This window comes from Pagrus major, chromosome 9 (genome assembly GCF_040436345.1).
Source record: "Pagrus major chromosome 9, Pma_NU_1.0".
NCBI classification, from domain to species: domain Eukaryota; kingdom Metazoa; phylum Chordata; class Actinopteri; order Spariformes; family Sparidae; genus Pagrus; species Pagrus major.
Genome location: NC_133223.1, coordinates 1001366 through 1145544, shown reverse-complemented (window position 1 = coordinate 1145544; position 144179 = coordinate 1001366). Strand labels below are relative to the sequence as shown.

The 144179-nt window shown below is 42.0% G+C and overlaps 1 protein-coding gene across 1 annotated transcript; it reads right to left on the bottom strand.

Annotated features, from left to right (window-relative positions):
* Window positions 1-67417: 67417 nt before the first annotated feature.
* On the bottom strand, window positions 67418-131532 carry LOC141002536 (N-myc-interactor-like). The gene is made up of 9 exons (XM_073473888.1): window positions 131370-131532; window positions 131239-131280; window positions 131064-131129; window positions 122020-122178; window positions 121805-121921; window positions 120771-120933; window positions 90306-90412; window positions 69311-69497; window positions 67418-67443 (listed from the first exon to the last, which is right to left on the bottom strand). The coding sequence occupies exons 2-9, from the start codon at window positions 131275-131277 to the stop codon at window positions 67418-67420; spliced, it is 864 nt and encodes a 287-aa protein (XP_073329989.1). The 5' UTR covers window positions 131278-131280; window positions 131370-131532.
* Between the last annotated feature and the right edge of the window lie 12647 nt (window positions 131533-144179).

Here is a 144179-nt window from a genome sequence, read left to right as displayed (position 1 = left end):
GGACTAGCACATTTCTTTTAATAACTTTTTGTCAGGAGGGTCCAGAGATGCTGCGTGCAAAGTTTGGTGCAAATTGGAAAAATTGCCTGGGAGGAGTTCGAAAAAGTAGGTTTGCAACATTTGGCGAATTTGCAAATGGAAATTCAGTGCGAACGTGGGCGTGGCCTACATCACACTGTTCGGCTGTATTCAGGGAAACACGTAGATATAATGTTTAACAATGTGCACCCTATTATGTGGGAGTAATTAGCAAAAAACGTTTTTTCTTGATAATAGCGCCACCTGCTGGTCATTTTTGGTGTGTGAGTTACAGGGGCCAGTCTATACCACCCCTATGAATTTCTTATCCATAAGTGTTATGGTGTGGGCACAGTGCCAATTATAAAATGAAACTGCCACCAGAGCGCCACCTAGTGTCAGATCGGTAATACCTTCGTCAGTTGTCCTCAGGAGGACATTGGCAATCAGTGTACCAAGTTTCGTGTTAATCCGACCAACCAATGTCGAGATATAAAATACTTCAATTTAAATAGCGCCACCTAGTGGTCATGGGCCAAGATTTTGCACAGAGCTTTAGGGGCTCATGGGGAAGTAGTATCCTGAGTTTCACGTCATTTGGACAAACCAATGTGGAGATATGCAAGACTTCCTGTTGTGACCCGAGTCCACAGGAAGTTGTTATTTAATAACTTGAGTACTCCTTGGCATATCAAAATTCTTTTAATAACTTTTTGTCAGAAGCATCCACAGATGCTGTGTGCAAAGTTTCGTGCAAATCGGTGAAATTGCCTGGGAGGAGTTCGAAAAAGTAGGTTTGCGACATTTCGCGAGCTAGCGAAAAAAAACGGTAGGCGGAAATGGGCGTGGCCTATATCAGGAGATTCAGCAAGATTCACTGAACGCGTGGATAAAGGTTTTTGAATGTACGACAAAGTACGTGGGAGTTATTAGCCAAAACACACTTTCCTTGATTATAGCGCCACCTAGTGCTGAAAATTCACAATGACAACAGATTATAAAATTTTTCGCCAGGTCTGATCTATATTCCAAGTTTGATGAGTTTTGGGGTATGTTCAGGCAGTGAAAAATGCGATCATTTGGGAAGAAGAAAAATAACAAAATATAAAGAATAATAATCATTACAATTACAATAGGGTCCTCGCAGTTTCACTGCTCGGGCCCTAATAATTAAAGCTGCAAGCAGCGATGAACGGGCCCTCGCAGGCCACGCGGGTCGGGGCGTGCTGCCGTCGGGGCGTGCTCCTTACCCGGACCCATTGCCCCGTTATTGTGCGCGCATGTCTTAACTGATAGCCAAAAACGGTATTGTGTTGATAATAGCGCCACCTGCTGGTGATTTTTGGTGTGTGAGTTACAGATGCCAGTCTATACCACCCCAATCAGTTTCATATCCATAAGTGTTATGGTGTGGGCACAGTGCCAATTATAAAATGAAATTGCCACCAGAGCGCCACCTATTGTCAGATCGGTAACACCTTCGTCAGCTGTCCTCAGGAGGCCATTGGCAATCAGTGTACCAAGTTTTGTGTTAATCCGACCAACCAATGTCGAGATATAAAATACTTCAATTTAAATAGCGCCACCTAGTGGTCATGGGCCAAGATTTTGCACAGAGTCTTAGGGGCTCATGGGGAAGTACTGTCCTGAGTTTCACGTCATTTGGACACACCAATGTGGATATATGCAACACTTCCTCTTTTGACTGTAATCTACAGGAAGTTGTTATTTAATAACTTGAGTATTCTTTGGAATATCAAAATTCTTTTGATAACTTTTTGTCAGGAACGTCCACAGATGCTGTGTGCAAAGTTTGGTGCAAATTGGTGAAATTGCCTGTGAGGAGTTCGAAAATGTAGGTTTGTGACATTTTGCGCATTTGCGAATGGAAATGTTGCGCAAAAGTGGACGTGGCCTACATCATACAATTCAGGTGAATTCAGGGAACACGTAGATATAAGGTTTAACAATGTCCGACAAATTATGTGGGAGTTATTAGTCAAAAACTGTTTTGTGTTGATAATAGCGACACCTGTTGGTCATTTTTGGTATGTGAGATACAGGGGCCAGTCTATACCACCCCTATGAATTTCATATCCATAAGTCTTATGGTGTGGGCACAGTGCCAAATATAAAATGAAACAGCCACCAGAGCGCCACCTAGTGTCACATCACTAACCCCTTTGTCAGCTGTCATCAGGAGGGCAGAGGCAATGAGTGTACCAAGTTTTCTGTTCATCCGACCAACCGATGTCGAGATATAAAATTCTTCAATTTAAATAGCGCCACCTACTTGTCATCACCCAAAATTTCGCACAGAGCCTTTGGGCCTCATGAGCAAGTAGTATCCTGAGTTTCACGTCATTTGGACACACCAATGTGGAGATATGCAACACTTCCTGGTTGGAACGAAATCTGCAGGAACTTGTTATTTAATAACTTGAGTATTTCTTGGAATATCACAATTCTTTTAATAACTTTTTGTCAGGAGGGTCCACAGATGCTGTGTGTAAAGTTTGGTGCAAATTGGTGACATTGCCTGGGAGGAGTTCGAAAAAGTAGGTTTGCGACATTTCGCGAGCTACTGAAAAAAACGCAAAGCAGCAATGGGCGTGGCCTATATCAGGAGATTCAGCACAATTCACTGAACGCGTGGATATAAGGTTTTTGAAGGTGCGACAAAGTATGTGGGAGTTATTAGCCAAAACGTACTTACATTGATAATAGCGCCACCTAGTGGTGCACGTTCACAACAACAACAGATTATAAAATTTTTCGCCAAGCCCACTGACTTTGCCAAATAAAATCGACTTTTCATTCACATTCAGGCAGTGAAAAATGCCATCATTTTGGACGAAGGAATAAAATAATAATAATAATAATCATTGCAATTACAATAGGGACCTCGCAGGTTCCCTGCTCGGGCCCTAATCATTGCAATTACAATAGGGACCTCGCAGGTTCCCTGCTCGGGCCCTAATAATCATTCGAAAAACAATAGGGACCTCGCAGGTTCCCTGCTCGGGCCCTAATTAAAGCTGCAAGCAGCGATGAACGGGCCCTCGCAGGCCACGCGGGTCGGGGCGTGCTGCCGTCGGGGCGTGCTCCTTACCCGGACCCATTGCCCCGTTATTGTGCGCGCATGTCTTAACTGATAGCCAAAAACGGTATTGTGTTGATAATAGCGCCACCTGCTGGTGATTTTTGGTGTGTGAGTTACAGATGCCAGTCTATACCACCCCAATCAGTTTCATATCCATAAGTGTTATGGTGTGGGCACAGTGCCAATTATAAAATGAAATTGCCACCAGAGCGCCACCTATTGTCAGATCGGTAACACCTTCGTCAGCTGTCCTCAGGAGGCCATTGGCAATCAGTGTACCAAGTTTTGTGTTAATCCGACCAACCAATGTCGAGATATAAAATACTTCAATTTAAATAGCGCCACCTAGTGGTCATGGGCCAAGATTTTGCACAGAGTCTTAGGGGCTCATGGGGAAGTACTGTCCTGAGTTTCACGTCATTTGGACACACCAATGTGGATATATGCAACACTTCCTCTTTTGACTGTAATCTACAGGAAGTTGTTATTTAATAACTTGAGTATTCTTTGGAATATCAAAATTCTTTTGATAACTTTTTGTCAGGAACGTCCACAGATGCTGTGTGCAAAGTTTGGTGCAAATTGGTGAAATTGCCTGTGAGGAGTTCGAAAATGTAGGTTTGTGACATTTTGCGCATTTGCGAATGGAAATGTTGCGCAAAAGTGGACGTGGCCTACATCATACAATTCAGGTGAATTCAGGGAACACGTAGATATAAGGTTTAACAATGTCCGACAAATTATGTGGGAGTTATTAGTCAAAAACTGTTTTGTGTTGATAATAGCGACACCTGTTGGTCATTTTTGGTATGTGAGATACAGGGGCCAGTCTATACCACCCCTATGAATTTCATATCCATAAGTCTTATGGTGTGGGCACAGTGCCAAATATAAAATGAAACAGCCACCAGAGCGCCACCTAGTGTCACATCACTAACCCCTTTGTCAGCTGTCATCAGGAGGGCAGAGGCAATGAGTGTACCAAGTTTTCTGTTCATCCGACCAACCGATGTCGAGATATAAAATTCTTCAATTTAAATAGCGCCACCTACTTGTCATCACCCAAAATTTCGCACAGAGCCTTTGGGCCTCATGAGCAAGTAGTATCCTGAGTTTCACGTCATTTGGACACACCAATGTGGAGATATGCAACACTTCCTGGTTGGAACGAAATCTGCAGGAACTTGTTATTTAATAACTTGAGTATTTCTTGGAATATCACAATTCTTTTAATAACTTTTTGTCAGGAGGGTCCACAGATGCTGTGTGTAAAGTTTGGTGCAAATTGGTGACATTGCCTGGGAGGAGTTCGAAAAAGTAGGTTTGCGACATTTCGCGAGCTACTGAAAAAAACGCAAAGCAGCAATGGGCGTGGCCTATATCAGGAGATTCAGCACAATTCACTGAACGCGTGGATATAAGGTTTTTGAAGGTGCGACAAAGTATGTGGGAGTTATTAGCCAAAACGTACTTACATTGATAATAGCGCCACCTAGTGGTGCACGTTCACAACAACAACAGATTATAAAATTTTTCGCCAAGCCCACTGACTTTGCCAAATAAAATCGACTTTTCATTCACATTCAGGCAGTGAAAAATGCCATCATTTTGGACGAAGGAATAAAATAATAATAATAATTAAAGCTGCAAGCAGCGATGAACGGGCCCTCGCAGTCCACGCGGGTCAGGGCGTGCTGCCGTCGCGGCATGCTGCCGTCGTTACATGCTGCCGTTGGGGCATGCTGCTGTCGTGACATGCTGCTGTCGGGGCATGCTGCTGTCGAGGCTTGTTCATGCAACAACTTCCATAGAGGAATCAAAACTGAAGGCAGTGAAGCTGTCATTTCGTCATTTAGCAATAAAAGCGCCACCTATTGGTCGATTTGCAAGAAATTTTGTAGAAATGCTCATTGTGCCATGGAACACAATTGCCAAAAGTTTTGTGTTCATCGGACTGTATTTCATCAAGATACACAAGAATGTCTGTTTGACCACAATGCGCAGGAAATTGTTGTTTTATATTTTGGGCGTTCTGTGGACTAGCACATTTCTTTTAATAACTTTTTGTCAAAAGGGTCCAGAGATGCTGCGTGCAAAGTTTGGTGCAAATATGAAAAATTGCCTGGGAGGAGTTCGAAAAAGTAGGTTTGCGACATTTGGCGAATTTGCAAATGGAAATTCAGTGCGAACGTGGGCGTGGCCTACATCACACGGTTCGGCTGTATTCAGGGAACATATAGATATAATGTTTAACAATGTCTGACAAATTATGTGGGAGTTATTAGTCAAAAACTGCTTTGTGTTGATAATAGCGCCACCTGTTGGTCATTTTTGGTGTGTGAGTTACAGGGGCAAGTCTATACCACCCCTATGAATTTCATATCCATAAGTGTTATGGTGTGGGCACAGTGCCAAATCTAAAAAGAAACTGCCACCAGAGCGCCACCTAGTGTCAGATCGGTAACCCCTTTGTCAGCTATCCTCAGGAGGGCATTGGCAATGAGTGTACCAAGTTTTGTGTTAATCCGACCAACCGATGTTGAGATATAAATTACTTCAATTTAAAGAGCGCCACCTAGTGGTCATCGGCTAATATTTTGCACAGAGCCTTAGGGGCTCATGTGGAAGTAGTGTCCTGAGTTTCACGTCATTCGGACAAACCAATGTGGAGATATGCAACACTTCCTGTTTGGAACGAAATCTGCAGGAAGTAGTTATTTAATAACTTGAGTATTGTTTGGCGTATCAAAATTCTTTTAATAACTTTTTGTCAGAAGGGTCCACAGATGCTGTGTGCAAAGTTTGGTGCAAATCGGTGAAATTGCCCGGGAGGAGTTCGAAAAAGTAGGTTTTCGACATTTCACGAGCTAGCGAAAAAAAAGGGTGGGCGGAAATGGGCGTGGCCTAAGTCAGGAGATTCAGCACCATTCACTGAACGCGTGGATATAAGGTTTTTGAAGGTGCGACAAAGTATGTGGGAGTTATTAGCCAAAACACACTTTCCTTGATTATAGCGCCACCTAGTGGTGAAAGTTCACAACGACAGCAGATTATAAAATTTTTCGCCAGGCCTAATGTGTTTGCCAAATAAAATCGCGTTTTCATACACGTTCAGGCAGTGAAAAATGCGATCATTTTGGCAGAAAAAAAAAAAAAATAATAATAATAATAATAATCATTACAATTACAATAGGTCCTTGCAGTTTCACTGCTCGGGCCCTAATTAAAGCTGCAAGCAGCGATGAACGGGCCCTCGCAGTCCACGCGGGTCGGGGCGTGCTGCCGTCGGGGCATGCTGCTGTCTTTACATGCTGCTGTCGGGGCATGCTGCTGTCGAGGCTTGTTCATGCAACAACTTCCATGGAGGAATCAAAACTGAAGGCAGTGAAGCTGTCATTTCGTCATTTAGCAATAAAAGCGCCACCTATTGGTCGATTTGCACGAAATTTTGTAGAAATGCTCATCGTGCCATGGAACACAATTGCCAAAAGTTTTGTGTTCATCGGACTGTATTTCATCAAGATACACAAGAATGTCTGTTTGACCACAATGCGCAGGAAATTGTTGTTTTATATTTTGGCCGTTCTGTGGACTAGCACATTTCTTTTAATAACTTTTTGTCAGGAGGGTCCAGAGATGCTGCGTGCAAAGTTTGGTACAAATTGGAAAAATTGCCTGGGAGGAGTTCGAAAAAGTAGGTTTGCGACATTTGGCGAATTTGCAAATGGAAATTCAGTGCGAACATGGGTGTGGCCTACATCACACTGTTCGGCTGTATTCAGGGAACATGTAGATATAATGTTTAACAATGTGCACCATATTATGTGGGAGTAATTAGCAAAAAACGTTTTTTCTTGATAATAGCGCCACCTGCTGGTCATTTTTGGTGTGTGAGTTACAGGGGCCGGTCTATACCACCCCTGTCAATTTGATATCCATAAGTGTTATGGTGTGGGCACAGTGCCAAATATAAAAAGAAACTGCCACCAAAGCGCCACCTAGTGTCAGATCGGTCACCCCTTTGTCAGCTATCCTCAGGAGGGCAGTGGCAATGAGTGTACCAAGTTTTGTGTTAATCTGACCAACCGATGTCGAGATATAAAATAGTTCAATTTAAAGAGCGCCACCTAGTGGTCATCAACCAAAATTTAGCACAGAGCCTTAGGACCTCATGAGGAAGTAGGATCCTGAGTTTGACGTCATTTGGACAAACCAATGTGGAGATATGCAACACTTCCTGTTTTGACTGTAATCTACAGGAAGTTGTTATTTAATAACTTGAGTATTCTTTGGAATATCAAAATTCTTTTAATAACTTTTTGTCAGGAGGGTCCACAGATGCTGTGTGCAAAGTTTGGTGCAAATTGGTGAAATTGCCTGGGAGGAGTTCGAAAATGTAGGTTTGCGACATTTCGCGAGCTAGCGAAAAAACACGATAGGCAAAAATGGGCCTGCCCTATATCAGGAGATTCAGCACAATTCACTGAACGCGTGGATATAAGGTTTTTGAAGGTGCGACAAAGTATGTGGGAGTTATTAGCCAAAACGTACTTTTCTTGATAATAGCGCCACCTAGTGGTGCACGTTCACAACAACAACAGATTATAAAATTTTTCGCCAAGCCTAATGACTTTGCCAAATAAAATCGACTTTTCATTCACATTCAGGCAGTGAAAAATGCGATCATTTTGGACGAAGGAATAAAATAATAATTAAAGCTGCAAGCAGCGATGAACGGGCCCTCGCAGTCCACACGGGTCGGGGCGTGCTGCCGTTGCGGCATGCTGCCGTCGTTACATGCTGCCGTCGTTACATGCTGCTGTCGTGACATGCTGCTGTCGGGGCTTGTACTTTCAACAACTTCCATGAGGAAATGAAAGTGAAGGCAGTGAAGCTGTCATTTCGTCATTTAGCAATAAAAGCGCCACCTATTGGTCGATTTGCACGAAATTTTGTAGAAATGCTCATCGTGCCATGGAACACAATTGCCAAAACTTTTGTGTTGATCGGACTGTATTTCATCAAGATACACAAGAATGTCTGTTTGACCACAATGCGCAGGAAATTGTTGTTTTATATTTTGGGCGTTCTGTGGACTAGCACATTTCTTTTAATAACTTTTTGTCAGGAGGGTCCAGAGATGCTGCGTGCAAAGTTTGGTGCAAATTGGAAAAATTGCCTGGGAGGAGTTCGAAAAAGTAGGTTTGCAACATTTGGCGAATTTGCAAATGGAAATTCAGTGCGAACGTGGGCGTGGCCTACATCACACTGTTCGGCTGTATTCAGGGAAACACGTAGATATAATGTTTAACAATGTGCACCCTATTATGTGGGAGTAATTAGCAAAAAACGTTTTTTCTTGATAATAGCGCCACCTGCTGGTCATTTTTGGTGTGTGAGTTACAGGGGCCAGTCTATACCACCCCTATGAATTTCTTATCCATAAGTGTTATGGTGTGGGCACAGTGCCAATTATAAAATGAAACTGCCACCAGAGCGCCACCTAGTGTCAGATCGGTAATACCTTCGTCAGTTGTCCTCAGGAGGACATTGGCAATCAGTGTACCAAGTTTCGTGTTAATCCGACCAACCAATGTCGAGATATAAAATACTTCAATTTAAATAGCGCCACCTAGTGGTCATGGGCCAAGATTTTGCACAGAGCTTTAGGGGCTCATGGGGAAGTAGTATCCTGAGTTTCACGTCATTTGGACAAACCAATGTGGAGATATGCAAGACTTCCTGTTGTGACCCGAGTCCACAGGAAGTTGTTATTTAATAACTTGAGTACTCCTTGGCATATCAAAATTCTTTTAATAACTTTTTGTCAGAAGCATCCACAGATGCTGTGTGCAAAGTTTCGTGCAAATCGGTGAAATTGCCTGGGAGGAGTTCGAAAAAGTAGGTTTGCGACATTTCGCGAGCTAGCGAAAAAAAACGGTAGGCGGAAATGGGCGTGGCCTATATCAGGAGATTCAGCAAGATTCACTGAACGCGTGGATAAAGGTTTTTGAATGTACGACAAAGTACGTGGGAGTTATTAGCCAAAACACACTTTCCTTGATTATAGCGCCACCTAGTGCTGAAAATTCACAATGACAACAGATTATAAAATTTTTCGCCAGGTCTGATCTATATTCCAAGTTTGATGAGTTTTGGGGTATGTTCAGGCAGTGAAAAATGCGATCATTTGGGAAGAAGAAAAATAACAAAATATAAAGAATAATAATCATTACAATTACAATAGGGTCCTCGCAGTTTCACTGCTCGGGCCCTAATAATAATAATAATAATCATTCGAAAAACAATAGGGACCTCGCAGGTTCCCTGCTCGGGCCCTAATTAAAGCTGCAAGCAGCGATGAACGGGCCCTCGCAGTCCACGCGGGTCGGGGCGTGCTGCTGTCGGGGCGTGCTCCTTACCCGGACCCATAGCCCCGTTATTGTGCGCGCATGTCTTAACTGATAGGCAAAAATGGTTTTGTGTTGATAATAGCGCCACCTGCTGGTGATTTTTGGTGTGTGAGTTACAGATGCCAGTCTATACCACCCCAATCAGTTTCATGTCCATAAGTGTTATGGTGTGGGCACAGTGCCAATTATAAAATGAAACTGCCACCAGAGCGCCACCTAGTGTCAGATTGGTAACACCTTCGTCAGTTGTCTTCAGGAGGCCATTGGCAATCAGTGTACCAAGTTTTGTGTTAATCCGACCAACCAATGTCGAGATATAAAATACTTCAATTTAAATAGCGCCACCTAGTGGTGATGGGCCAAGATTTAGCACAGAGCCTTAGGGGCTCATGGGGAAGTAGTATCCTGAGTTTCACGTCATTTGGACAAACCAATGTGGAGATATGCAACACTTCCTGTTTGGAACGAAATCTGCAGGAAGTTGTTATTTAATAACTTGAGTATTCTTTGGCATATCAAAATTCTTTTAATAACTTTTTGTCAGAAGGGTCCACAGATGCTGTGTGCAAAGTTTCGTGCAAATTGGTGAAATTGCCTGGGAGGAGTTCGAAAAAGTAGGTTTACGACATTTGGCGAGCTAGCGAAAAAAAATGGTAGGCAGAAATGGGCGTGGCCTACATCAGGAGATTCAGCACAATTCACTGAACGCGTGGATGTAAGGTTTTTGAATGTGCGACAAAGTATGTGGGAGTTATTAGCCAAAACACACTTTTCTTGATTGTAGCGCCACCTAGTGGTGAAAATTCTCAACGACAACAGATTATAAAATTTTTCGCCAGGTCTGATCTATATTCCAAGTTTGGTGACTTTTGGGGTATGTTCAGGCAGTGAAAAATGCGATCATTACGGACAAAGAAAAATAATAATAATAATAATAATAATCATTAAAGCTGCAAGCAGCGATGAACGGGCCCTCGCAGGCCACGCGGGTCGGGGCGTGCTGCCGTCGGGGCGTGCTCCTTACCCGGACCCATTGCCCCGTTATTGTGCGCGCATGTCTTAACTGATAGCCAAAAACGGTATTGTGTTGATAATAGCGCCACCTGCTGGTGATTTTTGGTGTGTGAGTTACAGATGCCAGTCTATACCACCCCAATCAGTTTCATATCCATAAGTGTTATGGTGTGGGCACAGTGCCAATTATAAAATGAAATTGCCACCAGAGCGCCACCTATTGTCAGATCGGTAACACCTTCGTCAGCTGTCCTCAGGAGGCCATTGGCAATCAGTGTACCAAGTTTTGTGTTAATCCGACCAACCAATGTCGAGATATAAAATACTTCAATTTAAATAGCGCCACCTAGTGGTCATGGGCCAAGATTTTGCACAGAGTCTTAGGGGCTCATGGGGAAGTACTGTCCTGAGTTTCACGTCATTTGGACACACCAATGTGGATATATGCAACACTTCCTCTTTTGACTGTAATCTACAGGAAGTTGTTATTTAATAACTTGAGTATTCTTTGGAATATCAAAATTCTTTTGATAACTTTTTGTCAGGAACGTCCACAGATGCTGTGTGCAAAGTTTGGTGCAAATTGGTGAAATTGCCTGTGAGGAGTTCGAAAATGTAGGTTTGTGACATTTTGCGCATTTGCGAATGGAAATGTTGCGCAAAAGTGGACGTGGCCTACATCATACAATTCAGGTGAATTCAGGGAACACGTAGATATAAGGTTTAACAATGTCCGACAAATTATGTGGGAGTTATTAGTCAAAAACTGTTTTGTGTTGATAATAGCGACACCTGTTGGTCATTTTTGGTATGTGAGATACAGGGGCCAGTCTATACCACCCCTATGAATTTCATATCCATAAGTCTTATGGTGTGGGCACAGTGCCAAATATAAAATGAAACAGCCACCAGAGCGCCACCTAGTGTCACATCACTAACCCCTTTGTCAGCTGTCATCAGGAGGGCAGAGGCAATGAGTGTACCAAGTTTTCTGTTCATCCGACCAACCGATGTCGAGATATAAAATTCTTCAATTTAAATAGCGCCACCTACTTGTCATCACCCAAAATTTCGCACAGAGCCTTTGGGCCTCATGAGCAAGTAGTATCCTGAGTTTCACGTCATTTGGACACACCAATGTGGAGATATGCAACACTTCCTGGTTGGAACGAAATCTGCAGGAACTTGTTATTTAATAACTTGAGTATTTCTTGGAATATCACAATTCTTTTAATAACTTTTTGTCAGGAGGGTCCACAGATGCTGTGTGTAAAGTTTGGTGCAAATTGGTGACATTGCCTGGGAGGAGTTCGAAAAAGTAGGTTTGCGACATTTCGCGAGCTACTGAAAAAAACGCAAAGCAGCAATGGGCGTGGCCTATATCAGGAGATTCAGCACAATTCACTGAACGCGTGGATATAAGGTTTTTGAAGGTGCGACAAAGTATGTGGGAGTTATTAGCCAAAACGTACTTACATTGATAATAGCGCCACCTAGTGGTGCACGTTCACAACAACAACAGATTATAAAATTTTTCGCCAAGCCCACTGACTTTGCCAAATAAAATCGACTTTTCATTCACATTCAGGCAGTGAAAAATGCCATCATTTTGGACGAAGGAATAAAATAATAATAATAATAATCATTGCAATTACAATAGGGACCTCGCAGGTTCCCTGCTCGGGCCCTAATTAAAGCTGCAAGCAGCGATGAACGGGCCCTCGCAGTCCACGCGCGTCGGGGCGTGCTGGTGTCGTTACATGCTGCCGTCGTTACATGCTGCCGTCGTTACATGCTGCCGTCGGGGCTTGTTCATGCAACAACTTCCGTTGAGGAATCAAAAGTGAAGGCAGTCAAGTTGTTATTTTGTCATTTAGCAATAAAAGCGCCCCCTATTGGCCGATTTGCACCAAATTAGTCAGAAATCGTCATGTGGCCATGGAACACAACAGGGAAAAGTTTTGTGTTAATTGGACTGTATTTCATCAAGATACACAAGAATGTCTGTTTGACCACAATGTGCAGGAAATTGTTGTTTTATATTTTGGGCGTTGTGTGGACTAGCACATTTCTTTAATAACTTTTTGTCAGGAGAGTCCACAGATGCTGCATGCAAAGTTTGGTGCAAATCGGAAAAATTGCCTGGGAGGAGTTCGAAAAAGTAGGTTTGCGACATTTGGCGAATTTGCAAATGGAAATTCAGTGCGAACATGGGCGTGGCCTACATCACACGGTTCGGCTGTATTCAGGGAAAATATAGATATAATGTTTAACAATGTGCACCATATTATGTGGGAGTCATTAGCAAAAAACGTTTTTTCTTGATAATAGCGCCACCTATTGGTCGATTTGCACGAAATTTTGTAGAAATGCTCATCGTGCCATGGAACACAATTGGCAAAAGTTTTGTGTTAATCGGACTGTATTTCATCAAGATACACAAGAATGTCTGTTTGACCACAATGCGCAGGAAATTGTTGTTTTATATTTTGGCCGTTCTGTGGACTAGCACATTTCTTTTAATAACTTTTTGTCAGGAGGGTCCACAGATGCTGCGTGCAAAGTTTGGTGCAAATCGGAGAAATTACCTGGGAGGAGTTCGAAAATGTATGTTTGCGACATTTTGCGCATTTGCGAATGGAAATTTAGCGCAAAAGTGGGCGTGGCCTACATCACACAGTTCAACTGTATTCAGGGAACATATAGATATAATGTTTAACAATTTGCACCATATTACGTGGGAGTAATTAGCAAAAACCGTTTTTTCTTGATAATAGCGCCACCTGCTGGTGATTTTTGGTGTGTGAGTTACAGGGGCCAGTCTATACCACCCCTATGAATTTCAGATCCATAAGTGTTATGGTGTGGGCACAGTGCCAAATATAAAATGAAACTGCCACCAGAGCGCCACCTAGTGTCAGATCGGTAACCCCTTTGTCAGCTGTCCTCAGGAGGCCATTGGCAATGAGTGTACCAAGTTTTGTGTTAATCCAACCAACCAATGTCGAGATATAAAATACTTCAATTTAAATAGCGCCACCTAGTGGTCATGGGCGAAGATTTCGCACAGAGCCTTAGGGGCTCATGTGGAAGTAGTATCCTGAGTTTCACGTCATTCGGACACACCAATGTGGAGATATGCAACACTTCCTGTTGTGACCCGAATCCACAGGAAGTTGTTATTTAATAACTTGAGTGTTCTTTGGCGTATCAAAATTCTTTTAATAACTTTTTGTCAGAAGGGTCCACAGATGTTGTGTGCAAAGTTTGGAGCAAATCGGTGAAATTGCCCGGGAGGAGTTCGAAAAAGTAGGTTTGCGACATTTCGCGAGCTAGCGAAAAAAAACGGTAGGCGGAAATGGGCGTGGCCTATATCAGGAGATTCAGCAAGATTCACTGAACGCGTGGATATAAGGTTTTTGAATGTGCGACAAAGTATGTGGGAGTTATTAGCCAAAACACACTTTCCTTGATTATAGCGCCACCTAGTGCTGAAAATTCACAACGACAACAGATTATAAAATTTTTCGCCAGGTCTGATCTATATTCCAAGTTTGATGAGTTTTGGGGTATGTTCAGGCAGTGAAAAATGCGATCATTTGGGAAGAAGAAAAATAACAAAAAATAAATAATCATTCGAAAAACAATAGGGACCTCGCAGGTTCCCTGCTCGGGCCCTAATAATTAAAGCTGCAAGCAGCGATGAACGGGCCCTCGCAGTCCACGCGGGTCGGGGCGTGCTGCCGTCGGGGCATGCTGCTGTCTTTACATGCTGCTGTCGGGGCATGCTGCTGTCGAGGCTTGTTCATGCAACAACTTCCATGGAGGAATCAAAACTGAAGGCAGTGAAGCTGTCATTTCGTCATTTAGCAATAAAAGCGCCACCTATTGGTCGATTTGCACGAAATTTTGTAGAAATGCTCATCGTGCCATGGAACACAATTGCCAAAAGTTTTGTGTTCATCGGACTGTATTTCATCAAGATACACAAGAATGTCTGTTTGACCACAATGCGCAGGAAATTGTTGTTTTATATTTTGGCCGTTCTGTGGACTAGCACATTTCTTTTAATAACTTTTTGTCAGGAGGGTCCAGAGATGCTGCGTGCAAAGTTTGGTACAAATTGGAAAAATTGCCTGGGAGGAGTTCGAAAAAGTAGGTTTGCGACATTTGGCGAATTTGCAAATGGAAATTCAGTGCGAACATGGGTGTGGCCTACATCACACTGTTCGGCTGTATTCAGGGAACATGTAGATATAATGTTTAACAATGTGCACCATATTATGTGGGAGTAATTAGCAAAAAACGTTTTTTCTTGATAATAGCGCCACCTGCTGGTCATTTTTGGTGTGTGAGTTACAGGGGCCGGTCTATACCACCCCTGTCAATTTGATATCCATAAGTGTTATGGTGTGGGCACAGTGCCAAATATAAAAAGAAACTGCCACCAAAGCGCCACCTAGTGTCAGATCGGTCACCCCTTTGTCAGCTATCCTCAGGAGGGCAGTGGCAATGAGTGTACCAAGTTTTGTGTTAATCTGACCAACCGATGTCGAGATATAAAATAGTTCAATTTAAAGAGCGCCACCTAGTGGTCATCAACCAAAATTTAGCACAGAGCCTTAGGACCTCATGAGGAAGTAGGATCCTGAGTTTGACGTCATTTGGACAAACCAATGTGGAGATATGCAACACTTCCTGTTTTGACTGTAATCTACAGGAAGTTGTTATTTAATAACTTGAGTATTCTTTGGAATATCAAAATTCTTTTAATAACTTTTTGTCAGGAGGGTCCACAGATGCTGTGTGCAAAGTTTGGTGCAAATTGGTGAAATTGCCTGGGAGGAGTTCGAAAATGTAGGTTTGCGACATTTCGCGAGCTAGCGAAAAAACACGATAGGCAAAAATGGGCCTGCCCTATATCAGGAGATTCAGCACAATTCACTGAACGCGTGGATATAAGGTTTTTGAAGGTGCGACAAAGTATGTGGGAGTTATTAGCCAAAACGTACTTTTCTTGATAATAGCGCCACCTAGTGGTGCACGTTCACAACAACAACAGATTATAAAATTTTTCGCCAAGCCTAATGACTTTGCCAAATAAAATCGACTTTTCATTCACATTCAGGCAGTGAAAAATGCGATCATTTTGGACGAAGGAATAAAATAATAATAATAATAATAATTAAAGCTGCAAGCAGCGATGAACGGGCCCTCGCAGGCCACGCGGGTCGGGGCGTGCTGCCGTCGGGGCGTGCTCCTTACCCGGACCCATTGCCCCGTTATTGTGCGCGCATGTCTTAACTGATAGCCAAAAACGGTATTGTGTTGATAATAGCGCCACCTGCTGGTGATTTTTGGTGTGTGAGTTACAGATGCCAGTCTATACCACCCCAATCAGTTTCATATCCATAAGTGTTATGGTGTGGGCACAGTGCCAATTATAAAATGAAATTGCCACCAGAGCGCCACCTATTGTCAGATCGGTAACACCTTCGTCAGCTGTCCTCAGGAGGCCATTGGCAATCAGTGTACCAAGTTTTGTGTTAATCCGACCAACCAATGTCGAGATATAAAATACTTCAATTTAAATAGCGCCACCTAGTGGTCATGGGCCAAGATTTTGCACAGAGTCTTAGGGGCTCATGGGGAAGTACTGTCCTGAGTTTCACGTCATTTGGACACACCAATGTGGATATATGCAACACTTCCTCTTTTGACTGTAATCTACAGGAAGTTGTTATTTAATAACTTGAGTATTCTTTGGAATATCAAAATTCTTTTGATAACTTTTTGTCAGGAACGTCCACAGATGCTGTGTGCAAAGTTTGGTGCAAATTGGTGAAATTGCCTGTGAGGAGTTCGAAAATGTAGGTTTGTGACATTTTGCGCATTTGCGAAAGGAAATGTTGCGCAAAAGTGGACGTGGCCTACATCATACAATTCAGGTGAATTCAGGGAACACGTAGATATAAGGTTTAACAATGTCCGACAAATTATGTGGGAGTTATTAGTCAAAAACTGTTTTGTGTTGATAATAGCGACACCTGTTGGTCATTTTTGGTATGTGAGATACAGGGGCCAGTCTATACCACCCCTATGAATTTCATATCCATAAGTCTTATGGTGTGGGCACAGTGCCAAATATAAAATGAAACAGCCACCAGAGCGCCACCTAGTGTCACATCACTAACCCCTTTGTCAGCTGTCATCAGGAGGGCAGAGGCAATGAGTGTACCAAGTTTTCTGTTCATCCGACCAACCGATGTCGAGATATAAAATTCTTCAATTTAAATAGCGCCACCTACTTGTCATCACCCAAAATTTCGCACAGAGCCTTTGGGCCTCATGAGCAAGTAGTATCCTGAGTTTCACGTCATTTGGACACACCAATGTGGAGATATGCAACACTTCCTGGTTGGAACGAAATCTGCAGGAACTTGTTATTTAATAACTTGAGTATTTCTTGGAATATCACAATTCTTTTAATAACTTTTTGTCAGGAGGGTCCACAGATGCTGTGTGTAAAGTTTGGTGCAAATTGGTGACATTGCCTGGGAGGAGTTCGAAAAAGTAGGTTTGCGACATTTCGCGAGCTACTGAAAAAAACGCAAAGCAGCAATGGGCGTGGCCTATATCAGGAGATTCAGCACAATTCACTGAACGCGTGGATATAAGGTTTTTGAAGGTGCGACAAAGTATGTGGGAGTTATTAGCCAAAACGTACTTACATTGATAATAGCGCCACCTAGTGGTGCACGTTCACAACAACAACAGATTATAAAATTTTTCGCCAAGCCCACTGACTTTGCCAAATAAAATCGACTTTTCATTCACATTCAGGCAGTGAAAAATGCCATCATTTTGGACGAAGGAATAAAATAATAATAATAATAATCATTGCAATTACAATAGGGACCTCGCAGGTTCCCTGCTCGGGCCCTAATTAAAGCTGCAAGCAGCGATGAACGGGCCCTCGCAGTCCACACGGGTCGGGGCGTGCTGCCGTTGCGGCATGCTGCCGTCGTTACATGCTGCCGTCGTTACATGCTGCTGTCGTGACATGCTGCTGTCGGGGCTTGTACTTTCAACAACTTCCATGAGGAAATGAAAGTGAAGGCAGTGAAGCTGTCATTTCGTCATTTAGCAATAAAAGCGCCACCTATTGGTCGATTTGCACGAAATTTTGTAGAAATGCTCATCGTGCCATGGAACACAATTGCCAAAACTTTTGTGTTGATCGGACTGTATTTCATCAAGATACACAAGAATGTCTGTTTGACCACAATGCGCAGGAAATTGTTGTTTTATATTTTGGGCGTTCTGTGGACTAGCACATTTCTTTTAATAACTTTTTGTCAGGAGGGTCCAGAGATGCTGCGTGCAAAGTTTGGTGCAAATTGGAAAAATTGCCTGGGAGGAGTTCGAAAAAGTAGGTTTGCAACATTTGGCGAATTTGCAAATGGAAATTCAGTGCGAACGTGGGCGTGGCCTACATCACACTGTTCGGCTGTATTCAGGGAAACACGTAGATATAATGTTTAACAATGTGCACCCTATTATGTGGGAGTAATTAGCAAAAAACGTTTTTTCTTGATAATAGCGCCACCTGCTGGTCATTTTTGGTGTGTGAGTTACAGGGGCCAGTCTATACCACCCCTATGAATTTCTTATCCATAAGTGTTATGGTGTGGGCACAGTGCCAATTATAAAATGAAACTGCCACCAGAGCGCCACCTAGTGTCAGATCGGTAATACCTTCGTCAGTTGTCCTCAGGAGGACATTGGCAATCAGTGTACCAAGTTTCGTGTTAATCCGACCAACCAATGTCGAGATATAAAATACTTCAATTTAAATAGCGCCACCTAGTGGTCATGGGCCAAGATTTTGCACAGAGCTTTAGGGGCTCATGGGGAAGTAGTATCCTGAGTTTCACGTCATTTGGACAAACCAATGTGGAGATATGCAAGACTTCCTGTTGTGACCCGAGTCCACAGGAAGTTGTTATTTAATAACTTGAGTACTCCTTGGCATATCAAAATTCTTTTAATAACTTTTTGTCAGAAGCATCCACAGATGCTGTGTGCAAAGTTTCGTGCAAATCGGTGAAATTGCCTGGGAGGAGTTCGAAAAAGTAGGTTTGCGACATTTCGCGAGCTAGCGAAAAAAAACGGTAGGCGGAAATGGGCGTGGCCTATATCAGGAGATTCAGCAAGATTCACTGAACGCGTGGATAAAGGTTTTTGAATGTACGACAAAGTACGTGGGAGTTATTAGCCAAAACACACTTTCCTTGATTATAGCGCCACCTAGTGCTGAAAATTCACAATGACAACAGATTATAAAATTTTTCGCCAGGTCTGATCTATATTCCAAGTTTGATGAGTTTTGGGGTATGTTCAGGCAGTGAAAAATGCGATCATTTGGGAAGAAGAAAAATAACAAAATATAAAGAATAATAATCATTACAATTACAATAGGGTCCTCGCAGTTTCACTGCTCGGGCCCTAATTAAAGCTGCAAGCAGCGATGAACGGGCCCTCGCAGTCCACGCGGGTCGCGGCATGCTGCCGTCGTTACATGCTGCCGTCGTTACATGCTGCTGTTGTGACATGCTGCTGTCGGGGCTTGTACTTGCAACAACTTCCATTGAGGAAATGAAAGTGAAGGCAGTGAAGCTGTCATTTCGTCATTTAGCAATCAAAGCGCCACCTATTGGTCGATTTGCACGAAATTTTGTAGAGATGCTCATCATGCCATGGAACACAATTGCCAAAAGTTTTGTGTTCATCGGACTGTATTTCATCAAGATACACAAGAATGTCTGTTTGACCACAATGCGCAGGAAATTGTTGTTTTATATTTTGGCCGTTCTGTGGACTAGCACATTTCTTTTAATAACTTTTTGTCAGGAGGGTCCAAAGATGCTGCGTGCAAAGTTTGGTGCAAATTGGAAAAACTGCCTGGGAGGAGTTCGAAAAAGTAGGTTTGCGACATTTGGCGAATTTGCAAATGGAAATTCAGTGCGAACGTGGGCGTGGCCTACATCACACTGTTTGGCTGTATTCAGGGAACACGTAGATATAAGGTTTAACAATGTGCACCATATTATGTGGGAGTAATTAGCAAAAAACGTTTTTTCTTGATAATAGCGCCACCTGCTGGTCATTTTTGGTGTGTGAGTTACAGGGGCCGGTCTATACCATCCCTATGAATTTCATATCCATAAGTGTTATGGTGTGGGCACAGTGGCAAATCTAAAATGAAACTGCCACCAGAGCGCCACCTAGTGTCATATCGGTAACCCCTTTGTCACCTGTCCTCAGGAGGCCATTGGCAATGAGTGTACCAAGTTTTGTGTTAATCCGACCAACCGATGTCGAGATATTAAATACTTCAATTTAAAGAGCGCCACCTAGTGGTCATCGGCCAAAATTTAGCACAGAGCCTTAGAGCATCATGAGGAAGTAGGATCCTGAGTTTGACGTCATTTGGACAAACCAATGTGGAGATATGCAACACTTCCTGTTTGGAACGAAATCTGCAGGAAGTTGTTATTTAATAACTTGAGTATTTTTTGGAATATCAAAATTCTTTTAATAACTTTTTGTCAGGAGGGTCCACAGATGATGTGTGCAAAGGTTGGTGCAAATAGGTGAAATTGCCTGGGAGGAGTTCGAAAAAGTAGGTTTTTCGACATTTCGCGAGCTAGCATAAAAACGGTAGGCGGAAATGGGCGTGGCCTATATCAGGAGATTCAGCACAATTCACTGAACGCGTGGATACAACGTTTTTGAATGTGCGACAAAGTATGTGGGAGTTATTAGCCAAAACGCACTTTCCTTATTACAGCGCCACCTAGCGGTGAAAATCCACAACGACAACAGATTATAAAATTTTTCGCCAGGTTTGATCTATATTCCAAGTTTGGTGACTTTTGGGGTATGTTCAGGCAGTGAAAAATGCGATCATTTTGGCCGAAAAATAATAATAATTAAAGCTGCAAGCAGCGATGAACGGGCCCTCGCAGGCCACGCGGGTCGGGCCGTGCTGCTGTCGGGGCGTGCTCCTTACCCGGACCCATTGCCCCGTTATTGTGCGGGCATGTGTTAATTGATAGCCAAAAAGTGGTTTTGTGTTGATAATAGCGCCACCTGCTGGTGATATTTGGTGTGTGAGTTACAGGGGCCGGTCTATACCACCCCAATCAGTTTCATATCCATGAGTGTTATGGTGTGGGCACAGTGCCAATTATAAAATGAAACTGCCACCAGAGCGCCACCTAGTGTCAGATCGGTAACACCTTCGTCAGCTTTCCAGGAGGCCATTGGCAATCAGTGTACCAAGTTTCGTGTTAATCTGACCAACCGATGTTGAGATATAAAATACTTCAATTTAAATAGCGCCACCTAGTGGTCATGTGCCAAGATTTTGCACAGAGCCTTAGGGGCTCATGGGGAAGTAGTGTCCTGAGTTTCATGTCATTTGTCATGTGAATAATATCTTTATTGACGTTGGCTTTTGGAAGGTGGCAATTGTTGACAAATATTTAATATTTCTAAATGAAGAATTAAGTGGCATTTAAGGGAATGTGTCTTTTTCGCGGTAATATGTCCAGCTGGCAGCAATAGTCTCCTAACAATGTGTTATATCAGTTGTTTATGGAAAACGACGGGAAAAGCAGTTGAGGTGTTTTTGTTGAACTTTTGAAATGGATTTGGCCGCATTAACCAATTACGTAGTGGGAAAAACGTGACGTCAGAGATGCAACGTTTGAACGTCTTTGTCAGTTATTTGAACATGAATGCATCAGTTAAGACACAAATGCGCAAAAGTTTGCACTAAGTAAACGTGAGCACTTTATTATATTTTGTTTATTATCTTTTAAGGTCTCTGTTACTGTTGCGTTTCTTTTTCTGTCCCACTATGTTTCTCTGTGTCTCTCTGTTGCCTTTGTTCACTTACGTCCTCATTCCTCCAGAGTGTTCCTCCTCCCACTTGTTGTCGCTCAATAAGCTCCACCCACAACAATGTATAAAAAAGGGCAGACGTCCTGAGCTGCCCCACCAGGTTCATGACCTCTTGACTCGACTCGTCTGTTATCTTCATCTCGTCCTGTGCAGATTCATCTACTCCGGCTCTAAAGATTTTTCAACACCTACACTAACATTTACAGGACCTTTTGGATTAAGACAGCAGCATTGTTCAAGGGATCTCAACTTGGTTAACACGGTGAGTTGATTTTGATTACGGCCGGTGTTTGCCATCGCGGCACAGAGAGGACTTGTTTGTGCCGCGATACGAGCTAACGTGTATGTAGTTGCCTTATCGACCTGTAATTTCGAATGTCTATTTCTGAAGTATCTACAGTACTAGTAACTTCAGTAAGGTAAATTGCGTGTATGTGGTTTGGACATGAGTATAATTAGTGCTGTTATTCACAGTTTTGGCTGGTTTGTTGTAACGAGACAGCTAGTTAGCAACGTTGATTAGCATTGCTCGGCAGCGAAAACCTTTGGATGTTTTGTTCTAAATGACCTAAACGTTACCGAGCTTTGTCTTGTGTAGTTACTGGAAACAGCTGTCCTGTAGTTATAGGAGAGGTGGATGGTTGTTAGCACAGATTATAACCACATGTTTTGTAGCATATGAGTGCTTTGGTTTGTTTGGTTATTCAGCTACGTTCTATTAGCAATGTCGGTCTTTAGACAATGTTTAATTATTTTAATATCAAAGGTTTTTTAAGTGTTACATCTACGCACTGGTGAACAACTCCTTTATTGCGTAGCGATTTGTGCGAGAATATTTCAAATTTCGCTGGCGTTGTCGCGCGGTGGTTGTCGGGAGTAAATTTCAACTTCGAGGCGTTTTGCGCCATGATTGGCTGGAGTACAGTTTTGAACTTCGCGGCAGCAACTTACAAATCGGCACTCTACTCTTCTCCTAATTTAGCAATATAATCAAAGTGTAGAACGACAGTACAGTAGGTGTAAAAAGCTTCTTAGTAATTATTGTTTACATGAATCTACCTATGTATTTGGGAGAATGTAGTAAAATGGGTAAATGGACATACATTCTGTGTTTTGCTGGTCAAAAATGACTATTACAGGAAATGAATGAGTCTTAGATTATTTTATTTTCCTCAGTCAGTGATTCAGTCAATTCACTCAGTCACTCACTTAGTCAACTCATTTAACTGACTCACACGCACAAAGATTACTTTTCATGTTCATTTTCTGATGTTCTGTGAATGTAATCTGTTTAGATGTTTTTTTCGATTTTTAGTGTTTATTGTTTGGATGTTCCTTGCAGCTATTAATCTTCATTGCTAATTGGATACATTATTTACACCATTAAAAGGTGTTAAATAGAAGTTGGTGCTGATTATGTTTGAATGATGTTTTTTGTAATGTTAATGTAAGAGCAGTTAAACCAGAATGTCAAATTTTACCAGGAACACCAAACAAAGAGGTTGGGGGAGCAATCAAACATAATACAAGAGTTAAAGTAAACTATCAATATTTTAGTGTGGTTTTTTTTCTGTGTGTATGAATATTTAAAGTAACAATTATAGTTCTTCTTATTCCATCATTGCTTGCTTGTTAAATGTGTGTTGAGATGTATATGTGTAGTTATTGTAGGCTAAAGATGAGTTGTAATGCCAATATTAATCAATTGTTTACATGTTATTAGATGCCACGGGGCAAGTCGTTTCGTCGTTCGGAGGCAGCCAAAAGACGCATGGCAGAATGGCGAATGGTCGACGTGGAACCGCAGCAGTCTGCCAATGTTTCTGACGCTGGTATGTACAATTTGTTGTTGTATGTGAATGGTGTATATATTTGCCTAGTGGCAAGGTCTGTTGCATTTACATGATTTGTGATGATGATTTGTAAGCTTTCATTAACTGTATCTTGGTGTCTTTTTTTTCTCTGTGTATTATTAGAGCATGGCACTGGTTACCGCAATCCTGTGCGAGCATGGCCAACGTCGTCACTGACTGGACGACAGCACAAGTTGGTCATTCCATGCCAACTGCCTGACGAGAAGGTATAATAATAATAATAATAATAATAACAAGAATTATTATAATAATAAGAAGAAAAGAGGACTTGTAATGATTAGTGAATTTCAATCAATAACAATCAATCTTTTTTCCAGTTCGTTCTTCTTGTAGGAGATTCCCATCTGCGTGCTATCGCAGATGGCTTTGTCCCGATGCCAGAGGGCTCCCTCTCCTTTGGCATCATGTCCACGCCTGGGGGCTGTGCGAGGGAGCTGAGGACTGAGTTGCTGCATGCTGCTGTTCCTCGGTCTCCTGACGCAGTCCTAGTCTTGGCACCCAGCAACAACCTGACATCCAGCAGGACCATCGATGAGGCAGGGGCAGACTTCGCTAAGCTCCTGCACGCTGCCTGCGAGCGATGGTGTAACGTACGTTTTTGTCTATTGTATTTATTGATATATTACCATAGTTAATGTAGTTGTATGAAGGTGCAGAATAATGTATGTTTATATTATTAGTTATGGCATTTTCAGTAAAAATGTAATTGTTATTAACAACCAGTTTGGTCTACAGGTGTGTGTCGTGGATTTTCCACCTCGTTTGGCCGCTGAAGTCCTTCACCAAGACTTCATGCGTCAAGAGTTCCACCGTGTGTCAGCACGTATGGGTAAGCTTTAAAACAGTAGTTTGACAACAGTTCCATGTACGGTGCATCATTTGTTGTTAGGCAGACTGTTTGAATGAATATTATAATTTCCATACTTGTTCTTTTAAATTTAATAGACATTACAATAATGTATTTTGTTTTTCTTTTTTAGGTGTCAGGTACTTCCCTACTGCTGAGCATTTCCCCATGAACCGCCGTGAGCTGTGGAGCAGAGATGGTGTAAGTAGAACATCTAGTGTCATCTAAAGTTTCTCTGTAGTTGAATGACAAGTTTATTGTAGATCCATATCATTTAATCTTTTCATTTTTGTTATTTTCACAGGTTCATCTCAGCGATAGTGACGGCATGCCCATTCTAGCCGGGCTGCTGTGGACGGCTGCGTTTGAACAACTGCAGCCTCCAACACCGAAGGTACAGGTTGCTCCCACAACGTCGCTGCCTCGTAGGCAAGTCGTCCCCAAGGTGGTTGTCACGGGACAGGTCACCGTACCTCGTCCATCAAACCCCTCCGGGTGGACAACTGTTGGCAAGGGCGGGAAGGTAATTGTTTACACATGATAGTGGTGTGTTTGATGTAATATTTATCAGCTGACCTGTGTAATGGTTGACAGGGTGTTTAATACAAAATATCTTATTTTGTCATTACAGATGAGAGCACCTGAGGAACTTGAGCAATCCTTTGGTGCAGAGAGGATGGTTCAGCAGCAGGTATGTTATGATAAATGTGACATAGGCTGTTTTAGACACGATTGTTGATTAGATGATGGCGTTTTGACAAAGCATTCATTCTGTATATGTATTTTACAGGTTGATGCAAGTGCACTACGCCAGTGCTTCATTGAGCCAAACCCTGTTTGGTTCAGCAGTTCTGTGTTGGTTGCGATGGATGCTGCTGTTCCGTCACATTTTCCTACCCCTGATTCAACTGTTGTTCCACGAAGCTCAAAGGTATATTGCTACAAGTTGTATATCTTGGTTTGTTGAAGTCTTTTTAGTGTCTCCTTTTTCCTGATACACTCACAACAACATGAAAATTTGCACAATATTGTCCATAATGGGTTTTGCTCAAATATGGCTTAATAAAGTGTATTTTGTTTTTCTTACATTAGCGTCCAAAAGTGGAACATCGTCGGACTTCTGCGAGCCAGAAGGTTTGTCTTGATTTTGGTCAATATTTGAGTTATTAAGATTGCTTTTTTGTGCATGTCTGCAGTATTATGGCAATAATTGGATAATCATTGGAAAAAATGTTCTGTAGGTCTCGGCGAGAGCTTTGCTTGTGGTGAAACCCGTGCCACCGCCTGCAACTGCTCATGTGAAAGTGGACGCCAGGGGGGAGGTTAGTACAGTTTGTGCAAAATGTGTGTCTACTACCTTTTTATAATAGTAGTATAGTTTATTTATCCAGATCATTTAATGGTGTTTTTGTTTTCTTTTAGGTTGCCACCGCTGCTGCCGCCAATGTTGTCGCTGCGCAGGGAGGGGACCTACAGCCTGTCGTCGATCTTGGTGTCTCGCCCACACCAAGATCCAACAAAGGTAATGGTGACGTTAATCCCATTTCTTGCAGGTGTGCAGAGACCTTGCAGTCTGTTATTCCTGGTAGTAATGTCAGAAGTGCACCTGTCACTTATGACATAAATACGTCCATGGCATGTGGTGTTGCAGCAGTTATGCAACATGTCATTTCTCCAGTGTGTACGTGGAAAGGGACAGATATTGATGGCATAAGTGTAGAAGGTGGCAAACTGGGCAGTTACATTGAAGCTAGGCAAAAGAGCGGCACTGAACAGGAGTTGTGCAAGTTGATTGAACAGCACAATGTGTTTGGCAGGCAATGGCAGGTAGCGATTCCTCCTCCAGCATGTAGTGATTTTAATTGGTTGGAGGACGACACTTTGATGTACGAGAAGCTGCAAGAGCATTTGTTTAACCACGGCACGTGTCTGTTGAACCTCGAAGGTGCAATTAGTGCCATTGTTCTCCATAACGAGTACTTTGTGGTTGTTGATTGTGGCACACGTGATGCATCTGGGATGGCATCAAGTATTGGCACGTCTGTGGCTGTCTTCAACACGTGCCTTAATGACTTGATGCTTCACATCAGTTGTTTGAAGGACTCTTTAGGTGCAAAGTGGTATGCCGTCTATGGCATTTCTGTCATGTTGTGTCCAGTACATGGCGACAAGGAGAGTGTTCCATTTTTTGCAGGCGAGACTGTTGACGTCAGCGTTGCAGCAGAGCTTGAGGACATCATTTCACTTAGGCCAGAGACTGACGTAAGATCAATCAGGGGAAGTTTTCACCAAGGGGACGCTCGGTTCCAACACGGAGGGCTCCAGTGTATGGCTGTCAGTTTGGTAGCTTTAGCCAAACACAGCATCGATACTGTGTTTTTGTGGCAGTCTGGCGATCTGGATAAGGTTGTAGAGTTAGGGGACGAGCTCTACACGTCGTTGCGTGAAAGTAATTCCATCAGTGGAAGTTCTGAACTGCTGTGTGTTCCAGATTTGCCCAAAGAATCCATTATTGATGGAGAGAAATTTCAGTTTGAGTATGGTGAGTACGTTTCTGGTGACGTTGATGTTGTTGAGGGACAGCTTGTTGATGCAGGTGTGTACACCACTCTCAGGAACGGTTTGGGAAAGATGTTTAGCAAATATGACACATGCTTTCTGACTGTGAGTGGCACCACGTGTGGTATCATTGGTCGAGATGGGCAGTATGCCGTTGTTGATTCTCATGCACGCGATGCAGATGGCATGGTAGATGTTAACGGGTTTAGCGTTGTTGTTTATTTTAGTTGCCTTGATCGTGTGTTTGATCACATATGCAAATTTACCAGTGCAATGAACGCTCCAAAGCTGTTTGAGATTGCTGGTGTTTGTGTCACTCACAAAAGTCAAAGTGCAAATGAGGAAAGAAGAGAGGTTGAGTTTGGTTGTAGCTTACCTCTTCAGCCAGCACTTAAAGTGTCAGCTGAACAGGTAACACTTGACAACAACGATCAGAGAGGTGTGAAGCGCAAGATTTCAGTGGGTAATTGTGGATCGAAAAAGGTGAAAAGCAGGGATGTTAAAGCAGTTAATTCAGATGTTGTATTTGTCAGTGATGTGACAAGTAAAAGTCTTGAGTTTAATCCGCTGCGTAGTGACGTTGCAAAAGCTTTGTGCAAACAGTTGAACGTAGAGTCAGAGAAAGTTGATCTGGTATCGACAGAGGTCGGTGCATTAGGGGCTCCTTGTAAGAATGAGCAAATAGATGGTGATGGTAATTGTTTCTTTAGAGCGGTTAGTCAAGCTGTGTGTGGCACACAGAAGAATCATAGAAAAATTAGATTAGCTGTGTTTAAGCAATTAAAGGCCAATCCTCTAGCATATATGTTGCGTCACGAGTATTCCTCAATGACAGATTATCTGAGTAGGTCAAGAATGCACTATCTTGGTAGTTGGGCAACTGAAGTGGAGATTCAAGCAGCAGCAGATTGTTTAGGAGTAAATATTTTCACGTTTTGTGATGATCGTTGGCTTGAATACAGTTGCAAGAACAGGCAGTTGTCCAATCAGGCAGTGTATTTAGAGAATTGTAACGGTAACCATTATGAGACTGTTGTTTGTGTCATGCAGCCTCAGATGCAGACTTGTTATAGGTACTGCAAAGTGAACGCGTCTTGTTTTAGACGGTACAATTTAAGACAGCAAAGTAGAGAGAGTAGCGTTTGTGCTGTGACTTCAAGTCCAGTTGTAGGTATAGGTTGTGTAGCTGAAGAAGTTATTAATATTGAAGACAATGTTATACAACAGCAGCATAGTACTGAGTCTACACAACAGCCAACCACATTTACATTTAAACGAAGTCATATTAGTCCTTCTAAGTATTTGCAATGTAAAAAGAACTTAAACAGAAAAATGGAATACAAGGAAAATGATTTGCATAGGGAGAAAATCAAGGAAATTGGTAAAGGGAAATATAAGACAAATGTTTTGCACAGGATGAATGTCATTGAAATCAAGAAAAGGAAATATAGGAAAAATGTAGTACATAAGCATAAAGTTAAGGAGATGAGTAAAATGAAATATAGGCTAAATGTATTACATAAGCATAAAGTTAAGGAGATGAGTAAAATGAAATATAGGCTAAATGTATTACATAAGCATAAAGTTAAGGAGATGAGTAAGATGAAATATAGGCTAAATGTATTACATAAGCATAATGTTAAGGAGATGAGTAAGATGAAATATAGGCTAAATGTATTACATAAGCATAATGTTAAGGAGATGAGTAAATTGAAATATAGGCAAAATGCAATACATAAGCATAATGTTAAGGAGATGAGTAAAAAGAAATACAGGGAAAGTGAAGTTCATAGGCAGCATGTAAAAGCCATGAGTACAAGTAAGTATCATGGAAGTGTTGAGCATAAGAAACGTGTTATATCAGGAAACAAATTGAAAAGGGAACAAAATAAAGAAAAGGCTGAGCAGTTTGATTATGTTACAGAAAAGTTTTGGGATAAAGTTAAAGATGGCCCAGATTTTGTATGCTGTGTGTGCCACAGAGGGTTGTTTAAGAATCAGGTTTTGAAGTGTAAAAGAGATTACTATTGTAAAAGGAAAGAAATAGGTTTATTTGCAGATGAATGTATTAGTGAAGAATATTTACATAAATGTCATCAGGAATGCATATTGCCGTGTAAATGGTTGGATACAGCTAAAGGAGAACTGTGGATTTGTAGCACGTGTCATTCTAAGATTAGCAAAGGTGTGGTGCCACCTGAATGTGCACTGAACAATTTGGCGGTTTCTCCCATTCCACCACAATTGGCGTGTTTGAATAGCTTAGAGCAACATTTGATTGCGTTGCATATTCCATTTATGAAGATGTTGGCATTGCCTAAAGGTGGGCAAAATGGAGTACATGGACCTGTAACTTGTGTTCCTGCAAATATTGTGCAGACGAGCAATTTGCTGCCACGCACAGACATGGAAGGATCTTTGTTGCCAGTAAAGTTGAAGCGGAAGCTTACCTATAAGGGACATTATGAGTATCAATTTGTTGATAGTATGCGTATAAGGCAGGCTTTGCAATATTTAAAACAGACAAATGTACATTATAAAGATGTAGAGTTTAATGAAGCGTGGATAAACCAGTTCTGTAGGGAAAAGGATACTGATTGTAATGATGATGGTGAAACATGTGCAGATGTTGGGGAAGATGAGCTTTTGCATGATAGACAACAACATTGCATGTTCCAGGACACTTGTCTTATGCCTGTAGATATTGGTCAGGAAACACTGGATCAATATTTTGATGATATATTGAATGTGGCTCCAGCAGAAGGTAATTCTCCTGTCAGGTTGTTGTCTGATCATACAAATGAAGCAAAATGCTTCCCGGTGTTGTTTCCTAGTGGACTTGGTACATATCGTGATAGTAGACAACATCGTTTGACTTTGTCACGTTACTTTAATAACAGGATTTTACATGCTGATGGGAGATTTGCACAAAATGTTGAATATATCTTTTTTGCTCAGTACTTATCTGAGGTAGAACAGGTTGTGTCAAATGTATCAATAGCATTGCGGAAGGGTAAAGGAGGTGCTACATTTCAAAAAGTTAGCAAAAATTTATTGACTGATGCAGAATCTTTGAAAAAGTTGTTGCATTATGATGATGGGTTTCGTTTTCTTAAACCCATTAGAGGTACGCCATCTTTTTGGCAGGCAGCCCAGCGCGATTTGATGGCTTGTGTTCGTCAGTTGGGTGTGCCCACCTGGTTTTGTTCGTTTTCTTCAGCTGACATGCGGTGGAAAAATCTCCTCAATAGTATTTTGAAGCAGGCAGGTAGAACAGAGACAGCTGAACAGTTAGAATGGGCAGATAGGTGTCAACTTTTGCGTGGCAATCCGGTCACTGCGGCCACAATGTTTGATTTTCGCTGGCATTGTTTTTTGAGAGAGGTGCTCATGTCTCCATGTAATCCTATTGGCAAAATAAAGGATTATTTTTATAGGGTGGAATTTCAGCAGCGTGGATCACCACATGTTCACTGCCTCTTTTGGATAGAGAATGCCCCTATAATTGATAAAAACACAGATGAAGAGGTAGTTGAATTTATTGATCAGTATGTGACATGTGAATTACCAGCACAGAATGAAACATTATTGGACATTGTTACATCTGTGCAACAACATTCAAAACGACATTCAAAGTCTTGTAAAAAGAATAAAACTGTTTGTCGATTCAATTTTCCTAAGCCTCCGTCTGCAAAAACTTTTATTTCACGTCAAGTCACTGAAGAGGACGGCACAAAATCTTGTAAATGTAAGGTAGATGAAGCACAGAAATTGGACAGCTGTGCATGCGAAAATGAGGGGCAGAAAAAACCAGAGATTATGAAAAAAGAGATTGCAGTCGCCATTATGACAAAAATTAAAACAGCTCTTTCAGATGAGAATGCTAGTTTTGATAGTGTGCAACAGTTGTTTAGACATTTAGGACTAAATCAAACCGTTTTTGAGGCTGCATACAATCGTGTTGGCAGAAAAACGCATGTTGTTTTGAAGAGGCAGGCGAACGAGGTTTGGATAAATCAGTATAGCAAACCGCTTTTAAAATGCTGGAATGCTAATATAGACGTCCAGTATGTCGTTGATGCATATGCTTGTGTTGTGTACATTATTTCTTACATCTCCAAGGCAGAAAAGGAGATGGGGCTGTTGTTAGGAAATGCTCAGAGGGAAGCAGCTAAAGAGGGTAATAGTAGTGCTAAAGATGCATTGAAAAATTTAGGAAGTGTGTATTTACACAACAGGGATGTTTGTGCTCAAGAGGCAGTGTATAGATTGACAAACATGCATCTTAAGGAGTGCTCTAGAAAAGTTGTGTTTGTGCCAGTTGGGGAGAACACAGTTAGAATGAGTTTGCCTTTAAGTGTGTTAAAACAAAAGGCATCATCACATGATCTTAACAATGATGATATGTGGATGAGGAATACTGTTGACAGGTACAAGAACAGGCCAAAGGAGAGTACATTTAATGACATGTGTTTGGCAACATTTGCATCAGAGTATCGTGTTTTGAGTAAAAATGAAAGATGTGTCAATAGGGTTAAACTAAACAATAATTGTGGTTTTGTTGTGAAAAGAACACGTACGCAACCTGCTGTTGTTCGTTACGTGCGCTTTTCAGAGACTAAGAATCCAGAATTGTTTTATCAGAGCATTTTGCAGTTGTTCCTGCCATATTGTAAAGACAGGCAGCTCAAACCACCAGGGTTTGAGACGTTTGAGCAATTCTATGGTCATGGTCGTGTGCTATTAGGTGATAAATTGCAACATTTGGTTAAAACAGTTGTTGATCAGAACCGACGCAAATTTGAAAGAGATGCAGATGAGTTGGATGATATCCAAACTGGAATCAGTAGTGACGGTGTTGTAGAAGATGCGTGGTGCGAGCTGTGCCCAGAGCAGGAGTTGGAGCGTTTAGAGTGCATAGAAGAACGTAGAGAAATTGAGCAGATAGTGGACGAACATGTAGATAACATTCCAGATTTAGCGATAAACACTAAAGATGTTACACATTTAGAAAAGAGGAACATTGTCCTCTGCAGACGTGACGGTTTGACTTTAGTTAGGTCTCTGAATGAGACACAGATGTGTATTTTTTATCAGATTAGGCAGTGGTGCTTAGATAGGGTAAATGGAGCAAAGCCAGATCCCATACATGTATTTATTACAGGCGGTGCGGGTACAGGTAAGAGCCATTTGATCAAGGCCGTACAGTACGAGGCAATGAGGTTGTTGTCAAGAGTGTGTCGCAATCCGGACGACATTTGCGTTCTACTGACAGCTCCTACGGGGATAGCGGCGCACAATATAAGTGCACCTACTATTCATAATGCACTTAGTATTGGTAAAGATGTACGTTTACCTTACACTCCATTGGGTGAGGAGAAGCTGAATTCTTTACGTGCTAAATATAGTAGCTTGCAGCTTTTGATAATTGATGAAATCTCCATGGTTGATCACAAACTATTGGCTTATATCCATGGAAGATTAAGACAAATTAAGCAATGTGGTGACTATTCCCCGTTTGGAAATGTTAGTGTAATTGCAGTTGGAGATTTTTATCAGTTGCCTCCGGTGAAAGGGAAAGCTTTGTATTTAGATGACGTAGGTGTAGATTTGTGGTCTCGGCTGTTTAAGATAGCAGAATTGAAAACCATTGTTCGTCAGAAAGATCAGGTATTTGCAGAGTTGTTGAACAGAGTTAGAACTCGTTCAAAAAATACCCCTATGTTGGATGGCGACATTGAAATATTGCAACGTTGTGAAACTGGAAAAGACAGCTCAGCTTTACACATATTTGCCACAAATCGACAAGTGAATGAGCATAATATACAGCAGTTGTTGAAGAGTTGTCCAGATTATGTCGAGATACAGGCTCAGGATTATGTGAACAGTAAGAGAACAGGCAAGCTTGAGTTGATAAGAGGACATCATTCCAGAGCATATGACACATGTCTAAATGAAACGCTGCTTTTAGGGAAAGATGCCCGTGTAATGCTGTTTAAGAATTTAGATGTAGCGGACGGTCTAGTTAATGGGGTGTGTGGCACTGTCACACACATAGTTTATCCAGAGAATGACAGAACGAGGTTTCCTCAGACAGTGTATGTTAAATTTGATGACGCTAGGGTAGGCGTACAGAAGAGGAAACGCTGTGCATTTGCCTCTGCAGTAGATATGGGTTCCACGGCCATTGGACCTGAAGAGGATAGGGTAACTACAAAGGGTGGAATGCGTAGGCAATTTCCACTGAAGCTTGCCTGGGCTTGTACAGTACATAAAGTACAAGGCTTAACAGTAGATGAAGCAGTAGTGTCGCTTGAAAGAATTTTTGCAGCTGGACAGGCGTATGTAGCATTAAGTCGGGTTAGAAATTTGTCAGGGTTAGTGATTAGGGATTTTAAGGAGAAAGCTATCTATTGTAAGGAGACAATTAAAGATGCAATTGAAAACATGCCCCCCTTCATGGTCAACAATATTACAAGACACAAATTCAGTACGCAGACCTTTACTGTGTTTTTGATGAACGTGCAGAATTTGACGCAACATGTATCTGATTTGGCATTGTGTACACAGCATTTGCAGCTTAACTGTATTGCTATTACAGAAACATGGCTGCCTGCAGTTTCGTCACTTGAAACTGTAAAGATGGATGGTTATGTTTTTCATAGTCGGCCAAGGACATTATCCTACAGTAGCAGCAACCCAATATTGACAGAAATTCAAGGCCAACAACATGGTGGAGTTGGCATTTATAGTGCAGACAATTTGGCATGTAATGTTGTCCAGGTACCAAATGTAAATGTAGAATGTTTGGTTTACCACTGCGCTAAATACAACATATTGATGGCAGTAATTTACAGACCACCATCTTATCCCATGACTCTGTTTAAACAAAATTTAAGCAAATTACTGGATTGGCTGAATCCAAAAAGTGACACAATTGCTGTCATGGGAGATTTCAATGACGACATTTTGAAAACATCATCAATCTCCAAATTCATGGCAAACAAAGGGTTTGTTCAATTTGTGAAACAAGCGACAACAGAAAACGGCACACTAATTGATCATGTGTATGTGAAAACAACACATCATGTTGTTGAAGCATTAGTGGTGCCAACTTATTTCAGTGACCATGAGGGGATCATGTGTTCTTTGACATCTAAGACATAGAAGAACAGTTAAGGACAACACCAAGAAATTTTTGTTTACTTTTGAAGAGATTTGTTTAATTCTATATTGTGTGAAATATATTAAAAAAACAACCAAAAAAAATACATGAAAAATAAAAAAAGATCTTCGTAATGATTAGTTATTTATATGTGCATGTTTCCTTATGAGTTTTGTGTAAATATATAGTGTGTTCAATATAAAAAAAAGAAAATAACAAACATATTAAAAAACTAAACAAAAGTTCTTCATAATGTGTAGTAGTTATTTATATATGCATTTTTCCTTAGGAGTTTTGTGTAATTCTATATTGTGTGTTCAATATACAAACATTAAAATAACACATAAAGAAATGTTAGATATAAAAAAGGGTTTTCTTTCCTGCATTACAACAGCATTTTTAACTAAAACATGTTATTACAAATAGTAATAATTATTCTAATCACTGATCTCAATGCTACAAATTTGAATTCTCATAAGTAAAACATTTTATTGAAAAAGATTGAGCTCATATATAGCACTTACTATACTGCAGTAATTGCATAATATCATTTGCTGCAAGTCATATGCTGTTGCTAATGGAGGTTTTGCTTTACCTTTCATGTAGCCTCAAAAAGCAAAAGGCACTGGTAATGGTACTCCTGGTTTACTGGGATGGGGTTCGATTCCCTGCAATGTCCTGCTGATTTTTCGGCATTTACATGAAAGCTGATATTTTACTCAATTACATTTATAATAACTGTCACTAAAAGTCCATAACACAAAATCTACATGAAATTGAATACATAAGACATATTCCTAACAATGACAGTAGTTTCCTTTCCTGCAGCACTTTAACTAAAACATTTGTCATACAAAGCAGTTATTGAACACAGCAGTAATTACATGGTTATCCACAAGTGGTGTCCAAAATGAAGAACATGATTATTGAGATGCAAACTGTGTTTTATCCGTCTTGGGGCTTGTTCATGCAACACCTTCCATTGAGGAATCAAAAGTGAAGGCACTCAATTCGTTCTTTTGCCATTTAGCAATAAAAGCGCCACCTATTGGCCAATTTGCACCAAATGTGGTAGAATCTGTCATTGGGCCATGGAACACAATGTGTTGACAATAGTGTGGAGGAAGTAGTTGTTTTATATTTTGACCGTTGTTTGTACTATCACAATTCTTTTAATAAATTTTTGTCAAGAGGGTCCACAGATGCTGTGTGCAAAGTTTGGTGAAAATCACAGAAATTGCCAGGGAGGAGTTGGAAAAAGTAGGTTTGCAACATTTGGCGAATTTGCAAATTGTGTTCTGGCGAGAAAGTGGGCGTGGCATACATCACACAGTCCAGCTCAATTCAGGGAACACGTAGATATAAGGTTTAATAATGTGCGCCATATTATGTGGGAGTTATTAGGCAAAAAACGGTTTGTGTTGATGATAGCGCCCCCTGCTGGTCATTTTTGGTGTGTGAGTTACAGGGGTTGGTCTATACCACCCCTGTCAATTTCATATCCATAAGTGTTATGGTGTGGGCACAGTGCCAAATAGAAAATGAAACTGCCACCAGAGCGCCACCTAGTGTCAGATCAATAACACCTTTGTCAGTTGTCCTCAGGAGGTCATTGGCAATGAGTGTACCAAAATTTGTGTTAATCTAACCAACCAATGTCGAGATATAAAATACTTGCATTTAAAGAGCGCCACCTAGTGGTCATCGGCAATAAATTTGCATAGAGCCTTAGGGGCTCATGTGGAAGTAGTGTCCTGAGTTTCACGTCATTCGGACAAACCAATGTGGAGACATGCAACACTTCCTGTTTGGAACGAAATCTGCAGGAAGTAGTTATTTAATAACTTGAGTATTTTTTAAAATATCAAAATTCTTTTGATAACTTTTTGTCAGGAAAATCCACAGATGCTGTGTGCAAAGTTTTGTGCAAATTGGTGAAATTGCCCGGGAGGAGTTGGAAAAAGTAGGTTTGCAACATTTGGCGAATTTGCAAATTGTGTTCTGGCGAGAAAGTGGGCGTGGCATACATCACACAGTCCAGCTCAATTCAGGGAACACGTAGATATAAGGTTTAATAATGTGCGCCATATTATGTGGGAGTTATTAGGCAAAAAATGGTTTGTGTTGATGATAGCGCCCCCTGCTGGTCATTTTTGGTGTGTGAGTTACAGGGGTTGGTCTATACCACCCCTGTCAATTTCATATCCATAAGTGTTATGGTGTGGGCACAGTGCCAAATAGAAAATGAAACTGCCACCAGAGCGCCACCTAGTGTCAGATCAATAACACCTTTGTCAGTTGTCCTCAGGAGGTCATTGGCAATGAGTGTACCAAAATTTGTGTTAATCTAACCAACCAATGTGGAGATATAAAATACTTGCATTTAAAGAGCGCCACCTAGTGGTCATCGGCAATAAATTTGCACAGAGCCTTAGGGGCTCATGTGGAAGTAGTGTCCTGAGTTTCACGTCATTCGGACAAACCAATGTGGAGACATGCAACACTTCCTGTTTGGAACGAAATCTGCAGGAAGTAGTTATTTAATAACTTGAGTATTTTTTAAAATATCAAAATTCTTTTGATAACTTTTTGTCAGGAAAAGCCACAGATGCTGTGTGCAAAGTTTTGTGCAAATTGGTGAAATTGCCCGGGAGGAGTTCGAAAAAGTAGGTTTGCGACATTTCGCGAGCTAGCAAAAAAAACGCCAGGCAAAAATGGGCGTGGCCTATATCATAAGATTCAGCAACATTCACTGAATGCGTGGACATAAAGTTTTTGAATGTACGACAAAGTATGTGGGAGTTATTAGACAAAACACACTTTCCTTGATTGTAGCGCCACCTAGTGGTGGACATTCACAACGACAACAGATTCTAAAATTTTTCGCCAGCTCTGATCTATATTCCAAGTTTGGTGACTTTTGGGGTATGTTCAGGCAGTGAAAAATGCGATCATGACGGACAAAGGAAAATAATAATAATAATAATAATAATCATTACAATTACAATAGGGTCCTCGCAGTTTCACTGCTCGGGCCCTAATTAAAGCTGCAAGCAGCGATGAACGGGCCCTCGCAGGCCACGCGGGTCGGGCCGTGCTGCTGTCGAGGCATGCTCCTTACCCGGACCCATTGCCCCGTTATTGTGCGCGCATGTCTTAACTGATAGCCAAAAACGGTATTGTGTTGATAATAGCGCCACCTGGTGGTGATTTTTGGTGTGTGAGTTACAGATGCCAGTCTATACCGGCCCAATCAGTTTCATATCCATAAGTGTTATGGTGTGGGCACAGTGCCAATTATAAAATGAAACTGCCACCAGAGCGCCACCTAGTGTCAGATCGGTAACACCTTCGTCAGCTGTCCTCAGGAGGCCATTGGCAATCAGTGTACCAAGTTTCGTGTTAAGTCGACCAACTGACGTCGAGATATAAAATACTTCAATTTAAATAGCGCCACCTAGTGGTCATGGGCCAAGATTTTGCACAGAGCCTTAGGGGCTCATGGGGAAGTAGTGTCCTCAGTTTCATGTCATTTGGACACACCAATGTGGAGATATGCAACACTTCCTGTTTTGACCCGAATCCACAGGAAGTTGTTATTTAATAACTTGAGTATTCTTTGGCGTATCAAAATTCTTTTAATAACTTTTTGTCAGAAGGGTCCACTGATGCTGTGTGCAAAGTTTGGTGAAAATCGGTGAAATTGCCTGGGAGGAGTTCGAAAAAGTAGGTTTGTGACATTTCGCGAGCTAGCGAAAAAAAACGCTAGGCGCAAATGGGCGTGGCCTATATCAGGAGATTCAGCAAGATTCACTGAACGTGTGGATATAAGGTTTTTGAATGTGCGACAAAGTATGTGGGAGTTATTAGGCAAAAATGGTTTGTGTTGATGATAGCGCCACCTGCTGGTCATTTTTGGTGTGTGAGTTACAGGGGCCAGTCTTTACCACCCCTATGAATTTCATATCCATAAGTGTTATGGTGTGGGCACAGTGCCAAATCTAAAAAGAAACTGCCACCAGAGCGCCACCTAGTGTCAGATCAATAACACCTTCGTCAGCTGTCCTCAGAAGGGCAGTGGCAAGAATTGTACCAAGTTTTGTGTTAATCCGACCCACCAATGTCGAGATATAAAATACTTCAATTTAAAGAGCGCCACCTAGTGGTCGTCCACCACAATTTTGCACAGAGCCTTATGGGCTCATGGGAAAGTGGTATCCTCAGTTTCATGTCATTTCGACAAAGCAATGTGAAGATATGCAACACTTCCTGTTTTGACCCGATTTTATAGGAAGTTGTTATTTAATAACTTGAGTATTGTTTGGAATTCCAAAATTCTTTTAATAACTTTTTGTCATGAGGGTCCCCTGATGCTGTGTGCAAAGTTTCGTGCAAATCGGTGAAATTGCCTGGGAGGAGTTCGAAAAAGTAGGTTTGCGACATTTTGCGAGCTAGCATAAAAAACCGTAGGCGGAAATGGGCGTGGCCTATATCAAGAGATTCAGCCCGATTCACTGAACGCGTGGATATAAGGTTTTTGAATGTGCGACAAAGTATGTGGGAGTTATTAGCCAAAACGCACTTTCCTTGATTGTAGCGCCACCAAGTGGTGAAAAATCACAACGACAACAGATTATAAAATTTTTCGCCAAGCCTAATGTGTTTGCCAAATAAAATTGACTTTTCATTCACATTCAGGCAGTGAAAAATGCCATCATTTTGGACAAAGAAAAAAAACTAAAAATAAAAATAATAATAATAATAATAATAATCATTGCAATTACAATAGGGACCTCGCAGGTTCCCTGCTCGGGCCCTAATTAAAGCTGCAAGCAGCGATGAACGGGCCCTCGCAGTCCACGCGGGTCGGGGCGTGCTGCTGTCGCGGCATGCTGCCGTCGTTACATGCTGCTGTCGGGGCAAGCTGCTGTCGTTACATGCTGCTGTTTGGGCATGCTGCTGTCGAGGCTTTTTCATGCAACAACTTCCGTAGAGGAAACAAAATTGAAGGCAGTGAACCTGCTGTTTCGTCATTTAGCAATAAAAGCGCCACCTATTGGTCGATTTGCACGAAATTTAGTAGAAATGGTCATCGTGCCATGGAACACAATTGCCAAAAGTTTTGTGTTAATCGGACTGTATTTCATCAAGATACACAAGAATGTCTGTTTGACCACAATGTGCAGGAAATTGTTGTTTTATATTTTGGGCGTTCTGTGGACTAGCACATTTCTTTTAATAACTTTTTGTCAGGAGGGTCCACAGATGCTGCGTGCAAAGTTTGGTGCAAATCGGAGAAATTGTCTGGGAGGAGTTCGAAAATGTAGGTTTGTGACATTTTGCGCATTTGCGAATGGAAATGTTGCGCAAAAGTGGGCGTGGCCTACATCATACAATTCAGGTGAATTCAGGGAACACGTAGATATAAGGTTTAACAATGTCCGACAAATTATATGGGAGTTATTAGTCAAAAACTGCTTTGTGTTGATAATAGCGCCACCTGTTGGTCATTTTTGGTGTGTGAGTTACAGGGGCCAGTCTATACCACCCCTATGAATTTCATATCCATAAGTGTTATGGTGTGGGCACACTGCCAAATCTAAAAAGAAACTGCCACCAGAGCGCCACCTAGTGTCAGATCGGTAACCCCTTTGTCAGCTATCCTCAGGAGGGCATTGGCAATGAGTGTACCAAGTTTTGTGTTAATCCAACCAACCAATGTCGAGATATAAAATACTTCAATTTAAATAGCGCCACCTAGTGGTCATGGGCCAAGATTTTGCACAGAGCCTTAGGGGCTCATGGGGAAGTACTATCCTGAGTTTCACGTCATTTGGACGCACCAATGTGGAGATATGCAACACTTCCTGTTGTTACCCGATTCCACAGGGAGTTGTTATTTAATAACTTGAGTATTGTTTGGAATAGCAAAATTCTTTTAATAACTTTTTGTCAGAAGGGTCCACAGATGCTGTGTACAAAGTTTCGTGCAAATCGGTGAAATTGCCTGGGAGGAGTTCGAAAAAGTAGGTTTGCGACATTTTGCGAGCTAGCGAAAAAAAACGGTAGGCGGAAATGGGCGTGGCCTATATCAAAAGATTCAGCACAATTCACTGAACGTGTGGATGTAAGGTTTTTGAATGTGGGACAAAGTATGTGGGAGTTATTAGCCAAAACGCACTTTCCTTAATAATAGCGCCGCCTAGTGGTGGAAATTCACAACGACAACAGATTATAAAATTTTTCGCCAGGTGTGACATATATTCCAAGTTTGGTGAGTTTTGGGGTATGTTCAGGCAGTGAAAAATGCGATCATTTTGGACGAATTAAAACAAAGAATAATAATCACTAGAAAAACAATAGGGACCTCGCAGGTTTCCCTGCTCGGGCCCTAATTAAAGCTGCAAGCAGCGATGAACGGGCCCTCGCAGGCCACGCGGGTCGGGCCGTGCTGCTGTCGGGGCGTGCTCCTTACCCGGACCCATTGCCCCGTTATTGTGCGGGCATGTCTTAATTGATAGCCAAAAAGTGGTTTTGTGTTGATAATAGCGCCACCTGCTGGTGATATTTGGTGTGTGAGTTACAGGGGCCGGTCTATACCACCCCAATCAGTTTCATATCCATAAGTGTTATGGTGTGGGCACAGTGCCAATTATAAAATGAAACTGCCACCAGAGCGCCACCTAGTGTCAGATCGGTAACACCTTCGTCAGCTTTCCAGGAGGCCATTGGCAATCAGTGTACCAAGTTTCGTGTTAATCCGACCAACCGATGTCGAGATATAAAATACTTCAATTTAAATAGCGCCACCTAGTGGTCATGGGCCAAGATTTTGCACAGAGCCTTAGGGGCTCATGGGGAAGTAGTGTCCTGAGTTTCATGTCATTTGGACACACCAATGTGGAGATATGCAACACTTCCTGTTTTGACCCGAATCCACAGGAAGTTGTTATTTAATAACTTGAGTATTCTTTGGGGTATCAAAATTCTTTTAATAACTTTTTGCCAGAAGGGTCCACTGATGCTGTGTGCAAAGTTTGGTGAAAATCGGTGAAATTGCCTGGGAGGAGTTCAAAAAAGTAGGTTTGCGACATTTCGCGAGCTAGCGAAAAAAAACGCTAGGCGCAAATGGGCGTGGCCTATATCAGGAGATTCAGCAAGATTCACTGAACGCGTGGATATAAGGTTTTTGAATGTGTGACAAAGTATGTGGGAGTTATTAGGCAAAAACGGTTTGTGTTGATGATAGCGCCACCTGCTGGTCATTTTTGGTGTGTGAGTTACAGGGGTCGGTCTATACCACCCCTGTCAATTTCATATCCATAAGTGTTATGGTGTGGGCACAGTGCCAAATATAAAAAGAAACTGCCACCAATGCGCCACCTAGTGTCAGATCGGTAACCCCTTTGTCAGCTGTCCTCAGGAGGGCAGTGGCAATGAGTGTACCAAGTTTTGTGTTAATCCGACCAACCGATGTCGAGATATAAAATAGTTCAATTTAAAGAGCGCCACCTAGTGGTCATCAACCAAAATTTAGCACAGAGCCTTAGGGCCTCATGAGGAAGTAGGATCCTGAGTTTGACGTCATTTGGACAAACCAATGTGGAGATATGCAACACTTCCTGTTTGGAACGAAATCTGCAGGAAGTTGTTATTTAATAACTTGAGTATTCTTTGGAATATCAAAATTCTTTTAATAACTTTTTGTCAGGAGGGTCCACAGATGCTGCGTGCAAAGTTTGGAGCAAATTGGTGAAATTGCCTGGGAGGAGTTCGAAAAAGTAGGTTTGCGACATTTCGCGAGCTAGTGAAAAAAAACGATAGGCAAAAATGGGCGTGGCCTATATCAGGAGATTCAGCAAGATTCACTGAACGCGTGGATATAAGGTTTTTGAATGTGCGACAAAGTATGTGGGAGTTATTAGGCAAAACGCACTTTTCTTGATTGTAGCGCCACGTAGTGGTGGAAATTCACAACGACAACAGATTATAAAATTTTTCACGAAGCCTAATGACTTTGCCAAATAAAATCGAGTTTTCATTCACATTCAGGCAGTGAAAAATGCGATCATTTTGGACGAAGGAATAAAATAATAATAATAATAATAATAATAATAATAATAATAATAATCATTCGAAAAACAATAGGGACCTCGCAGGTTCCCTGCTCGGGCCCTAATTAAAGCTGCAAGCAGCGATGAACGGGCCCTCGCAGTCCACGCGCGTCGGGGCGTGCTGCCGTCGTTACATGCTGCCGTCGTTACATGCTGCCGTCGGGGCTTGTTCATGCAACAACTTCCGTTGAGGAATCAAAAGTGAAGGCAGTCAAGTTGTTATTTTGTCATTTAGCAATAAAAGCGCCCCCTATTGGCCGATTTGCACCAAATTTGTCAGAAATCGTCATGTGGCCATGGAACACAACAGGGAAAAGTTTTGTGTTAATTGGACTGTATTTCATCAAGATACACAAGAATGTCTGTTTGACCACAATGTGCAGGAAATTGTTGTTTTATATTTTGGGCGTTGTGTGTACTAGCACATTTCTTTTAATAACTTTTTGTCAGGAGAGTCCACAGATGCTGCATGCAAAGTTTGGTGCAAATCGGAAAAATTGCCTGGGAGGAGTTCGAAAAAGTAGGTTTGCGACATTTGGCGAATTTGCAAATGGAAATTCAGTGCGAACATGGGCGTGGCCTACATCACACGGTTCGGCTGTATTCAGGGAAAATATAGATATAATGTTTAACAATGTGCACCATATTATGTGGGAGTCATTAGCAAAAAACGTTTTTTCTTGATAATAGCGCCACCTATTGGTCGATTTGCACGAAATTTTGTAGAAATGCTCATCGTGCCATGGAACACAATTGGCAAAAGTTTTGTGTTAATCGGACTGTATTTCATCAAGATACACAAGAATGTCTGTTTGACCACAATGCGCAGGAAATTGTTGTTTTATATTTTGGCCGTTCTGTGGACTAGCACATTTCTTTTAATAACTTTTTGTCAGGAGGGTCCACAGATGCTGCGTGCAAAGTTTGGTGCAAATCGGAGAAATTACCTGGGAGGAGTTCGAAAATGTATGTTTGCGACATTTTGCGCATTTGCGAATGGAAATTTAGCGCAAAAGTGGGCGTGGCCTACATCACACAGTTCAACTGTATTCAGGGAACATATAGATATAATGTTTAACAATTTGCACCATATTACGTGGGAGTAATTAGCAAAAAACGTTTTTTCTTGATAATAGCGCCACCTGCTGGTGATTTTTGGTGTGTGAGTTACAGGGGCCAGTCTATACCACCCCTATGAATTTCAGATCCATAAGTGTTATGGTGTGGGCACAGTGCCAAATATAAAATGAAACTGCCACCAGAGCGCCACCTAGTGTCAGATCGGTAACCCCTTTGTCAGCTGTCCTCAGGAGGCCATTGGCAATGAGTGTACCAAGTTTTGTGTTAATCCAACCAACCAATGTCGAGATATAAAATACTTCAATTTAAATAGCGCCACCTAGTGGTCATGGGCGAAGATTTCGCACAGAGCCTTAGGGGCTCATGTGGAAGTAGTATCCTGAGTTTCACGTCATTCGGACACACCAATGTGGAGATATGCAACACTTCCTGTTGTGACCCGAATCCACAGGAAGTTGTTATTTAATAACTTGAGTGTTCTTTGGCGTATCAAAATTCTTTTAATAACTTTTTGTCAGAAGGGTCCACAGATGTTGTGTGCAAAGTTTGGAGCAAATCGGTGAAATTGCCCGGGAGGAGTTCGAAAAAGTAGGTTTGCGACATTTCGCGAGCTAGCGAAAAAAAACGGTAGGCGGAAATGGGCGTGGCCTATATCAGGAGATTCAGCAAGAATCACTGAACGCGTGGATATAAGGTTTTTGAATGTGCGACAAAGTATGTGGGAGTTATTAGCCAAAACACACTTTCCTTGATTATAGCGCCACCTAGTGCTGAAAATTCACAACGACAACAGATTATAAAATTTTTCGCCAGGTCTGATCTATATTCCAAGTTTGATGAGTTTTGGGGTATGTTCAGGCAGTGAAAAATGCGATCATTTGGGAAGAAGAAAAATAACAAAAAATAAATAATCATTCGAAAAACAATAGGGACCTCGCAGGTTCCCTGCTCGGGCCCTAATTACAGCTGCAAGCAGCGATGAACGGGCCCTCGCAGGCCACGCGGGTCGGGCCGTGCTGCTGTCGGGGCGTGCTCCTTACCCGGACCCATTGCCCCGTTATTGTGCGGGCATGTCTTAATTGATAGCCAAAAAGTGGTTTTGTGTTGATAATAGCGCCACCTGCTGGTGATATTTGGTGTGTGAGTTACAGGGGCCGGTCTATACCACCCCAATCAGTTTCATATCCATAAGTGTTATGGTGTGGGCACAGTGCCAATTATAAAATGAAACTGCCACCAGAGCGCCACCTAGTGTCAGATCGGTAACACCTTCGTCAGCTTTCCAGGAGGCCATTGGCAATCAGTGTACCAAGTTTCGTGTTAATCCGACCAACCGATGTCGAGATATAAAATACTTCAATTTAAATAGCGCCACCTAGTGGTCATGGGCCAAGATTTTGCACAGAGCCTTAGGGGCTCATGGGGAAGTAGTGTCCTGAGTTTCATGTCATTTGGACACACCAATGTGGAGATATGCAACACTTCCTGTTTTGACCCGAATCCACAGGAAGTTGTTATTTAATAACTTGAGTATTCTTTGGGGTATCAAAATTCTTTTAATAACTTTTTGCCAGAAGGGTCCACTGATGCTGTGTGCAAAGTTTGGTGAAAATCGGTGAAATTGCCTGGGAGGAGTTCGAAAAAGTAGGTTTGCGACATTTCGCGAGCTAGCGAAAAAAAACGCTAGGCGCAAATGGGCGTGGCCTATATCAGGAGATTCAGCAAGATTCACTGAACGCGTGGATATAAGGTTTTTGAATGTGTGACAAAGTATGTGGGAGTTATTAGGCAAAAACGGTTTGTGTTGATGATAGCGCCACCTGCTGGTCATTTTTGGTGTGTGAGTTACAGGGGTCGGTCTATACCACCCCTGTCAATTTCATATCCATAAGTGTTATGGTGTGGGCACAGTGCCAAATATAAAAAGAAACTGCCACCAATGCGCCACCTAGTGTCAGATCGGTAACCCCTTTGTCAGCTGTCCTCAGGAGGGCAGTGGCAATGAGTGTACCAAGTTTTGTGTTAATCCGACCAACCGATGTCGAGATATAAAATAGTTCAATTTAAAGAGCGCCACCTAGTGGTCATCAACCAAAATTTAGCACAGAGCCTTAGGGCCTCATGAGGAAGTAGGATCCTGAGTTTGACGTCATTTGGACAAACCAATGTGGAGATATGCAACACTTCCTGTTTGGAACGAAATCTGCAGGAAGTTGTTATTTAATAACTTGAGTATTCTTTGGAATATCAAAATTCTTTTAATAACTTTTTGTCAGGAGGGTCCACAGATGCTGCGTGCAAAGTTTGGAGCAAATTGGTGAAATTGCCTGGGAGGAGTTCGAAAAAGTAGGTTTCGACATTTCGCGAGCTAGTGAAAAAAAACGATAGGCAAAAATGGGCGTGGCCTATATCAGGAGATTCAGCAAGATTCACTGAACGCGTGGATATAAGGTTTTTGAATGTGCGACAAAGTATGTGGGAGTTATTAGGCAAAACGCACTTTTCTTGATTGTAGCGCCACGTAGTGGTGGAAATTCACAACGACAACAGATTATAAAATTTTTCACGAAGCCTAATGACTTTGCCAAATAAAATCGAGTTTTCATTCACATTCAGGCAGTGAAAAATGCGATCATTTTGGACGAAGGAATAAAATAATAATTAAAGCTGCAAGCAGCGATGAACGGGCCCTCGCAGTCCACGCGGGTCGGGGCGTGCTGCTGTCGGGGCGTGCTCCTTACCCGGACCCATTGCCCCGTTATTGTGCGCGCATGTCTTAACTGATAGCCAAAAATGGTTTTGTGTTGATAATAGCGCCACCTGCTGGTGATTTTTGGTGTGTGAGTTACAGATGCCAGTCTATACCACCCCAATCAGTTTCATGTCCATAAGTGTTATGGTGTGGGCACAGTGCCAATTATAAAATGAAACTGCCACCAGAGCGCCACCTAGTGTCAGATCGGTAACACCTTCGTCAGCTGTCCTCAGGAGGCCATTGGCAATCAGTGTACCAAGTTTTGTGTTAATCCGACCAACCAATGTCGAGATATAAAATACTTCTATTTAAATAGCGCCACCTAGTGGTGATGGGCCAAGATTTAGCACAGAGCCTTAGGGGCTCATGGGAAAGTAGTATCTTGAGTTTCACGTCATTTGGACAAACCAATGTGGAGATATGCAACACTTCCTGTTTGGAACGAAATCTGCAGGAAGTTGTTATTTAATAACTTGAGTATTCTTTGGCATTTCTAAATTCTTTTAATAACTTTTTGTCAGAAGGGTCCACAAATGCTGTGTGCAAAGTTTGGTGCTAATTGGTGAAATTGCCTGGGAGGAGTTCGAAAAAGTAGGTTTACCACATTTGGCGAGCTAGCGAAAAAAAATGGTGGGCAGAAATGGGCGTGGCCTATATCAGGAGATTCAGCACAATTCACTGAACGCGTGGATGTAAGGTTTTTGAATGTGCGACAAAGTATGTGGGAGTTATTAGCCAAAACACACTTTTCTTGATTATAGCGCCACCTAGTGGTGAAAGTCCACAACGACAACAGATTATAAAATTTTTCGCCAGGTCTGATCTATATTCCAAGTTTGGTGACTTTTGGGGTATGTTCAGGCAGTGAAAAATGCGATCATTACGGACAAAGAAAAATAATAATAATAATAATAATTAAAGCTGCAAGCAGCGATGAACGGGCCCTCGCAGTCCACGCGGGTCGGGGCGTGCTGCCGTCGGGGCATGCTGCTGTCTTTACATGCTGCTGTCGGGGCATGCTGCTGTCGAGGCTTGTTCATGCAACAACTTCCATGGAGGAATCAAAACTGAAGGCAGTGAAGCTGTCATTTCGTCATTTAGCAATAAAAGCGCCACCTATTGGTCGATTTGCACGAAATTTTGTAGAAATGCTCATCGTGCCATGGAACACAATTGCCAAAAGTTTTGTGTTCATCGGACTGTATTTCATCAAGATACACAAGAATGTCTGTTTGACCACAATGCGCAGGAAATTGTTGTTTTATATTTTGGCCGTTCTGTGGACTAGCACATTTCTTTTAATAACTTTTTGTCAGGAGGGTCCAGAGATGCTGCGTGCAAAGTTTGGTACAAATTGGAAAAATTGCCTGGGAGGAGTTCGAAAAAGTAGGTTTGCGACATTTGGCGAATTTGCAAATGGAAATTCAGTGCGAACATGGGTGTGGCCTACATCACACTGTTCGGCTGTATTCAGGGAACATGTAGATATAATGTTTAACAATGTGCACCATATTATGTGGGAGTAATTAGCAAAAAACGTTTTTTCTTGATAATAGCGCCACCTGCTGGTCATTTTTGGTGTGTGAGTTACAGGGGCCGGTCTATACCACCCCTGTCAATTTGATATCCATAAGTGTTATGGTGTGGGCACAGTGCCAAATATAAAAAGAAACTGCCACCAAAGCGCCACCTAGTGTCAGATCGGTCACCCCTTTGTCAGCTATCCTCAGGAGGGCAGTGGCAATGAGTGTACCAAGTTTTGTGTTAATCTGACCAACCGATGTCGAGATATAAAATAGTTCAATTTAAAGAGCGCCACCTAGTGGTCATCAACCAAAATTTAGCACAGAGCCTTAGGACCTCATGAGGAAGTAGGATCCTGAGTTTGACGTCATTTGGACAAACCAATGTGGAGATATGCAACACTTCCTGTTTTGACTGTAATCTACAGGAAGTTGTTATTTAATAACTTGAGTATTCTTTGGAATATCAAAATTCTTTTAATAACTTTTTGTCAGGAGGGTCCACAGATGCTGTGTGCAAAGTTTGGTGCAAATTGGTGAAATTGCCTGGGAGGAGTTCGAAAATGTAGGTTTGCGACATTTCGCGAGCTAGCGAAAAAACACGATAGGCAAAAATGGGCCTGCCCTATATCAGGAGATTCAGCACAATTCACTGAACGCGTGGATATAAGGTTTTTGAAGGTGCGACAAAGTATGTGGGAGTTATTAGCCAAAACGTACTTTTCTTGATAATAGCGCCACCTAGTGGTGCACGTTCACAACAACAACAGATTATAAAATTTTTCGCCAAGCCTAATGACTTTGCCAAATAAAATCGACTTTTCATTCACATTCAGGCAGTGAAAAATGCGATCATTTTGGACGAAGGAATAAAATAATAATAATAATAATAATAATCATTCGAAAAACAATAGGGACCTCGCAGGTTCCCTGCTCGGGCCCTAATAATTAAAGCTGCAAGCAGCGATGAACGGGCCCTCGCAGTCCACGCGCGTCTGGGCGTGCTGCTGTTGGGACATGCTGCTGTCGGGTCTGCTGCTGTCGTTACATGCTGCTGTCGGGGCTTGTTATTGCATCAACTTCCGTTGAGGAATCAAAAGTGAAGGCAGTCAAGCTGTTTTTTGGTCATTTAGCAATAAAAGCGCCCCCTATTGGCCGATTTGCACCAAATTTGTCAGAAATCGTCATGTCGCCATGGAACACAACTGGGAAAAGTTTTGTGTTAATCGAACTGTATTTCATCAAGATACACAAGAATGTCTGTTTGACCACAATGTGCAGGAAATTGTTGTTCTATATTTTGGGCGTTCTGTGGACTAGCACATTTCTTTTAATAACTTTTTGTCAGGAGGGTCCACAGATGCTGCGTGCAAAGTTTGGTGCAAATCGGAGAAATTACCTGGGAGGAGTTCGAAAATGTAGGTTTGTGACATTTTGTGCATTTGCGAATGGAAATGTTGCGCAAAAGTGGGCGTGGCCTACATCATACAATTCAGGTGAATTCAGGGAACACGTAGATATAAGGTTTAACAATGTCTGACAAATGATGTGGGAGTTATTAGTCAAAAACTGCTTTGTGTTGATAATAGCGCCACCTGTTGGTCATTTTTGGTGTGTGAGTTATAGATGCCAGTCTATACCACCCCTATGAATTTCATATCCACAAGTGTTATGGTGTGGGCACAGTGCCAAATCTAAAAAGAAACTGCCACCAGAGCGCCACCTAGTGTCAGATCGGTAACCCCTTTCTCAGCTGTCCTCAGGAGGGCATTGGCAATCAGTGTACCAAGTTTTGTGTTAATCCGACCAACCAATGTCGAGATATAAAATACTTCAATTTAAATAGCGCCACCTAGTGGTCATGGGCCAAGCTTTTGCACAGAGCCTTAGGGGCTCATGGGGAAGGAGTATCCTGAGTTTCACGTCATTTGGACGCACCAATGTGGAGCTATGCAACACTTCCTGTTGTGACCCGATTCCACAGGAAGTTGTTATTTAATAACTTGAGTATTCTTTGGAATATCAAAATTCTTTTAATAACTTTTTGTCAAAAGGGTCCACAGATGCTGTGTGCAAAGTTTGGTGCAAATCGGTGAAATTGCCTGGGAGGAGTTCGAAAAAGTAGGTTTTTGACATTTCGCGAGCTAGCGAAAAAAAACGGTAGGCGGAAATGGGCGTGGCCTATATCAGGAGATTCAGCACAATTCACTGAACGCGTGGATATAAGGTTTTTGAATGTGCGACAAAGTATGTGGGAGTTATTGGCCAAAACGCACTTTCCTTGATTGTAGCGCCACCTAGTGGTGAAAATTCACAACGACAACAGATTATAAAATTTTTCCCCAGGTATGACATATATTCCAAGTTTGATGAGTTTTGGGGTATGTTCAGGCAGTGAAAAATGCGATCATTTCGTCAGAAGAAAAATAACAAATAACAAATAATAATCATTACAATTACAATAGGGTCCTTGCAGTTTCACTGCTCGGGCCCTAATTAAAGCTGCAAGCAGCGATGAACGGGCCCTCGCAGTCCACGCGGGTCGGGGCGTGCTGCTGTCGGGGCGTGCTCCTTACCCGGACCCATAGCCCCGTTATTGTGCGCGCATGTCTTAACTGATAGGCAAAAATGGTTTTGTGTTGATAATAGCGCCACCTGCTGGTGATTTTTGGTGTGTGAGTTACAGATGCCAGTCTATACCACCCCAATCAGTTTCATGTCCATAAGTGTTATGGTGTGGGCACAGTGCCAATTATAAAATGAAACTGCCACCAGAGCGCCACCTAGTGTCAGATTGGTAACACCTTCGTCAGTTGTCTTCAGGAGGCCATTGGCAATCAGTGTACCAAGTTTTGTGTTAATCCGACCAACCAATGTCGAGATATAAAATACTTCAATTTAAATAGCGCCACCTAGTGGTGATGGGCCAAGATTTAGCACAGAGCCTTAGGGGCTCATGGGGAAGTAGTATCCTGAGTTTCACGTCATTTGGACAAACCAATGTGGAGATATGCAACACTTCCTGTTTGGAACGAAATCTGCAGGAAGTTGTTATTTAATAACTTGAGTATTCTTTGGCATATCAAAATTCTTTTAATAACTTTTTGTCAGAAGGGTCCACAGATGCTGTGTGCAAAGTTTCGTGCAAATTGGTGAAATTGCCTGGGAGGAGTTCGAAAAAGTAGGTTTACGACATTTGGCGAGCTAGCGAAAAAAAATGGTAGGCAGAAATGGGCGTGGCCTACATCAGGAGATTCAGCACAATTCACTGAACGCGTGGATGTAAGGTTTTTGAATGTGCGACAAAGTATGTGGGAGTTATTAGCCAAAACACACTTTTCTTGATTGTAGCGCCACCTAGTGGTGAAAATTCTCAACGACAACAGATTATAAAATTTTTCGCCAGGTCTGATCTATATTCCAAGTTTGGTGACTTTTGGGGTATGTTCAGGCAGTGAAAAATGCGATCATTACGGACAAAGAAAAATAATAATAATAATAATAATAATCATTACAAAAACAATAGGGTCCTTGCAGTTTCACTGCTCGGGCCCTAATAATTAAAGCTGCAAGCAGCGATGAACGGGCCCTCGCAGTCCACGCGCGTCAGGGCGTGCTGCCGTCGGGTCATGCTGCTGTCGTTACATGCTGCTGTCGAGGCTTGTTCATGCAACAACTTCCATAGAGGAAACAGAACTGAAGGCAGTGAAGCTGCTGTTTCGTCATTTAGCAATAAAAGCGCCACCTATTGGTCGATTTGCACGAAATTTTGTAGAAATGCTCATCTTGCCATGGAACACAACTGGGAAACGTTTTGTGTTAATCGGACTGTATTTCATCAAGATACACAAGAATGTCTGTTTGACGACAGTGTGCATGAAATTGTTGTTTTATATTTTGGGCGTTCTGTGGACTAGCACATTTCTTTTAATAACTTTTTGTCAGGAGGGTCCACAGGTGCTGCGTGCAAAGTTTGGTGCAAATTGGAAAAATTGCCTGGGAGGAGTTCGAAAAAGTAGGTTTGCGACATTTGGCGAATTTGCGAATGGAAATTCAGTGCGAATGTGGGCATAGCCTACATCACACGGTTCGGCTGTGTTCAGGGAACATATAGATATAATGTTTAACGATGTGCACCATATTATGTGGGAGTAATTAGCAAAAAACGTTTTTTCTTGATAATAGCGCCACCTGCTGGTGATTTTTGGTGTGTGAGTTACAGATGCCAGTCTATACCACCCCAATCAGTTTCATGTCCATAAGTGTTATGGTGTGGGCACAGTGCCAATTATAAAATGAAACTGCCACCAGAGCGCCACCTAGTGTCAGATCGGTAACCCCTTTGTCAGCTATCCTCAGGAGGGCATTGGCAATGAGTGTACCAAGTTTTGTGTTCATCCGACCAACCAATGTTGAGATATAAAATACTTCAATTTAAATAGCGCCACCTAGTGGTCGTCGGCCAAAATTTCGCACAAAGCCTTTGGGGCTCATGCGCAAGTAGTATCCTGAGTTTCACGTCATTTGGACGCACCAATGTGGAGATATGCAACACTTCCTGTTGTGACCCGATTCCACAGGAAGTAGTTATTTAATAACTTGAGTATTCTTTGGAATATCAAAATTCTTTTAATAACTTTTTGTCACAAGGGTCCACAGATGCTGTGTGCAAAGTTTGGGGCAAATCGGTGAAATTGCCTGGGAGGAGTTCGAAAAAGTAGGTTTTTGACATTTCGCGAGCTAACGAAAAAAAACGGTAGGCGGAAATGGGCGTGGCCTATATCAGGAGATTCAGCACAATTGACTGAACGTGTGGATATAAGGTTTTTGAATGTGCGACAAAGTATGTGGGAGTTATTAGCCAAAACGCACTTTCCTTGATTGTAGCGCCACCTAGTGGTGAAAATTCACAACGACAACAGATTATAAAATTTTTCGCCAGGTCTGATCTATATTCCAAGTTTGATGAGTTTTGGGGTATGTTCAGGCAGTGAAAAATGCGATCATTTGGGAAGAAGAAAAATAACAAAAAATTAAAGCTGCAAGCAGCGATGAACGGGCCCTCGCAGTCCACGCGGGTCGGGGCGTGCTGCTGTCGGGGCGTGCTCCTTACCCGGACCCATTGCCCCGTTATTGTGCGCGCATGTCTTAACTGATAGCCAAAAATGGTTTTGTGTTGATAATAGCGCCACCTGCTGGTGATTTTTGGTGTGTGAGTTACAGATGCCAGTCTATACCACCCCAATCAGTTTCATGTCCATAAGTGTTATGGTGTGGGCACAGTGCCAATTATAAAATGAAACTGCCACCAGAGCGCCACCTAGTGTCAGATCGGTAACACCTTCGTCAGCTGTCCTCAGGAGGCCATTGGCAATCAGTGTACCAAGTTTTGTGTTAATCCGACCAACCAATGTCGAGATATAAAATACTTCTATTTAAATAGCGCCACCTAGTGGTGATGGGCCAAGATTTAGCACAGAGCCTTAGGGGCTCATGGGAAAGTAGTATCTTGAGTTTCACGTCATTTGGACAAACCAATGTGGAGATATGCAACACTTCCTGTTTGGAACGAAATCTGCAGGAAGTTGTTATTTAATAACTTGAGTATTCTTTGGCATTTCTAAATTCTTTTAATAACTTTTTGTCAGAAGGGTCCACAAATGCTGTGTGCAAAGTTTGGTGCTAATTGGTGAAATTGCCTGGGAGGAGTTCGAAAAAGTAGGTTTACCACATTTGGCGAGCTAGCGAAAAAAAATGGTGGGCAGAAATGGGCGTGGCCTATATCAGGAGATTCAGCACAATTCACTGAACGCGTGGATGTAAGGTTTTTGAATGTGCGACAAAGTATGTGGGAGTTATTAGCCAAAACACACTTTTCTTGATTATAGCGCCACCTAGTGGTGAAAGTCCACAACGACAACAGATTATAAAATTTTTCGCCAGGTCTGATCTATATTCCAAGTTTGGTGACTTTTGGGGTATGTTCAGGCAGTGAAAAATGCGATCATTACGGACAAAGAAAAATAATAATAATTAAAGCTGCAAGCAGCGATGAACGGGCCCTCGCAGTCCACACGGGTCGGGGCGTGCTGCCGTTGCGGCATGCTGCCGTCGTTACATGCTGCCGTCGTTACATGCTGCTGTCGTGACATGCTGCTGTCGGGGCTTGTACTTTCAACAACTTCCATGAGGAAATGAAAGTGAAGGCAGTGAAGCTGTCATTTCGTCATTTAGCAATAAAAGCGCCACCTATTGGTCGATTTGCACGAAATTTTGTAGAAATGCTCATCGTGCCATGGAACACAATTGCCAAAACTTTTGTGTTGATCGGACTGTATTTCATCAAGATACACAAGAATGTCTGTTTGACCACAATGCGCAGGAAATTGTTGTTTTATATTTTGGGCGTTCTGTGGACTAGCACATTTCTTTTAATAACTTTTTGTCAGGAGGGTCCAGAGATGCTGCGTGCAAAGTTTGGTGCAAATTGGAAAAATTGCCTGGGAGGAGTTCGAAAAAGTAGGTTTGCAACATTTGGCGAATTTGCAAATGGAAATTCAGTGCGAACGTGGGCGTGGCCTACATCACACTGTTCGGCTGTATTCAGGGAAACACGTAGATATAATGTTTAACAATGTGCACCCTATTATGTGGGAGTAATTAGCAAAAAACGTTTTTTCTTGATAATAGCGCCACCTGCTGGTCATTTTTGGTGTGTGAGTTACAGGGGCCAGTCTATACCACCCCTATGAATTTCTTATCCATAAGTGTTATGGTGTGGGCACAGTGCCAATTATAAAATGAAACTGCCACCAGAGCGCCACCTAGTGTCAGATCGGTAATACCTTCGTCAGTTGTCCTCAGGAGGACATTGGCAATCAGTGTACCAAGTTTCGTGTTAATCCGACCAACCAATGTCGAGATATAAAATACTTCAATTTAAATAGCGCCACCTAGTGGTCATGGGCCAAGATTTTGCACAGAGCTTTAGGGGCTCATGGGGAAGTAGTATCCTGAGTTTCACGTCATTTGGACAAACCAATGTGGAGATATGCAAGACTTCCTGTTGTGACCCGAGTCCACAGGAAGTTGTTATTTAATAACTTGAGTACTCCTTGGCATATCAAAATTCTTTTAATAACTTTTTGTCAGAAGCATCCACAGATGCTGTGTGCAAAGTTTCGTGCAAATCGGTGAAATTGCCTGGGAGGAGTTCGAAAAAGTAGGTTTGCGACATTTCGCGAGCTAGCGAAAAAAAACGGTAGGCGGAAATGGGCGTGGCCTATATCAGGAGATTCAGCAAGATTCACTGAACGCGTGGATAAAGGTTTTTGAATGTACGACAAAGTACGTGGGAGTTATTAGCCAAAACACACTTTCCTTGATTATAGCGCCACCTAGTGCTGAAAATTCACAATGACAACAGATTATAAAATTTTTCGCCAGGTCTGATCTATATTCCAAGTTTGATGAGTTTTGGGGTATGTTCAGGCAGTGAAAAATGCGATCATTTGGGAAGAAGAAAAATAACAAAATATAAAGAATAATAATCATTACAATTACAATAGGGTCCTCGCAGTTTCACTGCTCGGGCCCTAATTAAAGCTGCAAGCAGCGATGAACGGGCCCTCGCAGTCCACGCGGGTCGGGGCGTGCTGCCGTCGCGGCATGCTGCCGTCGTTACATGCTGCCGTCGTTACATGCTGCTGTCGTGACATGCTGCTGTAGGGGCTTGTACTTGCAACAACTTCCATTGAGGAAATGAAAGTGAAGGCAGTGAAGCTGTCATTTCGTCATTTAGCAATCAAAGCGCCACCTATTGGTCGATTTGCACGAAATTTTGTAGAAATGCTCATCGTGCCATGGAACACAATTGCCAAAAGTTTTGTGTTCATCGGACTGTATTTCATCAAGATACACAAGAATGTCTGTTTGACCACAATGCGCAGGAAATTGTTGTTTTATATTTTGGGCGTTCTGTGGACTAGCACATTTCTTTAAATAACTTTTTGTCAGGAGGGTCCAGAGATGCTGCGTGCAAAGTTTGGTGCAAATTGGAAAAATTGCCTGGGAGGAGTTCGAAAAAGTAGGTTTGCGACATTTGGCGAATTTGCAAATGGAAATTCAGTGCGAACGTGGGCGTGGCCTACATGACACTGTTCGGATGTATTCAGGGAACACGTAGATATAATGTTTAACAATGTGCACCATATTATGTGGGAGTAATTAGCAAAAAACGTTTTTTCTTGATAATAGCGCCACCTGTTGGTCATTTTTGGTGTGTGAGTTACAGAGGCCAGTCTATACCACCCCTATGAATTTCATATCCATAAGTGTTATGGTGTGGGCACAGTGCCAAATATAAAATGAAACTGCCACCAGAGCGCCACCTAGTGTCAGATCGGTAACCCCTTTGTCAGCTATCCTCAGGAGGGCATTGGCAATGAGTGTACCAAGTTTTGTGTTCATCTGACCAACCGATGTTGAGATATAAAATACTTCAATTTAAAGAGCGCCACCTAGTGGTCGACGGCCAAAATTTCGCACAGAGCCTTTGGGGCTCATGAGCAAGTAGTATCCTGAGTTTGACGTCATTCGGACAGACCAATGTGGAGATATGCAACACTTCCTGTTGTGACCCAAATCTACAGGAAGTTGTTATTTAATAACTTGAGTATTGTTTGGAATAGCAAAATTCTTTTAATAACTTTTTGTCAGGAGGGTCCACTGATGCTGTGTGCAAAGTTTGGTGCAAATCGGTGAAATTGCCTGGGAGGAGTTCGAAAAAGTAGGTTTGCGACATTTCGCAAGCTAGCGAAAAAAAACGGTAGGCGGAAATGGGCGTGGCCTATATCATTAGATTCAGCACAGTTCACTGAACGCGTGGATGTAAGGTTTTTGAACGTGCGACAAAGTATGTGGACGTTATTAGCCAAAACACACTTGCCTTGATTGTAGCGCCACCTAGTGGTGAAAATTCAGAGTGACAACAGATTATAAAATTTTTCACCAGGTGTGACATATATTCCAAGTTTGATGCGTTTTGGGGTATGTTCAGGCAGTGAAAAATGCGATCATTTGGGAAAAAGAAAAATAATAATAATAATTAAAGCTGCAAGCAGCGATGAACGGGCCCTCGCAGTCCACACGGGTCGGGGCGTGCTGCCGTTGCGGCATGCTGCCGTCGTTACATGCTGCCGTCGTTACATGCTGCTGTCGTGACATGCTGCTGTCGGGGCTTGTACTTTCAACAACTTCCATGAGGAAATGAAAGTGAAGGCAGTGAAGCTGTCATTTCGTCATTTAGCAATAAAAGCGCCACCTATTGGTCGATTTGCACGAAATTTTGTAGAAATGCTCATCGTGCCATGGAACACAATTGCCAAAACTTTTGTGTTGATCGGACTGTATTTCATCAAGATACACAAGAATGTCTGTTTGACCACAATGCGCAGGAAATTGTTGTTTTATATTTTGGGCGTTCTGTGGACTAGCACATTTCTTTTAATAACTTTTTGTCAGGAGGGTCCAGAGATGCTGCGTGCAAAGTTTGGTGCAAATTGGAAAAATTGCCTGGGAGGAGTTCGAAAAAGTAGGTTTGCAACATTTGGCGAATTTGCAAATGGAAATTCAGTGCGAACGTGGGCGTGGCCTACATCACACTGTTCGGCTGTATTCAGGGAAACACGTAGATATAATGTTTAACAATGTGCACCCTATTATGTGGGAGTAATTAGCAAAAAACGTTTTTTCTTGATAATAGCGCCACCTGCTGGTCATTTTTGGTGTGTGAGTTACAGGGGCCAGTCTATACCACCCCTATGAATTTCTTATCCATAAGTGTTATGGTGTGGGCACAGTGCCAATTATAAAATGAAACTGCCACCAGAGCGCCACCTAGTGTCAGATCGGTAATACCTTCGTCAGTTGTCCTCAGGAGGACATTGGCAATCAGTGTACCAAGTTTCGTGTTAATCCGACCAACCAATGTCGAGATATAAAATACTTCAATTTAAATAGCGCCACCTAGTGGTCATGGGCCAAGATTTTGCACAGAGCTTTAGGGGCTCATGGGGAAGTAGTATCCTGAGTTTCACGTCATTTGGACAAACCAATGTGGAGATATGCAAGACTTCCTGTTGTGACCCGAGTCCACAGGAAGTTGTTATTTAATAACTTGAGTACTCCTTGGCATATCAAAATTCTTTTAATAACTTTTTGTCAGAAGCATCCACAGATGCTGTGTGCAAAGTTTCGTGCAAATCGGTGAAATTGCCTGGGAGGAGTTCGAAAAAGTAGGTTTGCGACATTTCGCGAGCTAGCGAAAAAAAACGGTAGGCGGAAATGGGCGTGGCCTATATCAGGAGATTCAGCAAGATTCACTGAACGCGTGGATAAAGGTTTTTGAATGTACGACAAAGTACGTGGGAGTTATTAGCCAAAACACACTTTCCTTGATTATAGCGCCACCTAGTGCTGAAAATTCACAATGACAACAGATTATAAAATTTTTCGCCAGGTCTGATCTATATTCCAAGTTTGATGAGTTTTGGGGTATGTTCAGGCAGTGAAAAATGCGATCATTTGGGAAGAAGAAAAATAACAAAATATAAAGAATAATAATCATTACAATTACAATAGGGTCCTCGCAGTTTCACTGCTCGGGCCCTAATTAAAGCTGCAAGCAGCGATGAACGGGCCCTCGCAGTCCACGCGGGTCGGGGCGTGCTGCTGTCGGGGCGTGCTCCTTACCCGGACCCATAGCCCCGTTATTGTGCGCGCATGTCTTAACTGATAGGCAAAAATGGTTTTGTGTTGATAATAGCGCCACCTGCTGGTGATTTTTGGTGTGTGAGTTACAGATGCCAGTCTATACCACCCCAATCAGTTTCATGTCCATAAGTGTTATGGTGTGGGCACAGTGCCAATTATAAAATGAAACTGCCACCAGAGCGCCACCTAGTGTCAGATTGGTAACACCTTCGTCAGTTGTCTTCAGGAGGCCATTGGCAATCAGTGTACCAAGTTTTGTGTTAATCCGACCAACCAATGTCGAGATATAAAATACTTCAATTTAAATAGCGCCACCTAGTGGTGATGGGCCAAGATTTAGCACAGAGCCTTAGGGGCTCATGGGGAAGTAGTATCCTGAGTTTCACGTCATTTGGACAAACCAATGTGGAGATATGCAACACTTCCTGTTTGGAACGAAATCTGCAGGAAGTTGTTATTTAATAACTTGAGTATTCTTTGGCATATCAAAATTCTTTTAATAACTTTTTGTCAGAAGGGTCCACAGATGCTGTGTGCAAAGTTTCGTGCAAATTGGTGAAATTGCCTGGGAGGAGTTCGAAAAAGTAGGTTTACGACATTTGGCGAGCTAGCGAAAAAAAATGGTAGGCAGAAATGGGCGTGGCCTACATCAGGAGATTCAGCACAATTCACTGAACGCGTGGATGTAAGGTTTTTGAATGTGCGACAAAGTATGTGGGAGTTATTAGCCAAAACACACTTTTCTTGATTGTAGCGCCACCTAGTGGTGAAAATTCTCAACGACAACAGATTATAAAATTTTTCGCCAGGTCTGATCTATATTCCAAGTTTGGTGACTTTTGGGGTATGTTCAGGCAGTGAAAAATGCGATCATTACGGACAAAGAAAAATAATAATAATAATTAAAGCTGCAAGCAGCGATGAACGGGCCCTCGCAGTCCACACGGGTCGGGGCGTGCTGCCGTTGCGGCATGCTGCCGTCGTTACATGCTGCCGTCGTTACATGCTGCTGTCGTGACATGCTGCTGTCGGGGCTTGTACTTTCAACAACTTCCATGAGGAAATGAAAGTGAAGGCAGTGAAGCTGTCATTTCGTCATTTAGCAATAAAAGCGCCACCTATTGGTCGATTTGCACGAAATTTTGTAGAAATGCTCATCGTGCCATGGAACACAATTGCCAAAACTTTTGTGTTGATCGGACTGTATTTCATCAAGATACACAAGAATGTCTGTTTGACCACAATGCGCAGGAAATTGTTGTTTTATATTTTGGGCGTTCTGTGGACTAGCACATTTCTTTTAATAACTTTTTGTCAGGAGGGTCCAGAGATGCTGCGTGCAAAGTTTGGTGCAAATTGGAAAAATTGCCTGGGAGGAGTTCGAAAAAGTAGGTTTGCAACATTTGGCGAATTTGCAAATGGAAATTCAGTGCGAACGTGGGCGTGGCCTACATCACACTGTTCGGCTGTATTCAGGGAAACACGTAGATATAATGTTTAACAATGTGCACCCTATTATGTGGGAGTAATTAGCAAAAAACGTTTTTTCTTGATAATAGCGCCACCTGCTGGTCATTTTTGGTGTGTGAGTTACAGGGGCCAGTCTATACCACCCCTATGAATTTCTTATCCATAAGTGTTATGGTGTGGGCACAGTGCCAATTATAAAATGAAACTGCCACCAGAGCGCCACCTAGTGTCAGATCGGTAATACCTTCGTCAGTTGTCCTCAGGAGGACATTGGCAATCAGTGTACCAAGTTTCGTGTTAATCCGACCAACCAATGTCGAGATATAAAATACTTCAATTTAAATAGCGCCACCTAGTGGTCATGGGCCAAGATTTTGCACAGAGCTTTAGGGGCTCATGGGGAAGTAGTATCCTGAGTTTCACGTCATTTGGACAAACCAATGTGGAGATATGCAAGACTTCCTGTTGTGACCCGAGTCCACAGGAAGTTGTTATTTAATAACTTGAGTACTCCTTGGCATATCAAAATTCTTTTAATAACTTTTTGTCAGAAGCATCCACAGATGCTGTGTGCAAAGTTTCGTGCAAATCGGTGAAATTGCCTGGGAGGAGTTCGAAAAAGTAGGTTTGCGACATTTCGCGAGCTAGCGAAAAAAAACGGTAGGCGGAAATGGGCGTGGCCTATATCAGGAGATTCAGCAAGATTCACTGAACGCGTGGATAAAGGTTTTTGAATGTACGACAAAGTACGTGGGAGTTATTAGCCAAAACACACTTTCCTTGATTATAGCGCCACCTAGTGCTGAAAATTCACAATGACAACAGATTATAAAATTTTTCGCCAGGTCTGATCTATATTCCAAGTTTGATGAGTTTTGGGGTATGTTCAGGCAGTGAAAAATGCGATCATTTGGGAAGAAGAAAAATAACAAAATATAAAGAATAATAATCATTACAATTACAATAGGGTCCTCGCAGTTTCACTGCTCGGGCCCTAATAATAATAATCATTACAAAAACAATAGGGTCCTTGCAGTTTCACTGCTCGGGCCCTAATTAAAGCTGCAAGCAGCGATGAACGGGCCCTCGCAGTCCACACGGGTCGGGGCGTGCTGCCGTTGCGGCATGCTGCCGTCGTTACATGCTGCCGTCGTTACATGCTGCTGTCGTGACATGCTGCTGTCGGGGCTTGTACTTTCAACAACTTCCATGAGGAAATGAAAGTGAAGGCAGTGAAGCTGTCATTTCGTCATTTAGCAATAAAAGCGCCACCTATTGGTCGATTTGCACGAAATTTTGTAGAAATGCTCATCGTGCCATGGAACACAATTGCCAAAACTTTTGTGTTGATCGGACTGTATTTCATCAAGATACACAAGAATGTCTGTTTGACCACAATGCGCAGGAAATTGTTGTTTTATATTTTGGGCGTTCTGTGGACTAGCACATTTCTTTTAATAACTTTTTGTCAGGAGGGTCCAGAGATGCTGCGTGCAAAGTTTGGTGCAAATTGGAAAAATTGCCTGGGAGGAGTTCGAAAAAGTAGGTTTGCAACATTTGGCGAATTTGCAAATGGAAATTCAGTGCGAACGTGGGCGTGGCCTACATCACACTGTTCGGCTGTATTCAGGGAAACACGTAGATATAATGTTTAACAATGTGCACCCTATTATGTGGGAGTAATTAGCAAAAAACGTTTTTTCTTGATAATAGCGCCACCTGCTGGTCATTTTTGGTGTGTGAGTTACAGGGGCCAGTCTATACCACCCCTATGAATTTCTTATCCATAAGTGTTATGGTGTGGGCACAGTGCCAATTATAAAATGAAACTGCCACCAGAGCGCCACCTAGTGTCAGATCGGTAATACCTTCGTCAGTTGTCCTCAGGAGGACATTGGCAATCAGTGTACCAAGTTTCGTGTTAATCCGACCAACCAATGTCGAGATATAAAATACTTCAATTTAAATAGCGCCACCTAGTGGTCATGGGCCAAGATTTTGCACAGAGCTTTAGGGGCTCATGGGGAAGTAGTATCCTGAGTTTCACGTCATTTGGACAAACCAATGTGGAGATATGCAAGACTTCCTGTTGTGACCCGAGTCCACAGGAAGTTGTTATTTAATAACTTGAGTACTCCTTGGCATATCAAAATTCTTTTAATAACTTTTTGTCAGAAGCATCCACAGATGCTGTGTGCAAAGTTTCGTGCAAATCGGTGAAATTGCCTGGGAGGAGTTCGAAAAAGTAGGTTTGCGACATTTCGCGAGCTAGCGAAAAAAAACGGTAGGCGGAAATGGGCGTGGCCTATATCAGGAGATTCAGCAAGATTCACTGAACGCGTGGATAAAGGTTTTTGAATGTACGACAAAGTACGTGGGAGTTATTAGCCAAAACACACTTTCCTTGATTATAGCGCCACCTAGTGCTGAAAATTCACAATGACAACAGATTATAAAATTTTTCGCCAGGTCTGATCTATATTCCAAGTTTGATGAGTTTTGGGGTATGTTCAGGCAGTGAAAAATGCGATCATTTGGGAAGAAGAAAAATAACAAAATATAAAGAATAATAATCATTACAATTACAATAGGGTCCTCGCAGTTTCACTGCTCGGGCCCTAATAAGAATCATTACAAAAACAATAGGGACCTCGCAGGTTCCCTGCTCGGGCCCTAATAAATAATCATTCGAAATACAATAGGGACCTCGCAGGTTCCCTGCTCGGGCCCTAATAATCATTACAAAAACAATAGGGTCCTCGCAGTTTCACTGCTCGGGCCCTAATAATCATTCGAAAAACAATAGGGACCTCGCAGGTTCCCTGCTCGGGCCCTAATAATAATCATTGGAAAAACAATAGGGTCCTCGCAGTTTCACTGCTCGGGCCCTAATAATAATCATTGCAATTACAATAGGGACCTCGCAGGTTCCCTGCTCGGGCCCTAATAATAATAATAATCATTCGAAAAACAATAGGGTCCTCGCAGGTTCCCTGCTCGGGCCCTAACAAAGGAATCATTAATTGTATTATTATATTTGAAATATATACTCAATGATGATGGTTTAATAATTGTATATTAGTTTTTACCTATTTTTTGGGGCCCTTGGAATTGTCCTAACTTTTCCCCCGTAAATGGCGCCCCTGCCCAGTATTACCAAAACATGGCAGATGAGCTCACCTATTTCGGAGGAAAATGGAGAGAAATGGTATAGATGGCATCAGATAAGATCACGTTACATTCTTGACCAAGTGCTCAACCATGGATTGAGTAGGGAGGCTTGGCAGAATTCAGCCCAACCTGAACACTGTTGCATTTGTCATCCATACATTCAGAAATTAGATCCGGTAAGCTATCTACAATCTACACTATGCTACTCCTCTTTATGTATATGTACTGTAGTATAACATAGTCCCACATATCAGTAGGCTTATGTTACTCAGTGATTGTTGGCCAATGTCACAGTAATGTCATTTCTTGTTTTCTTCTAATATTTTATTTGAAGGACAACGCGTTTCACCAGCTACAAAGAAACAGTCTTGCATATTACAGAGAGCATTAGAAGTAAGCAGTGTGACTTTGAAACATAAATTTCTTCGACAGTGGTGTCTGTGTCCAATTAGAATTTAGTCTCAATAGCATGCTATTACTAATTCTGAATAGTTCAGTTTGCTGCTGTTGCTAACAAATGCAAGGTTGCCTGTTGCAACTGTAAGAAAGTACTAGCTAAGGAATTATGACTGTGCACTAAACTGTGGTCAGAGAAGCTGTGGTCATCATCCAAACAGTATGCTCGCTGGTCATAATTCTGGGCCAAGATTTCTACATATGGCCTTCTACAACTCCTATTGTCTGCATGCCTATCTCAATGCAGTTGGTGGACATGGTGGTTACGCCCAGTGCCCCTATACATCCTTACTAAGGTAATCCTCAACATGGTGATCACAGCTGTCCGGCTCAAAATGTTCCATGTCCCTAGCTATACAAGGCTCTTCAAGGCGGGGGCACTCTAAGCTAGCATTTTTTATGGACATTGACATCACATGCTGCAGTTGTGTCTAGCTGAGAGGCAGGGGCAGGACAGCTGTTATCAGGCGGGGCAGTCCTGGAGTAACCTGGTCCCCCTTTCAGAGGGATGGGCACTGATGAAGGTGTCATGCATCAGAGACTGGGAACAGTGGGAAGAATATCTTCTGGGGGATAAACTACATCTGACCTCACTGTCTGTTTCAGAAAGATGAAGTCATGTTACTGTTATCTCTGTCTCTCGGTGGAGGTTGAGGAACTGACTTCATTCCCAAGGACTTGGTCAGTTGGGAATTGTTCACATCTTCTGAGTGGAGAGGGAGTTAACCTTCCATCAAGGGAGAAGTGTGAATCAGAGTAACCAGAATCACATTGGCTGTGGTGGGGAAAAGACATTCTGACCTAAGCCTTAACAACTCCTCCTTGTGTGAGCAAAGATCTAACTCTGCTGCGTGCAGGTTATCTAAATAGCGCATGGCTTTCTTATTAGCCATCTGAACTTCACGGAGGAGATTAGAATTATGCGCTCTAAGGAGTTCTAAAAATGAATCGTTCTACACAGGGGCTCTTCATTGTTAAACAAGTTGTCTAAACAACAATCAGTGTGGTTGGCTATGCTGTTGCTTTGGCAGACACTCTGTAGCATAGCTTGGGGAGTACACTACCAACCAAACTGTGTGCTGGCCTACACCATAGGGGGTAGCTTCCTGTGGAGGAGGGGTGGTTACAGCACAATCTCGTTGCTCTTGTTGGCATACAGATTGGGGCCAGTAAAGATAAACACAGTTTATAACTTTGCGGTGGTGGAAACTGGTTGCTCCTTTCCTTTGCAAGGATAGCAGCTTGGTGCTAACTTGCTTCGTGTTCGTTGGATTGTGTAGTTAGCTGGTGAGCTTTGCGTTGCAGCTGCTGGCACTAACTAAGCTGGAATACTAGCAGGACCTTGAGTCGCTGCTATGAGGAGAATTTCTTTGGGCCAGCTGGAAATGCAGCTGGCAGCTCTCAGTAGCTGTTAGGCCCAGAAGAATCCAGGAGAAGAGAACTTGAGGGCAGGCAGCCCTGTGGGGAGAGAGGTGAAGAAGAGAGAGAACAAAGGAAGGAGCTGGAGTTTTGACCATCTGGTCAGAGAGGGGTCTGTCACCCTGACCAACAGTAGATCAAAGCTGAATTTGCACCTAGGTGTGAAGACTGGGGAATTCTGGGAAACTGAGTTCAGTTCAGAGTCCATTTTTAAATCCATAATGAATGACTTCATCTGTGGGTCCCAACAATGGATACTTCTGTGTTAGACATGCTAGATATCTCCCTGCTCAATAAATGGCACTCAGAACATTACACATCCCTGTAATGCTTATGAACATCAAGTAACGAATACCACAGAACAAAAACTGTAACAAAATGCTTTGAACCATAATGTCTCTATATTCCTTACAGCCGTTTCCAAAATTGAGGCTCGTTTTGGATGAGCCTTTTAAGAAGTTCGAGGTGTAAGAGCGCCTATATATATCCTGCTCTTTGCATAGAGGAGGGCCCTTTGAGATGGCTGTCCACCAGTTACAGTCATAACTGGTTTGTGTTTCTGTGTCCCGACAACTTTACATAGCTCAAAAGTAAGATGTAGGAGCCATAAAACTTAAGATCGTGTTAACTTAACCAACTGGACTGTACTTATATAGAGCTTTGCTAGTCTTAGCGACCACTCAAAGTGCTTCACAACACAAGTCAGGATTCACCTATTCACACACATTAATACACTGGTGGCAGAGGCTACCATGCAAGGCACTCATCAGGAGCAATAACAATACATACCCACTCACATACCGATGGAAGAGCCACTGGGGACAATTCTGGGAATCGAACCACCAACTTTCCGATTGCTGGATGACTGCTCTACAACCAGAGTCAAAGCTGCCCAGTGACCAGCAACCTAATATAATGTAATCAGGCAGGTCTGTCCTATTTACTGGAGTAGTAAACAATGTTTCCATTACATCAGAACCTTGTGGGATTGTAATGACTGTTTAAGCTTTTAGTCAAACTCTCAGGTGTCGCTAGGGAAACAGAGTTACTGCTTGTGAAAAACTTGATATTTTGATCACAAAACACACGAAAATATATACATAAATTGTCTTAATGTTTTTGTCTTTGGCAAGTGACCATGGTATAAGCGGGATAATGCCTGGAGAGGTGTCCATTATCGGGTATTAATGGACGACATGGAGTCGTCATTGATACATATTGGTCAGGGAGCTGTTTTCTGCTGGCATATTCTCCTACTTGTTGTAGCAATCCTGGCTTCCATCATATACTTCTGCTGAATTGAGAGATGGCCATGGTGGAAGGCACAGATTGTTGACACCAGGACAAGAGACAGCTATTTTGAACAAGCAAACAATATTGTCAAACCAAGAGAAACCACACAATTGCAGGCTACACAAAATTCAATGACATTCACAAGGCCGATTTGCCTACATTGGACCGTGTAATTAAGTGCAACCGAATCCAGAAAAAACAGGTCTTCAGAGTCTCATCTGTGCAAAACTCTCAACATCCATAAAAATTATAGATGAATGGTAAATGGACTTGCATTTCTATAGCACTTTTCCAGTCTACTGACTTCAAAGCACTTTACAACACTTGTCACTTTCACCTATTCACACACACATTCACACACTGATGACAGAGTCTGCCATGCAAGGTGCCGAGCTGCTCATCAGGAGAAATTTGTGGTTCAGCTCTACCTCCTGCTGAACTATTAACCATTCTGATTAATAGTGGATGGGAGGCGGGTGGATGAAATATGTCTTTAGTGAGGAACATATTAATTAAATTACCTGCAATCCCCCAACAGCAGAAATGATAAGGTTCCTATCTTATGCCTGGCAAAAGGTGGCGCACAGCCAAGCACGAGTGTCATTGATAGTTTCTCACCGATGCAGTTGTCATTTTCACGCCCAGCACCCACGTGGTGCAAGCAGCAAATGTACTTGCACACACCTGTGTGACCCCTGGGCATATTTGTCTTAAAATGAGGTGTGGTCAGGCGCATTGATGGCACATTGCTATTTTGACACAGCAGAAAGTGATGGCAATATTTTTGCTGCTATTTAAAGGGCGGATTATTTAGATAGTAAGATGCGCCCACATAAGCTGGTTCATGACGCGCGTATGCTCAGATTTTATTATTAAAGAAGCCACTTTCAGTTATTTTTTACATTTTCATGCAAGCAGTAATTTTTTATTTTATTTTAAAATCCCTTCTAATCCCACAATGGGGAAATTCTCTTTTTCACTCACATTACACACACACTCACACAGTGTACGGAGGAGATGAGTGAGGGGGCTGCCACATGCACGGCGCCCAACGAGCAGTGTTAGGGGTCGGTGCCTTGCTCAAGGGCACCTCGGCAATGCCCAGGATGTGAACTAGCATTCTCCATTACTAGTCCACATCACACTTTTTCTGGTCCAAGTGGGACTTGAACCGGCCACCTTAAGCCAAGTCCCTATGGACTGAGCTATTGCCGCCCCAATGTCACTGGAGCAAATATTGTGGCGCATTTAAGCAACTAAAATAAAAGCCATAATTATAAACTTGACAGGACAGAGGTCACTCTCCAGTAAAAATTTTACTTTTAGCTTCTGAAATAAATATTTTAGACATGATCTTAGGATTTATTGGAATCATCTGCTTTATTTAAGGGATGCTTCTTCACTTCTTTTGTGCATTTAAGAAGTCTTCAAAAGTCACAAAGAGCATTCATTAATGGTTAATTATGGTGAAGTAATGTTGGGACAGTAGCTAAGGATCTGATGACATACATGTCAACGAACGTCTTTATCAACCAAATACTAACATTAGTAAGTACATTAATTAATATGTAAACCCATAATAAATGTAAACAAGAGACATTTGTTGACTTAATGGCTATTGATGTATTAATTAAGACTTAATAATGCTTATTATTGTATTAACTAATGTTAATATAATCTTTATAAACTAATAATGTATAATTAATAGGAACACAATTAATTAATGATAAACAGACACAAGTTAACTGTTAGGTATTGCTTATTAATGCATTTGCTAATGCAATTTGCTAACATTTCTATTTTATCAAATGTTAATAGAGGCTTTATAAATTATTGTATAATGTATGAATTAACAACTTAATTAAGATGGACACCATTAGTAAATGATGGCTTGAAACATTAGTTAACTATTAATTGAATGTAAGTAAATGGTTATGATTCCATTAGCTAATGTTAAGTAAGGTTTCGTCACTACTGTTTTAACTGTAAATAGAACACCATTAGTAAATGATTACTTGACACATTGACTTATAGCAAAATGTTATTATTCCATTAAGTAATGTTAACATATGTGTACTTGTTATATTGTTGTTGTTAATAAACTATTAACTACTATGTGAATCAACACCTTATTAATGTTATTACTGCATTAAGTAATGTTAATAAATGTGTGCTAATTGTAAAGCGTTACCAGAGATAAATATAACAAGGCTTGGTTACTGTGTATTAAGCACAACAGTATTTAAGGTAATCTACTTGTGACCATAGTCACAAGTCATATGAGGGGAGGAGGTGGGGCTATGTGGACACTGCAGTGTTTTGTGTCAACTAGCTGTATAGCTGGTATTAGTGTCAATACTGTGGAAGATTAGTATTAAAACAGTTACAAAAAATCAGAATTGATATTTTTCAATATTTTGATATTTTTGACAAAAGCAATTTTTACTATATCAAACAGATCGGAGTTGGGATATGCCTTTCCCTGTAGGGAGTGTTTCCAAGTAACAGGTACAGACATGTTAACGGAGGTTGATTATGATGGTCGAACAGATTGAAATGGTTGGATTTGTAGGGAAAATTCTGCGCCTCTAAAGGCCAATCATAAACACAGTCTTGATAGCATTTACCCAGGCCACAAGGAAAATTGTAATTGCTAAAGAAACATACTGTACTTTTATTCTATATAAATCTTGAAGATCGAACACATTATCCAATTATTTAAAACAAAAAATTATCAGCAGATAAGCTGTTTAGGTGTGTGTTGAACTTGAGTGAACTTGACCATCAGTGAACTGTGCAATCACTACACTGCTTTTGACATTTGCAGTGTTAATAAGACATCCACTCCATTACCACTTTTACAAACTGCATCCACTATCTCTACTGGTTGAGGGGGCTTATATTTATATATTTTTTTAATATTTAATTTATTTAATTTTAATATTTAATTTTAATATTTTTAATATAATATTTTGCCACCCATGTCCTGCTTTATCATTTCTATTGTACCTATGTTTGACTGCAGTAAATGTTTCAAATGATAATTTCCTTAAGAACTTGGTACTTGCAGACAAATGTCACTGCTAAACTATGCCTATCGGGCTTGCCCTTCTTTACATAATGTGTCTGTTTCCTTGTCCAGGAACTGTCTGTCTAATGAGCTTCTGTCTGAGTAAATCAGGAGCTACTGTAAATATACACAAAATGTGGCTGCAAATTCACTGAGGACCCATTTACTTCGTTCACACACACTACCCTACTGTCTTAGTAAATGTGGCCCTGAGAGTTGTACCTTCGGGTTGGAGAAAGGTGATCTGTCCTGTCCCAGTGTTCTCATCGTACTCCACACTGTCCACTTCTCCACCTCCTCTGCTAGGCTTAGAGAAACTCATCTCCAGTCGGTCAGCCATTCTCTCCAATGACATGGTAGAGGGGACGTTGGAAACATTGAGCTTCTTTCTGGAAACGTCAAGGTAGACCTATATTGATGACAGCACACACTGATTACAAGGGAATCTTTACTGGTCACTGCAAAGAGTTGTCATCATTATAATGTGAATGCACAATAAAGTGTGAAACGTATGTAACTATTGTTCTGTAAGTAAGTTTTGAGGTACATTATTATTATTATTATTCCAAAAAGCTAATGGAAGTGCAATTACATACTCATATAATATGCAATATGTGAGGAATTCATTAAATATTTACAAGTTACCAACCCCCTCCCCTTCTCTCTCTCTTTGGTCATTATTTTTTTATTACAACAGCAGGATCTTATATACAAAACATGCAATGAAATTACTTTGTCGCAACTAAATTTTTACAATTTTTCCCACCCCTCCCACCCTCTCCCTTCTTCCCCATCTGCTCCATCCAACAATAATTGACATTTTAAACACTACTACACAGACAAATTGGAATCAGGTTACTGATCAGATTTTTCCACACTGAGATAGTATTTGGTCTTTGTTGATTCGTGCTGAGGATAGTTTTGGTAAAAAATGTCCAAAAAGTTGTGAAGTCATGCCTGGAAGGCACTCATTTCATAACACGAGGAGGCTCTTAAATATCATTAACTCTCCTAGTTCGTGCTCTCCTGAGGTGATTATCTCACTAGATGCAGAGAAGGCCTTCGACAGGGTGGAGTGGAGCTATCTTTTTTTGTTCTGCAGAAATTTGGTTTCAATTCAGTCCGGCTGCCTCTCTCCCTGTGGTTCTCAGCATTCTTGACTAATTTGGATTCTATTCAGGCTATAAACTGAACCTCCAGAAGAGTGAACTTCTTCCCATCAACTCCCCAGCCAAAAATATACCCCAGACCTTTTTCCCTTTCAAATATGCTACAGACGGTTTTAAATATTTGGGGGTGTTTATTACTAATTCAATTAATCGACTTTTCTCCAAAAATTTCTCTCCTCTTCTTGAGAGGTGTAAACTAGACTTTGATAGGTGGGGTAGTCTCCCATTATCCCTAGTAGGTCGAGTTAATTTGGTTAAAATGGTTGTTCTACCCAAGTTTTTATATCTCTTTTCGCATATCCCCATCCTTATTAAGAAGTCATTTTTTAGATCACTTGATCAATTAGTAAGTTCTTTCCTCTGGGGCAAAAAAAAATCCACGCATCACGAGATCAGTGCTACAGCTCCCCAAAGCTCTCGGTGGCTTAGCATTGCCCAATTTCTTACATTATTACTGGTCCTGTAATATTCATAAACTCTTATACTGGATTCTCATGGGTGGATATGGAACTTGCATCCTCTAAACTCTCTCTTCATTCCCTGATTTGTTCTCAACTCCCTTTGACTCTCTCTAACTTTACCTCAAACCCAGTGGTAATTAACTCCGTTAGAATCTGGATTCAAATTAGGAAAAGTCTAGGCCTTCATAGGGCCTCGGCCCTCTCCCCTACTGTAAACAATCACCTGTTTCTGCCCTCTTGCTCTGATTTAACCTTTCGGACCTGGTTTGACAAAGGGATAACTAAATTAAAGGACCTTTACAACCAAGGGGTTTTCATGTCCGTCTCTGAGCTCTCAAAGAAATTCGACCTACCTAACTCCCACTTATTTGTTTTTTTTCAGATAAGGCATTTTATTCGGAATCAGAACCCCAAATTCCCCAGTCGTCTCCCGGAAACTCTGGTAGACTCTTTATTGGCTCTTGATCCTGAACAAAGTCGGCTAATTTCTAGCATTTACAGTCTCATCAATTCTACTATTGATAGCCTAGCGTCTGGCCCCAAAGATTCTTGGGAGCAAGAGCTCGGAACCACTCTACCTGATGATTATTGGCAACATGTCTTACGGTTGGTTCACTCCTCTTCAATCTGTGCGAGGCACGGCCTTCTCCAGTGTAAAGTTGTGCACAAGGTTCACGACACTAATTTGAGGCTATCTCATATTTACCCCAATGTAACTGACTTATGTAATAGGTGCAAACAAGCTCCAGCTGACCATTCTCATATGTTCTGGTTCTGTCCCATGCTTGCCACATTCTGGTCCGAAATCTTCAAAACCATTAGCACAGCATATAATACTACTATCACTCCTGAACCTTTCTTGGCCTTATTTGGTGCCCCCTTGCAGCTTATCACCACTAAAGTCATGCAGACTGTTCTTGCCTTTACCACCCTGCTGGCCAGGCGACTCATACTTCTTAATTGGAAACATGCTCAACCTCCATCTCACAACAGGTGGGTGAAAGAGCTGTTATTAGGGCCCGAGCACGAATCTCGTGCGAGGCCCTATTGAATTTGCTCGGATTATTTATTATTATTATTAGGGCCCGAGCACGAATCTCGTGCGAGGCCCTATTGAATTTGCTCGGATTATTTATTATTATTATTCTTTTTTGTCCTTCCCCAAGATTGCATATTTGGGGGCCTGAACATACCCCAAAACTCACCAAACTTGGAACATACGTCACATGTGGTGAAAAATTTGATAATTTAACATGATTGGGGGTGGGTGTGGCCAGGGGACTCCATAGCGCCACCTAACGTCGAGTCATGTGACCAAAAACATTCTCGGATCGTCATGAAATTTACAGGACTCATGGGTCTCAAGGATTTAGCCAGGAATTATTTTTGTCGGAATTTTTGCTGGAACAGGAAGTCAGCCATCTTGAATGGCGTGCAGCAATTTTTATTTTTCCGGCAGTGTTTTCGGGACTTTAGGATGATCGCAGACTCACCAAATTTGGCTCGTAGCTTCAAACCAATGAGTACATTAATTCAATACCATAACTGCCCTCATGCGCGGCACAACAGCTCAGTAGCGCCCCCTAACGCCCCCCTTATGGCTTTTCCTATTTTGTACGGACCCATTTCTATGCCTCGTACTTTATTTAACTTGTCCTACAGATTTAACGCCACAGACTTCACACTCACTAAGTCTCATCCTCATACCTTGATGATGAAAAGTTGTCAAAAGCTTTCGCCTACGTTGTTCCTGGTGGCCGTGGCAGTGCGGTTTATTTCGATGACCCCCTTATGCCTTTTCCTATTCTGTAGGAACCCATTTCTAAGCCTCGTACATCATTTAACTTGGCCTACAGATTTAATGCCTCAGACTTCACACTCACTAAGTCTCATCCTCATACCTTGATGATGACACCTTGTCAAAAGCTTTCGCCTACGTTGTTCCTGGTGGGCGTGGCGGTGCGGTTTATTTCGATGACCCCCTTATGGCTTTTCCCATTCTGTACGGACCCAATTTCTAAGCCTCGTACTTAAACTAACTCATCCTACGGATTTAACACCACAGACTTCACATTCACTCAGTAGCATCCTCATAACTTCAACAGCCTGTGTTGTACCTGGTGGGCGTGGCGGTGTGGTGAATTTCGATCCTTCGCCATCACGCAGGAAGTCCTTATAACTTCAACATACAATTGCCCATCTGCATCAAATTCCTCACACATGTAGAGGGGCTCACCCTGAATACGTCTCTGCATCAATACTGTGTCATATCCATAGCGCCACCCACTGGACACAGGAAGTCACTGAAGATGTCACTGTGTTTTGTGTGACACGTATCCTATTTAGGTAGGAAATTTCCACAGGCAACGGGCGAGCACACATCTGGGCGCGTGGCCTCCAACGGCGCCACAGCCCGACGTACGTGGGGCAAGGGCCCGTTCATCGCTGCTTGCAGCTTTAATTGTTCATTAGACTTGAAAAGCTTAGATTTTCCCTCAATGGCTCCTTAAACTCATTTGAAGGGACTTGGAGACCTCTCTTAACTCATATTGAATCTTTGACATCTCTGCCTGAATGTGATGACTGAGCCCCCCCCCCCCCCCCCCCTTTTTAAATTTTATTCTACTTATTTATTTATTTTTTGATTTATTTATTTATTTACTTACCTATTTTTTTACTTATGTATTTGTTACATGTATTCTGTATTGTTAATGTGACATTAAGGGATATACAATGTGGGAGGGATAAAAAGATAAGGAAAAAATGGTCAGAATGGAAGTCATCTCTGTCACATGGCGTTGTTATGTTTTTGCCTGTGAAATTGCTTCCAATAAAGAAAGTTAATACAAAAAGTTGTGAAGTCAGTGTATGAGAGAAATATCATGGAGCGGTTTCCAGCGTTGTGCTACCATCTTCTTAGCTGCAGTCAAGCCTGCAAGCCAAATCTTCCTAGAGTTTCTACCAATATCCAGGTCAGTGTCATCATTTAGCAAATGTACAGAGGGGTCCATTGGTAGTTTGGCTTCAGTCAGAATTTCCAGATTACAAACAACGTTCCCCCAAAATACCAGGACACTCCCACACAACATGCATAAAAGAGCCTATGGTTCCATGAGGGCAGAATGAGCAAAATGGGTCCTGTGTCAGTTTCATTTGGTGTCTAATTCTTGGTGCAATATATGCTCGATGACAAAATTTCAAGTGTATATACTGATGGTTTGTGTTTTTTGACGCATTAGAAACAAATTCCTCCAAATTACATTCCAATTTAATTCATCTCCTACTTCAACTCTGTCTCTAATCCAAGCTTTCATTCCTGATGTGGGTAAGTATTGTTGTGAAAGTAATTTGTCATAAATATATGATACTATTCTCCTTGGCACAATTTGAATCCACTTTAAAATAGGATGCTCTTCTAGCTCTGAACCCCAGGGAACCTTATAGGCCTCCCAGGCTAATCTTATTCTGAAGTAGAAGAAGAGGGAGTGTCTATCTACATTGTACCTGGATACTACCTGTTCAATACCCAGGATAGAGTTTGATCCATTAATATCATTCAGTGGAACTTACAAAGTTGATGCGAGGTAGAATATTCATTTTAATAACTGATATGCGGTTTGGGACTGATGCTGGCAAGTGTCTCCATCTTTTAACATCTTCCTCTATTTTCTTCAGAATTACAGTATAATTGGTTTTGGCAATAGATGTTAGGGAAGTGTTGATTTTAATACCCAGATGTGTGACCTCATTCATGACTTTAATATGTGGTGGAAGCACCACCTTACTTTTATCTGTATTGAGTAGCATTAGTGCTGATTTTGCCAGATGAACTTTATATCCAGAAATATAGCCAAATTGCTCCAACACTTTTAAAATATGAGGGAGAGACTGTTGAATATCGGCATACATAAATGTTTCATCTGCATAAAGCGATACTGAGTGTGACGTTGCCCCTATTGTGATTGGTGAGATCTGAGGACATTTTCTTCGTGGGAGTGTTTCCATAGAGATATTAAAGATGGGGGGGGGGACAAAGGGTCTCCCTGCCGCGTTCCCCGTTTTATGTCAAATAGTTCCGAAAAGCCACCTCCTATACATACACGAGGAGAGGGATTAGCATATAATGTTTTAATCATATTTATAATCTGTCTCCAAATTTAAATTCCTTTAATACTCTCCAAAGGTATGGCCTTTCTAGGTGATCAAACGCCTTCTCTGAATCTAGAAACAGCAGTCCACATGTGGGTGGGATTTTATGGGTTTCACCAATTATGTGCAAGAGTCTGCGAATATTATCTGAGGATAGACATCCCTTCATAAATCCTGTTTGGTCTGGGCTAATTATTTTTCCTGCTACCGCCTCCAATCTATTAGTCAAAACCTTTGAGAATATCTTCAAGTCAGCGTTCATTAAAGATATTGGGCGATGGTTGGTGCATTCCAGTGAGTCCTTGCCAAGTTTGGGAATATCTGTGATAAGCGCAGTGTTCAGATCTCTATGGAAAATACCGTTTTCAATAGCATAATTAATAGTTTCTAACCATATCTGTCCTAGTATATCCCAAAGTGTCAGGTATAGCTTGACAGGTATCTCATCTATTCCTGGTGTACGGCCCTTGTTTGTAGATTTAACAGCTTTAAGTAGCTCATTCAATGTGATTGAGGTGTCCAGAGATTTAATATCATCTGGTGATAATGTAGGGAGGTCCAACTCACTAAAGAACTTGGCGAAATCATCTACTGAAGGGACCCGTCCACACATATATCGATCTTTAAAATTAATTTAAAATTATTTTTTAAATGTCTCAGTTATTTCTTCTGTTGAAAATACACCACATTCCTCACATCTAATTGCAGGTATGGTCCTTTTGGCTTCTTGATGTTTGAGAGTTAAGGCAAGAAGACGACTTGGTCTGCTACCCTCTGCATAGTATTTATGTTTGGTAATATGGATCATACAGTCCTGCCCAGCAGTATTGGCACCCATGAAGTTTAAGTACATAATGTTAAATATCTCCTGAACAAAAGTGATCTAGTGATACAGAATTTCACTACAGATAGTTTGTGTTTAATACAAAAGAGCAAAGTATCAACAACATGAGGAACTAAACAATGAGAGTGAAATAAATAAAAAAGATAAAGCTTGCTGCATCACTAGTATTGCCCCCCTTTACTGTTAGTCAGTATGGAAACCCAATTTGACTCACCTTTGGTAAATTACAAATGGAAGTCACCTGTGACTAATTGTCTGTGCCCATGTGACATGAAATGGCCAATGAATGATGAGATTTGTGTTTTAAAAAGCTAACTGTTTCACGCTGGCCCTTTTTCATAATGGTGAAGACAAAAGAGCTGTCTGAAGAGACAAGAAATGCAATTATTGCCAAACGCAAGAGCTCCAAAGGATATAAAACCATATCCAAAGAGCTTGGTATCCCTGTGTCAACAGTGCGTAATGTGATTAAGAAATATCTCAAGCACGGAACTGTCAAGAACCTCCCTGGGCGTGGGGGTAAGAGAAAAATCAACAAGAGATGTGTTCGAAGGTTGGTGCGATTGGTGGAAAAATCACCTCATTCAACATCTACAGACCTGCAGGCCAACCTGGAACAGTCTGGGGTGACCGTTTCGAAAAGCACCATACGGCGCACACTCAACACAGTAGGACTATTTGGGCGGAGGCCAAGGAAGACCCCATTGTTGAAGAAAAAACACAAAAAGGACCGTCTGGATTTTGCAAAAGAGAACCTGGACCAGCCACAGTCCTTCTGGCAAAATGTGTTGTGGACAGACGAAACAAAAGTAGAGCTTTTTGGTAATTCTCGCAAGCAGTATGTTTACAGACGCTGCAATGAAGCACTCAAGGAAAAGAACACCCTACCAACAGTTAAGCATGGTGGAGGATCCATAATGCTGTGGGGCTGCTTTGCTGCATCTGGGACTGGAGGCCTTACCCGTGTCACAAGTATCATGAAATCTGAAGATTACCAGCAGATTTTGGAGCAAAATGTCCTGCCCAGTGTCAGAAAGCTCGGTTTGAGGCGAAAGTCATGGGTACTCCAGCAAGACAGAGACCCCAAACACACATCCAAAAGCACACAGGCATGGTTAGAGAAGAAAAAATGGACTGTTTTAAAATGGCCAGCAATGAGTCCTGATCTCAATCCAATTGAGAATCTTTGGGGGGAGTTGAAATCTGCCATTGGGAGAAGAAATCCTCCAAATGTCCAAGAGCTGGAACGTATAGCAAAGGAAGAGTGGGAGAAAATACCACCTGAGAAATGTAAGAGGCTTATTGATGGCTATAGGAAACGTTTGGAGGCTGTAATTGCTGCCAAAGGGTGTGCAACGAAATACTAAGGAGGGGTGCCAATATTCCTGCACATGCTGTTTTCTTGTTTATTGTTTTCTTTGAAATTGCAATGCCTATTTTGGGGGAAAACAACTTTTCAGTTACTTTGGTCTTGCAATAAAAAATGTTGGTGATGTAAATTGTGTCCATTTCCATTTATTTTTGGAGATACTACAAAGGTTGTGAATAAAATTAAGGGGTGCCAATACTGCTGAGCAGGACTGTATATTCAGCCCTGCTTCTTAGCAAATTATTTAGTTCTGCTTGTTTAATTTTAAGATCACTTTCCTTTGCTTCTGTGTAAACTTTTTTGAGATCCTTTTCCAAAATATCACATTGCTTTTCAGGGGTGGAAATCTTTTTGAGCCTGCTTTTATGCAAATAAGTGCTGAACCAAATGGCATTATTAAGAATAACACCCTTGATTGATGCCCAAACAATTGTTTTATCTGTGACATTATTTTGATTTAAGTCAATAAATTCTATGAGTTTAGTTCTCATTTGTGTTATAAAATCAATATTTTTTAGAAGAGATGTATTGAAACTCCATCTAGATGTCTTGTTTTTGATGCTTTGGAAATTAAAAGTGGAAATAACAAGGTTATGATTGGATATACTGTTTGTCTAGGTAAGATATCCACTGAGTGTACAGAGCGCGACAGACCAGCAGAAACCAGAGTATAATCTATGCGGGAGAATGTTTTATGTCTTGCAGAAAAGAATGTGTAGTCCCTGGCAGGTTATGTACGCTCCACACATGAGTTAAATTCAAGTCTTTTATGAAGCAATTCAAAGCATCAGAGGCGACTTCCTGTGTGCTGGATAAAGTTTGGGATGACCTGTCCAAATTATTGTTTACTACAGCATTTGCATCTGAGCCAATGTAGAGATGGCAATCACTTAATTTCAATAGCTCAGACGAAGCAGATGGAAAAAAATCTGTATCAAATATGGAGGCATAAAGGCTTATAAATGCAACTTTTTTACCCTGAATGGATGTGCAGCAGAAAGCTAAACGTCCATTATTATCAGAACCGGATCTCTCTATTGTTAGATTTATATTACGTCTCATTAATATCATAACTCCTTTTGTGCGAGTTCCATCCGTTGATGCCACAATGGGTTTATAATAGTAGTTTTGAACTCTGGAAACATCATCAGGCCTGAGGTGCGTTTCCTGAATCAACGCAATGTCTATCTTTTTTCTACTTAAAAAATCTAGGACCTTTGATCATTTGTAAGGAGAATTAAGTCCCCCTAACATTAAATGATACAATTGTAAAGTTCCCTAACCAAGTTGGCAGCGTTCATCTGAATCATATTATTGACATTAGTGGAGCTCTGGGAAAACCCACTACTTACCAGTCCCACCCTTCTCCCTCTTACCCTCTTACTTAACCCTTTACTTTTAAACATCTGTGAGTGTCACTTAGCAGTGTCAGCACTAAGCTCTAACTACTCCTGAGCCTCCATAACACCCCCCAACCACTGTAATAAACCAATTCCAATTTAACTCGGGTATCTGTCAGTAAGGAGCTCCACATCACTCTAGTAAGAGACTGTTGCTCCAGTACCCAGAATTACATATAACATATAGTGTGTCTCACATGTATAACCGGCAATGTACCAAGCCCAACTCGCTATTCTATTTAACTGTGTTAAGAACCATGTAAATAAATTGTAACAAACTTGTAGAAAACCACAATTAAACAACCACTATTAAACCAACTTGTTCGTGTCCATTCACACATACATTCAAACTCCTCACTGCATCTCTGTGTCCTCCCGCTCCTCGTCTGCTACCAGCTCCGTGACTTCCTCCACCTCCCACAGCACCAATGACTTTAGGGCCTCATCCGCCTCCTCTGCAGAGTTGAAAGACTTGTAGTTTATCTTCAAGATCGCTGGGTATATGAGGAACGACTCGATCCCTTTCTGCCAAAGTTTAGCTTGGAGCTCCTTGTACATTTGTCGCTCCTGTGTCGTTCCGGGGCTGTAGTCGGAAAAGAAGTGCAGCTGGGTGCCGTTAGGTAGAGTGGGCTTGGCCCTCCTGGCTCCCTCCAGAATGGCCTGGTGGTCAGTGTATCGCAGGAGCCTGAAAATCATGGTCTGCAGTCAGGAGGTGTTGTTAGAATATATCCAATGTGCTCGATCAATCTCCAGCGGTGTGTCATGTAGATTCTTGAGAGAGGGAATCCATATAGGAAGCATCTTCTGGAAGAAGCCGCTCGGATCGTCGCCTTCAGTGCCGGTCGGTAAGTTGACCAGCCGCACATTGTTCCTCCTCGACCTGTCCTCAAGTTCATGTATCCTCCTTCGTAGGATATTCACCTCTGTGATGCATGAATTTGTATCTTTCTCGGTCTTGCGCAGGCTGGTTTGGATAGTATCTATTTTGTTGAACACCGTGTCGAACTTTTTGGCGTGGTTTTCCGCTTGTTCTTTAAGTGACTGCAAGATGTTTCCATTCTCTGCCATATTTTTTTCTATGGGGTCAAGAGCTTTGGTCAGAGACTCTTTAAGCATGTTGGCTACCATTTCTTGCAAGTTTTCCATCTCCGCGGCCATAACTTGCTTAATTAGCATAGCCATGTCCTCGTTAGCAGCGTCGGTAGCTTGGTGCTGTCGGCCCAAATCTTGTCTCTTGGTCATGTTTGCTTCCTTTTTTGACACCATTTCTCCACTTTTGTTGTTTCAGCGACTTTTAATGTGGGTTTAAGTCATTTATGAATCCAAAAAATATGGTAAATGAGGGGCTTGTGTCAGAGCTCAATGTCCAGTGGCCACCCTGCCTCATGCCTTACTGGACAGCACATGCCATTTTTTTTTTTTTGGCCTTTGTATGGCTTTTTATTGACAGGGCAAGCTTGAGAGATGACAGGAAATAGGATGAGAGAGAGGGGGAGTGACATGCAGCAAAGGGTCCCAGGCCAGGACTCGAACCTGGGGCCGCTGCAGCGCGGACAGGGCCTCTGTACATGGGACGCCTGCTCTACCAACTGAGCTAATCAGCGCCCAGCACATAGGGATCCCCAAATAGGGATGCACTACAAAATGTGTTCCAACTGCAGCGACTGCCAATTACAGCCTGTTTTGCAACACATTGTGTCAAACATCATGTCCTGTATAAAGCATTTCGATAACCACAGCAAAAACAACTGTCATTGTCGAAGACAGACAGGGCTACCTTGTTTGAAAAAAAGTTCACATCTACAAGATTTCTGGGACGCAAACAGGTTAAACAATATGTCATTGAAATCAGGTTAGTTTTGGGTGAACTTGCTTTCCTGTCCCATAGTACCCGAGAATAATGAAGTAAGCCTCTTGAGTGTAGTGAAACACCTCTCTGACTCTGCTGATGTCATGGGGAATGTGATGACTATTTGTTAATCTCAGTGTTTTAGAAAAAGTGCTCTGGAGAATGTTCTCAGTTACCATCCTCAAAAGTGACATAGCAGAAGTCTGCACTACTGTACATCGCCATCAGCTCATCTTTCAGTTTCTCTCTGCAGATCATTGGGAAATGTTAATTTGCACTGTCCAGCTGCTTTTGGGGGAAACTGGTCTTAGACAGCGGAAACAATTCAGGGTCTAAGTGCTGGGCTTTCTGAAAGTGAGCCTTTGACTGCTCCATCATTACTTCACAGCACTGTGCTGTTACTGAGACATTACCAGACCACCGCATCCTGCACGGCATTGTTGCAGCAATAGCTGTGTCGGCATCTGGATGTGGCTGGGTGCCATCAGTGGTCAGCTTGTCCTTTTCCAAAACACTGTTTCAAAGTGTGTTGATGTTCAAACACGAGAATCCTCCTGCCACACACTTTATTCTGGACTGCAGTTCTCTTTGGGGACTGGGTTTTTCTTCTACCATGGTTGAGTAGGCTACATAATTAAATTGTTTTGTTATTTGTTATGTGTTTTAAATGCTTTTATTGTTAATATTTCTGACTTTCTTGTGCTGTGGGGAAAGTTTCTTCTAGGACGCTGCTAAAACTTGCTGTGGAAACACAAGCATCGTCTAAAATAGCTGCCATCAGCTCCAGTGGATGTATCAATAACGTAATGCGGCAGGAGACAGGCGGGAAATTTTGGAAAAAAGAAAATATTCTGACAGCTGTGAGAGTTAAGCAGACCTGTTGCATGATAAGGTTTAACTGGTGGGCATGGCAGTGCACAAAGTGTTACTGTCCACTAACAGGGAGAAACAAAGAACTCGCTCTACAATGGAACCTTCAGTGGTGTACCTGAGCAACCGTGGGCCGAATGGATTGAGCCTAAATGATCAGCAAATCACGGGGATGTGAGCGGCTCTGGAGGAGGAGTATTATATAGTCAAAAATATTGATTTTTAAAAACATATCGATTCAGAATATTTAACACTATTTCTATATAAATTTTCTGCAGTATCAATATACCAGTACACTGCATTCTCTCGCTCTCCTTTCTCACCGTTAGTGAGTTTAGATACACACACACCACTGCAGTGCCGGACCCACCTCTTGTCACTCACCTACTCACCCAGTTCATACTTCTTCATGTCACTCGCCCCAAACACACTGGTTTCATTTCAGCTTTGTTTGGTGTTAGCTCATAAAAGATGGCGAGTTCAGAGCCTACCGGTTTTGGTTGACAAAAGAAAACAGCGCTGTCTGGAGATGCTTCTCATTTGAGGCTAATTAACAGGGAAGTACAAAGGATACAAGCATGGCCATGGGCAAGCGATGCTACATAGGAGTGCCAATGAAAGGCGCAAACCAGTAGAATTTCACTAGAGAGGAAAGGACTTTGACTATGGGTTAATCAGATGATTGCATTCTTGTTAAAAGCCTGATCTAAAGAACAAAACAAGTGTTTGTTCAGCAGTGATATGTCTCTTACAGTACCAGACAGCAGCAAAAAAGAGTAAACCTTCAACGAAAATAACAGGCTAACAACGTACCCTACCAGCTTATTTTGAACAACAAAGAAAGTATGTTGCAAACTCAAATGAAGCCAAGAAAGTGAACAGGGCTGTAGCAGAGTACATTTGCATGGATCAGGTCCCTGTGTACAATCTTGTTAGGGCCCCAGCATGCAAGGACCCTATTGAAGCTGTAGGCTTTACTATATTTCCTCTTCTTCTTTTGTCAGTATAATCAAATTGTTGTGGGGCTAAACATGCTCAAAAAATTCCCAAACTTGGCCCACATGTCAGCCATGGCGAAAGATTATGCCTGATATGGGTCTTGTGCGGGGGCATGGCTAAAGGACTTGACCACGCTCCCTAAACAGCAGTCCCCGAGGCCCGTCTGACCCATGATTGAAAATTGGCAGGCATATGTTTCATACCTAGATGTACAAAAATGCCTCCTGCAGCCATTGCCTAAAAAGGGAGTTGGCAATTTTAAATTTCTTGCTCATTTTTGCCGATTTGCATGTTTTGTATTTTAACAAACTCCTCCTGCAGCTTTCACCCAATCAGGTTTTCAGGGCAATCTTATCAACATTGCAATGAAAAGTTATCAAAAGCTTAAACTTTTGATTAAAGGCGTGGCCGTGGCAATTGTTGATAATTTGCCATGAAACAGGAAGTTGCTGTAAATCCACTGTACATGGTTCGATCTACACCAACCTTCACATTTTTGGTAAGAGTTAAGCCCTGAACACATCTACATGCAAATATTAAATTACAATCATAGCGCCCCCTAGTAGCAGCAGGCTATGACATATTTTAAACAATGATGATGACCCAGGCATAAACAGAGGGGAGGAGACAAAACAACCTCTCCATAAACAAATGGCACAACACAGGAGGGCCAACTCCTCAGGTCAAGACTCTGCTGTCCACTTACATCTGAAGGAGAAAAATCATTCCTTTGAGGACAATAATGTAAACATCTTGGCCAGAGAAGACAGATGGTTTGAAATAGGAGTAAAGGAATCCATCTATATCAAACTGGAAGGACAGAGGTGGCCTAAGACATTACTTATCACCCACTTACAATGCAGTTCTGAGTTCTTTCCCCAGACAACTTAAACAACATGGAGGCCGGTTGGATCAACTTGTGGGTCACAAGTGGCCCTAACGACTCTGAAACTCAGAGCTCACACATGTCCTTAAAGACTCTTCATCAACATATTTAAACAATGATCTGCCTCAAACATGGTGAGTAAGCACTTGAGACCGTGGTGATGATGATGATGAACATCGTGAGCATTCGCTAAAGGGCGTGGCCATGGCGGCATGGTAAACGCTGATGTGGTGCCATGAAACAGGAACCTAGTGGCAAAAGAAAATTCCATTTTCCTATACTACTTACCAAACTTGCCCCTGGGGCTAGTTTGACTTAAATTTGGGGTACATAGTTATCGCACCTACATGCAAAAATCTCTGTTGGTGCCACTACTTCAACCCAACAGGAAGTCAGCCATTTTGAATTCTTCAGCTCATTTTTGACGATTTGCAATTTTTTCTAACTAACTCAACCAAATCAACTTGGCAAATGAACATTTGTGATGAAAAATTATTTAAAGAATGGCTGAACGACTGTGGCAGCGCAGCAAATATCAATGATTCGCCATGACACAGGAATTTGTTGATTTTCGATTGTACATGATTGAATCTGCACCAAAACTTCACACATTTAAAAAGAATCCCATTCTGAACACACTTACATGCCAATATTTTGTTACAGTTGCAGCATTACCCTAGTGGCAGCAAGAAATTACATTTTTCAAACAATGACGTCCTCCTGCTAACCTAACCACAGCCACCTCAAACATGCTGAGAAAACAATTAAGAACCCTAGGATGCTGTATTGTGAAGATTGAGTTTTCATTGTAGAGCATGGCCATGGCAGTGCAGCAAAAGTCAATGAATCACCTTGACACAGGAAATTGATGTAGATCTAGATGTTGTAGGTAGTAGGGGCAGTATTTCCCCCCTTGTCAATGTTTAGTTCAAACCCTTTTTATTGTCTATTTTATATATTTCATTTGTTTCTACGCAAATTCATTGTTGCAAGTTGTAAAAACTCTAGACCGAAATAATTAGTGTTTCTGCATGTTCTTCTAGCAGTGGCAACTGCACTGTGTAGAAAAAGAGGAGTCACAGTTGCAGAATTTATCATATTTCCATGCGCTTTGAGCACACTAAAAGCATGTTCACTGGATGCGCTTGTTGTTGGAATGCACAACGCCGCTCGAGCCAGCACTGAGAGCAGAGGGTGTGTGTAACAGTGATCTCTCCAAAAGACAAGGACATCATGCTGGCACTCGTAAACAGTACAACTCTGCATGTAATGCTGCTTTGTCACTCACTGCCCACCTGCTAAAAACTGTGATCACTTTCTTGTAAATTGACCATCCCGCCCAACCCACTGGTCAGTCGGTAGGTCCTGCGTGTTATGGGTCAACCCCTGCATCACTAGTGAACAGAGTACACACTACAACTGCATGGACTGAAAATTTTATGTGCTCACATTTCAAAATCGAGCAGAGGTGGAGAGTTTTAGATGCAGTAGTTCCAGAACCAGAGTTATGAATGATGTAATGTTAAGATAACATCATCTGGGGAAGATTTACTTATATGTCACTCACATGAGCACACCTTGCAAAAATACTTGCAGCGAACTGTTGCCATTAATATTTCCAGTCTAAAGTTAGTAACTCAAATTAGTGAAGAAAGTTTGGATATTGCGAGTCTGTGTGTAATCATGGCAAAAATATAAATATAATAATAACACCTTTTGTTGCAGTTTCAAACTCAAGAGTATTCCGCCAGATGTTTATTTGTCTGTGGACAGATTTCTGCAGCATTAGCATCACAACCATGCATGATGCAGTCAGGAAACTTAATAGGTGTGCAGTTGAGATCAAAATGAAGGCCAAGTTCAAAGATGGCATGGTCAGAGAAAGGGGGCTGAAAGTATGGGCAAGCCCTCCTTTCCCGACTTTATGCCATTGGATCATATATGTGGTCTTAGAGACAATATTCTTTGAGTGTTTGCCTTGGCCCACCCTGGTCATAACATTATATTGGTCTCATTTCCAAATATATCTGCTGTATTTTCACTTGGATCCATCTGTTAACTAGCTTGTTCTCTCTCCCTTTCCCCTCTTTATTTGTCTTTGTGTTTGTATGTGTGTGTGTGTGTGTTTATGTACAACATACAATTTACAATGCGTAGCAGTAGTGACCATCCATGTCTGTTGCTCTAAATGTAGACTTTCATGTGAAAAAAAGGGGTCAGTGTGCGCAATCATCTAACCCATAGTAGTTGTGTTGTGGAGAGGGTGATGATACTAACATTGATATGAGCACCACTACTTTTCCAACTGTAGCTTGGGGTAATGGGCTAGCTTAAGCAAGAATTTATGAATTTAATCAAAAGCCATGATGTTACTCACCGAAGATGTTAAAGATTTCATTCATTCACTTTTACGCACCAATGAAAAACTTTTAAAGAATTGATTTCAGTGGCAGGGTTTTTCTTTCAATATCATCCACAAAAGCCAATACTATTCTCAAAATATTTTATTGTGTATTTGACATTTGTAATACATAAAACAATTGTACATTTTGCTTTTCATGTGTGCAGTGTGTCTTTGACCTTCATTCAGTCAATTAAATGTCATTTAACGAAAGAGAAAAACAAATTATTAAAAATATGTTTTTTAAATAAAAATTAAAAATAATGATTGTGATTATTTATAATTTTCCATTATCACCTCATTGACCTAAAATGGATAAGTTCAGAATAATTTGATTAAAATTTCTACATCACCAAACTTGGTCATTCAAATTGTTGTATGGATATTTTTGAGCCAGCAGATTTGGTCACATTTTCAGAAGAACCATATTTATGAATGTTTTTGTGACAAAGTTGGATGACCCAAGATGGTGGCGGGCACAGATCGCAAAGCCCTGTGTCTCTCCAGATTGTGTGATTTAGTGGTTTTCTGCTTGTTTCTTTCAATTCTTTTCGATTAAACACAGTTTAGCGTACATATCGTACAGCCGACAGGAACTTTTGAACAGCGGTTCCTACAATTATGACAGCCTTAATGATGAATTCCCAGAGATTGCCAAAACAGCGGGACCAGCTAGCTCCGCTCTACCGACCGGAAATAAACACAGACGGCGTCGAGATTGTAAACAAAGATGGGGGAAGCGAGGAGGGCTAAAAGCTAGGCTAAAGCTAACTCCTCATCGGCTCTCTCTACCAAGCTTTTTTCTCACCAATGTTTGATCTCTGGCGAACAAAATGGATGATCTGCAGCTGCGGATCACCACCCACAAATGGATTATGGACTGCAACATCATGATTTTCACTGAAACCTGGCTCAACAGCGATGTACCTGACAGCGCTATTCAGCTAACGGGGTGCTATGTCCTCAGAGCAGACAGAACAGCTGTTGACTCCGGTAAGACCAGAGGTGGACGTCTGTGCATTCATGTTAACAAAACTTGGTGTAAGGAAACTACCATCATCGGGAGTCACTGCTCAGCTGACCTAGAGTATCTCATGGTTAAGTGTAGACCTTTCTATCTGCCCAGAGAGTTTACATCTACTGTTGTGACTGCAGCTTATATACCACCGGATGCTAATGCTAAGATTGCAATGAAAGAACTGCATACTGCTATTAGCAAACAACAGACTCTCCATCCTGAGGCAGCCTTTATTGCTGCAGGTGACTTCAATCACTCCAACTTGGAGACTGTACTACCCACATTTCACCAGCATGTCTCCTGCCCCACCAGAGGAGACAAGACATTGAACCATGTCTACACAAACATGGCTGATGCCTACAAAGCTGTCCCCCTCCCCCACCTAGGATAAATCTGACCACCTCTCACTGTTCCTACTGCCTAAGTACTCACCACTCATGAGACGTGTTAAACCCACAGTGAGGACAGTCAAAGTTTGGCCAGAGGGAGCAGACTCTGCACTTCAGCAGCGTTTTGAAAACACTGACTGGAATATGTTTGCCACTCAGGCCACCCTCGACTCCCACACGGACATTGACTTATATGCCTCCTCCATTCTGGACTGTATCAACTCCAACATCAACAGTGTTACCACCCTCAAACGGATCACCACATTCCCTAATCAGAAGCCATGGATGAACAGAGAGGTCCGACTCCTGCTGAAAGCACGTGACACCACCTTCAGATCAGGAGATGCTCGGGCCTATAGCTCATCCAGGGCTAACCTGAAGAAGGGCATCAAAAAGGCCAAGCACAGCCACAAGCTAAGGATCGAGGAGCACTTCAAGAACAACTCTGACCCCCGACGCATGTGGCAAGGCATCCAGGCCATTACAGGCTACAAACCCATCAACACCTCCACTCCATCCAGTGACGCCTCCTTACCTGATGAGCTTACCACTTATATGGCTGCTTTGACAGGGACAACAAGGAGGTGGCCATCAAGGCTGTGCTCCCTGCAGACCACCAGCCCCTCACACTCTCTCCCACCGACGTGCGTGTGGCACTGCCGGTCCTGATGGTGTCCCCGGACGCGTCCTCAGGGCCTGTGCTGTGCAGCTGACTGAAGTCTGGACTGACATATTCAACCTGTCACTAGCCCAAGCAGCTGTCCCCGCATGCTTCAAAACCACCTCCATCGAGCCGATGCCAAAACACTCCACTGTAGCGAGCCTTAATGACTTCCGCCCAGTTGCACTCACCTCATCATCACAAAGTGCTTCGAGAGGCTGGTCCTAGCTCACCTCAAAACCAGTTTACCACCCACACTGGACCCCTTCCAATTTGCCTACCGCCACAACAGGACTACGGAAGATGCCATCTCCACGGCGCTTCACTCCGCCCTCTCAGACCACAGTCTGTTAGGTTAGATAACCACACCTCCTCAACCCTCACCCTGAGCACTGGCATTCCACAAGGATGTGTGCTGAGCCCCCTCCTTTACTCCCTCTTCACCTACAACTGCACACCTGCATACGGTTCAAACACCATTGTTAAGTTTGCAGACAACACAACAGTGATTAGTCTCAACAGCAACAATGATGAGTCGGCCGACAGGGAGAAGATCCAGCACCAAACAGCGTGGTGCGCCAACAACAACTTGGCTCTCAAGATCAAGAAGACCAAAGAGCTCATTGTGGACTACAGAAAGTCAAATGGTGGCCCCCCCCATCCGTATCAATGGGACGGAGGTTAAGCGTGTCACCAGCTGTCAAGTTTCTGGGTGTCCACATCTCCGAGGACCTCTCTTGGACCCTCAACACCTCCACCCTGATCAAGGAGGCTCACCAGCGTCTCTCCTTCCTGAGGAGACTAAAGAAGGTCCATCTGTCTCCTCAGATTCTGGTGAACTTCTACCGCTGCACCGTCGAGAGCATCCTTACCAACTGTGTCACAGTATGGTATGGCAACTGCTCTGTCTCTGACCGGAAAGCACTGCAGAGGGTGGTGAAAACTGCCCAACACATCACCGGTTCCTCACTACCCTCCAGCAAGGCTCTCCAGAGCAAGCGATGTCTGTGAAAGGCACGCAGCATCGTCAAGGACTGTTCTCACCCCAACCACAGACTGTTCGCCCTCCTCGCATACTGTACCTAGACCTATTTACACTATTTATTTATATACTGTACATATTGTAATATCTGTCTTTGCTGCACTATTTATACTGTACATACTTTGCACTAGGGCTTCACGATTATGGCCAAAATGATAATCACGATTATTTTTATCAATATTGAAATCATGATTATTTAATTTAATAAATTTATTTGTATCAGGGACAATGTACAAAATAACATTAGTCTCGAGATGAGAGAAGATGCTTTGTACCGGATTTAGCTTACTAGCTATTTTCTATCCGTAGTCCCTTAGTTATTAATCACGATTATTCATTATGTTAGGTAAAACATATCTTTTTATTGCACTTTCTTTTTTAAACAAACCGTATGTGAACAAGGCTTCAAATTTAAACTTAAAATAATAATAAATCATAAATAATAAAATAAAATGTACCCAAGACAAAGGGCAAAACATAAATATGCCATTGCAGAGTGCAATCATAAAGTGCAAACAAATGAAAAAAATGAAGCCTATGCAGAAAAGGCACATACTACAAGGAACAGGAACATACTACAGGCCTACAGATTTTTGGAGCTGGACACGGACAGGGACTTAGTGGACCAGCGTTAGCTTTGGCCTTCATGCATTCATCATATTTGGGTTTGTGGTGTTTTTTCAGGTGGTTGAATAAGTTAGTTGTGTTGCCCTGTGGCGCAGACACAACTCTGTGGCACTCTTTGCATACAACTTCCTTTTGGTCAACATCACTTGCCCTGAATCCAAAAAACCTCCACACAATAGATGTCGATCCCTTACGAGGAACTAGCTCCTCACCTCCAGATGCTGCCGTACTGTCACTGTTTGCTTCCGACATTGCGTCTCACTCTCACTCTCACACTGTTGAATATAATTTGAGGCTGCCGCTGCTGCAGGGTGCGCTCGCTTGCTATTTAGGCAGCTTAATGAAGCCCTAACCTTTCGTTTGCCCCCTGGTGGTTGGCTGACTATTGGGTTGAGAAAGTGCTTGATTTGATATGCAACAGAGCCCGCTTTTTAAATGTTAATATCGCGACGATCATCTTAATTTAATCGTGGCAGCCAAAATCGTGATCGTGATTAAAATTCGATTAATTGTGCAGCCCTACTTTGCACTACTGCTTTTTGCACTTCTGGTTAGACGCTAACTGCATTTTGTTGTCTCTGTACTACCACAACTGTATATGTCTAAAAAAAACAGGTCGAGACCAAATCACGGTGCTAGTGCGACCAACTGAGAAAGTTAGTAGCAATAGTGCTACCATGTAAATAAGGTGCCACAAGGCAGAGAATAGTATCAAAATAGAGCATCTCTGAAAAAAGGAAATTCCCGTGAGAGGATCCCCCAGATTCCTCTACAGAGGTCTGGACTAAGCCCTCTCCTTTTAATTTGGTGTCCTGAATTGAACCTCTAATTCAGTCACTGGTGCTTTTGTTGAGCTGACAAAATTTGACTTTATCACCATTATTTCCTCACATTTAGCCTACATGCAACAGATGACTTAATGCTAGGCCATGTATTTAGTGTGTGCTGTCTTTAAGCATTGGCATCTAAGTGTGGCCAAGGTTTAGTTTAGGAAAGTATATCCACAATCTTGTTTTGCGTGTGTGTGTGTGTGTGTCTGTGTGTGACATAGTAATAAACTATCATCACTGCATCACAACGTACCTCAAACTTAACAGCAGGATCCATGGTAATAATTTTTGGTTTCGTATCCAAAAAACTGTTGTCACAGGTGACAGAGCACTTGGGAATCTTCAGCAATTGAGAGGCCACTGGAGGACAAAAGACATGAGAAATAATAAAATAAATAAATAATTTCTTGACATCTGGTGCAAAGTGCTCATTTCCCCCATTCATAAGAGTGGGGACAAATCAGACCCTAATAACTACTTTCCTTGAGGAACACTCCATCTTGAGTAAAGGTCAAATTGGCTTCCTCCCAAAACACCGCACCACTGACCATGTATATACCCTTCACACTTTAATCAACAAACATTTACACCAAACAAAAAATGGTAAAATATTCACTTGTTTCATTGATTTCAAGAAAGCTTTCGACTCTATTTGGCATGAAGGGCCCTATTACAGGCTTCTACACTGTGGTATAGGGGGCAAAACGTATGATCTGGTTAAATCAATGTATTTGGAAAATATGTGTGCTGTTAAAATTGGAAAAAAACAAACTAAATTCTTTACCCAGAGAAGAGGTGTACACCAGGGTTGCAATTTAAGTCCGACTCTATCTAATGTGTATATAAATGAACTTGCTGGTGAGTTGGATCAATGTGCTGCTCCTGGCCTCTCCCTCCTAGATAGAGAGGTGAAGTCTCTGTTTTATGCTGGTGACCTTGTCCTACTGTCTCCTACTGAACAAGGACTACAGCAACAGCTGGACATAGTAGAAAAGTACTCTCAGAACTGGGTAGAAAAGTACTGTCAGAACTGGGCCCTGGCAGTAAATATGAAGAAAACTAATGTCAAGATCTTTCAAAAATGCCCCAGATGTCAGGAGAACAAACACCAATTTACCATAAATAATCATATCATTGAACATAGCATGAGTTATACCTACCTTGGTATAATCATTACAGCAGGGAGTCTCAACATGACAGTGAATGTACTAAAAGAAAAAGCTTGAAGAGCCCTACATGCAATTAAGAGAAAATTTTATAATTTCCAAATTCCAGTCAAAATCTGGCTTAAAATATTTGATAGTGTCATCCAGCCCATTGCACTGTACTGTTTGAGACAAACATCCAACAGAATCTTTACATGCAGAATTCTGCAGACACATTTTACACGTACACAGAAACACACCAACACACCAACAAATGCATGTAGAGCAGAATTAGGCAGGTACCCACTGATAATTAACATTCAAAAGAGAACGCTCAACTTTTTTAACCACCTGAAATCCAGCCCCCGAGACACCCTCCACTCCAAAGCCCTCCAAACTCAAGAGCTGAGCCCAGAAAAGAGTCCCCTATGTCAGTTGGTACTGAGGCTAACTGCCCCCTCTCAGACACAGTCTGACCAGCCTCACATGACACTGCTCTCCAAACACCAATCAGAGTAAATTATAACCACATGACCACAAACTGACAATCCAAACAGGAAGACACAAAAAAACATGGCAACCAAAAGAAAACAGAACATGTGGTCACTGTTCGACAGGTGAGGTTGAGACAAAGATGCACTTTCTCCTACAATGTAAAACATTCAATGAAACAAGGAACATTTATTTTAACAACTTCAACTCTGTAATCTCAGATTTCAAAAAGCTGAATGACCTCTCAAAATTACAAATACTGCTGGGAGAAGTTGACAGGGCATATCTTGCGGCCCAATATGTATCAACATGCCACAACCTGAGGGAGAGTGAATGACCGACACACACACACACACACACACACACACACACACACACACACACAGGCACATGCACACACACACACAGGATATACTGTATATATAATTAATGTAAATCAATCTTGGTGTTCATGTTGTTGTTTGTTTTGATGCTTTGGCAACATTGTTGTTGAAACTTTCATGCCAATAAAGTCCCTTTGAATTGAATTGAATAATACTCAACCATTTAGGTATTGTTGAAGTCTTGATTTGGTACTGCTACTGTATCTTCTTGGCCCTGACAAATGATACTCAGCCAAAGAGTCACTTTGCCGTGTTTGTTACTGGTGAAAAATAGTGAGTGTGTTGTGTTGTGGCTGGGTTGCAAAAAACGCTGTGGAGGGCCCAGTCAGAACTCTGAGTTTGCCTATATAGAGAATGGTTCCAAAAACCAGGCCTTTTTGTAATAAGAGCTTCCTACTGTTCTATTCATTATTCTTACTGACCCCCTTTTACATATGTATTGTATATATACACTGCCTGGCCAAAAAAAAAGTCACTACCTGGATTTCACTAAGCAAATAGGTAAGAGCCTTCCATTGGATAATTACTGCAGTGATTAATATGTTTCAGCTGGCAACAAGGTATTTAATCCTAACTGGTGCAGTAAGTAGCTTCTCATTTCTTAAACTACCATGTTGGAAGACAAATCATGTTGTCATGGAAAAGATGTTACTCTGTTTAAGAAGGGTCAAATTATTGGCCTGCATCAAGCAAAGAAAACTTGCTGAAAGATTGCTGAAACTACTAAAATTGGGTTGAGACTGTCCGACGCATTATTAAAACCTGGAAGGATAGTGGTGAACCATCATCTTCAAGGAAAAAATGTGGTCGGAAAAACATCTTGAATATCGTAGATCACAGTCATTCATGGTAAAATCAAATAATATAAAACCGGGAGTCACGTGACCGTGCGCTGGAAGATGGCTGCCTGAAAATTGACTCTAGCTATCGTGGCGGATAATCCTTGAAAAAAAATCCACATTAGAGCGTGACAATACGCGAACACCAGGAACCAAAGACAAACTTAACTCAGCCAAAATGCCAAACGCCGAGAATACTGCGGGAAGAAATACGAGTTCGAGGGCTACAGTAGTTTGCTCAGATTTCTGTCGCTTCCCTGTATTACACACTTAACTATCCTGATTTTGGTTATAAACCTGAAAGCCTTAAAGGTTTTGGTTCTTTGAATATGTAATCCGTAATGACATTTTATTTGGTTCACCATGATGTTGGTTTCACGTTAACAGTTAGTAGGGCCAGTATACTCAGTTTAATATGTTATTGTCAATTTCCACCTGCTGACCCAAGACGGGTGTGTTAATATTTTTGTTAGTACTTTTATTTCATAAACGAGAGCAGGTGTCCCAACATGTACCTTGGCCTGAATGTTACTGAGAGTCGCTCTATTGCCTGCAACAGCTTTGCCACGATGGTTTGATCTATGAAGGCAGCTTTCCCCTATGAGTCGCGGACCATAGTATGTTTAGTTTAAAGCTCAACGCAGTGTTGATGTGCATGTGAGAGCTCACAGTTTCTGTGTTATATAGATGTTCTTCTAAATGTTATATTGGTGTGTTTTTGTTTTTCTATGTTGTGTGTAACTTGCATACGCTTTTGGCAGATGTTGAGATAAAGGAATATATGATCATGCCATACGCAAAATATGCAATCACATAATAAGGGTCTGTGTTATCTGAGCCTTAATGTAAAGGGACTAAATTCGCCTATTAAAAGGAAAAAAGTTTTATCCTATCTTAAGTCCTCAACTCCTTGCCCCCACTCTGATGGAGGCAGTTATCACTGTAGTAAGAGTGGTAAAAATCCAACAGACTGCAAAAACTATAGGCTCATTTCGCTGCTTGGTTATGATGAAAAGGTTTTATCTCTAAGACTTAATAAAGCTATTACTTCGCTAGTCCATCCCGACCAGGTTGGCTTCATCCCCAAACGTAGCTACGCAGATAATATCAGACGCTTGATTAACCTTATGTGGGCTACTCGTAATAATGATTCTCCTGCAGCCGCCATTTCGTTGGATGCAGAAAAAGCGTTCGATAGGGTTGAGTGGCTCTATTTATTTTTCACCCTGGAGTCATTTGGTTTCAGCAATAAAATTATCACCTGGATTCGGCTGCTGTATACTCCTAGAGCGGCAGTGTTAACGGCCTGATTTTGCCCTGGTTTGAGCTTAGCAGAGGTACCAGGCAAGGCAACGGTATCTCCCCAGGCCTTTTTGCACTGGCCCTTGAACCCCTGGCCACAGCCATTCACTTGGAACCAGCAATTCCAGGTCTACAAATTGGCCAGTTAGTCCACAAATGTATGTTATATGCAGACAATATCCTCATTTTCATCTCTGAGCCTGAACACTCACTTCCCGCACTATTCAAAATTATAGACACTTTCTCTTGTCTGTCAGGTTACAAAGTTAATTGGTCGAAATCAGAGGTTCTTCCCCTGACTTTGCACTGTCCCAAGTCATTGTTCCAGAGAGGAAATTTCTCATGGCCTAGCAATGGAATCAGATACTTGGGTGTTACTATTCTGCCTAAATTAGCCGATTTAGCAAAGGTTAATATAGAACCTCGTTTGAACCAACTTGAGGCGGACATTGATAGATGGGCCCTACTTTATTTGTCACTATTTGGGAAAGCCAATGTTTTAAAAATGACCTGTATATCTAATTTTAATTATATTCTCCAGGCCCTCCCAGTTAGAATTCCACTCAAATATTTTAAAAGATCTGACTAGCTTTGCAACAAATTTCTCCGGAACGGCAAGCGCCCCAGGCTTAATTTACATAAACTACAAAGGCCAGGTGACCAGGGTGGGCTGGGTATTCCTAATCTATTGCTATATTATGGATGATCCAAGATGGCGACGCGTGTAGAGGCAGCGACCCCTCTCTGTCCCGACCGTGCAGTGTTTTGTTCTGTTAGTAAGTGTTTGTATGAAAATTTTTCGTGTCCGTCTCGTCTGCCTACACCGAAGAACAAGTACAGTCTACTGGCCCTGCTAGACATCAGCAGGAGCAAGCTTTGCAACACTTTGGATAATGCACAAACAGAGACAATAAAGGAGCTTGGTTTACTCCGCCGGCCTGCGACCTCACCGGACACACCGACTGCTACTCCCCCCCATGGAAAGGAGGCGCCGCAAGCGGTGCGAGAGGAAGCAGAAGAGGGGCAAGCGCGGAGGTATCCGGGCTAGGCTAGCGGCTAGCCCAACTCGCCCATCCATACCATCCATCCTCCTGGCTAATGTACAATCTTTGGACAACAAAATGGATCACATACAACTGCTGAGGTCAGCGCAGCGTGACGTGAGTGACTGCTGTGTGTTTCTCTTCACTGAAACATGGCTAAATGACAACATCCCCGACTCCACTGTACAACTGGAGCAGCTAACATGCTATCGAGCGGACAGAGCCCTCGTAAACGGAGGAAAGACTCGCGGCGGCGGGGTCTGTGTTTATATCCGTGATCATAAGGTGCCGTCCTTTCTATTTGCCAAGGGAATTAACAGCGATTTTGCTAGTCGCTGTGTACATCCCTCCCACCCCCAACAGCAGTGACAGAAATGCGGCACTTTGTGAACTGTATCAGGCCATCAGTGAACAACAGACAGCCCACCCAGATGGATTCACCATCTTCGCTGGAGATTTTAATCATGCTGATCTTAAGACTGTCCTTCCAAAACTTCACCAGCATGTTGATTTCCCAACAAGAGGGGATAACATTTTGGACCTGGTTTTCACTACTCACAAAGGAGCATACAAGGCCTCCCCCCTCCCCCACATCGGACTCTCTGATCACATCACTGTTATGCTAATGCCAGCATACAGACCGAGAGCGAAAGTCTCCAGACCGGTTCGGAAGCAGGTACGGGTGTGGCCAGAGGGCGCCTCCTCTGCTCTTCAAGACTGCTTTGACACAACAGACTGAGAAATGTTTAAGCAGGCAGCCACATACAACAACCATACAGACATTGAGGAGTACATAGACACTGTTACTTCTTACATCAGTAAGTGCATCGATGATGTGACTCTCACAAAAACCATCATCACTCGGGCTAACCAGAAGCCATGGCTGACAGGGGATGTCCATCGGCTGCTGAGGGCCAGAAACAACGCCTTCAGAGCCGGGGATGAAACTGGCCTGAGAACAGCGAGAGCCAACCTGTCCCGCGGCATCAGGGAAGCAAAACAGAAATACACACATAGGATAACCTGCCATTTTAAAGACAGCAGAGACACACGGAGCCTGTGGCAGGGCATTCAGACCATCACAGACTATAAACCCGTGCCACAGATCTGCGACAGCAACATCTCTCTGCTCAACAACCTCAACAGCTTCTTTGCACGGTTTGAAGCACAAAACAACACACGTCCACAGAAGACGACGAAGACACAAAAGCGACGCCAGCCACCCCGCACACAGTCTGTTCAGCCTCCTGCCCTCTGGGAGAAGATATCGGAGCCTCCGTGCCCGCTCCACCAGACTCCACCGCCAGAAGCTGAACTCTCTCCCCTCTCTCCTACTCCCCCAAGCATCTGGCTTAACCCTAGATTAAAAATAGAGAAGAAACCATTTCTTTGGAAGCAGTGGGTAGATAGGGGTATTTTGGTACTGGGGGATTTATATGATAAAGGCATAATGAAATCATTTGCGGCACTGAAGCAACAATTTTGTCTCCATCAGCAGCAGAGATATCTTCAAATTAGACACCTCTTAACTCAAACATTTGGCTCCACTTCATCCGCCCTGCCTAATTCTGACGTTCTCTCTAATGTAGTTCAAATATTTGGTACTGGCCATGAGGCTTCCAAATATTACTCCATGCTGCTTAAATGTTTTAATAGCCCAGGCCTTAATCTTAAGTCAGTTTGGGAGACGGAGACTGACCTTAACCTATCTTTTACAGAGCAGGAATGGAATAACATTCTAAAGAACTATAAAAATCTGAACTCAGAACTAGACTAGTACAGTTTAAAATAATAAACAGGGTATACTGGTCCCCCTCCAGGTTATTTAGGATGAAATTAAGAGACAGCCCGAACTGCTGGAGGTGCGGGGTGGGTGTTGGCACTCTTTTCCACATGATGTGGTCCTGCCCTGTAGTACAAAAACCTTGGACTGCTATACATGAGAATATAAAAATTATCCTCAAATTAGATGTCGCATTCTGCCCGAGCTTGTTTGTACTGGGTGACCCTCTCCCTTTGAAACATTTATCTGTATCACAGGCAGACTGGGTCCAGACATCCCTCATGTTGGGGAGAAACTTATTGTAACAGAATGGAAAGCGATCTCCCTACCGCCAGTCAGGATATGGTTTTCTCAGCTCGGTATTGTGGCTGCACATGAGTGCCTTTCCTTTAGGTTGACTAATCAGGTAGATAAATACACTGCTAAGTGGGGGAATTACATCTCCTTTATCAAAGGTCCCTAATATAACTATGTAACAACAGACCTGCTCAAATCCTTTATTTTGAATTGTGATATATGCCGTTTAACTACCTTCACATCTGCCAAAGCATAGTTACATATGTGTGAATGCATATGAATGTATGTTTTTTGTATTTTTTGTATTTTTAATTAACTGCTGTTATTTTGCATTGTTAATTCTCTTTTATCCAGTCTGTGTCTGCAGAGTTAGATTTGCTTTCTTGTTTAACTGTACAATTTTGTATCTTTTTTCTATTGTTTGTGTCTCGTCTGTTTTCTTGTAGCCTAGTGATGGTGGCTTCTGGTGTGTTGTCTTGTCTCTTGTTTTAAAACAATAAAAATTACTGAAAAAAAATAATAAAAAATAAACAGTAGAACTCACAGCTATGTTTAAAAGTGAAAGAAAGAACATTTCCACACGCACAATGTGAAGAGAATTGGAACTAAACAGCTGTGTAGCCTTAAGAAAACTACTTTTCAGTGAGGCTCAAGGTTTCAATCTGGGCTCAAAGATTTTTCAAAGATTGGACTCTGGAACAATGGAAAAATGTCATGTGGTCTGATTAGTCCAGATTTACCCTGTTCCAGAGTGATGGGCGCATCGGGGTAAGAAGAGAGGCGGATGAAGTGATGCACCCATCATGCCTAGTGCCTACCATACAAGCCTGTGGGGGCAGTGTTATGATCTGCTGTTGCTTCAGTTGGTCAGGTCTAGGTTCAGCAACGTTGTGTGCCCAAAAAATGAGGTCATCTGATTTCCTAAATATACTGAATGACCAGGTTTTTCCGTCAATGGATTTTTTCTTCACTGATGGCACAGGCATATTCCAAGATGACAATGCCATGATTCATCAGGCTCAAATTGTGAAAGAGTTGTTTAGGGACCATGAGACATCATTTTCACACATGATTTGACCACCATAGAGTCCAGACCTTAACCCCATTGAGAATCTTTGGGATGTGCTGGAGGAGACTTTACGCAGCGGCCCGACTGTCCTACCATGAATACGAGATCTTGGTGAAAAAATTAATGCAACTCTGGATAGAAATAAATGTTGTGACATTGCATAAGCTTAACAAAACAATGCCATGGTGAACGTGTGCTGTAATCAAAGCTAAAGGCAGTCCAACGAAATATTAGAGTGTGTGACTTTTTTCTGGCCTTATATTTCCAGATGCAACTTAATTATGTTCTACTGTGTACCTGTATGGTAGAGAGTTTTTCAATGACAATAAAAGGAATCTTGAATCATTACCTTCTTTTATTTACTCTTCAAGGTGCATACAACCTACTTCCAGTGATGATTCTGGAAAAAAACAGTTAAACAATTTAAGAATATAAAAATATATATACAGACCTGTAATATACAGTTTATAGGTTATGATGGTTTATGATGTGTAATATCCCTACAATAAACCAAAAATGTACTTTTCAACTTATTACTGGTCAATAACCCCAGCCGTCCTCCTTTAAACTGCATTATCTGACTACACAGCTCTGACTTACATGCTGCACGTTTAAACATTAATTTTGAACAACAAAACAATTTATGAACTGGTTCCGGTTTTGACATGTAGGGAGAGGACGCACACGTGAAGGCTGCTGGTTCACTTTTCATTACCCTCCCTTTTGAACGAATTCTCTGCACGAATTTCGGCATAATTTTAACCGCTGAAGTTAGTTTAACCAATTTCTCAGAAATTAGCATGTCTAAACAAGCGAAATCAGTTAACATACAAACTCCGGCAACACGTGCTGCGGGTAAGCTAGCGTCCTTTGTAGCTAACAATCCTTCGACAACAGCAGGAGCTCCTGTGACACCCGAAAAACCTGCAGCTGCGGTGGTGGCTATGGACCAACTATCTGCTGAATTCGCTAAACAGAGACACCTCACTCAAGGAGGATGTTTCCACCCTGATTCAAGATGCCATTAGACCAATACAAGCTTCACTGGACTCACTACAGACAACAGTGACCTCATTCCAGAGCCGTCTTACCTCCGTCAAGTCTGTAGCAGGTGATAACTTTGAACGGCTAACAGCAGTGGAGTCCAGTATCAGAATGCTCCAGAGCCAGAACCAGTGAAGCAGTGAAGATGGCAAAGATCCCCTAAAGTTCATGTCAGATGTTTTGATGGAAGCAATGGGCCCCAATGTTTTTTCTATACCGCCTGAACTGGAGAGAGCCCACCGTACCCCGACCTCCAGAGCCAGCCAGAGGTCATCCCCCCGCACGTTCCTGGTCTGCTTCTCCAGATTCCAACAGAAAGAAGCTGCATTGCGCTGGGCCAAGAATCATGAGCTCAAATACCAAGGTGCCTCTGTAAGTGTCTATCAGGATGTCAGCACAACACTCGCTAAAAAGAGAGCTGCGTTTAACGGCATCAAGCAAGCCTTGTATCAGAAGAATGTCCAGGGCGCAATCTATGTCAAAAAAAAAAAAAAAAGACAAAACAAAACAAAACAAAACTCGCCAGTTTTCTAGACTACTTCTCATTTCCATGTCAAGTTAGTGGAGTGGGCGCTGGGGCGCCCTCATTGTCACGTCAACTTGCTGCTGAGAGTCACACAGGTTGTGTGTGTCAGAAGAGGCAAGGGGGAGGGGGGCGGGGGATCAACTTGCGACTGCAGAGGTATGTGTGTATGTGTGCGTTTTTGCATAATTTTTTACTTTTGTAAACGCTATAAATGCTGTGAATAACATGTATACTAATGACAATACAATTTTTTTTTTAGCTTTCTTCAGGGATTTTTCAAGCATGGTTATTAGATCCTGTGATGAAGGATTTGTGCAATTTACATTGGTGTTTATAAACTGTATTTCATTTATTTGTCTTGTTTTTTTCTCTGTTCTTGGTACCTTTTTGTATTTAAGATTATATATAATAAAGTAATACAAATAATATATAGTTTTGCTGTTTTTGAGGGGGGGAGGTTGTCAAGGGATGGTTCGCCCAGGGTGTAAATCTAGCCAGGACCGCCCCTGTGTGCAGAGATGACGTGTTCACATTCGACTCACCTGATGAGGCCCAGAAGTTTCTCGACCGGAGGTTCAGTAAAGAACAGGACTATGTGTCACGGTTTGGACCGTACAGCCTGGCGATGGTTAATCACCTGAGCTCGACGACGTATAAGTTCACCTTTTCGGCATACGATATCAACCTGCGGTCCGCGGACCCGAGGTATGGACATTCAGTGACGTTATTGCCGGACTAATCAATATTATGCTGAATTATATCTAGAATTCTTCCTCTATACAAACCACTTTTGTTGCCTTCCAGTATTGAGGTTATATACATACGTTAGGGCTGAACGATTATGGCCAAAATGATAATCACGATTATTTTTTATCAATATTGAAATCACGATTATTTAATTTAATTTTAATTTAATAAATTTATCTGTATCAGGGACAATGTACAAAATAACATTAGTCTCGAGATGAGAGAAGATGCTTTGTAGCGGATTTAGCTTACTAGCTACTTTCTATCCGTAGTCCCTTAGTTATTAATCACGATTATTCATTATGTTAGGTAAAACATATCTTTTTATTGCACTTTCTTTTTTAAACAAACCGTATGTGTGTCACACCGCGGTGAGGTTTGTCTTGTCTTGGGGTTTTGTCTCGTTACGTCCTGTTTTATTTTGAAATCTAACTCTCCTCTCGTTTCAGGTCACTTGCCCTTCCTCATGTTTCACCGGTCTGATTGTCTCACCTGATCCCTGATCGTTTCCACCTGTTCCCCATTACCCTCATGTGTTTAAAGTCGGCGTCTTCCCTTTCTCTTGTGCCAAAGTGTTTCGTCCTAGTCCGTGCACCCAAGCCCTTAATCATAGTCATAGTCAGTTTTGCCAAGAGAATTTATTCGCCACGTAAGTTGTTTTCTGCTTCCTCTTTAAGAGTGATTTTGTGTTTGATAATATTTTCTAGTTTAGGGTTTGTTTGTTTTTTGTTGTTACTGCTTTCTGTCCTCCCGTTTTCGGAGTGATTTTGTGTTAGATAGTGTTAGATAGTTGTAGAGCCTCCTGTTTAGGTGAGCCTTTTCTTTTGCCCTGTTATTTTTATTAGATAGTTGTAGAGCCTCCTGTTTTGGTGAGCTGTTTTCTTTTGTCCCTTTTATATTAGATTTGGTTTTCCTCCTTCGGGAGCGTTTTGAGTTATTATCTTGCCTTTTGTTTTCCTCCTTGAGAGAGTTTTTGTTTTCTAGCCTAGTCTTCTGTTTTCCTTGTTTCTAGTGTTCATTGTCCCTCCCTCTTATGAGTGTTTTCCCTCCTTGTGGAAGTTTTTGTTCTTCCGCGATATTCTAGCCAGGCCTCAGAGATAGTAAGTGTTTCATAGCATTTTCATTTGTCACTCTTCAAAGAAGGAGCCGAACTCAATAAAGTGTGCTTATAAGTGATATCCTCTGCATCTGAGTCCTCATTTTCGTCCAGGCCTGACAATGTGAACAAGGCTTCAAATTTAAACTTAAAATAATAATAAATCATAAATAATAAAATAAAATGTACCCAAGACAAAGGGCAAAAAATAAATATGCCATTGCAGAGTGCAATCATAAAGTGCAAACAAATGAAAAAAATGAAGCCTATGCAGAAAAGGCACATACTACAAGGAACAGGAACATACTACAGGCCTACAGATTTTTGGAGAGAAACACCAGCCTGTCAACATTTTCTGGCTTCAGAGACGACTGAACTTCTACCGCTGCACCGTCGAGAGCATCCTTACCAACTGTGTCACAGTATGGTATGGCAACTGCTCTGTCTCTGACCGGAAAGCACTGCAGAGGGTGGTGAAAACTGCCCAACACATCACCGGTTCCTCACTACCCTCCAGCAAGGCTCTCCAGAGCAAGCGATGTCTGTGAAAGGCACGCAGCATCGTCAAGGACTGTTCTCACCCCAACCACAGACTGTTCGCCCTCCTCGCATACTGTACCTAGACCTATTTACACTATTTATTTATATACTGTACATATTGTAATATCTGTCTTTGCTGCACTATTTATACTGTACATACTTTGCACTAGGGCTGCACGATTATGGCCAAAATGATAATCACGATTATTTTTATCAATATTGAAATCATGATTATTTAATTTAATAAATTTATTTGTATCAGGGACAATGTACAAAATAACATTAGTCTCGAGATGAGAGAAGATGCTTTGTACCGGATTTAGCTTACTAGCTACTTTCTATCCGTAGTCCCTTAGTTATTAATCACGATTATTAATTATGTTAGGTAAAACATATCTTTTTATTGCACTTTCTTTTTTAAACAAACCGTATGTGAACAAGGCTTCAAATTTAAACTTAAAATAATAATAAATCATAAATAATAAAATAAAATGTACCCAAGACAAAGGGCAAAAAATAAATATGCCATTGCAGAGTGCAATCATAAAGTGCAAACAAATGAAAAAAATGAAGCCTATGCAGAAAAGGCACATACTACAAGGAACAGGAACATACTACAGGCCTACAGATTTTTGGAGAGAAACACCAGCCTGTCAACATTTTCTGGCTTCAGAGACGACTGAAGGCAAGTCACTATGTTTCCCCCAGTGCTGAAGACCCTCTCCGAAGGGGCACTTGTTGCAGGTATGCTCGAATATTGAGAGGTTTGAGAGGTGGATGGATACGGTGTCGCCCGGTGCAGGGTTGCTGTTATGGTTGTCTGGGTTGGCGCTGGACACGGACGGGGACTTAGTGGACCAGCGTTAGCTTTGGCCTTCATGCATTCATCATATTTGGGTTTGTGGTGTTTTTTCAGGTGGTTGAATAAGTTAGTTGTGTTGCCCTGTGGCGCAGACACAACTCTGTGGCACTCTTTGCATACAACTTCCTTTTGGTCAACATCACTTGCCCTGAATCCAAAAAACCTCCACACAATAGATGTCGATCCCTTACGAGGAACTAGCTCCTCACGTCCAGATGCTGCCGTACTGTCACTGTCTGCTTCCGACATTGCGTCTCACTCTCACTCTCACACTGTTGAATATAATTTGAGGCTGCCGCTGCTGCAGGGTGCACTCGCTTGCTATTTAGGCAGCTTAATGAAGCCCTAACCTTTCGTTCGCCCCCTGGTGGTTGGCTGACTATTGGGTTGAGAAAGTGCTTGATTTGATATGCAACAGAGCCCGCTTTTTAAATGTTAATATCGCGACGATCATCTTAATTTAATCGTGGCAGCCAAAATCGTGATCGTGATTAAAATTCGATTAATTGTGCAGCCCTAACATACGTTTTCATATATATATGTGTGCCTACTTGTTTGACAGTTATTGTGCTGCTCAACCATCTGATTTTTGTCTCCACCTTGATGTTAAGAGGTTTTATATAGATTATCACAGGAACTGGGAGCCTTCCTGGGCAGAAGTATTGAGAAAAAGTTTTACCGGAAGTTTTTTGAAATAGTGTTTTGCCTGCAGCTTGCCTCAGAGAGTGCGACAAGTATAGGCTTAGTTTTAGTTCTGTTTTTGTCTTTGGACAGGGTTAGGGAAAGGGACACCACCATATTTTTGCAACATTTACTCTCCTTTATCCACTTAAGAGAAGAAATGAATCAAACTGTGCACTCCAACACGAGCATTGCTTTACCTTTGTATGACTTACTTCTCTCTTCTCATTTTATCTTCTTTAGTTAAACATGGTGAATGGTATTGATGCAAAGATGGCTGCTATACGATTCATTAGTTGGAATGTGAAGGGTTTAAATGGGCCTGTTAAAAGAGCCAGGACATTTAATCATCTTAAGTACTTAAAATGTGATGTCGCATTTCTCCAGGAAACCCGCCTATTGGTAAAAGATCAAGTCAGACTTAAAAAAGGATGGGTGGGGATTGTATTTCATTCCAATCTTAATTCTAAAACTTGTGGAACAGCCATATTGATTCATAAAAAAATTCAGTTTAATGCAACCACTGTTATCTCAGATCCGCAAGGACGGTTCGTGATGGTTTCAGGGCTCCTCTACTACAAGCCTGTAGTTCTGGTAAATATCTATGCCCCGAATTGGGATGATGATAAGTTTATGGGCAGAATTATGTCATTAATTCCGGATCTGAATTCGCAACAATTGATTTTTGGCGGAGACTTAAACTGTGTGATGAATCCAGCACTTGACCGCTCCAATTCTAAATCTACAAATCTTTCTAAAAAAGCCAAGCTATTATCGGTTTTTATGGACCAGATAGGAAGTGTTGACCCCTGGTATTTTTTATTTCCACAAAGTTAGTCCTTCTCTTTTTTTTCTAATGTACATCACTCATATAGTAGAATAGATTCATTGACCAGAACCTTCTCCCCTTTGTCAAAAAAGTTGAATATTCATCTATAACAGAGTCAGATCACGCCCCTGTATTACTAGATCTTGCATTTCCTCTTTACCAATCAGAACACCCCTCCTGAAAATTAGACAGAAATCTCCTGGCCGATGAGAGCTTTTGTGAAATGATATCCCAAAAAATAGATGACTTTATAGACTCCAACAAAAAAGACGTTAACATTTCCCCTTCTCTCCTGTGGGAAACACTAAAAGCTTTAATCAGGGGTGAGATTATATCGTATTCAGCTAAAATAAATAAGATGTAAAGAATTAAGCAAGAGGAGCTTATTAAAGTAATATCTTTGGTGGATAAGGGTGTCATCGATCGAAATTAAGTCACAATCTCGAACTTCGAATTAAAAAATAGAATCGTTGATGCTGCCACGCCCCCATGTCACGTCCGGTCGGCTTGCCAAGGGGAAAAAAACACACACGTGTTGAAGTGCTGCGAGTCAACCTCCTCTAACTTAGCTACTAGCTAAGCCAGCAGCTATTAGCGACAGCCAGTCAAAGATAGCATGGTGTTACACCATTCCTGTTCGGCTCCCGGACCGTGGTCGGGAAGCACGGGGAGATGAGTTCCTCCAGGGCTGAAGTTTATGTTTACCTTCAGGATGAACCCCCTTTGACGTGTTAAGCTGGCCGGGAAATAATACCAGGGAGCTTTGCTATATCTTGAGGAGCCGTCGCCTTTATTCACAGCCAAACTGCAGCCTATATTGTACACTTTATTGCTGTCGCTACTACTGCTACTCCTTTCGCTTCTCCTTCCTCTCCCATTCATTCACTGTCCGCACGTACGCAGGCTCCCTCACTCTCGCTCGCCCACTTACACCTTACGCACCTTGTATATGTCCAACTGTTCAGAAATAGTTTGTTAAGACACTTAATTGTTCAGAGAAGACTATGGACATGGCTGTTTTATTTTTTTGTTTGTTTTGTTGTGAACTTGAATGTCATCTTCTGTGAAGAAGACTGCACTTACAAAAGAGAAAGTAGATGGCAGGTTATTTTGTTTAAGTTTCCAATATGAAGATATAAGATATAAGTTATTGTTACATTATGTTGTTAATAAATGTTTTAAATTTGACAATGTAGTGTGGTACATTGCTAATAAAGGTCAGATATTATATTGCATAAAAGTCTAGTCTAAAAATGGCATAGCAACCTGTGCTTTAAAATAAATGTAAAAATCGAGAATTGAATTGAACCGTGACCTTAGAATCGAAAATTGAATCGAATCGAGGATTTGGAGAATCGTGACACCCCTAAAGGTGGATGCTCAGTATTCTGTTTCTCCCTCCCCTGAGCTCTACAAAAGGAAGCTGGACCTCCTTGCACTTTACACAATATAATTTGCTATCAACCGAAAAAACAGAACGTCTCCTACTAAAATCACGGGGGTATGTCTATGAGCATGGCGACAAAGCTGGACGTTTATTAGCACACCAACTGAAGTGCCGCTCAGCCTCTCAACAAATCCCACAAATACGGAAAGAAGATGGTGAACTAACTATTGACCCAGAAGAAATTAAAGAAACATTCACCTCATTTTATTCAAATCTGTATACATCAGAGATGACAAATGATTGTTCTGACATGGAACATTTCTTCAATAACCTCCAGGCTCCTTCTGTAACAACAGTTCATAGGACTGAAACTGAGCTTCCGCTAAATTGTATAGAAATCACCTCGCAATAAAGGCAATGCAGAGTGACAAGGCACCAGTCCCTGATGGGTATCCCATAGAGTTCTTTAAAAAGTTCTCTAATAAACTATCAACAATTTTACTTAATATGTTTAATGACTCTTTGTCCCATGGGTCACTCCCACAGACATTGACTGAAGCATCAATTACCCTCCTGCTTAAGCCAGATAAAGATAGCACAGAATGTGGCTCATATCGATCCATCTCCCTCCTAAACTGTGATGTGAAGATCTTGGCCAAAGCCCTTGCTCTACGCCTTGAAACCACAATGCACGACGTGATATCTGCTGACCAAACTGGTTTTATTTTAGGCCGTCATTCATTTACAAATATCCGTCAGCTCCTAAATGTTATCCACTCTCCTGTGTCCAGCGTGGTACCTGAAACGGTTATTGCGCTGCACGCAGAGAAAGCATTTGATAGGGTAGAATGGGGATATTTATTTGCATGTTTAAAGAAATTTGGATATGCCCCTAAATTTATTTCATGGATTAAACTTTTGTATACCTCTCCCAAAGCCTCTGTAATCATGAATGGTAAACGTTCACAGTATTTCCAGCTGTCAAGAGGCACCCATCAGGGCTGCCCAATCAGTCCATTGCTGTTCGCCTTGGCCATAGAGCCCTTGTCTATTACACTCAAAACATTGCCATCAATTACTGGGATCCATAGGAGGGGGAGAGAGCATAGAGTATCTCTTAACGCGGATGATTTGTTAATGTATGTATCTGACCCTGTTTCATGTGCTCCTCATATTATCCACGCCCTGAGGAGATTTGGTGCTTTTTCTGGGTACAAACCGAACTTCAGTAAAAGTGAATGTTATCCTGTTAATGACTTGGCTCTTCAAATACAGGACAGTGCTCTACCGTTCTAAATGTCTAAAAATGGCTTTAGTATTTAAAGCCATTTTTTTTTTTTTTTTTTTTTTTGGGGATATGCAGAATCTTTACCAAGAAAACTTCTGTCTGCTATTTGAGAAAGTCAAATTAGACCTGAAGAAATGGAAACTGCTTCACCTATCCTTAGCAGGGAAAGTGAACTGTATAAAAATGAACGTGCTCCCAAAGTTTCTTTACCTGTTTCAATGTATCCCACTTTATCTCCCTAAATCTTTTTTTAAATCTATTGATAAGGCTTTAATTTCATTTATATGGGACAGGAAGAAGCCTAGAACACGGTTATAACTGTTACAGAGGCCTAAAAACCAAGGTGGCTTAGATCTTCCAAATTTTTGTCATTATTATTGGGCCTCAAATGTTCAAAAAATCATGTATTGGCTCCATATCCTGATGCAGACTGGTGCCACTTTGAAGCTGCATCTTGCATCTCCACCTTTCTTAGAGCCCTGGTCACCTCCAGCCTTCCCCTCTCTTTCGTACAACACAATAACAATCCTATAGTCATAAACACCCTCAAAATATGGGTTCAACTTAGACGGAACTTTGGGTTTAAAAACCTTCTCCATTTAAGTCCCATACACAATAATCACCTTTTCCCTCCAGCTAGGTTAGACTCTGAATTTACTCTCTGGCAGAGACGAGGCATTCATAATTTTAAGGATATGTACATAAACTGTATTTTTGCAAGCTTTGATGATTTATCGCACAAATTTGGCCTCCCTCGGTCTAGCTTATTTCGATATTTCCAAGTCTGCCACTTCCTTCAACATCATGATCCCAATTTTCCATACATAACATCACCTTCTGGCTTAAATGATCTGTTAAAATCTCCGTTCAATTCTAAAAGACTTGTAGCCAGGGAATAAATCCCAGCATTAAAATAGTTTGTAATGTTCCTTTAAAACTAAAACCATGTTATAGTTTGTGTGAAAAGTAGTTCCCTCAACCCGAGGAATATCAAACTATCTTGTTTGTGTTGGTAATTGTGAGCCCTGCTGCTATTGGTCAGTGAGTAGAGATGTCAGGTTTCCTCAGTGGGGATTGGGCAAGGGGCGGGACAAGAGAGATCGGAAAAAAAGAAGAAAAGAGAGAGGAGGAGAGATTGAGGTGTGCTCCGAAGCATGGCCGCTGTGTTTTTCTTTCTCACCATAGCGATTAGTCTGCAGCTAAGTTAGCTAAGGTAGAGTGTGTGTGTAATGAGAGAGTGTAATGTTACTCTTACGTTAAGTGAAGAGTTAATTGATATACACTTTGTTGAAAGACTGTGACCTACGGAGTTAACGTGCAACTCTCCAGACTGCTAAGGGATAGCACAAATGCTAATCTTGTTCTAGTACTTCGTGAAGGGACTGTGACGCTCGGACAGAGTCAAAGACAGTGCGCCGCGGGATCGGACCAACTTGGGTGAGCTGTGGTGGTTGAGGGAGACCCGCCGTGTCTCTCTTCCAACGTCAACAGACGTCGTTGTGGCAACGAGACGGTTAACGAGCGGCTCCAGTGAGTCTCGGACGAGGTCGGGACTTTTTTCCTGCATCATTGGCTGCAGGTACAGAGACTGAGAGACTGGTGGTTCAGCGTGGGTGAGTGAGCACGGCATCGGACACAGTGTCGCCAAAGTTTCACAACACCTCACAACTCATCCACAAACAGGCCTGCAACAGGGTTTTGTTATTTTCTTTGCCAGCTGTTGTATTATTATTTTTATGTGGGCCCACACTAAATTTGAAACGTAATATTCTGTGTTCCAGAGATTCAGGGTTGAGTATTATTGGTTTATATTCTGCTGATACCTTTTGAAAGGGGTTTACAAATTTGTATAAAGGATTGAGAGATTCTGTGCACTTTACAGTGTGATAACATTGCCTTGGTGAAGTTTAAAGGGCACTTGCCTGATTTTTGTTTTTTTACTTATTGCTGAGATTAAAGGGCAACTATTTGATTTTTCTGAAATACTTTAACTTTGGTTATTAATACTCTAAAAGAGAGTAACATTGGTGTTTATTAATTAGCCTTATTTTACCATTACATAAATATTTTGATTGTGTGAATAAATAATTCCTCCATTTTAATTCATGATTCCCTTTGTGTCAAGTTAATAAATAGTGGTTAAAAATTAATAAATAGTGTTTAAAAGCTTAAAAAAGTTGTTTAAAAGCAGAGGTGCAATGCGTAAAAACACTAACATCCGGTGTCATATTCAGTTCATGGTATCTGAGGAGTTCGTCAGGTAAGCTGGGTTACAGGTCATAACAATTAAAGCAGCAGTACAGTTAATAGCATCAGACATAATAAAGTGAAAGAACCCTAGTGCTGTATCTTAAAGCAAGGATACTTAGTAAGCGCTACAGACTTGGCTCAAGAATTAGTGATTGTATAACCCTTTTTAAAAACACAACACTGGCAAAGATCAGGGCAGACTGGGTGGATGAGTTGGGGGAAGACTTGGAAGAGGACATTTGGGAGAGCGCTCTACTAAGAGTAAACGACAGTTCTTCCTGTGCCAAATTAAGCATTATACTAATGCTTAAGACGGACTAATAATAAGACGGACGAACTCGCAGCGCTGGTGAAGACCCAGAGGGAATACCGTGAGTGCAGCATATTTTGCTTCAGTGAAACTTGGCTGCACTCGCACATCCCGGACAACAGCGTTGAGGTTCCAGGCTACGGTTTGGTACGAGGAGACAGAGACTGTTCCAAGAGTGGGAAGAAGAAGGGTGGCGGGCTTGCACTTTATGTGAGTGAGAGGTGGTGCAATCCCGGACATGTCACTGTGAAGGAACGGCTCTGTACCCCGGACATTGAACTGCTGGCTGTGGGAATGGGTCCGTATTATTTACCGAGGGAATTTACGTCGATCATTGTTATGGCCGTTTACATCCCTCCGTCAGCTGATGCAGCGGTGGCCTGTGACGTCATCAGCTCCGCCGCTGCTAAACTACAGACTGAACACCCGGATGCATTCATGGTGATTACAGGTGATTTTAATCATGCCTCACTGGACAAAACTTTAAATAACTATCACCAATATGTTGAATGCCCCACCAGAGGCAATAAAACACTGGACCTCCTGTATGCTAATGCCATGGATGCATATGATGCCACAGCCCTTCCCCCCCTTGGCAGATCAGACCACAACTTGGTCATGATGACTCCCAGGTATGTCCCTCTTGTTAGACGGCAGCCCGTGCACACCAGGACGGTGAGGAGGTGGACACAGCAGGCCGCTGAGACACTGCAGGACTGCTTCGGGTCAACAGACTGGGATGTACTCTGTGAGCCACATGGGGAAGACATTGACAAGATGACTGACTGCATCACAGATTACATCAGATTCTGTGAGGACACCACCATACCAGCCCGCACCGTGCACTGCTTCTCCAACAACAAGCCCTGGATTACCAGTGACCTGAAGGCACTTCTTAACAAGAAGAAGAGGGCTTTCATGTCTGGAGACAGAGAGGAGCAGAGGAGAGTGCAGCATGAACTCCGAGAGATGCTGAGGACGTGCAAGGACAACTACAGGAGGAAGCTGGAGGCCAAACTCCAACAGAACAGTGTGAGGGATGTGTGGACAGGAATGAAGCACATCACGGGGATGAAGGGGAAAGACAGGCAGACATCAGGGAGCCTGGATAGAGCAAACCAGTTGAACCAGTTTTTTAACAGGTTTAGCTCACCTCCTGCCACCCCTCCGACACCCCCTGCCCCCCACACACCCACACTGTCCCAAATGGCTCGTCCCACCCCCCAGCTTTCTCCTGTACAGCACCTCTCCATCTGCCCCCCCTCCTTGTCCCCCACATCCTCCTCCTCCACCTCCACCGAAGACATCTGCACCAACCCCCACCCAACGGTGACTACAGGCCAGGTAAAGAGGCAGCTGGAAAGACTACACCAGCGAAAGGCTGCAGGCCCTGATGGCATTACACCCAGGATCCTGAAGACCTGTGCCAGCCAGCTGTCTCCTGTACTGGGACATCTGTACAACCTGAGCCTGAGTCTGGAGAAAGTCCCAATGCTGTGGAAGACATCCTGCTTGGTTCCAGTCCCCAAGAAGTCGAGACCATCCGACCCGGCAGACTACAGACCAGTCGCCCTCACATCTCATGTGATGAAGGTCCTGGAGAGACTGGTCTTAGCCCAGCTGAGGCCACAGGTGAGGATGTTTCTGGACCCTTTGCAATTTGCCTATCAGCCCCATTTAGGAGTCGATGATGCTGTCATCTACCTGCTGCAACGAGCCCATATGCATCTGGATGGTGGAGGAGGCACTGTGAGGATCACATTCTTTGATTTCTCCAGTGCTTTCAACACCATTCAACCTCTGCTACTGGGTGAGAAGCTGCAGGTGATGGGTGTTGACGACGAATGGATCTCCTGGATTACTGACTACTTGACAGGCAGGCCACAGTTTGTCCGTCTGGGCAGTGTCCTGTCTGATGTGGTGGTCAGTGATACAGGAGCTCCACAGGGAACTGTGCTTTCTCCCTTCCTCTTCACCTTATACACCACTGACTTTCAGTACAACTCTGAGTCGTGTTACCTGCAGAAGTTTTCTGACGACTCAGCTGTTGTTGGGTGTGTAATAGAGGGAGAGGAGGGGGAGTACAGGACACTGGTAGACAACTTTGTTGAGTGGTCCGAACAGAATCACCTGAGGCTGAATGTCAACAAGACCAGAGAGATGGTGATTGACTTCAGGAGGAAGAAGATGCCTTCACAGCCACTACGGATCAGGGGGGAGGTGGTGGAAGAGGTGGATGACTACAAGTACCTGGGAGTGGTGACTGACAACAGACTGGACTGGAAAACTAATACCGAGGCTGTGTACAAGAAGGGGATGAGCAGACTCTATTTCCTGAGGAAGCTGAGAGCCTTCAACGTGTGCAGCAAGATGTTGGAGATCTTCTACCAGTCTGTTGTTGCCGGAGCAATTTTCTTTGCTGCTGTGTGTTGGGGCAGCAGCATCAGAGCCAGCGACACTAACAGACTTGATAAAATCATCAAGAAGGCTGGCTCTGTACTCGGTCTCAGGCTGGACTCTTTTGAGACCGTGGTGGAGAGGAGAACGCTGAAGAAACTTTTATCCATCATGGACAATGATCAGCACCCTCTCCATCACACAGTAGACAGACAGCGGAGTACCTTCTCTCACAGGCTGCTTCAGCTCCGCTGTCGAAGGGACAGACACAGGAAATCTTTCCTGCCACATGCCATCACACTGTATAATAACAGCTAAAACTCTGGTCATAACATACAGTTCTACGCACTTTATATGTTTTTACACTGTTCTGCACCTCATCTGTTCACTGCACCTTATATTTTATTTTGCACTACAATTAATACTGCTTGTGTATACATCAACACTGCTCATTTATACATTTTTAGACATATTTTTTGTATATATACATTTTTTATATTACATTTTATATTGCTATGTTAATATGTCTAGGTTGTTCTTTTTATTTTTACATTTTATATTGCTATGTAAATATGTCTAGGTTGTTCTTTTTATTTTTACATTTTATATTGCTATGTTAATATGTCTAGGTTGTTCTTTTTATTTCACTGTGTTGTCATTCGTCTCTGTGTGTAATGCTGCTGCTACACCTTAATTTCCCAGCTTGGGATCAATAAAGTATATCTATTCTATTCTATTATATTCTATGCTGGGCTGCTGCCGGCCACCTGGATTGTCCTGTGGCTGGAGGGAGCAGTGTTCACAGCAGCCATGTTCTTAATCCCCTGCCAAGCTGAGCGGAGGCTCCCTTGTGTGAAATTTTCCTCCACCTTGTTCTTATACTTCAGCTTGCCGTTTTTTATGGCGCGCTTTACCTCTCTGTTACCCTCCTTCTTTTCAGAATTGGTTCCGGTGAAGAATACTATAATAATAATAAACTATAATACTTTTTTTTTTTTTCTTTGAGTTCTTTGGTTATCCAGGGTTTATTGTTTGGGAAGATCATTACTTTTTTAGTGGGAATGATGTTATCCACACAAAAGGAGATGTATGAAGTAGGGGTGCAACAACTAGAGAGGCCACTGAAACATCTCACTTTTCCCAACTCTTTGATGCACTGACAGCACATGCGCACTTGTGACTGGGAACAGGAGCAACATGGAAGCAGCTAAAGCCATGCCAACGCAAAATAAAAGGTCCAAAGTTTGGGAACATTTCATCCTGGACACAACAAAGAAAACGGTCACATGCCAAATTTGTAAGATGAAACTCGCGCACCATGGGGCCACCTCAGCAATGCATGAGCATTTGAAGAGGAAACACATTTTAGAAGACTCAGACGCACCTCGGTAAGATAGTTAGCTCCCATGCTAGTAGCTAGCCTATTACTGTATGTGCAGATGGAGTTGTCTTGGCGTTAAGCCAAGGCAACAGTCGTCACATATTATTTGTGTGAAGGATCACAACAGTTTAAAGAGTAATGTTGTCATTTTGTCTGACAATTTCATAATAAAATGCAGCATAAAGAAGAGTACAGGAGTCAATGCTAAACATGATGGTCAAAGACATGAGGCCACTTTCCATTCACAACCCATTTCACCCACTTGATGGAGAAGAAATATGAGACAACCTTTACAAACGTAAGTGATCTCTCTCTCTCTCTCTCTCTCTCTCTCTCTCTCTCTCTCTCTCTCTCACAGCCAGTGTGAGTGGGTGCTGCTTGAAGAGCTGGTGCAAGGGTTGCAGCCTTTTGAATGTGCTACAGTTTTCCTCAGTGGACAAGAGTATGCAACTGCTTCATGTCTTCCTCAGCTGGTCAAAGGGCTGTGAAGGTCTATACAGCAAACTCATTTTGAGACAATCTCAGGAAAAACCTTTCTGGCCAGTGCAAAAAAAGGGATAACAGAGAGATGGGGGAGTCTGAACAACTTCTCAGGAGAGAGAGACGCCCCACTTGTTCTTGCAGCTGCCATGGACCCAAGGTTCAGAAAGCTGAAATTTATATCAGCTAAAGATGGCACAAAAGTAAAAGGTATGATTGAAGTCCTTGCTATCAAAGAAGCCAAGGGGATTGAGATACATGACTGTGACTCCACACAACAGCAGAGGAAGGTAGACAGTTTGAGTGAGGAGGACACAAACACCCAGGAGGACCAAAAGATCCAAATGATCAGAAATGAAGTTCAGGTATACTACTCAGAGCCAGCAGCACCCAAAACAGGAGACCCTCTCAGATGGTGGAAGGAAAATGAGGGTTGTTTTCCCGCTCTGTCTTAGCTAGCAGCTAAGTCTCTTTCGTGCATTCCTGCAACATCCACCCCAGCAGAGCGAATCTTCTCTGCAGCTGGGAATATCTGCTCTCAGAAGAGAGCAAGCCTCACTCGAGACCACTTGGAGATGCTGACTTTCCACAGTATGAATAAACTGTGATTGGCCTGTCGCTTCATTAAGTTGTATCTTGCAACTCTTGAGTCTTTAGACCAGAGAATGTTTGTTTAACAAACTTTATGTTATGCATGCTGATTGTTATGCACAAAATGCACTTTTGTTAAAGGAAAGAAAGTTTATTTTATTGCTGCTGCCACTTAAATAAATATAATATGAGCCAATTTTTTTGTGCAATTCATAATCTGACTAGTCGACTAGTCGTTACAGTAGTCGATGACTAGTCGACTATCAAAATAGTCGTTAGTTGCAGCCCTAGTATGAAGACACCGTGTCCACTTGCTCACTGATGTTGCTGGAGGGGGCAAGAAGGTTATCCCAGTCTGTGGATTTGAAGCATCCCTGCAGAGTTGCAATGCTGTCGTTGGTCCACCGCTTGATGTTTTTGGTCAACTCCTCTTTCCTCCTAATGACTGTGGGCTGGTGCCAGCAGAATGGTCTTGTGGTCAGCAAGGCCAAGGGGGGGGAAGAGCAACTGATCTATATGCATCGGAACAGATCCATAGCATTTATCCAGAGTCTTCCCCAAGCGGTTGGTGCAGTTGACACATATTGATGAAATCCTTTCAGTGACTTGTCAGCTGAGCAGTGGTTGAAGTCTCCCAGGATGAATTTGGGAGAGTCTGGGGATATGAGTTTCATTTTTTTTTTACAGTTTTCTTTATGTGGTCTATGGCAGTGGAAGCGTTTGCTCTAGGGTGAATGTAAACCAGGATGAAAAACAGCTGTGGGAACTCTCTGGGAAGGTAGAAAGGGCGGAGGTAGACGGCCAGAAGCTCGATGTCAGTGTTGCACAGCTCCTCTCTGACGATGATCCTATTATATGTACGTATACCCTCGAATTCAAAGTGAATTTGAACATCTGAAAAGGTTGTAGGATCTAGAGGAGTGGTTGACATTCATTTTGACAGACCAGATACAGTGAAAGGCTCCAGGGAAAACCTGAGTGACTTTACTAACGGGCCAAAGGGCACATGCAACCTGTTGGCTACAATTACCACAGTGTCCCCTGACCTGCAGGTCTGCTGCCTCAGTCCGCCATTTCTGGCAAGCTTGGAGTCCTAGAAAGGTAGTGTTTGAGAAAGCACATTACAGAATTGGTCAGCCTGTATCTAGCTATGTCGCCATCTTTGTCGACCCAGGATCTCATTGCTTTAAAATATGACCAGCAGTAGGGTCGGTCCCACTGCCCCATGAGGAGACAGTTGGAGGTGACGGGACCAGGGTCAGAAACATCCATCAGAGTGTAACTGAGAGACTTTGAATTAAGGATCCCTTCAATCTTTATGAGGACAGTGCCCATCACCTCCTCAGTAACTGTTTGAACTCCGATGGTGACCTGGACTGCAACTTCGAGAGAGCGAACCTCCCTCTCCCAACATCCTCCAAAATGCGGTGGTCCTGGAGGGTGAAGGCCAAACTGATCTGCTAGCTGGCGAGTCTGTCTTGGAGCTCGGGCTGGAGGGCTGCCAAGGATTGATGTTCTCTCTCTCCTACTCTGAAATTTGTGCCTCAGTCACACAGCTCACGAGGCCTTCCATGCCAGGCTGTGAAGCATCTTAGTGCCATCAGGGACACATCTACATCAATACTGATGAGAAGGTCTATGAGGACTGCTCAGTCATGCATTTGAACAGTATTCCCCACCTCTTCTCATTCTTGCGGCCAATGTTGATGGTGTAAGGCCCAAAGCAATCAATGGCTTTGGATTAGAAGGAGGGCTGGAAGGTGCGCTGTTTAGCTTGAGGGAGGTCAGTCATCATGGGTGTTTCAGGACACCCTCTCCACTTCTTACACTCAGCACACTTCTTCCACTAGTTAGTAGTATGAACAGTATGAGTAAATAAAGGACTGACTGGTTGATATGCTGTTCACTTCTTTACTTCTCCCTTTGCAGCAACACATTTACACACACACTTTAACAAAATAACATTAAATAGGACATTTTAAATTAGATATATCATAAGTGTAAGAGTAAAATATATAAAGTGCAGCTAGTCTGTCACTGGTTAGTCTGCCTTCCCTCTAAATTCTAGAGGGCCAGCAAGGTGGAGAAATAACACTGTAATAAATTAAAATACAGTCAGAGCACTTCCTCTCAATAATATCTAATATTGTCCCAATCCTAGTCACGACTGCAGGGAAGACAGCTGCTCACCATGATGTAAGATGAATGTTGCCTCGTCAAGCTCTGGGGCCAGTGACATATGGCGGTGGGATTTTGCCACTGGCTTACCTGTTTTTTAGCTGCGCTGACTCATCTGAAAAGGGGTCTCTCTGTGCCTGTTTTAGGGTTTCCAGTTCAGCAGCAGCATTGTCATCCTCTGTCACAGGTGTCGCAGTGACTGCTGCCCCATGCAACTGACGGGCAATGACATCCAGGCAGGCATTCAGGGTCTGTTGCTGTGGATCCGGCACAGATAAAACTGAAGTTACCAGAATCACAGCAGATCGTCTCATCTCAGTCTTCTGGTCCAGGAGAGAGAGTACCCTAGTGGTGTCATCTGCTGGGTTGTCTCCTGATGGCATGTAACGCCATGTAGTAGGTCCCGTCAACTGTTGGATCTCCGCCAATCGAGTGCCTACAAAAACTTTAGATCAACACAAGTATGACTTCAACCATGAGAACAATCACTGATTCAGACCATAGTGTGAGGCTACAGATGGGAAGAGTCAGCTCAGTAGCAATGAGCTTGGAAAGCTGTGCGCCAGTGAGGGCAGCACAAAGCTCTGGGCGAGGAATGAACTGCTGCTTCTTGGGGGCAATGTGTGAGAAAGGAGATCTCCACCTTGTTCTCAGTCCTGAGATAAGCCACAGATCCATATGCCTGCTCCGAAAGCATTGCTGATGGCATGTATGTCTCTCACACTGCTGGGATAAACCATCTCAGGGCTGGAGTAGCACTGTTCCAGCTCTGCCTCCCATGAACGCTACAAACAAGGCAGGTCCTCTAATTCTCTCTTCTTGTCTCACAAGTGCAGCACAAGGACCTTTACTCTGGTTGTGTATGATACTACACAACCAAGAGGATCATACTGGCTGGCAGGGGCTTTGTATTTGTTCCTTATTGTGGTTACAGAGCAATCAATCATGCAATGCCTCTAGAACAGGGTGTCAGACTGGCAGTGCCAGCATAGGCCAAGGGCTGTGGCTGAGCCATAGCTCACAGCTGTCTGACCTGGCTTTAGAGGGGAGGTAGGTAATGATGGATGGATCATTACTTCATTAGTCTCAGCTCAAATCCCCCTTCAGCCAGGAGATGGTGCAGTTTGTTTACCAGTGCCCTTGAAGCTTCTCTTGATGTCATGCTCTGTAGACAATTATTCACATAGAATGACTTCTCCATGGCAACTTGGACATCACCTTCTGCCTGGCTGTGGTCTTGCACATGGACTACAGGTTGTTCCAAAGGGAAGGACTTGCCACTCACACACGCTTGGTGGGCTGTCTTGCCTCAGGTTCTTTCCATAGAAACTGCAAGAGTGGTCTGTCTATCTGTGTCTGTCAGCAGCATAACCAGTAATGAAGGGCCTTCAGCAGGACCTGGCAGTAACAGGCTTGACACACCGGATGCGTGTGCAGTGCTGCTGCGTGGCGTTACCTCTCTCTTTTAATTTCGGCATCCATGTTAACAGGTTAGACCGGCCACACTTCTCATGCTCGTGTCAAGCAAGGCTGCTACATTGCATCATCTAGAGATTCTGAGTCTCACCTATTTAAAAAATAAAACAGACACAAATTTGTCAGTAAAGCATTGAAACGGAGAGGACTCCTCAGTCATGTGTTGGGAAAATGCAAATAAACACTAATCTGTGAAATAAACATCATTTGGTTGATCCATGTTGATATAAAGAGAGTAGATATTCCACATGCACCAACTGTTTTCTTCATCCTGAAGGCAGGCCTTCCCCTGTGCGTGAGGGGCACCGTGACGCGTGACAGCTGTCAATCAACCACAGTTGACAGATTCCCTCAAAGATATTAATGATTATTTCGACAGGAGTCATTAAAGATCGTCATGTAGATTGAAGTTAATTTATCACTGAAACTGTCAAGTAAGTTAGCACTGTTTCATAATAAAACACTGTCTTGATGCAAGTCTCTAGAAAAAAGGGGAGTTAAGAATCCACAATTTAAGAATAATTGACAGATTGCTGGCCACACCCAATGGATGTAAATTATCATCTACTGGGTGATAGGGGTTACAAAAAATAATAGCTTGTTTGTCAAATCACAAAGGCGTAAATCCCCCCCAGTATATCACTGTAAACACAACTAGCCATAGCCCTTTTCAAACAGAGACTCTGCATTATCGGCACAGCGGAGGTTCGCCAATTCTCAGCCTTTGTTTGTTCACACAGAACCAAGCAGCTCCGGCGTAAAGCCGCACCAGTGTGTCAATTCATACAGCATGCCGGCGCTGCGAATCCAAAAGAGGTGTGATGGTACACGTCATGATGATAACATCTATGTGTTTTTTTTCAACGTGTTCCCCCGGTGTCCTCCTGTTAATCTAAACATGTACCTCCTGACTGTTTATAATCATATGGATGCTGTTATAATGTGTTGTGATTAAGATCTTGACCCACCATGCATCCTAGAAAGTGACAAAGTTACGTTTTTTGCTCTAAATTATATAATTACATAATCAACATCAGTAAACAGGACACTGTCTGACTCTCTCACTCGCTAGGAGGGATGCTGTTTTCTGGGGGAAAGTTTACTGAAGTCTCGGTCGGGAGGACTGACCGTCGCGGTGACTTTTTCCAAGATAGTAACTACAACAACACAATAGTGGAAGGAGACAAACACATGGTGAGTTAAAGTTTTTTTGCCGGGGACAGATGCTGTTTTTCGGGCAGAAATGTGATATCTGGGGTGAATGTTTCATAGCGCTTGGTGGCAAAATATACCAAAAATGTAGCGAAGTGTAAAGGAGCTCCTGGCCACCACATCTACATGCATTGCCAACGTCATAGCAATTTTGTATGACAACTGAAGCATGATGAAAGGTATAAACAAGATATTTGACAGGAACAGGAACACTGGAGAGAAACTAAGCACTAAAGGCAGTGCTTTGAGGTGTGTGCTTAAGGTTTGAGTCATAGACCAAGAGTGAGAGAGCGAGCAGTGAGTGTGCGAGAGATTGCACAGCTTTAGCAGTAACTTGAATATACAGTGAAGGCCCCAGTTGTCAGTAAATAAAGGCTGCAGCTTCTAAGACCACCATACACAGACATGAGTTGATTCTGCAACACAGGATCGTTTAAGGAAGAGAAGGGAGCTGTCACGGGCTGACTGCGGTCACAAGGAGGTGAGGCAGACGCACTTTGGCCCTACTCCGGAGAGGGTCCATCCAGGGTGTGGCATGGCACATCTCACTCTTACTGTGTGCAGATATTTTGCAAAACTCATTCGGTCATGTGGACCGAATTTTTTTTATGTAAAAAATATCTGTTTTGTACATTTCCATATAGGGTATGTATAGACATGACATTTAAGGTTATAGTTTTCAACTGTAAACTGAACAACCACGTCATATGAAGTTATTAAAAAATGACTATTAGAGACACAAGATAAATGCAATTCTACTCTACACTTCTCCACCTACGCCTTATTTTAAAAGACTTCAAGACTTTTAAAGTTTTTAACCTAAGGCTGATCTCCTGTTTAAGTTTGAATTTAATAGGGTAAAAAATAAAAATGTGAATACAATGTATTTTCATCTTGCTTTGATAAACATATTTTATATTAACTGATGGTTAACTTAAGTTTGTATAATACAGTTTGTTAATACAGCCTTAAGCACAAACTGTTATTATTTGTCAATATTTTGGTTTTATTAATATTACAATACAAGTAAAGAACTCAGCTAGTTACAATCTTGCAGTATAGAGAGTATAGTAGATCAAGTAATGTGTACCTCTCTCCTCTTCGAATGTAATGAGTGCCTGTCCACCCTGCAGGAGCACAGTGGGTCTCTGGCTGATGGAAAACACTCCTCTGATTAGCTGACTGTCATCCTCCCTCTCATCTTTATTCTGACCCCAGAACTTTACTTCTGTGTCCGGAATCTGGACGTAGATCTGGAAAGGTGGACAAACACACTGAGTGACAGAACAATATTTATATCTGTGACACTGCAATTGTATGTTATTACTTCCCGCCAAGGAGGTTAAAGGAATAGTTCACTCTAGAACGAAATTCAGTCATTATCGACTCACCCTCATGCTGATGAGAAATCCGGTGTAGTTTCTAATTCCTCAAAGTGCAGCTGGAGACCCGCGGGGGTACCCTCCTGCAGCGAAAATCCATATAACGGGCGTCAATGGTGCCTGAGACGAAAAGGTCCATAAAACTACACAAAAACTTTGTAATATTCCTCTATACTGCTTGTCCGCTGCAATCCAAGTGTCCTGAAGTGGCGACATCCAGAGTTTATTCAAAACAACGTCATTTAGTACATTTTTCTAGCCTTTCTAGTTTTTGTGTAGTTTTATGGACCTTTTCTTCTTGGGCACCATTGACGCCCATTATATGGATTTTTGCTGCAGGAGGGTACCCCCGCGGGTCTCCAGCTGCACTTTGAGGAATTAGAAACTACACCGGATTTCTCATCAGCATGAGGGTGAGTCGATAATGACTGAATTTCGTTCTAGAGTGAACTATTCCTTTAAGTTTTCAGTGTCCAGTTGTTTATTTGTTTGTTGGCTGGTTGGTTGGTTTGTCGGAAGGATTACACAAAAACTACTTTCCACAAAACTTGGATGAAGGATGGGTGTCAACCCAGAATAGACCATATTAACTTTTGGTGGGGATCTGGATAAAGGGACATTTAAGATTATTTCTCAGAAAATAATGCATGGGTCTTGATGAAAAAAACAGTCTGGGGTTCTATAATTGCATGTCAGTGTATTGCTAATGTAATTAGGAGAGACAGACTTTCTTCATTCCAACCTTGAATTTCTGTTTCAGTTTGGTGGACTCCGCCCTCTTAGCCTCCAGTTCAGTTTGATATCTCTTCAGTTTGTCCAGCAAATCCTGTCTGCGTTTACCAAGCTTCAGGATTTCATCCTGTGGGAAAGAACACAAGGAAAAACTACAATAAGTCCCTTGTTTTTCTCATCCAATTTCTTCCCAACAGTTTGTAGATGTGACAGAGACAACTGTACCTGCAGTGCATTAATACTTTGAGAGAATTCCTTCTGGCACTCCTCTTGCTTTTCGACGCAAACCAACATTTCCTCCTGGGCCTTTGTCTTGGCATCATCTTCTTCCAGTTTTTCCAAAATGAGCCTGGCTTTCACATCATCAGCTTTCTCTACTTTAGTCTTGAGACAATGCAGGTAGAGTCAAGACAGATTTTAGTTAGATGTGTGGGAAATTTTCAGAGACACATAACACTCAGCAGTAATGTCTTCATGCTCTTCTTTAATGATAAAATTGTAATTATTAGAGACAAAATTTATCACCTTCTGACCTAAAATGGTACCAATTTAGCCTCCAACACAGAAATCCTAGCAACAGCTGTAAAACCAGATACATATCTAGATTGCTTTTCTGCCATTGGCCTTCACCAGCTAACTTCAGTAATTTCTTCATCTAAACCATCAACATATCTCCGAGACTCAATCCCATCTAAGTTGATGAAAGAAGTTCTACCTATAGTTAGCACTAGACATGATCAATCTGTCCCTATTAAAAGGCTATGTACCACAGTCCTTTAAAGTAGCTGTAATCAGACCTCTTTTTGAAAAAGCCTACACTTGATCCGGAGGATTAAGCAAACTATAGACCAATATCTAACCTTCCTCTTTTCTGTAAGATCCTTGAGAAAGAATTGCCAATCACTCATGTTACTTTCTACATAACAATTGCTTATATGAGGATTTCCCATAAGATTGTTTTTATAAGATCTAATTGCATCTGATGAAGGTCTTGTCTCTGTGAAGTCTTGTTAGATCTTGCCGCTTTTGACACCATTGGCCATCATAATCTATTACAAAGATGGGAACATTTAATTGGCATTAAAGGAACGGCACTGGGCTGGTGTTAGTTCTATTTATTAGATCGATCTTAAGTTAACATTTAATCCTGATTGCATGCCAAACTTAGTCACAGGGTTCAACAAAAGTCTGTGCTCGGACCAATACTGTCCACTTTATATGTTTTCACAATTTTCATTGTTATGCAGTTGATACACAATTGTACTAAACTGGATGACAACTGAACTCAGACAAAACAGAAGTTATTGTGCCGGGCCCTGAACATCTTAGAGACACATTATTTAATAATATAGCTACTCTGGACTAGAGGTCGACCGATTGTGGATTTTTAAAGGCCTTCGTCTTGGGAGAAGCAAAAAGCAGATAGTCGATTAATCGGTTCATATTCAGGGTTTCTCCTGCATATTAATTTTGGAGGCGGCCCCCACCGTATACACAATATAATCATTTCACGTCTTCATCACAGTTTTTTAACATGCAATGACCGCAGTTGTCCATTGCGCCACTGTCGCGTAGCCTGACTATGTCCGCATCCCAAAATGGAAGCACAGGAAGAAAATAAACTTCAATTTGTCTCGAAGAAATTTCCTTCAGTCCAAAGAGCTTTCGGTGTCAGGCGATGTCCTGATATTTGAACAAGTGCAGTGGTGGACTGGCCATCCGGCACACCGGGGCAAGTCCAAGTAGGCTGCTGCATTGTTGAGCTTGTCAGACGCTTTCGCTTACACTGGCCCATCTTATCGTTTGACAGGCCCTAGCGCTTTATCGATTATTATTGTCATATAAGCTTGTTAAAAGCTCCACATGTATTAGCAGCAGCTATATATACCACTTTCCCTGGTTGTACTTTACCATTACGGTTGGTTCTGAGTTACAACCCATTTTTTTTGTATTTAAATTTTGCCAGGTGAAACTACATGAAAATAGCAAAAAGTAAAGGAGGAGCTGAAATACTCAGAGAGAATGGAAGCAGGCATTAGAGATTTCCAAATACAAAAAATCAACCAACCGTTTGGCCATCATGATCCTCAAGCAGTGTTGATTTGGAGGAGCACACGAAGCGGTAAGATTGGCGTTTAATTCATTATAGGCTATAGCAGCTATGTGTTTGGTTAATATTTGCGTTTAACAAGTTTCCTTTTCAATGCCTAATGAAATGTGTCCTGGAAAACAGGTAGACACTCCAAACTTTCCACTCTAAAACCCGGACTTGATGTTCAGAATCACCTGTCGTTATAAGACTAGCAACCAGCAGATACTACGATGCTGAGGCTAGCGGGCTTTGTCCTTTACAGTCTGTAAGCCTATATATTTGAAAAAGGCTATGTATGAATGAATCCAAATAATGCAATGATCTTATTGAAAAATTCTGCAGGATTGTCTAAATGGCCTTAAGGTCACATTTCTTTTTCACATTAATTAATGTAAATATAACCACAAAATATAATGATAATAACAACAACAATAATAATAATAATAATAATAATACATATATACATACATACATACATTACAACACACTGTGGTTCTACATTAAATGTTGTATGTTGTCAGTCTGTAATGTGTAGCTGTGGTGGGCTGCCCATATCATTCTATCAGGCAGGGACAGTTCCCATTTTTGGCACTTTAACTGTAAATTAGTATATTTTTATTTTTATTATATTTCATTTAAAGAGTCACTTTAAAGAACAGACTTATTTAAATATACTTACTGAGAGGACACATTTTGCCATCTTTTTGAGTTGTTATAAACTGATTAGCCTAAAGTATCTGAAATTGTGGTTAATTGGCATGAATTTAAAATATTATGAAAATTACCAATCAAAAAATTTTTGCCGCAGCCTTGGCCCATCCAAATAGGGCATTGGCGGTGATTCACCTACTACCATTGCCCTGTTTGGTACCAGGAAAAACTCTGTATTTTAAAAGGACTGTCTTCTCACACCTGCAGGGCATAAATCAGGAATATATTGTCTTAAAAAGATGCAGCAAGTCCATGCGTTTGTTACTTGCCAAACAAGTCCCTAAAGACTTCCCAACTGATCCAGAATAATGCTGTGCATGTACTAATAAGAACTAATATTAGATTATCATATTTCACCCATATTAGCCTCTCGGCATTGGCTTCCTATAAAATCCAGAATAGAATTTAAAATCATCCTTCTCAGAGCTATTAATGACCAGGCACCGGCATATCTTAAAGAGCTCATAGTACCCTATTACCCAGCTAGAATGCTGCGCTCTCAGGATGCAGGGTTACTTGTGGTTCCTAGAGTCTCTAAAAGTAGAATGAGAAGCTGAGCCTATAGCTATCAAGCTCCTCTCCTGTGGAACCATCTTCCGGTGTCGATTCGGGAGTCAGAAACCCTCTCTATTTTTAAGAGAAGGCTTAAAACTTAGTTAGTGCCTTTATAGGCCCTTAGCAATGCTGCCATATACTTGCTGGGGGACTCTCCATGATGCACTGAGCTTCCTTCTCTTCCTCTCTATCCATACACATTCATGTCTCATTAACGCAGGTTACTAACTTGGCTTCTTCCCCGGTGTCTCTGTGCTTTCTCATCTCATAGGTACCCATGGATCGTGGTTGGCCCTGCTGTTGTAGTCCTGCTTGACTCCTATTGGCATCACTATCATCTTCATCGTTATTATTAGTACTGTTATTATAATTAAGGAACATTTAAATTATGTGATTCTTTCTCCATCTGGGAAGCACTGTCTATCAACTTTGACTGCACGAAGTATCGATGTTAGTCCACCTCGTCTCGTCCCGCTGTACTGCTGGACTCTGTCGGCTCAGAACATGGTCAGCCCATCGAGTGCAACGGATTGATCAGAGATGTTGTGGTGGAGACAGGTCTCTGTGGGCACAACAGTTTCTGATTGCACGTTGTTTGGCCATTTCATCCTTTTCCTTTTCCTGCAACCAGACTTTAGCCAGGAGCAGCCTAGAAGGTACAGTGTGTAATATATCAAGTATTTAGCGGCATCTAGTGGTAAGGTTCTAGATTGCAACACTCACTCACTCACCCCTCCCTTTACGAAGATGTTGGCGAAGCTATGGTGGCCAAGAGACTAAACTAATTTTCTAAATATGGACTCATTCACAACAGCGTCAAGTAGTTCTACTAATTTAAGTGATGAGGTAAAGATGTATTTAGTTATTTAGTCTATAAAACTACAGATGATAGCTAAAAAAAAAAAAAAAAGTCATACAAGAAATTATGGAGCACTGTGAAAAAACTTCTCATAATTTATTAACTCAATGACGAGCAAACTTTTCCTCAGTTTATCTGTCATGCTAAGTCATTACTTTGGCTGTCATTGGCACACTCCCAGCCCTAAATATCTTAGCTAGTGATTGCTCCGCGTGCTACCCTAACCCTAACCCTGAAACACAAGACAAGACACGGCAGACATGGAATAAATCTGAGAGGCACAAACTGAGGCTACAGTGTGCTAACATTTAATGTTATACATGCCAGCATCTCTTTTCAGTGAAACTAATGTACTGCTAATAAACATTTTACATTATGTAGGTTTTGTACCATTAGCAGCAGGGGAATATATTTATTACGGTCAGTTGTAATCTTTAACGTTACACTGACCTACTTCGGTGTCAGTCTGCAAACATTTCTCTATCATCAGAAGTTTCCATCTGGGAAAGGCAGCTCCAATGTTTATCATTGTTTTATGCCATCGCTTGTCCCGATTAGCTTGTTTAGCGTCTTGGAGTTTTCGTTTCTTCAACAACAAATCACGCTCCTGTGATATTTCTGGTACAAAATACGTATAATGCTTTATTCATATTGTCATTTCAAACTTCTCACAATACAGACTGTTTAGCAGGAAACAGCTGCCACTTGCTCTTCTTCTTCTTCCAACCTGGAAATTTCCAGCCGCCACGTTTCAAAGGCCCTCACTAGTGCTAGGTTTGTCCAGTTCTTGTTTTTCAACCTATGATTCAGCTGTACAAGTTAGTTTACCAGATGTTTCCAGTAGGCAGTCAGTCTGCTTTCTATATTTTTATAGCAGTAAAAGGATTACAGATAAATACAATTAGAACAGAAGATGCCTTTATTGATCCCCAGAGGGCAAATTCATAAAATAAAATAAAAATATACAGGCCCATTTACTTTAGGGGATTAAAACCTGTGTTTCTCCACCTGTGTGGGTGCACTACAGGAACAAGATGGCGCCACTGACGGCAGGCTGTCTGTGTCGTCTGCACAGTCTGTTATTTGCTTTCGCCCTATTCCTCTCTATATGTTGGCAAGATGTCTCTGCTCTACTTGTCTATGATCGCCAAATACTTCTTGACATCTGAGAACAGACATTGTCAAGGTTTATTGTGATAGATGGGACATCAAAACCTCCTCCCCTCCTGTCAGATATACCGGCCTACCTGTGCCGCTCACCTGCTACTATACCGCGCAAGAGATGTTTCAGGAGACGGGGAAACCGCGGCGGAGTGCTGGTGAAACTTAAGGCTTACCTGGCATCCACCTGTGTGACGTGTCCTGTGGATGGATGCTACATCCCTGCTGCCGGACGACTGCTGGACTTAAGAGGCCGATGGCTCCGTCATGTTGTCCCTGGCTTGATGGATGTCTCCGACCTGCTGGCTCCACTGTCTCCTCCCGGGCGGTTTCGGGTCCACAGAGGCGGCGTTGTTCTTTCTAACCTTCGCCCGCTGGATCGCGTTGTGCCTTCGGTCAGTGAGTCTTGCACTCTTCGCTTGGCTCTGATTAATGCTAGATCGCTAGCAAACAAGACCTTTTTGCTGAATGACTTCTTCACTTCGCATGAGTTGGATTTTATGTTCCTGACAGAAACCTGGCTCCGCACTGGTGAGTTTACACAATTCTCCGAGCTTCTTCCTCCTCAGTGTGACTTTCTCAGCTCCCATCGGACCACCGGTAAAGGTAGGGGTCTAGCAACTGTATTTAAGTCCTCTTTTCACTGTCGGCAAGTTCCGTCTGACAGCTACTCCAGCTTTGAACTGCAACTCTTTGAAGCAAACTTTCCCGTGACCGTGCTGTGTGCGGTGGTTTACCATCCTCCAAAATATAATAAGGATTTTATTCAGCACTTTGCCGACTTTGTGGCAGGGATTTTCTAAATCTTATCGAGTCTTTCAACCTCACCCAGTCTGTCGCTGGCCCGATGCATGAAAAAGGTCACACCCTGGACCCTGTGTTGTCGCTTGGTTTGTTGGTTGAAATCAGTGAAATTTGTGACTCATGTATCTCGGACCATCTGCCTGTTTTATTTGCTTTGACTGGTTCCAGTCCCGATGCGTCAACCGGTGCTCCCGCGGTATCCCACCTTGTTGCTAACAACAGCCATAGGCCTCAGGTTCTTTTTAACGTTTTTAACTGTCTCATTAATCCTCGTGACACAGATCATATTGTGCCTTCCCCTACTCTGTGTGAGAATTTCTTGAGGTATTATACTGACAAAATCTCTGTTCTTAGCCTTCCTTCCATTCCTTCTATGTCGGACCCCTCTGTCCCACCTCTGTGCCCAACTGTCTTCCAGCAGTTTGAGCCGGTTTCATTCCCTTACCTGTCTGACATAGTCAAACAGCTACGTCCTGCATCTGCCCCCTGGACAGTATTCCTGTTTGTTTATTTAAAGACGTTTTTAACACTGTTGGGTCAAGCATTTTAACTCTTGTAAATTCATCCCTCAGCACAGGGTGTGCTCCCTCTGCTTTTAAACATGCAGTCGTGCAACCTCTTTTAAAAAAGAATAATCTGGACCCTTCGGTTCTTTCCAATTTTAGGCCGATTTCTAAACTCCCATTTTTGGCTAAAGTCTTGGAGAAATTGTTTTTAATCAATTACAATCTTTCTTGCATGATTTTACTATTCATGAAAAGTTTCAGTCTGGCTTTAAGCATCGCCATAGTACTGAAACTGCCCGCCTAAGAGTGCTAAACGATCTTCTTATAACTGCTGACTCAGGAAACTCGGCTGTTTTAGTGCTTTTAGATCTGACTGCTGCCTTTGACACTGTCAATCATTCGATTCTTTTATCTTGTCTTGAAAGGTGTGTGGGCATTAAGGGTACTGCCCTTGAATGGCTCAGATCATATTTGTCAGAAAGGAGTTACTCTGTCAATAATGGTGAATTCTCCTCTTCTGTGGCCCCTCTCTCCTGTGGAGTGCCCCAAGGGTCTATTTTGGGTCCTCTACTGTTCTCATTATATATGCTGCCCTTGGGTTCCATTTTTAAGAAACACAACATCTCCTTTCACTGCTTTGCAGATGATGTACAAATCTACTTGCCATTTCAACCTAATGATTCAGACTCCCTGCAGCCCTTACTTAACTGCTTGAGTGATTTAAAAACCTGGCTGGATCTGAACTTCCTCTGTCTTAATGAAAACAAAACAGAAGTTGTTGTCTTTGGTCATCCTGATCGGCTGGAGGGCTGTGTTGGCACTTTTGGCCCTCTTTGGTCCTACGTTCAACCATTTACTAGGAATTTGGGTGTGATTATTGACAGTGCTTTTAAGCTAGACAAGCAAATCACTTCTGTTGTCAAAACCAGCTTTTTCCAACTCAGACTATTAGCCAGAGTTAAGCCATATCTGCCCCTTAAAGACTTTGAAACAGTTATACACGCATTTGTAACGACTTGACTTGATTACTGCAAATCTTTGTATGTGGGTCTGAATCAGTCTTCTCTTAATAGACTAGAGCTGGTGCAAAATGCTGCTGCTAGACTTTTAACTAAGACCAGAAAGCATGAGCACATCAGTCCAGTTTTAGCTTCTCTCCACTGGCTTCCTGTCTGCTTCAGAATTGATTTTAAGGTTTTATTGTTTATTTTTAAGGTTTTAAATGGCTTGGCTCCTCCATATCTATGTGAGCTTATCAACATTTACTCTCCAGCCAAAGCTCTGAGGTCGTCCTCTCTGATGGCTCTCAACGTCCCAAGAACCAAACTGAAGAGTAAAGGTGACTGAGCGCTTTCAGTGGCTGCTCCTAAATTGTGGAACTCTTTGCCTCTGCAAATTAAAATTGCTCGGACCACCGAAATGTTCAAGACATTGCTAAAAACCTACTTTTTCTCACTGGCTTTTAACTCTAGTTAGACATGGACTTCTTGCCTCCACATACTGTTTTCTTCTTTTTGTATTCCCTGCTTGTTTGTAGTATCTATTTGTACTGTGAATTCCTGAACCTGTGAAGCACTTTGGTCAACTTTGGTTGTTTTTAAATGTGCTATATAAATAAATTTGACCTTGGCCTTGACCTTGACCTAAAACTCTTACTACTGTGTTTAATCTGAATTAATCCGTTCTAATCCGAAACACCAGAATAGACACCACTGGTTTTTAGTTATAAGCGACATTAGCTTGACTAGCTTAGTTACAGTATGTCTTGTGTTGTTGCACTTGCTTGATGTTTGGCTGTGTTATCAACGTTTTTATCATAAACCAAGTCAGCCCATTTTGACTAAAGGTTTAGCCAGTGGCATTTTACAGCCAGGTGCTATCATCTCTCTCTCTCTTGTTCAGGGTTAGGGTTACGGCTGCTTGGCATTACTGTTCTGAGTTGTGTGCAAGGCTTGTGCAAATTTTGACTTTTGCATGGCAAAAATGCGTGAGCATGCATGTTCACTTCCAGAAACCTTGAATATTTATTTAGATGTGTTGAACTCAGAAACAGCGGCCGACGCAAAATCACACAGAATACGAATTCCTACATAATGTTGCTTTAAAGTGTATAATTCCTATCTATTCATTCATCTACCAAAACATTTGCATTGAAATATTTTTCAAATGCTTGTCACAGCAAATATTTGTAGGTGTAATTAGATTAATGGATCACAAAGCATGTAATTATTTAGTTTATTTTTCTACATCTCTTTACAGCCCTTTTATTTTTTTTTTAAATTAGAACATCTATGTAGTCTAAGGATCTGAGTAGGCTAGGCTACTATTCCACTAGCTACAGCTTTTCACAGGGCTGTTGAATCAGGAAGTGTAGCCTATCTATTATCAGTTATTGAACAGAAACATCCAATATTAAGCTACACCCACCATATTTTTACAGATTGTGTTTTGACCTACTCATACTACAAATAACTCTATACACTCCGTTCAGTCTGAACTCTCTTCAGCTTTCAAATAAAACAGTTCGGTGTAGTGGAAGTGTAGCAGAGACGATGTCAGTAATTTGAACTTTGTATCTTACCTTCCATGTCTCCAGATCTTTTATGGCCTCCTTGAATTGGCTGTCTTCCTCGTCCAGGCCATCGTCCTGACAATCACAAATAGTCCAGTTAACAACCAGCCTGGATGATTTAGTCATTCACCGACAACGAGTTCACTCTTCCAATACTTATTAGCCTAAATCACCGAGCCCTTACCTTGCCATTTATCGGGCGGTTACCGTAAATGTCAGTCATGGCCTGACAGACGAAAACAAAACTCGGTTAAAGAGGAAAATGAAGTCAGTCAAATACAGCCTACCCTGACAGAAAAGCCGTGTTAACTTTACCTCTTAGGTATTTCGATGCTGATATATTTTTCTGTCGAAGTGCCACAAAGGGAGAAAGGAGCTAGACGACAGTCAGCCTGCTGTACCGACTGATATCAAAATCAAAAGTGAAAGTTAAAGCTGGATTAAAGCTGACGCAACAAGACTTGGGGTCGGACGTGTAAACAAGATGTACGCACTGAAACACGCCCACGCCTTTCCAACACATATTGGTCTTTACAAAAGAAGCCTACTTCCCCGCATACTTCACTGAGCTGGGTTCGAGTTACGTGGGAGCCAGCGGGAGCTGAGCTCCTATAAAGTCGGGTCTGATCTCCCATGAAAGCAGTGACATCATACATCTGTAGAGATCAATAAAGCATTCAACAAACATTATTTTATCCATAAATAATGAGCTTTTTCAATGTAATGAGTATGTTTCTACATTAATGATATAAATAGGTTTAAAGAAACATGTTTTCCAGAGGAACTATGTAACATATTCTTTAGTGAATGACAGTGACAATGACCAGTCCTCTCTCTCTCTCTCTCTCTCTCTCTCTCTCTCTCTCTCTCTCTCTCTCTCTCTCTCTCTCTGGGGTGTGCGGTAGCTGGCATACCTTGTCATATTTAAATGATACAACTGTTGTGAAAAACTTGATACAGTTGTTGCAAGACGTGGGCTGCTGTGTGTGTAAAAGTTATGGTTTTGGATCACGTAAATGAAGTGAAGTCACTCTGGTGCCATCTTGTGCATTCGACATTAAATACAATACATTAAGATGTTTCTTTCCTTGTAAAAAGTGTCCGTTTGTCGTGGCTCGCTGCAAAAGCCTGTCTGATCGTGTTGTAAGTGCATCCTATCTGCTCCGAGTCTTACCCCCCAGCAGCTGTTTCAACTGATTTCACCATTTACACCAAATTAATGAAAGAATATAACCTATTGACGGTCTTTTTTTAATTTTTTTTTTACAAATACAGTAAAAAAAATAAATTAAAAAGTAACTTATATTGGCTTCTTTGTCGTCCACGGAGAAACTCACCAGACCAAAAAACGTACACACTACATTTTGAGACTTGCTGTGTTAGGAGAAACAGTATAAACTCTGTGCAACGATATCAATAACACATTTTTGACTATTTGGACATTTTTGAAAAAGAATTTGAAAGAAAAGGAGAGTGCACAGGGGAAAAAATGCCCTTCACCTGATGTGTGTATTCTCTTCATGTCTGTGACATATTCTACAGATACAGACATTAAAACTGTAGTGAAACGCTGGTATGGCAAAGGGCAGTTCGCTAAACAAGCATCCTGTATGGCCAGCCTGTGAGGTTTTGAATAAAATCTCACAATATCTGGAAGATATTATCCTTGAAGGAATCAGAATCAGAATCAGAAATACTTTATTGATCCCCAAGGGGAAATTGCATGCGTTACAGCTGCTCCCATTCAAAGTCCCAGAAATATGCGGAAGAATAAAAAAATAAATAAACAAGAACAATAAAAACAGAACAAAAATACAAGAAATGTACATTCTCCTAGAATATATCCATATATACAGTGTTATAATAATAATAATAATAATAATAATAATAATAATAATAATATACAGTGAAATAAATAATGCTACAGTTGAAATATGGGTTATTGCAGTGTCCAGAGTCCTCCTATTGACTCAGAGTGTCTGACACTCAGAGCGAGGAGTTGAACAGTTTGATTGCAGAGTGTGATTACAAATACAAGCATATGTTTGATGTTATGTTGCCAACAAGTTAAACACTGTCACATTTGAGGGGCACATTAAATGTAGAATTTAAAGGACCTATTTGTAAGAAAAATCCCTCCCTACTTGATTAAAAGTTGGGAATGAGACTCAAAAATCAACTTTTCTTACAAATAGGACCTTGGAGTGTGTCAAACATCTTAGGTAGCAATATCTGTGAGAGGTGAAGCCTAGGAAATTTGTCCATCTACCTCAAATCCAACTCTGAGGTGGGTTCCAATATTTTGGCAACAAATTGATCCAGATCTCTGCCTTAAAGTTTCAAATAACCAAAAGCAGGATTGGATTACCAAATCTTAATCTTCAGGATCAGAAATCGTTTGATTTTCTTTGAAATACCCAATTTTCAGATCAGATCAAAGTTTAATCCAATCCAATCCTGTGAGAGCATTCTGAAATAACAGCCCCAGATCATCAGCGGTTTAAATGAACTCTTCAGCTTGCTCCCTTGCCTTTATCAGCGTGTCCAGATTGGCCATGATTTGTTGTTTGATACTTTTAATTGCCATTTCATTGTTTCTGTAAAATTCCTGACAGTTGTCAAACTTATTTGGGGAAAGTTGTTGTTCCTTTTGAAATGGGTGGAAAAGTTGTAGCTCAGCATAATAAAATTAATGGGGATCGTCAGTATGTTTAAATTTAGGGAAGCTTAAAAACTCTTGATTTAAGCCTTATCCACCTATATTGTCCTGGGGTGGATGTACAATACCAGTCAAAAGTTTGGACACACCTTCTCATTCAATGGTTTTTCTTTATTTTTATTATTTTCTACATTGTAGATCAATACTGAAGACATCCAAACTATGAAGGAACACATATGGAATTAAGTAGTAAACAAAAAAGTGTTAAACAAACCAGAATATGTTTTTTATTTTATATTCTTCAAAGTAGCCACCTTTTGCTTTGATGACAGCTTTGAACACTCTTGACATTCTCTCAATCAGATTCATGAGGTAGCCACCTGGAATGGTTTTCCAACAGTCTTGAAGGAATTCCCAGAGGTGCCGAGCACTTGTTGGCTGCTTTGCCTTCACTCTGCGGTCAACTCATCCCAAACCATCTCAACTGGGTTTAGGTTGGGTGATTGTGGAGGCCAGGTCATCTGACGCAGCACTCCATCACTCTCCTTCTTGGTCAGATAGCCATTACAAAGCCTGGAGGTGTGTTTGGGGTCATTGTCCTGTTGAAAAACAAATGATGGTCCCACTAAGCACAAACCAGATGGGATGGCATGTCGCTGCAGAATGCTGAGGTGCTGTTAATTTGTGGTTTCTGAGTCTGGTAACTCTAATGAACTTATCCTCTGCAGCAGAGGTAACTCTTGGTCTTCCTTTCCTGGGGCGGTACTCATGAGAGCCAGTTTCATCATGTGTTTGATGATTTTCGTGACTGCACTTGAGGATACATTCAAAGTTCTTTATATTTTCCAGATTGACTGAGCTTCATTTCTTAAAGTAATGATGGACTGTCGTTTCTCTTTACTGAGTGGTTCTTGCCATAATATGGATTAGAACAGTAGTCGAATAAAGCGATTAACTGTATTGAACTGTGTTCCTAGCTCTGCACAACACAACTGATGGTCTCAAACACATTAAGAAGGCAAGAATTTCCACAAATTAACTCTTGACAAGGCACACCTGTTAATTGAAAACCATTTCAGGTGACTACCTCATGAATCTGATTGAGAGAATGTCAAGAGTGTGCAAAGCTGTCATCAAAGCAAAAGGTGGTTACTTTGAACAATATAAAATATAAATAATATTCTAGTTTGTTTAACACTTTTTTGTTTACTACATAATTCCATATGTGTTCCTTCATAGTTTGGATGTCTTCAGTATTGATCTACAATGTAGAAAATAATAAAAATAAAACTATTGAATGAGAAGGTGTGTCCAAACTTTTGACTGGTAGTGTATGTAGAAGAATATATCTGAGAAGACTATCTGGTAGATATTCATGAAGTATTTTATTTTCTCAAAGAAGTGGCAGATTTGCAGACACGTTTTCAGTGTCTGTGTGCTGGCTTTATAAATATCTTGCATTATGCAATAGTTTTCTGGTGCAGAGCTGCAGGGTTCAAATCTTTGAACAAATTACACATATGATAAGGTACTTACTTTGTCTTATGTATGGATTATATGGAAATGGATTATTTTTCTATATATTTTCCATTCTTCTATTTTCTTCTTCTTCAACTTCAATGTCATTTTAGTCCTTTCTTGAGTTTTCTGAGATTTGTTTCAAAAACCTTGCTCTATTTTGTTTGAAGTGAGTGGTAACCAAGATAGCTGAACTATTAGTTTGTAGTAGATTTCACAGAAATTCATAGAAGTAACTCATATCCACCGGTTCTGCCTTTATTTGATGAATTGGAATACATATTCTTTGATCTTTCAAATTGATAAACTGTGGAGATCAGAAGAGGTGATGTGTAATCTGATGCAATTAAAGTTAAACTCTCGCCAAAATGCAACCTAGGCTTTTTTTGTGAAGGAACCCAAGTCAAACCTTCGTGTAAAAGCATAATTACGACAAAAAAAGACACTTTTAAGATTTACTGTACTTTCGTTTTCGGGTCAAAATCATTTTCAATTGCGTGCTAGGGGCAACATTACGGTAGCATCAAAATCGCTATTTTTAAAACACTAAGAAGACTCGACACAACATGAAACTTTGCTCATAGTATCACCAGGGTCTCTACATATGAACACGAGCATTGAGAACATTGTGTACACAGAGTTTACTAAAAAGAAGGTTTTTGAACAACTCCCACTAGCAGTAGCTTGCTCCGCTCGCCACCGTCCTGCCAGTCGAGAAGCGTCGATCCCCGAGTGCGACGTAACATGGAGGAGAGTAAAGGTGGCAAGCTCCTAAAGCGTTGCACTCGGGGATTAAAAATAAAAATTGATGCTACCGTAATGTTGCCCCTAGCAAGCAATTGAAAATGATTTTGACCTGGAAACGAAAGTACGGTAAATCTTAAAAGTGGCTTTTTCGTCGTAATCATGCTTTTACACAAAGGTTTGACTCAGGTTCCTTCACAAAAAAAGAGTTTCACTTTAAGTTATTGAGTTCAAGTATTAATATATTCATCTTGTATGATGGTTGTGACAGGGTCATTCAACTGTTTACCATAACTTCCCCACAACGTTTTAGATAAGTATTTGTAGTTTCCTGATGCTTTGTCACAGGTTTGTTCACATAATCTTAATTTTCTACAATAATTTTGATCTTTAAATTTTTTTCATTCAGTTAGCTTTCTTTCACACAACTTTTCATTGTTAGGATATTTGATTCTTGATGGAACTGTTATTTTAGTAAGGGGAATCTGTCAAGACTTAAGGTTATACAAGAATGGAGGAAATTGAAGCCGGCGGCGAAGGCTGGGACCCTCTGGAAGCTGGTGGCGAAGGCTGGGGCTCTCTGGAAGCCGGCGGCGAAAGCACAGGCTGGAACCCACTGGAAGGCGTGGGCTGAGACCCACTGGAAACCGGCGGCGACAGCATGGGCTGAGACCCACTGTAAGCCGGTGGCGTGGGCTGAGACCCACTGGAAGCCAGCGGTGGCAGCATGGGCTGAGACCCACTGGAAGCCGGCGACGGCGGTGTGGGCTGAGACCCATTGGAAGCCGGCTACGGCGTGGGCTGACACCTACTGGAAGCCGGAGGCGGCGGGAGAAACACTGGCTGGATCAGGACTCAGCTGGACCTCCGACCGCAGGACAGGGACTGGACTCAGACGGACCTCCGACCGAGGGACAGGATCACGGTCAGACTGAGAACCACTGGCAGATGTTGACCGGGCCGCCGACTGAGAGCCACTGGCAGATGTCGACCGGGCCCCGACTGAGAACCACTGGCAGGTTTCGGCTGGGCTGCCGTTACTGGAGCTGGGGTGCTGGGCAGGCCTGGCTCCGGGGCACTGGGCAGCAGAACAGCTGGGCCTGACGCTGAGGCGTGGGCTTGGGCTGGTAGCTGAGATTTGGGGTTGTTTAGAAAGGCCATGAAATGAGATGGTACTTTCAACCAGGGCTTTGAGGAAATCTTCTTGTTAGCTAAAGCTCTGACAGCCTCTCTATGTCCCTCATGGGTGGAACCTGTCCACATGCCTCGGAGGCATACTAACTCCTCAATTAAGATGTCTGCTGGGTCCATTTTTATGGAGAGTTCGCTCTGTCAAGACTTATGGTTATACAAAAATGGAGGACCCAAGTGCAGACGCACAGGAGGCAGGATAAGGGGAAACAAAAGGTGAGCTTTAATTACCAAAGCTGAATACAAATAATGGGGAAAACAGAACTAAAATGGTTCACGAGGACAAAAACAAAAGTAGCAACTAAAAGCTAAAACAAAGTGTAAATAAAAGCAAAGTACAAATCAAAAGAGAAACCAAACACCAAAACTACAAACATAGCAAAAACGGGAGATACGAGGAGACACTGGAGGAAACACTGGGGGATGAAGCTGGGAGGCAACACGGGGAAAGACAAACCAAGACGGAGGATGACAGACACAGGCTAACACAGGCTAGGTCGGGCGAAGTAGAGAGGACACGGCAACAGGAACGGAACATCAAAGGATGGGAAGTAGCACGGAAGAACACGGACCAAGACGGAGGGAAGCGTTTTGTTTGTTTGTTCCCGTTTTACTTTGAAGTTTAGGCTTGTGTGTCGCATCGTGCTTGTCAGTTCCTCCTGTGTGTTTTTCCTGTTAATTCCCTCACCTGTCCGTGTCCCTCCTCACTCCACCTGTTTCTCATCCCCTCATTAGTCTTGACTTTGTGAGTTTGTTTCATTTCCCTCCGTCTTGGTCCGTGTTCCGTATTGTGTACTACTTCATGTCCCGTTCCCGACCTTCTCCATGTTAGCGTGTGTTAGCCTGTGTTAGCCTGTGTCCGTCTTGGTCTGTCTTCCTCTGTGTTCATCCGTGTTTCCCCATGATGTCACCCTGTGTTATCCACCAGCTTCTTCCCCAGTGTCTCCTCCAGTGACTCCTCGTGTCTCCCGTTTTGGTATGTTTGTAGTTTTGGTTTCTGGTTTCTCTTTTGATTTGTACTTTGCTTTTGTTTGCACTTTGTTTTGGCCTTTAGTTGTTACTTTTGTTTTTGTCTTCTGGTCTCATTTTAGTTTTTCTGTATTTCCTCTTTGTCTGGAGTTCAGCTTGTTTATTAAAAGCTCGCCTTTTGTTTCCCCCTATACTGCCTCCTGTGTGTGTGTGCCTGTGTGTCTGCCCTTGGGTCCTATTCTAGCATAATTGTGCCCCGTGCATGCAGCTCCTCCAAAGCATGACTTTGGAGGAGCTTCCCGCATCTGGTGACTGGTGAGAAAGTATTTGTAAAGATGGACGCATGCCACATGCTGAAGTTGGCACGTAATATGTTGCAGGTAAATGATGATCATTGTAGACCTATTTGTACAAGTTATGTCTCTGCTGCTAAAAGTTATATCTAAATATTGTTGTCTGTTCATTTGCACAGTTATGGCTGGACGTGATGATCAACATTTCGCTGTTTGAGCAGTGACTGATTCTTACTCTGCAGGCGTACAGTCCAATTGCAACGACCACCGGACAGATCAATTGGAGGTACATCAATCATCTCAATGATGTGCAAAAAAAAAGATGGACTGCATGCTGCCAATAAAATTACAGACAAGCATGTCTACTTTGAGAACCACAAGATGAGGGTGTCCTTGGGTACTCTCAGTTTAAAGACTGTGAGGCAATGGCAGAATTCATGCTCCCTTGGGTGCTTTGAATTGGATGGAGAGGAAAGCATTTTTGTCAAGAGCCAGGGAGTACTTGCTCACTTTGGTGACAAAAGATGAACACCCCTTCACCAATCTAAGAGGTCTATTAAAATAGTGCTTGTTATTCATGCATGAAAAGTTCATGACATGGGTTCAACGATACACTGTTCCCTTATGCATCGAGTTCCTAAGATGCTCCGTTCTCTGCAGGGCTGGTTTTTGCTATGGGCAATGTGGGCGACCGCCCAGGGCGCAATCTATGTGAGGGCGCACGAGCGCCCTCAAAAAAAAAAAAAAAGGGATAGACTGATGATCCCAGGCCACACAACACAAACTGCTTCCAAATAAATTGTATTTCATTCCTAAAATGAATATAGACCCATATACCTACATGTAATTAATTGGGTTATGTGAAAAATGTAAAAAAATAAATAAATAAATAAATCTGTGCATGCATCTACATGAATTTGTTTACATCACGTGACTCTGGTTGTTTGACAGGCGAACGGACGGTGTTGGCAAAAGGTAATGATGTCGAGTCTTCATCTTCATCATGGATCAAAGTACAAGAGCAAAGAAGCCATCAGGTGCCCAGTTCAGAAAAAGAAAAGAAGAGGAGAAACGGGCAAAAGATAAAGGTATGCAGATTTCTATGAGTGACGTGGGTGACAGTAGCCTATAGGCTATTTATTAGCCTCTTGCTAATATGTTGCTACTTAGCCACAGAAGACGACTGTATTTGGTTTTTTAGTTTTGCTGAACTAGCAACTATTAGAATTGAGGCATCATGTCATGCAACTAATTTCACCCATAGGCAACCTAGGCTAGTTTGTGTTTGCAACACAACAAGTGCAAATTCACACAGACATCCTGACTGTGGAATGTTTAATGCTATACGCTGTATGCTAACTTAAATAACTTCTAATATACATTGACATGGCATTTTGTAAGCTACATGTGATATAGCTTTTTGAATAATTTGTAGTGTGTTATGCTTAGTTAATAGGATGTTAACAAATGTTAATAAAATGTGCATTATGGTCATTTTAATTGGGTAACTGATGCATGTGTGATGTAAGTGTGATCTAACTTACATATTGTATCTTAATTGTAAATTCAGGGGCACTTCTGAAATATTTTGGAGCTGGAGCACCCACTGGCCAAAATGAGGAGTCAGATACTTCCACAGCAGCCACAGACATGGTCCTGGAGTCTGATGAGGAGCCATCTACCTCTGCAGCCACGCAGGCCTCTTCAGGGATGGTCCTGGAACCATCTACCTCCTCAGCCACATGTTCCTTGCAGGACTCCTCAGGTGTGTGTGTATGTGTGTGTGTGTGTGTGTGTGTGTGTGTGGGGTGTGGGGGCGTGTATGTGTGCGTTTTTGCATATTTTTTTACTTTTGTAAACGCTATAAATGCTGTGAATAACATGTATACTAATGACAATACAATATTTTTTTTAGCTTTCTTCAGGGATTTTTCAAGCATGGTTAGATCCTGTGATGAAGGATTTGTGCAATTTACATTGGTGTTTATAAACTGTATTTCATTTATTTATCTTGTTTTTTTGTCTGTTCTTGTTACCTTTTTGTATTTAAGATTATAAAAGGCCAGGCTAGATTTACGCCCAGGGCGTAAATCTAGCCAGGACCGCCCCTGGTTCTCTGCATCAGGTTGATATGATGCTACTGTTAATGTTGTCTAATGTTTGTCTCTGTTCAAATTTCTGTTCAAAACAAATAGTTAAAAACAAACAGTTTTGTATTCAGTCCCACACAAGTGTCATAACAGTATGAATGCTAACATGATGCTCTTTTATTTCAATGTTTTTCAGTGTTCAGTTTTGTTTGGTGGAATTGTCTTGTATTCAGTGTGTTTCAGGTCCCAGGTGCTTCTAAATGGTATGTATTACACAACATCACGTTTATGCAGGTGTCAGAAGGATGGTATGTATGTTGATATGATGTTCTCTTGTTTCAATGTGTTTCAATCTGCAGTTTTGTTTCTGTTTGAATTATCTTGTAATCAGTGTGTTTCAGGTCCCAGATGCTTCTAAATGATATGTATTACACAACATCAAGTACATGTAGGTGTCAAAATGGTATGTATTGCATGTGTTCTTGTTCTCAAGTTCTCCCAGTTCTGCAATTACATTGTTCCTAGTTAGCTAAGTGTCCTACAAGTATACTGTATAAGTTAAACAAGAAACTGATCCTATTCCTAAAAGCATGGATGCAAACTATCTATCTATCTGCCCTGGTAGCTGTTTACCATTTTCATTCTCTGCGAGTTTGCACCCCTGTGATAGGCACTCAAGAATTGGTGATTACACATTACCGATGGATGTAATTGAAAATTCACTTTACTGCTTTGAATGAACAAAATTATATGGTGCTTTCTTGGGGTGTCTTGTTTTGCCATGATCAGAGTAATACATTTTTTTCTTTTGCAGGTACTTGTCTGTCATCGGATTTGTCATTAACATTGACACGTTGACGCGGATGATTCCTGAACTGCTCCAAGTTCAGCGGTATGTCCTCACCTACAGGTTCAGTCAGGATCACTTGGAGCTCTTATTTAATTCAATCAGAGCTTCAGGTAGGGTTACAATAAATTCTGAAAATATACTTGAATGAATATCTTTATATGTTATGTCCTGTAAGTAATGTATGTATTGTGTGCCTGTTTTCCATACAAGGTGGCTGGAATAACAATCCATCTGAACGCCAGTTCCAGGCCATCTTCCGCCGTCTGATGGTTTGGTGTGGTGTCTCACCTAGTGAGACAGGCAATGTGGCTGCCCAAGATGACATAATGTCCCTGTCTGCTGTAGAGATGTCCTCTGCTGAAACTGCTGAAGAACATCCATCTCCATTCGCCAACATTTCGGCCATTGTGTGTGACCACAGCTATCTTCCCACTCGGTTTGGTGGTCTGGTGGAAAATGCTCTGGTCTACATAGCAGGATTTGTAGTCCGGCAGATTCTGCGAAAACTATCCTGTGATGTGTGCCGTGCAAGCTTGGTCAGAGATGCTGTACCATAATCATTTGACGAGAGCTACCACCTTCTAGCCCTGAAAAACAACGGTGGCCTAGTGATTCCATCACAAGGCACAGTGAAGGTGCTGAGAGCTGCAGAGAGGGTGATTCGCCGAGCTTCAACTAAGCAAGCTCCAAAGGTGTCGACAGTCACACACATTGTCCGGGAGGAGATTGGAACGGAGGATGTTTTTCTGCTTGGGGAACACATTGAGGAGAGACAGTTTGGCATCAACAACCATCATTCCAACTTGTTGTCATTGGTTGTGTCTGTGTTTCCTAAGATAAGGCTGCACCACATTGCCAAACTCACCTCTCTTGACCTGCAGAAAGGGAGCACGAGAAAGAAGCTCTTCAACAGTCCTCTTTCAGGGGTTTTAGCTCATGTAAAACTGGGGGGGGGGGTGTCATGTTCTTGTGTTTAACTTGAGAATTTACATTTTTATTCTCTCTCTGCTTTGTTATGCAAGTCTGAAAAGCAAGATGAGAGCGTGTAGAGGCATTTCCACTTCCTTCCCCTCCCCATTTGTTATCCAGGCTTTGTTCTAGTCACTCATGGTTGTTACTCTTTTTTATTCTGTTGTGGAACTTTTTAGTTTGCTTTGCTATATGTGCTGTTAATGCTGGAATAGGTACATTTCCTGCTGTTTTGATGTGAATGTGCATCTGCCTGGGTAGAACAGCCTCGGAACAGCCACTCTTTCAAATGGCTCTTGATTGGCTAAACACAACCAATCACTCCCTATACTTTCTTAAAGGCTGGGTAAGCAGGATTTCCCTAAAGAACTCTCTCTCTCTCTCTCTCTCTCTCTCTCTCAATTCAATTCAATTCAACAAGCTTTATTGGCATGAATGTTTTACACAATATTGCCAAAGCAAAGGATTACAGAACAAATAATACATATATAATTAATAATAATAATCTCTCTCTCTCTCTCTCTCTCTCTCTCTCTATATATATATATATATATATATATATATGAATTACATTGATACTCTGATTTATATATTTTCATTTTCTGATATATAACTTCTGTCTATTGTTATATGTTATATATATGAACTGAACTGAACTGATGTTATATATAATGTATTCATATATTGTTTCTTCATTTTTCAACTTATTAAAATAGCTGAGTGGTACTTTAATGCCACTATCTGCTTCTACTTCTCTATCATATATATTAGTGTTTTATATATATATACATATATACATATATACATATACATATATATACATATATACATATATATATACACACATATATACACACATATATATACATATATACATATATATACACATATATATATACATATACATATATATACACATATATATATACATATACAGTCGTCCTCAAAATTATTCATACCCTTGCTAATTTTTGTGATTTTCTATTTTTGTGATTAAATGACTGCATTTTTTCAAGTTTGTTTATGAGTTATACGTGACCAACAAGTGAAAGAATGACAACAATACACAATTCAAGAAATTCTTCATTTCAGGGGTATTTTATTCAAGGATTCCCAAAAAATGCCATGTTCAAAATTATTCATACCCTAGTCCAATGTCTTTCTTTAATAGTCAATAGCATAGCCTTTGTTTTTTATGACTGCTTTGAGACGATTCTTGTATGTGTCCACAAGCTTCCTGCATGTCTCCTGTGGGATGTTTGCCCATTCCTCCTTTGCGAAAGCCTCAAGCTGGGTCAGGTTGGTCGGTTTCCTAGCCATCACTCTGGTCTTCAAGTGATGCCACAAGTTCTCGATGGGATTCAGGTCAGGACTCTGACTTGGCCATTCTAGGACGCTGACATCATTGTCCTTGAACCATTTCTTCACTACCTTGGCAGTGTGTTTGGGATCATTGTCTTGCTGGTACGTCCAGTTGTGGCCAAGCTGTAGTTTCTCAGCAGATTCCTTCACGTTTTCATCAAGGATCCTGATGTAATCTTCCTTTTTCATTATTCCTTGGACCTTGACTAGGTTCCCTGTGCCACTGGAAGAGAAGCATCCCCATAGCATTATGCTTCCACCACCGTACTTGACTGTGGGCACAGTGTTCTTTGGTTTATATGCTTCGCCTTTCTTCCTCCAGACATATTGAGCATCCATATGGCCAAATAACTCCAACTTGGTCTCATCAGACCACAGGATGTTTGACCAAAAGCTGGGATCTTGCTTCAAATGACCTCTAGCAAAGGCCAGGCGAGCCTGCACGTTTCCTCCTGAGCAGCGGCGTCTTCCGAGGCCTAT

Coding starts and splice junctions, on each gene's coding strand:
- LOC141002536 (XM_073473888.1), bottom strand. CDS start 131,277: ATGACTGACATTTACGGTAACCGCCCGATAAATGGCAAG. Junction 121,922..122,019: donor AAAGTATTAATGCACTGCAG/GTACAGTTGTCT, acceptor TCTTTCCCACAG/GATGAAATCCTGAAGCTTGG. Junction 90,413..120,770: donor TACATTCGAAGAGGAGAGAG/GTACACATTACT, acceptor TTTGTCCTCCAG/TGGCCTCTCAATTGCTGAAG.